We start from the raw sequence: 114,379 nt of genomic DNA on the forward strand, positions 1-114,379 counted from the left end.
ACCTGAGCAAATGAATGAAACAATGTTTTGATGTATGGTGTCCTCGGGATGGCCTGATTCCATCTTTGGTGTAGCAGGAAGATCAAAAAGTGATGGAAACACAGCAGCAGACCTGAATATCATGAAGTGTGTTTTGGTCAATGCTTTAGTATCACCTTTAGTAGCTGTTTGTGGCTCAAACACGTGTTTCCCAGGTTACGAGACTGAGTGAGATCCACCTGGCTCATGGGCTCTTGCCCTGCACAGTTCCCAGTACGATGTCACAACATACATACACACACCCAAACACATTGGCATTCCTTGTACAATAGTTGGGGGTAAGTGAAGCTTCAGTAAACAAACAAGGACATGACGGACACTATCTTCCCTAATAAAGAAAAAGGTGATCAAGTTTGTCAAGGTTGATGTCTGCGTATGATAGACTAGGCCCAGACAAACCAAACAAACACCAAAAAACTGTGTGACTTGTGACTCATCACTAATATTGACATATTTTCTGAGAACCAATAAGAGGGCAGAGGCTATGTTTTTTAAGTCATTCTCAAGCAGGGTGTGTGTTAGATGTCTTTGTCTGTCATGTCTCTCATTCTGATCTATCACACAGCAGCAAGCGTAGGTGAGAGCATACTTCAGTTGATGCCGTTGTCAACACCCTGGGAGGAACTCAGTGAATGACTGTAGATACAACATAAACTGTAAAAAAGAAAAGAAAAGTGGTTTCAATGGTGTGTATGTGTGTATACGTGTGTGTGAATGTGCATGTGTGATTATTGTGTGTGTGTGTGTGTGTGGGGGGGGGGCGTTGTAGGTGATTTCTTTGCAAAAGGGCTTGTTTTTTCAAGCCGCTTGTAAAATCCGACTCTGCAGGATGTAGCTTGCTAATATAGTGTCGTTGGGCAACATCCCACGCAAGCCACAGTCATGCCTCAGATAACATAGTTTTACTTTTGCATGAACGGTATTTTAAAACCTTGTCAAACTAAAACAAAGTGTCCTGCCCATTGATATGTCTGTGGGAAAAGTACTGTAATCTCCTCCCTGCAGAAGTCAAGTCAAATACTTGAAACCTTCAAGACCTGAAAACATTACTAGGTCAATGTCCACGTAGGATTTGGTCAAATTCAGAAACTAGGACATCACTGGACCTTGGATGTTGTTTCAGAGTCTGTTTGACTCTGAAACTTGGGATCTCTTTTAAACTATTTTAATCTCTCATTGGCCAGGACATAATACAAAGAGTAGCTACTTTTCCCTTTGAGGATTTGCACTGTATCAGCATTGTTTAAGTTTGCCCATCAATGGGAAACCATGCAAATTGCAGGGATGGGTGGGTATGTATACTGTAATTTTAAATGGAATATAGTGCTCAATTTAGAGCCGTGACGCGGTCAGGGGGCAAATGTAGCGCGCCGCTCGGCCTGGGCTTTCTGATTGGCTGTTGTTTGCATAGACAGGGCCTTTCCACTGGTTGTGAGCGGGCGGTTCTGATGTGGTCAACCGTGTGGGCCTGATGATGGGGTTCTGTGTGTTCCCTGACCCTGACCATAATGGACAACTTTTACCCGCCGGAAGAAAATTATAGCCCCTCTGGAATGTTGCTGTTATTATTTTCCTACTTCCTTATGAAATACAGGAGGACATTTCTGTGTGTAAAGAGCCATTATAAAAGAATCAGAGTTAAGCTAGCTAACCATTCTCTGGGGGAAATGGGTGTAGTAGTTTGTAGAAGAGGATGTAGGCGGCAGTGGGTGATTAGGAGAGAATAATGATGAGTTCACAGATGGTTTATGGGGATGTTGTGCCAAATCACACAGGAACAATCAACAAATAAGACAAATGTCTTCTCCTACCCTCTGCCTACTCCTTTAATTCCCAGCTGAAGACTGAAAAGCACTGTATTTCACAAGTTGTGTTTGGTTCTGTGCAATAGAGGAGCACAAGCCATAATTCATAACAATACAAGACATTCAATCTAGTGGTCTTGTAGGGTGAAAGGGGATGAGTGTTTAGCGAAGATGGATTGGAGCCACCCTTGAGCAAAGAAGGAGTCTGATAAGGTTATAAATATTGCTCAGGACCATTTGGTAGAAACATGGGCTTTGTGGAAGGTTCTCAAGGGGTCCTTTTGCTCATTTTTACCTTGTGGGTTTTGAAGAGAAAAGTCTCTTCTGGGAGTAGAGGAGGTAAAATAGTGTTTTAAGTGTTCTGAGTCACACTTAAAATATATCTCCTGGATAATTGTCTCAAACCAACCTGTGGATGTTGGGAAGCCTATATGTGACTCCCTTAAATCAACTTCATATAAACTCAAAATTGCCTGATATATTTGGCCAAAGTCGTAGGGGTAAATTTAATGGGGTCTGCATGAGCTAAACAGACTAACCACAAGGGTCAACACTAAAAGTAAGACTGGTTTGGCTACAGTGTGTCTAGCATCTGTTTTTAAAGCTAAACTGACAGAAACTGGGGAACTCTCTTTGTCCCTCACTCTCCAGAGACTAACAGTAACCTCAGACTGGAACAGGTGGCATATCTGTCTACTTTCATGCAAAAAAAAGGAAAGAATGGGAGTAAAACTCATCATTAGGGATTAGCTCTGCAGGGTCAGCAGGCCTTTGACACCTGATAGACAGCCAGTAACCACTTTTTTTCAAGGGGCCCTTTGGTCTGAATGCTTTTTGAAGTGTGTAGATTAAGATCACAAAGATTAGAGCAGGTTGAGTTTGGTAGGCGGATGGGGGGGGGGGGGGTATTGCGAGTCCTGGTGCTTGGAAAGTACTGTTCGTGATGATATCTGATGTGAAAGATCAAAGGAGGTGAGCTTCAGCCCTCTGGGACACCATTGGCTTCGGTTGTTGTTCTCACCTCTCTCCCAGGGGTTGTTGTGTGTGTGTGTGTGTGTGCGTGTGCGCCCACTGCACTTTTCCACAATCTCTGATCTCAATCAAGGTGTCATGGAAGGTGATAGATGTCCTCCAGCTACAAGGATATTTATAAGACATATCATGAAGAGCCAGGACCGTGTAATCTGTGTGTGATGTTGCTCAACATGATCAAACATCCTGGAGGGTGTCATTAGGCTTGTCAATAACTTGTCAATAAGCTTCATCTGCTTTTTACTCTTCATGAATACAGTTTAACCCTAACAAAACCACAAACCTTGCTTTTGAAGGTAAGCCTGCTTGATAAATCTCCTGTGTTAGTGTGATGAGAAACAGTGACTCTGATGTCGGTAATGCTGTTGGTGACCTTTGGTCCTGATACTTGAAATACAACAGCATAGGACCAAACCAGTCAATCGACTACATTTCTGTCCGTACTAGTATTAATTGCTGGTAAAAAAAAACACAGTGTCTGCACTGATTGTGCCATCAGTCAGGCTGTAGGTAGTAAATGAGTCACCATAGTGATACAGACTAAGTAATCGCACAAATTGCTTTAATGTGGGTATGTGTCGCGTCCTCCTGTCTGCCCGCTCCATCCTACAACACACACATTGCACACACACACACCTTGAACAGAGGAAAGAGTAGGCGTGCTGCACCTCTCTAATGGCTGTGCGTCCTGGTTTACGCTCAGTCAGGTGATGTGGTTAGGGGAGCAGGTCTACTGTGTGTTGAAAGATGGAGGAGGAAGGTATTGTTCTGCAGTAATGTAGTCAGCGGGTAGGTCTATCACACTTTTATGTTGTGCTAAACTGGCTCTTCTTGCTTTTAACCCTTGTGTTCTCTTCGGGTCGTTCTGACCCATCAGTCATTGTGACCCACCGTCGTATTGCGACAACTTTACCGCATACAAAAACAAAGTGAAGCATTTTCTTTTAACCGTCGGGCTGTCTCAGACCCCCCACATTGTGAAGGTTAAAAGAAAACTATTTGTATTTGTTTTTGTATTGGGTAAAATTGGGTAAACACAATGGTGGTTCGTTATGAACCTTTGGGTCATGTGACCCGAAGGCAGCACAAGGGTTAATGAAGGCCAACCCACAGGCAGTGAACGCAATTACACGAGGGCAAGAAAATCAGTTCTCACACATACACATGCACTCACAATCACTACCCAAACTCTAAAAATTGTGTTTTTAAACATCTGGAGAGACCCTGACATTGGACATCTGAATACACCCCCAAAAAAGCTCCTCATGCCTGAGCCTTTTTCATGTGGTATCGTTCTATTTCTGCCTCAACCTTGAGTTTTTACTCTGTTATATCAGATACACCACAATGCTATCCTGGCCATATCCCTCTAGTAAATTATTACATTGAAGGAACCGGTCTACAGATAGTGTGAATCATTGTAGGTTATTATAGCCAAGCCAAGTCAGTGGGTCCCTCTTCTAAACCCCCATCCCATGAGAAGGATGTGTCTCAAGGGTTTATTTTTACTTTGCTGTGAGTGGTTGTGGCACAAAACCACCACATGGCTTTAAGATTGAGTGGTCTTGGTGGAAAAGACAGGGCCTGAAATTATAGAGGGAGAGAGTGGATGTCACACAGGCCTTTCACCCCTCCCCCCAACCTGACCCCAACCCCCACCTAGGACTGACTGGGTAACTAGACATGGGTTCCTGGAAGGAATCCGCAATATGCTGTCTGAGAGGGAGTTGGATCATCTGCACCTGTATGTATTCCTGAACCTTTCAGGTCTTCTGCAGTGATGAGTTCTTAGGAATTCAGTCATGTGAACATACTTCAACGTGTTCAACGTAAGCATTCAAGGTATTGTAGAATGTAGATAATGCCATGTCAAAGACTAATCTAGCTGAGAAGGGTTTCTAGGTTTAAGACCAGACTTAATCTCAGGTCTGAAAGGATTGTACTCTCTTGAAGACCTGTCGCATTTTGTCCACATTGCTACAAAGTCTCAGCTAGTTTGGATGTGGAATAAACAGCCTTGTTCATATCTCTCTGTTGTTGTCATATCTCTATCGAAAGAGCTTGGATAAACAGTAGCAAGCCCAACCATATTGAACTCCACTGCAAAGCAATGTCAAGTTCCAAACCACTTACCTCAAATGAGCCGACCTAAACTATGTGTTCATTCACTGCTTTCTGATTGTCCTCCAAATTCACCCATCATCACCCGTCAATCTCTTGACGAAATGAACTCCTCAGATGAGAAGGACAATGAAGGGCCTGCAGCGAATGTCTCCGAGTGACACTGATGTCAAACACATGTTCCCCACAGCTCAACAGAAATAGACAAGCCTATTTAGAGGGAGGGTTGGTTTGCATGCAGGCTCCAAGGACTGATGTTTGCAATCTGGAGACCGCAGCCGGTTTTTACATGATCAGTAATTCAAAAAGTGGTCAGCAAAGGAACCCATCTTGCGCCTCTGTTTTGCTGTTGCCATGCACTCGTGCTAAAATATCACCAGGCTCAGAGAAACTGGACGGAGAGAGCAGAAACTATGTCATATGGCATCCCAATACAATCACCATGTCCGGGAGGGGGGGGGCAAGAAAGACAAACACAAATATTTTCAGTAGCAAACAGCTCAACCATAAAGTGGTTGTGAACTGGTGGTATATCAAAATGAATGTGAGGTTTTTGAGTCACATCACTGACTGTGGATCACAGCTGTTGGACTTGTGATCATCTCCAGATGTAGATCAAGTTGAATTAGGAAATAGATTTAATTGTCATTGAGAGGATTTCTAGCCGAGGTTTTGGCTTTTCGAAACCACTGGTATTTGTGTCTGTGATTGTCATTACTAGTAAGAGGTGCAAGCAAGGTGCTTCTGGGTGGAAGCTGAAACCAGAGGAAAACTTTTCTGTTGCTCCCAGCATTGAAGAGCACAAGCCATTTCCAACTAACATTTGTCTTCAAGAGACACAAAAACTGTTTTTTTTTTTCGTTCTTTGAACATTTCACAATTAACATCCAGCTGTCATGGCGGTCTTCTGTGTAGTCTCAAGCCACACAGACAGGGATTTAGATGCTTTGTTTTGCCAGAAAAGACCTCTCCATTTACAGTACATGCTGCCTCAAGCAGAGTTTAGTCCACTGATTGTAAAGAGAAAAAGGCCTTTTATTTGTCTAAAGCGGATATGATACTGTGAATGTGAATGTTTAGCAGCAACTATTTTTGACTTTATTATAATGCTAAAGGAAGATTTATTTTACAACTGAATGACTTCCTTTCCTTTCATGTTACCATTGCTATCTGTAAAGAATGTCTTGTTTTCCAACCTGGGAGGTTTTACATGTAATGAGCTGTCAAAGAACATTTTCTGGAGCTGATACCCTCAGGTGCTTAATGGTATATCACAAAAGTACCAATGGTTCCACAAAGTTAATTTGGATCCATCAACAAGTCTCTGTAGAGACTAATATGCAAATATTGCACTGTTGGAAAAGCTCCCATTTCTGTTATTGTGGGCAATCCATTTTTTCTATTTAAACATATACAATAAATGTATATTGTAAATGGGAGTTGGTACATTTGTAGTTACCTTTACTAAAGATAAGGAAAACATATACAGCCTATACTGTAAATGTGGCTGAGGGCATTCTAGTATTCTAATTATTGTTTCAGAGACTGAAGCTGATTATGTAATAAGGGGTGCTATATGTCGAATATCCAAGCCAACGTCAGTAACACGATACTGTACTTTGAATGCTGTTTCTAGGGCAACATAATATCTAAACCGTTTTTTTTTTTTTTTTTTTGCATGGGACTTTGGAGAGAAGTAATCATGGTAATCTTGCCAAAGGTTTATCTTTCCGTTTGCCTTTGTCATGGTGAAACCACTGCTCATTAATTCAGAGTGTTCCCTAACAGGCCCGTCATGTCCTAGGATTTAGAATTGTTGAAAGGAATTTAGTATTATTCTGTATGCAGACTTGGGTCAAATGTATTGACCTTGTACCTTTAAATATGTGAGGTGAAAATAATTTTGCTAAATCCATTCTGATTCTGAAATTATAAGTTATATACTTTGTGCGAGCTTAGAACGAATGTGTCACATTGATTTTCAGGGTCGTGAACGTTTAGTTATTTGCTGTAATCCAAATAGTCTGAAGTCTGGATAGGAGAATGGAAATCCATATTTGGAATTTCCTTCTTCTGTACTCAAACCACACGCATACTCACACACCTCCTATTAGTAAAGTAATGCGTTTCTACTGGTGTGGATGTCTCATCATACTCTACAGATGCCTTCCACCACCATAAATATTCTCCAAGTGTTTTCAAGATGCCTAATCAACAATTTAAGTATAGGTGTAACAAGGACATTATAGATGTGCATATCAGGTTAGTTAGGCTATTAGGAACTACGACTATTGATGTCATAAAGAAGGAGTGTGAATGGGAGTCCAAGAATGCAAGGGCTTCCCTGTACTGTAGGCATGCTGGTTCCTAGGCAGCAGGGTTCCGTGTACAGGTAAATAATATGGTGCCGTGCGACGCACCTGTATATGTGCATGTGAAGATTAGAGTAAGTGTCACATTGTGCAATGTCAACTGGGATTGCTATCTGGGTCCATCTATTATGTAACTGAAACTTTCCATTCACAATCTACAATATCTATGTCCATTACAGAACCTATTTTTTGATTCTATATACATGTTGTTGCAGGGTCCAGTGATACCGGTGCATTTCTGTAACGATGGCCAAATGAACCAGTGATCATGATCTGTGTAAAAGAGGATAAGGAGTACAAATGTATAATAAATGATTCCACACCATAGTATCCTTAGATCTTACAACTGCACATGAAATCATTTGTTTGATATTTCAGACAAATTTCAATTCTCTGTCTTGAAAAGGCATTGTAAATGAGATGTCCTTATCCAGAGCCTCATCGCTGCTTTTGCCAAATATCAGAGAAGTTTGCTGAGCAAGTTCAGGCCAGGAACACAGACAGTGCTACTACAAGCTTTAAGACTTAGGCCTTAGGATGTGTCCACACTGAATTAGGGGGAGACAGGAGACACAAAAGATTAAGCCTGACTGTCACTGACTTTATGCAAGTGAGCTTAAATATCTTAATGTCACTTTAATCCATATTTCAAAGTATAGAACTTCCCCTACCAGTCATTCCAGTTCATGGAAACATACCTTTAGCATTTACAGTGAAGTAACACAAACATTCACAGACACATTGTTGAATTACATGCAATGCTAGGGTTACTTTAGTGACAACACCATCTTCATTCTGCTACAGTAACTGGAAACTGGCAAATGCCAAAATACGAAGAAAAAACAACTCAAGTCTCAAATCCAATGAGGTTACTTCAGATTATCATGCACATGATCATGTTGGCTCATGTTGAGCCTCCTCAGCCCTGATAACATTCCCCTTCTTTTTCTGATAGAGTCCTGTCAATGATTCACCTCCAGAGACAAAACACACCTGTTGCGTTGGCGTTACGATGAGACTAGCAAGATATCCCGATTACACCTGTCCTGAAAACTACTGGACAACACGCCAATTGATTGTACCCGTAAAACACAAATTATTCAGATTTCTGACAAGGACAAACACTGTTGGTGACTCAGAAACGACAGGTCTACTGTGACATCATCTCTTCACGACTACTGTAGAAGAGTTGTCGCCTCGTAAGACAAACCTAATGACCTAATATCACACCACTCCAGACTTCAGTCTCGCTAACCCCTGAACAATGGCTACTCTGTGCTTGGCCATCCTATTCCTGCACACCAGGAACCTTCTAGTGTGTGAGACAGCCAGCGCAGTTTGAGTCACATCCTCCCCGACGTTCCAGCGTGTTTACTGAATGCTGGTTCTAAATAGTAGCTGACATCACACACACAGGCCTCTGGACCCTGAGAGAACCACTGTTGGGTGGAAACATCCACAGACCTCTATAGACCAAGGGGCCTTGAACAGGAAACTTCTGGCCACTTTTCCCCTCTATTTAGCATTCCACACACAGACAGCAGGTGCCTTAGGATGACGGCATTACATGAACTTAACAAACACCCCAAAATACAAATGAAGTAATAAACTCAACTTGTTGGCCCTTCACTGATACAACTTGAAGTTAAATGTCACAAGGAAACAAGAGAGATATGCTAAACATGTATTTATTGATTTGAAATTGAGTGGTAAAATGTCACAATGAGGAATATAATTATTCTTAACAGGTAATCATTGATTTTAAATTTCACAGGCATGGAATCAAAGGGATTTAGAGTGCAATAGATGCAGAAGGAGATTAGAGAGCTTTACAGTTGGCATAGAGTTTAAATTCTTGGGCAACTTGACGAGTAATATCATACCTTTTTGGCTTATTGGATTACAAGCATTATCGCAATTGGCTATCATCCATGGCAAGACAGGCCAAACACTGAATGGGGTGTAAATATAAAAAATACAAAAAATACAGATTATTTCACAGTGACCTGAAAACAAACGAAACACTTAATTGGAATTTAGGACGTACTGTACCAACAAATACATACAATCAAATTTGAGACGTGACAGAACACAAAAAAAATACTGTTTAGTACATGAAAGAATAAATCATTGTCTAAGACTGACAGAGAGGAAGCAGCTGACCTGTGTTGTGATAACAGTAACTAACGTAACATAACTTATGAACAGAACCTTGTAACGTCCCCTCAAACGACCCACGAACAGTGCAACATGTGAATGTGGACCGCACAGCTCAGAAGTAAACTTAGTCCATTTCTCCAATAGCCTTTCCTGTGTTCGGAGCTATACAGTGCCTACAACACTACAACTTGTAATGCAAAGTATGACAAAGGATGCCTTCACGTGATTGCTTGAGATATTCAATGTAAATGACCTATTTGAACAAAACAAACTGACGCGGAGAGCCAGTGATGCCTCATGATTGACACCTGTCGCACACGGATGTCAGGGAGACTCCGCCTCCTCCTGCTCCTTCCACCTGCTCACTGCAGACTGAAGCTCCGCCTACTGGGTCCGAAGCTGATAATCTGAATATGAGGAGGAAATGATGAGACTTAATCAAATGGACGCTTAAAAAAAAAAAAGAAGGACGAGAGAGGAAATCACCGAGAAATAAACTGGAAAGGCAGCTGAGCCTTTTAAAAAGGACAAATTATCGAAAGAGGAACAAAAGGAAATTAGTTGAGGATGTTTAGCAAATTAGTGGATAGATTAGCAAATGAACAAAAGGTCGAAAACATGCAAGACTCCTGATTAACTTTATAACTGCCAATGTTGGCCCCAAAAAATTCGACTACGACACAACAGACGAAATGTTGCTTAATTTTCTGGGTCCACTATACTGTATCCCCCATTTCACAGAGCTCTACCAGAGATCTTATTGCATGTGTTACATGCAATAAGAATGCGTTGCATTTCCATGTGTTCCCCAACCATTACTCAATGCGCACACACCGAGGTTATCAAGGACACGTGCCTCTCGATCTGAGGCTTCACAATTTGGGGCCGAGGCCGCCACATTGCAAAACCTGTGGCTCGAAACCACCTTGCTATGAGAGCCGGATGGAAGAGTCCACACGCTCGTGAAGAGAAATATCACATATTCAAGGGAGGAATTGTTCCTTACCGCCGTTCTGCGTGATGTAGCGCACCCATGGCAGGGCCTGGTAGCCGCTCTTCTCTATGATCTTCAGGTAGCGCACCTGCAGAGGGGGAGGACAGGCACACACAGTTGGCTCTGTTGGAAGACACGAGGTAGGTAAACTGTGTCTGGCTCACTCGGCAACAACCTAAAACCTGTCATTGGAGCCTGGTGACCAAGAGGCTTCTTCGTTTCCGTTCACGCCGTCGCGAAATATCCCAGCCCAAATCACAAGTGTTCCTCTTATGTGAAACGGGTGCACGGGAATTGGACGTTGTAGGTCCCAGCGAAAGTGACGGATATGGACGAGGAAGTGGTTGTGATATGGGTCACCACCGAAATAAGGGAAGCATGTCTCACGTCTCCTGCCTTCAAGGGACATGCCGCTCATTTAATACATGCCCAGGGTCAGAAAATATGAAATACGCGTCAGCAGTATTGAGTTTGAAATTACACAAGCCATCAACTGGCATTTCATCAGAGGACTGCTGCAACCGAAACATTTCAAAGTTCTCGGGAAAACGATTTCCTGTTACTCTTGACATTTAAAACTAAACCACGGGCGGGGGAAAGTCTACAGCCCAAAGCCCCCCATTAAAATGAGACTAGTGCACCATCCACGTCCAGAACTACACCAGGTGGAGGTTGAACGCATCAGACTGGCTGATTGGTGACTGGCTTGTCACTCTGGCAATACGTCTGGGATGTCATCCTGCTGCCTGATGGCACACCTTCCAATGAACGTATAAGAATTTGGTTGTACCTGATGACCCTTTTTTTGGTACACTTTAAAATGAGTCCTGCTGCATGAGCAAATTCCAGCAGCAGCTATCTGCCACTAGCCCAGATCTGGTTGCATTAGCGTGGTGTAGCATGCAAGCCAGCATACTTTTCTGACTAGTCTGAAAAAGCACAAACATCTGAGGATGTCTCTGGGTAACAGATATCAGGCACGGGGATGTGTAACCATGCACTGTACCATGTATGAATGGGACTACGCATGAAAAGTGCTAAAATGTCTATATTCTTCATACAATATCTTCAAACAATATCTTCATACAGTATCTATATAAACACATACCCATTTCACAACGCTAGAGTCCCAGAACCAAAATAACGTGTGGTCCAAGGACTTTGGTGTCCCTGTATCTGACTAGAACCAACAGCCTAAATAGGCTGATGTAAGATGGATTTTTAGGAGAGAAATAAAACTACCAAAAAAGAGGTAACTCCACGAGTTGGCATACACGACCCAACTGCCAACAACCAGCTCTTTTCTCATCATCAATCAAAAATCTTAAATGTCAACACTTAAAAAGGTTAGGGCTTAGTGGCTCCAGGCTAGTCCCCATAAAACGCCTCTAAAGGTTGTTACTTGCATCATGCACACTTTACATTTGTGTCCCCTGCACTTAGTGGTGGGGTTAAGAGGAACTTTCACATGCTTTGATATTCACACATGTCTAATTAAGCGAGTTTAGCCAAGCCCTCTTCGCATGTGTTGAGAGTGAGAGTTGTCACACAGGCTTCACTGGTGGCAGAGATGCTGTCAACTGGTTAGTCCGGCCTTGTAATGACACATGAAAGGGACTCAACCATAAGTTTTTCTTTGAGACTTAAGATTTCTCAGTCCTCAGGCACCCCTTTCCCAGGCACCAAATACTATTTTCCCCTGAGGAGCCTGTTTATTGGGATTCAAAACACCTAGTTGTTTTCAAATGAACTTCAGGCTACTCTTGAACACTTAGTTGTAAAACGGGACGGTTTTGTGACGTGAAAGCTGAACTCTATCGGCAAAAACCAATATCTTTAAGGGAGCAAATACACTGTAGGGAGGTTGATTTGAAGATGGGATGCAAACTCAAAAGATACTTCATCCTTTCAACCCCATCTTGCTTTTTTCTCCAGCATATGTTTGAGGCAGCTTCCATAAGGGTACACTCAACTGAGCACCGCTTGAGAGGAAGGGCAAGGAAATCATCCCTTTCAGCTGCTCAATTACCTTGAAAATGGACAGACTCATCATATTGCCAAAACGGCCTCATTTAAGAGGATATTTAATTAAAAACGAGTGGAAGTTCTCTTTTTCCGAGTGGGCTGCCTAATTTTCATGCAACTTAATATGGTTGCATGAGAAGCATCCGGAAATTGGAAGTCACACCCCAACATGAACTCTCGCAGTTCCCTAATCACTGTCATTAGAGGTTGCAATAGCTTCTCAGCACTTCGTGTGATATGCTGTGGCAAACCATCAAAGAGTTGGAGACCAAATTTTGATCCCTTTGATAGGTTTCCCCTGTCTAGACCCTAAAGGCGACTGTAACATGTGGTGCTGGAATTACTATGGGTTTTCATGTTCACCTCCAGTTTTCTATGTATCACCTCCCCACACTGATTTTGTCAGCTCTCATTCACCAACACAGAAACATCTCCACTATGATAGGATAGGCTACATCCTAAAATACTGGTCATACTGTACCTCTACATAACCAAGGATACTTTCAGCTACACTGCTACTCTAGCGCCCCCTCTGTACATAAATTTTATCTAATAGATCCATAGGCCATTAATGCCTTTTCTAAAAACGTATAAACTTATCAAGGTGCATCTCTATCTATAAACATGTTGGGAGAGGGGTGTAAATCACTTAAAAGCACCTCATTAAGCTATGCTATTTTAAAAGCATGTCAACACAACATTCTACTTGTGTCTCACAACAGTCACTTAACAACGAACAACTTAATTAACAACAGACAATACCTGTTCAACATCCCCACCATTTATTTGATCCAGGAATTAACTATTTAGTTCAACGCTCCATAAAAAGCGGCCCTTTTCAATATCTAATATCTTTCTATATCCTTCCTATATATAGCTGTGAGGTCTCCAAGAAGTTATACGCACCTGGATGCCGGAAGTGGTGAAGTAGGGGATCTCAAACTTCACACTTATTGGGGGCTTCCCCTCTTTGTCTTCCGCCTCCACGCTGGGCAGTCCAAAGTGAGCTCGCATCAGGTACTCTTTCCCTCCCTGACACACACACAAACATTTCTACATGAAAACCACAGACTCCATTTGTAAGCAAAGAGATATTCCACGGTTTTCTTTCATGCAGTTGTGCTTACAGGAAAAGACTTGATGGACCAGACTATCTCGCTGTTCTCTGGAACCCACTTGACACTGCCCACCGTGGTTTTGAACTTGGGTGAATCAGCATCGGTGGGGACAGGAATGTGGATCTCCACATTGTTGGCTGTAGAGCGTCTCTTGAACTGACTTTTGGCCTGAGAAAGCAGCAAGCCAATGGAGATTATTATTTATATATATATATATTTTTTTTATGGCTCATACAATTTTTTTGTTTTAATTTTCATAATATTTTGCTTAGTGCATACAGTGTAAATAGCCATATATTGATATAGAAAGCATGCCCAAACAAAACCAACGATGAAACGTGTCGGACCTTGATCATGTACTCGATTCGGCTGTGGGAGTGTTTCTCGATCACTGACTCAATCCAGATCAGAGGCTTCACCTGAAACACACAGGATCCCAGCTCGTTTCCACGAAGACACAAAACAGAACTTGACTAACTCCTACCCCCTAGTGAATCTTCAGCATTACTACAGTCAAAACATACATTGTGTGTTAATCCGTGAGTCAAGGCATGTACCCTGTTCAGCATCTCCGGCATTGAGAGGAAATAAAGCGTTTTATGTGAGTGAGGGGAAAAAAACACAGAAATATGTGCTGATCCACGGAGAGGGAACCTGTTACACACGTGTGTGTTGAGGCGGTAGGACATGAGCTCAAACTCCCCATCCGGGGGGATGAAGGAGATGGTGCGGTCGTTCTCGAAGCGGGACAGACGCACGCACTGGTGGAACTTGACGTCCTCCAGCTCCACTGACTTACTCTTCCCTCCTGCAGATGGAAACATCAGCGACTGAAATGATTTGACTTCCACAGACTTCTACCGTTCTTCTTCTGCGTTATATTCCAGATGTCTATTAAAAGGTGCAATCGGTCGAAAGAAAGGCACTTGCATATCCAGAGAAAAAGGGAATTGAGAAATCCACAGACTGCTCGGCTCTAACCCAATTGGCATTGCATAAGGATTGAATTATTACAAAAAGATATGTTTAACGGAAGGAACTCACTTCCAGTGTTTTCAAACAGAACCTTGTCATTGAGGCCCAGTCGTAGCTCAGGCATACCGGAGAGGAACACACGCATCTTAATGGAACCAACAATCTCACTACGCAGAACATTACCATTGGCGCTGACCTGCACATGGAGACAAAGGAACAGAAAAGAGAGAAAAACGAAGAAAAACAGTAAACGGTCAAGAATATGCTATGAGCACACGTCAACTGAGACATACAGTCTCACAAAACTACAAACAGAACACACTCCTGCCCAGTGTGACACAGCACAGAGACAGGAAGCTTGAAAATGGGCCTGCAAGACTCCCATAGGTAACAGAAGAAAGCTTAGAAAAGCACATTCCTCACCAGCAGATTGACTGACTCGATGACGTCCAGGAAGACCTCGTTCTTCCTGTACTTGATGCCCTCCGACCTCCAGGACACGGCGTTGGTGACGGTTGCCGGAGGCCGTGGAGCCCCTGTATCCAACTTGTGACCCTCCTGAGTGATGTATCTAGGGACATTTGTAAACAAACCTGAGTGACAGAGCCATATTATACAGAGAGGAACTGCATCTAGACAAATCCCTGTCTTTGAGGTTCTCATGTCCAGAAAATAGTACAATTTTATAGGCTTCACTGTATGAATATTGGCCTTTTGATGGACTTCTGCATGATTCTGAGCTGGTTGGTATGCATGCTCTCTGAATTTCTTCTAAAATGCATAAGCATGGAGAAAAAACACACTCTTGTAGGATCTTGCTGTCTGTGGTCTGGGGGTAACCAAAGTCCATCAGCTCGTCCATCAGCTCGTAGATGATCACAAAGTTATCCCTGATGCTCTCCTCCTCCAGCTCCTTGAAGTACTCGGAGAACACCTGAGGAAACAAACACAAAGAGCATAGTAGGCCTACATTCATGCCCAGACTTCTTTTATTTGTGGTCATCTGCTACAGTTTACACAACAAACTGAATTATATAGTAGTGTATTAACCAAAGAAAAACCCAAACCAATTAGTACCAAACAACAAGGCTTAAACCAAGCAACAAAAAAATACCTGGATAATCTTGTAGAGAAATGAGAAAACCAGGGAGACTGAGGCATTTTTCTTTGAGGTTGCAACCACTAGATTGATACGTGTTAAGAAAAAGAGAACACTAATTTGACCTAAATCATTAATACTCAGGAATAAGTACAATTTAGTATCTCAGTCAAGAGCCACTTCAGGAACCAGTGTGGCAGGATACGGTACAGGTTGTTGTGTTTGATCCACATGAAGCGCACTCCTCCATGAGCCAGGATTGGAGAGAGAGTGCCCTCTTCCTCTTTGTCCATCAGAAGGGTCATGAAGTGTTCAATCTCCGACATGTCCACATCCCCACGGTAGTTACGACAGACGAGGACCTACGGAAAACAGAAGATAAGCCCGACAATTATCTTATCTTAAAAGATTGTCTCCTGCCACCACGGTTTTGGTTGGTTGTGATGATTGATAGCAATGCACTTTATAAACAAATGAGCCAAACCACACGATTATTATGTTTTCCAAATACCTCCCAACAGATCTAGCTAGTGTAGCCTGCTGCCTGGCTGAAATGAAGCAAACTTGAGCTGTTTTCATGTGACACATTTTGCCTGCCACATCACGGGATTGGGTTTTACTGTAGCAGGCCGACCCCCAGTAGATGCTGTACTGGTAGAAATTCGTAGTACCTAAGCACCTTATATTCATCCCATTGTCAACATCAGCAGACGCAATAGTTCAGAACACGAAAGTGTGGAGAGCATGACAGATGCTACTGTGTACAGGCATAAAGGTGGGGTGTTCAATCGAGTCGGTTAGCTAGAGCTAGAGAGCGTAGCTAGTGTGCTAGCTGTTCCTTTATCTTACCTTGCCCTTTAAATCCAACACGTACACGGCACTTGCCGACATTCTGCTCAACTAAACCGCAACAGCGGTTAGCTTCTTGTGCAGAATATAAAGGAATATCGGTACCTTCACTTTGGCTCACTTTGAGATAAAATTCTAAATAAAAGGGTAACAATTGTATCCCCTTTCCTCCCTCCGTTGTAACCAACGAGGTAGAATAGTCACGGTTTACAAATGTGTTGTTGTATCGCCACCTATAGAACAGGAGTAAAGTAGCCTAAACAACTCGAGAGTCACAAAGTAAATACAAATAAAATATAAAATAATTGAATGGATATAATAAACACACATGTATGATTTTATTATATTTAGGCTATGTTTTGTTTGGAACAGTTTGAGGTTACCCAAGGTGCAAAACCATAACAAAAACGTACGTTCCGTCGCCATGATTAAAGGCTTTTTAACACTAGAGGGAGCAACGGGACAGGAAAACAATTGTTATATTCAATAACATCTCATTTAGTTTTCAAATCTGGTGTTTTGTGCCTGCCTTGGATTCAGCAACAGCAGACCTGTCACTCTGACCTCTGTGGTAATGAATTCGTATTTTGAGTACCTTATACTGTCCCACTTTAAAAACATTACAGACCCACTCCTAGATCACTTTACTTCATCCTCCAGTACCCGTACTCTGCAGGAACCTATGCCAACCTATGCCAGGATCCTGTTTCTGGTAAAGGCGCTGCCTTTAACACCATCATCCTGACTCTCTTGCAGGACAAGCTCTCCCAGCTGCATCTGCCTGACTCCACAGATGGATCTCTGACTTCCTGTCTGAGAGGAAGCTGAACATGAAGATGGAGAAATATTTATCTGACTCCTTGACCATCAGCACTGGTTCCCCTCATGGCTACATCCATTACCCTCAACTCTTCTCACTGTACACAAACTGCAGAATCTTCAGCCATCAGTCAGTCAAGCTCCTGAAGTTAGCAGATGACACCACCCTTATTGGGCTCATCTCTGGTGGGAATAAGTCTGCCTACAGGTGGGTGGTTGATCATCTGGTGTCCTGGTGCGGCCAAAACAACAAAATCAGAGACTGTAGAGATGGTTGTGGACTACACACTGACACAACGTATTGTCATCACACGTTATCTTCTATCGTTAATTTCTCACTTATGTCACTGTATTTTTCACTTCTGTACTTGCCATATACTATATGTAAACTATATGTTAATTATAACACATCATCAGACCCAAACAAATTCCTACTTGGCAATAAATCTGTCCAGGAAGTAGACTACCATGCTCAAAAATGGTAAAAATTAAATATAGACTTTATTAAACACCAGATGTGCATTCTGAGGACAAAGAAAAACCTCTCTGAATGTTTGAACATTTCTCTGAGATGTGTTGAACTTCAGGGTTCACTGTAGTTCACTTTGGTGTTCAGATAACTATGGTGTCCTGCCTAAATGTGACATTATAGTTCCCTTAATGAGTAGAATGGCCATTCAGGTGACCTACATATGCCTACATATTTTCCCTACTATCATCAGCACACTTTCAGCTTGCTCAGTGCTGGACAGACAGAGATACAGGCGTTATTCTTGACTGTGGGTGTCCACATGACAAATGGTCAAGTGTTATTTGTGGACACACTGAAAGGGCATTACTATGAAGAAGAGTGCCTCAAGACCCCTCTTCTCCTTTGATGAGAATGTCAAAATCTGTCAATTCTTTCATGGCCATTTCTTAGTGTAAGAAATAGAAAAATACAAGTAGTGTATTAGGTAGATAGAGAAAATAACACACATTTTTACTTAGGGGGATAATGATGGAATCATACATGTGAAGAGGTCTGTCATTAATCACTGATCAATTAACAATAATTAAATATCACAACTAATGATTACTTTATTACTTTTATACTGTTTTGAATGTTCTGAATATAATAAACAATGTTTGATCTATACCCTGCTATATTAGCTCATGAAAACATGACCCTTGGTCATGCACAGGAGAGAATTATGTTGCTTTTATCATTATGCTGTTTGCTAAAGCTTGCTTATGCCTGTATAGCCATAAGTTAGTTATTTGTAAGATGCTACTAAGAAATGTCTGTGACACTAGTGTAGGTCCGAGGTCACAATGTTTCCAACGTGTATAATGCCATGCAACTTTGAATGAGGATAATAGGAGGAACGTCAAGGCCATTTCTAGGAGCCCTATCTAAAGACTAAACAAAAGCTATCAAGCACCATGAATGTGATGTCTTCTTTCTGTGCTTGCGAAGGCTAAGTTGATTGTCATCCCCCTGATGTTTCTAGTGAGAGTAAAACCTCCCATATTGTGATACTATTTAACTGCCCTTCATTCCTGTATTCATTGTCCAGTCTTCTGAGATGCTCACCATGAGTGTATCAGACACCTGCACCTTACAGATCTGTAATAAATACTTTAAGTTGGTCTTGAACATGTAATTGGCGACTGACTGGTCCCTTCACAGCATTACTGTGAATTAAGAGACTTCTTCACATGTCATATTATAAGCATGGAAGTCATTCAAGACACGCCTTCAAAAGAATGGCATTGTGGAGATTATCATAAAACACAGTGTTGTGATTGTCTCCAATCTGCAGATCCAATGTTCACTCTTCTGTACACTATGAGGCCCCAGGATAGAATGTCAAAGCCAATCCTGTAATACAGGCTTTTGTGTTTGTTTTGTCTGTTTTAACATGTGTGTGTGTGTCTCTCAACAGTTGTCATGTGACGTAAGTAACAGGAATAACTCCATTGTACAGTTCTTCAGATGTGGCGGAGAGATTGAGCCGAGTAAAGAGTAATGAGAGAATGTGAAAGTGTGACTTTGCACGTCTCAGATTGTTCTGTAAAGTAAATATGTGGGAGAACCCTGTACAGGTTTTGGAGAGAGGTGGTGTGTGTGGGCATGTGTGTATGTAGAGCTCAGTACACACACACAGCACTGTCCACACTTCAACATCGATTGCATGATGTCCAACATTCTGCTGAGTAAGGACTGGACTCCCAGACACGTAGCCTTTTGAGTTTGTTCTCTCACAAATAGTTAGTGTCACAAATGAAATGGAATATTGATGGACGGATCCAAAAGAATCTTATGAAATTGTCTCTTTCTTATTTGGTTCATGATGCAATGCAATGTGCCAAAGACTATGCAATCCGTCAGCATAGATGAACTTATCAGGCTGTGTCTGTGTCTCTGCCTCCACACCAGTTTCCTGACCCCTAACCTCATATCCTTGGCTAAAGGGACCACCCAATCTGTTACTCAATGTGAAGATGGGCCCTCGCCTCCGGTTTGCACTGTCTACTGGTCAGTAGCCAGGTCTGGTGAACCATTTAGACAGTCACCCTCCATGCAAGTGGACTGGACAGTATGTACTGCAGTCGTTTGATAGGCTTTACAGCCAGTACAAGGGAATTGCATGATAGAATCGCAAATGGAATCTGTCACCAGGAGGGCCTCACTTTGATTAAGAACTGGAAGTCAATGGAGAACAAAGAAAGAAAATGTGTGCGAGGTGTGTAAGGCAGGAGGGTATTCGGAGGGATAAACCCCTCATGTCATCTTTTGTCATACCAACCGAGTCACAGAGGAAAGGAAATTCTTATTTCCATGCACCAGGGTTTGGCCAGGATCACAGCCATGTTCTCATACCAGCAAATAAAAACTGTCCTGTTGCCAAATCCTGTCTTTAAAAAGCGAAGGAGCACAGAGTTTCCCAATGCAGTTTGCCAGAACGCATCACTCAACATAATGACTGCAAACCACAGGATGTAAAACTTTGAACTACATATTAAATACTATACTATACATTTAAGAAGAAAACGCATTTCTTCAAATTGAAACTCAGAATATTTGTCTGCATTTCTAGCTAGTGGTTCGCCTAATATGGTTGCCTATGCCCATGGCAAGCTTCTTCTCCCCCATTGGCTAGGGGTAGGGGTGTGGGTAATACTTGGGTCTTAGGTCATTTTCAAGCTCTGGCCATGTGGCTCGAGGGTTCCACGACACTGAAAGAGTGACAGCTGAGGACATTGGGTATTATGTCCACCATTTTGTGCCGTATGTAGTGATATTGCGTGTAGGAACAGTATCCCAGACAGTTTTGGGTAGGGCATGACATCTTAAGTAGTTGTACACATGTATTTGGTGTGCTATCAGCACTTGTAACCACTTTAAGTGTCCTTCTGGTCACCTTTGGGTCACCTGACCTAGCTGTTTACAGAGTTTATTTACATGTAAGATAGAAAAAATCAAGCCTCAAATGCAACCGTGCCCCTATAATAGGAGCTGTGGCAGCAGGTGTGACAGCCCAGCGTAGCGGCAGTGTTTGTGTGCATGTGACAAAGGTGAACCTGAACACGATACCCATCAAAAGCCCAGCTGGGACTTGGGACTTAGAAATAGCAGCTCTTCACTATGTATGGTGAACTACAGTACAAGGCTAGAATGAATGGCATCATTGGGTTACTGTGATTTGAGGTGACATGTCTCAATCTACCTCGCTCCTTTTTTGTTGTGTCATCTGTTGACATAAAGCGAATTATGCAAGGTCATGTAAATTGCAAGATGTCTTGTAAATGCTGCATTTATTGTCAAGGGATGGCATTTATTTTCCCATGCACCGCAGGTCCATCTGCTTGCTCGACCCCTTTGGAGTTTGATATTTCAACAGCTGGACTTGGACAGGATTGCAACCTGTTTGGTTTATAGGAAATGCCATTGACAGATTCTCTTATTTGCAGAATGTTTGCTATCATTTCTTGTTTGAACTAGATGGACTGTTCACGATCAAGCACTAATGGACTCCTTCTGAGTAATTTATATCAAACAGGAAGGGTAGGGCATTATTCAGTGTCGCTGCCAGGACAAGGCTGGGTGTCATTTCAGTCCATGTCCGCTATGATGATATATCGATAGCACAGACAGAATTGGTTTTCTTCTCTTTATTCAAAATTACAGTGTTATTTACTGTATTCTAATCTAAAAGTAAAAATCTTGCACTAACTTACTTTACTGTCCACTTGTCTAGCATGATGCAATGTCTTATAATGGTCGAAATTCTACATGGTTCTTGGTTACCACCTGTATATGAAGGAGACAAGCTCTTGTGGATTATGCTTTCAGTATGTACTCCATATGCAACACATTTTTTCTCAATGACAGCCTGAACAGTGAGCCAACATTTGTCACGAACCAGGATGGATGTAATGTTACACTCCTGGAGATAACCTCCAGCCACATGGTGAGCCGTGATTCTAGTAATACTTCAAATCTTCTCTGAATTGTAATGTTCAGTATGGCTGGTGACATCCATGCCAAGTACTCTCACAATCGCACATTTCAGTACACAAACACAGGCATATTGTGCTCACATACATAACACTGCTGCCAGTTGCTAAACTTGACATGCAGCTCATAGAACACATGTTTTCCTATTCCATAAGGAGATTGATAGTCCCATATGTTGCTGTGTAACTCATCTGTGAACGGGCATGTAGAAAAAGGACATTCAAACCACTGCTATTTGTATGACTGTTGACATTGATTTCATTGTGGTCGTTTATTCCAGGGGCATTATCGTATGATTAGTCCTGTAAATGAGAGTCATTCCTCATCCATTCCTTAACATGTTTTAATCCCTTTCCACAACATTATTGATTACTCAAAACGTTTGTATGTGAAGCAACGTAAGTTACAGTATGCCACCTGCTACTTGGGAAGGTTTTTTTCTTGTTTTCTTTTTTTTTCCAATGAAATGAAAAAGAAAACTGACCTTCAGTCAGATTACATATTTGCAGTAAATATCTCTATTTGCTCCCTACGTTATTGACCAAATACAGGAAGCTACCAAGAAAACTGAACCCTGCCAAGTAAAGGACCTCTCTAAAAACATGTTGACAAAGTCTGATAAATGTTTAGATGCACTGAGTAGAACACGCAGATGAGGTGTTTGCTCATGTGGACAACATCAGTGCCTGGAAACAGGTAGGAAGCACGTCATGTCTGTGTCAATATTGTGGGTTTTCTTAGTAGACATCTGGAGCCCCTATGAGCTGTTTGGAACTGTGGTGTCGCTTTTTCAAATACCATGACAGATTGTGTTATTTGTGTAAACACACACAAGAAAAGAGCTGCCTTGTCTTGGCTTTTCTCAAGTCCTATTTCAAGGGAAGTTTAATGTGTCCTCTTTTTGCTTGATAAAGTATAGTTAAGGGGTGAAATAAAATATTACCTCATAAAGTCTCACCAATCCAAGCCTATTTTTTATTTGCAGAAAAAATATATAGGTAGTACATATATTATTGTAATAGTTCAGCACCACAGAAAGCCAAACATTATATACAGTCTAATTTAGGAATTATATACAGCACAATCAATAAATACAATAAAAAGCATTCCCAGCAAAACTGGTTGTCCAAGTCAAACCTATCATATAGAGTGAAACGTTGCAGCAGTGTCCATATTTTGTTTTCCAACTACCTTTTACCCACACACCTTTAAGAGCCATTTGTATTTCAAGTTTGCCAGTGATTGGACCTTGACACAACTTACTTTTTTGATGACAACCTATAAAGTGACCCGTGCTAAATATTTTGTGATACAGTATAACATGGAATAATTGTCTGACTTGGATTTCACAGTTGTGTGCCAAAATTGTTAATTGCAAACATGTATATATTGTATAACACATGGGAATATTCATATTATTGCATTCATATTCTTGACCATGATCCCTTTGATGCAGTTACAGTAACAAGTGCTACAATTAGGGTCACAAAGTCAATAATACAGTAAAATATTATTTCCCATTTCTAAATGTTCTAATGTTCTTAAGTGTAAATATATGTAATAGTAATGTAATTGTATATGTTGACAGAAGAGTATGTATCTTTGTCAAATGAAAAAGCTTCTCTAAATACAATATGCAAAAAAGTCAAGAACACAGTTTACCTATAACAATCCACCTTGTTGGATGAAAAATATATTCTAGATTGAGTTTGATTATGTGATTGGAATGTTGTATACTAAGCTATTTGACAGAACTAGTGGTCAGAGCTACAGTTCCACAAAACAAACACTTTCAGTTTTAACAGATGCCTATACAGATGTTCCAGACTTTTGCTGAAATTCTTATTTGCAACAGCATAACAAACTTTCATGCAGAACATGCATTGATGTCACCAGTGGGGTTGTAGATTCAAGCTGTTTGCTTTTCAAAGTACAGTGAGGAAACCGAACTCAGATATTTGAATTGTTTCTAGCAAGTGGGATAGTGTGATTGTCAAGGCTTATCTTATCAGTGCGATGAAGATACAGACTCAGATGATGATGGGGTCTTATCAACGGCAGCCTCATTCATACCTTGTTTGAAAAAGCTTCCATGCATCTTGAGCCTGTGCAACCTACAATGCGACACAAAGACAATGTCATTACATTAGCGTGAGTAAGTGGTGTCATGTGAATGACCCATTCATTCTGAAAACATGTCCATTGTACCAACTGAAACATTGAAACATGTCTCTCACCTCTCCATCTTCCGGCTGTTTTGATCTTCTTTCGACTTTACAAAGGAAACCGATTCTCCTCCCTGGACAAGATGAGCGAATTCGCCTTCTCTAACTCTGAAGATGACCCTTTAGAAAGACCAGGTGAAGGCATGGTCAGGTACTGAAATGTATTTGGCCAAAACAAAACCCATACAAGGATGTTCATTGGATTGAACTCATTCAGTTCAGATTCACTTTGGGATCCATAGTACTCACTTGGCCTGTGTCTCACCAGACTTCACACGGATCTTGCGGATCAGGAACTCGTTGCTGTTGAGGAAGGAGAAGTAGGAATCGCTCTCCCATTCCATCTCTACAATCAGAAGTTCGCCAATGTCGACATCAGAGGTCACCAGGAATGAGACCGTGGAGTTGGTGAACAGGTTGGGCCTGTGTGTGGAGATACAGGGTTAAGCTAGTGTTCTAATTGTGTCAGAGGTGTTGTAGGTTAGATGGTGGGGTGGGTGTGCAGAAGAACACTTATGATATGGGGACCCACAAGTTAACTTTTTTCTCACTTATGGGAGAGCGCCCTCTATAATAGCTGATACAAAGTGTGGCCATAAAATTGGATAGTTCGTCTACATTTACATTTAGTCATTTAGCAGACGCTCTTATCCAGAGCGACGTACAGTAAGTACCGGGGCATTCTCCCCTAAGGAGGGCTTGTTCACGTGACATCCAGCTTCACCAACGTACTGTCGCCCACATTCCTGAGAGTCTTTGCATAACCAGAGACACTTACATAATCAGATTGATGTCTGTCTTCTCGCCGTGGGTTCCGAACAGGGACACTTTCAAAGGCTGCTGGCTGAGACTCAGGTTGTGCTGGCTGAAGAAGTGGACCTTTATCTGGTAGTGGAAAACTGAAGATGGACGACACTGCTGTCAGAACCACAGGTACCACACAACAGTGCCGATCAGGACCACACCAAAATTGTTTGCCTGTAATGGCGCAACAAGGTCTGCCCACCTTTGAAGGGCATACTGGCAGTGGTCTTGAGGTACATCTTGGCGCTGCGGGTCGTGCGGACCTTGTTGACGTTGTAGCCCAGGTTGTTGCAGCGGTTCTTGCGGCAGCTCAGACACAGGCCTTGGTTGAAGGCATCTCTGGAGCTGCAGCGGTAGGCCATGCTCTGCTGCTGCTTGTTAACCAGGGAGTCGATGAACAGGTGCACGGAGCGCTCGTGGGCGCACTTCACAATCTGGTCGACGTCTACACAGAAGAACACAGAAGAGGAACCGCTTAGAGTGGGTTTGTGGACCACTAAGAGGACAATGCTGTGATTGTACTTGAAGTACACGTACTGTAGATGCCGTAAGTGGCGATCATCTTCATGGCATTCTGGAAGGTACATCCAGGCTGCTCAGTGCCTCCGTTGGGGTAGATGTCCACGTGACCCACAGGTCTCTGGATGCCAATGCTAAGGTCGGGGCTTCCCCTGATATTGGTGTGCAGAACATCCACAAAGGTGGCATCGTCGGGGGACAAGCGACTGAGGCTGTCGGCATTCTCGAAACGAGGGCCAGCGGGGTCCAGACCTGTATACATGATTAGGATTGTAGTGGTTTAATTTTAGAAGGAGAAACATTTTAACGCAGTAATGAGATAATAATAGCTATTTTGTTCCTGGAACCAGGCACAGGGCATGGATATTCCAAATGCTGCGATACTGTGAGTTATTAACTGACTGCAGGAGGTTTGCACCTGTTATTCTATTGACTTTGTTGTTGGTGAGGTTCCCTGCAACTCCAGCCACATGGGCACCCAGACTGTACCCCAGGATGTGAAGCTTTGATAGGTCATACTTCACCTCAACCTGGTTGTGGGGAAGAGTAAATGAATCAGTAATTGTCTTTAGCTGTCTAAAGAAAAGTCTGCTAATAAAGCATTTGTAATCAACTATAAAAAATATAATAAAAACGTTTTATTTTCTAATTACTTGATACTATTTTCTAACATTGCACCACGTGGGTGCTCACCTCCAGCCAGTTGATCAGCCTTGCCACGTCTTGGCCCACCAGCTTGGTGTTCTCTGCAGAGTTGGGGTAGTGTTCATTGGCCCTGTCCAGCCAGTCCACCACTAGAACATTGGCACTGGGCTCTCTCTCAAAGAGAGCAGACACAAGCTTGTGGACCCAGCTCTCAAAGAGTCCAGCCACCTACAGACCCCCAGACAAAGGACATTAGGATGTGCTAAACAGTATAGGATAAGTTCCGATGAAAACACATTATTTATTTGCAAAAAAAAGGAAACAGGTATAATAACTGGCAAATTAACTTTCAAATTAGTTGGAAAGTCTTGAGTTACTTACCGACCAGCCATGGATGATGGCAAAGGTTTGTGATGTAGTGTTAAATCCACACTCGGAGACAGTGCGGTTCACACCAGGCACAAGGTAGCACAGGTCCTCCTCGGGCTCCTCTACTTGGCGTACTGAGAACTTGGTTTCAATGTAAGTGTAGTTTCCAATCCAGTCAGTGTTATTGTCTATGAGAGAGCACAAGTTAAACAAAATTCTGATTTAACACTTATAATGTTGTGTTCAGTGTGAAACCAACCACAATTTTTAAATAGAGCGATTATTTTTTCTAGTCATAGAAACTTATACCTCAGTGGCAAATAAAATGAAAACAATAAAAAAAAACATTAATTTTAAACTGCATGTTTGTTCATAGCCTATACACAATTTACAGTTAGGTCTGAATTTAAACACTAAAATTATACATCAAGGTCAATAAAGGTTAATAAAACAAACCTAATATATTTAAGTATTTAAAGTATTACGTTCTCTGCACTTACTGAGAGAGTTTCTTTCGGTTTCAGTTTCAGAGAGAGCTTCACATGCTTGTATTATTGTAATCCCAATGACGAACAACCATGTTATTTCTTTTCCCATAGTACAGTAGGTTGGTATGTTTTAAAGCCCTATCCAATTTCAAAAGAAAACTGTTGAGAACACTTTTATCCGACGGAAATAAATGACCGTTGGAGGAAAAAAGTAGTTATATTCGTCTGCACGATGAATTATTTCAATTTGCCACAAAGCGTGCAACGTCGGTATTTATATAAACTCGAACTCCACATGTAAATATATTGCTTTCTTCTATTGGTCTAAACCTGGACAGGGCGTGTACAACCTTACCCAACTGGGACAATGTCAACAAATCGCATGCCTGCTTTGTAACACAGCATGTTATTAGTCAAACTTGGTAAAAATGCATGAATAGGTAATGTAACTTTTTAAGTAATCTTCCAATGAATTAAATTTCTGCTGTGTAATACAAAATATTGTTCGTTTCGTCAAAGTTTGTAAACATGTATAAATAGGTCAAATAATCTTCTATTGTATTAAATTAAATACAATTAAATGAATCCGTGATTGGATGTTTAGTTACATATTCAAACAGACATTCTGATCTCCTGCCAGGACCTGTACTTGGCAGGGAGACAGAATTAGCCAGTGCGTGCATCACCAGAACTGGCACGTCACAACAGCAGTTTTCCATGTGACACAAGGTCAAGGTCTTAGCTATTAAAATTGACACAGTTGATTATAATATAGAAAAATACACCTGCCTTTTCTCATAAGTTGCAATTGAACTCAAATGTATTATATTTGTGAATATGATATGGTTATAAATAATCGACAAAGCAATGTTGGCCAACTGATCAATGGCTATGAAATGCTAGAATTTGCCACGGCTGCTTGAAATCACTATTTGGAAATGTGGTGCTGCGGTTGTTCAACCGCTGCATATTTCTATCGCTGCATATTTCTACATATGCCCTGATTGAGTTCTCTGTGAACCATGAAATACCAAAGAGAAACTGTGCATCCTTAGCTGTAGACAAAACCCAACTAGACCATACAAGGTGAGTAATAGCATATGGAGTACCCTAGCAAATGTTTGTCTAAATCTTATGGATCATAAACTTTCTTTTCTAATTTCCTGTCCCTGAAGGTGAAGTGGAAGACATTCCTTACACTTCCAAATCAACCAATGAAGCCAAAGACACAGCAGCCGCCCACAGACACCCATTTACGTAATATTCACATAATGTCAAGTGTTTCCAGAGCGTAACATATGTGTTTCTGATCTAGAAAGCTCTTTGAAGATCTCCACATCCGAGTAAGAAGAAATCAGTAGGACATGACACGGGTGTATAAATCTAGTTCATGAACAGGTTCATACTGTTCTACCAGTTGGTGTGATGGCTACAGTTTTTTCCGATTGCTTAGACACAAAAATGTCAAATAACACACAGTTAGTGAAACCTGACACTCGAGGAGCAAAACAGCAGCCCAGATCTGCACAACTATAAGCCCATTCTCAGCCTCACACTATTTGCAAAATACTACACACAGTGTTTTTCAAATCACTAAACCAAATCACTTTTCTACATTAGACACAGAAATATAAGATTATGTCACTAACAGTAATTGCCTTTTCAAGACACTGCCTTGTAAAATGCCACACGTGAACGAATGGATCAAACACGGGCGTCAGGTGTACAAGCACTTAAGTGCATAATTGTAAACATACCAATCAGGTGTAAGCCCCATACTGTATTACGTAAGTATAGCATTCTAAACTATGGCCCTTGCCCCAGAGTAATCATTGCACTATAGTAACTTGTGTTACCATTGATATTCTTTGGCAAATTCTTTTTTTCTCATCTGGAAAACCCTTTGAAACCATGTAAGAATATTTACCAACATAAGTCTTCATTATTACAGTTTTTTTCAAATGCTTATCCTCTTTCTTTCAAAACTTAACACACAAATCCAACAATTGCACACACAAAATGCAAAATGCCTCACTTCTCTTGCAAAATGAAGCACTGAATTCAAAATATCACAAACACGTCTCAAAAGCAAACTTTTGTCTCATGTTGCAAACACTTTTACCATTATATTACATTTTTGGGTATATCATATACACACAGTTATTCAAAACCTAAAGCTCTTCTTTCATGAGCTCCTATGTCAATTTTTGTACAAGATTGAAAGTACAGTTTTTTCCAATTGCTTAAGCATAATTTTGAAAACAGGGCTCACGTTGTCAAAACACAACACAATTCAGACAACTAGACACGCAAGTAGCTGAACACCTCAAATCTTTTGCAAAATGAAACACTTCATTCAAAACTATACAATCATGTATAAAAAACGATTTCCGTCACCGTATGCCACACACATGGTTCATAAAATTGGATTCTGTTTGAACCAGTTACACACTGCTGTGCAAAATTTCAAACACTTTTACACTAACTATTCTTTTCTAATTAGATATTGTTACAGTAGAGTACGAAAAAGTACATGAATATGTTGACCAAACACAACACACAAGACCAGTATTGCACACTAATGAAAATATTTATGGTATTTCTCCACATTGTATGCATGTCTACGTACACTAAAGGTTGCATTTTGTACAGAAAATAAGAACATATTTCAAATTGAATACTGTAAACACAGCAAATAAATTTGTGGAGACAAAAGAAAGCATACAGCAAATGAAAAACAGAAAAAAAGAATTCCTAAGCATCATCTCTTTGCCTAGCTGGATCGGGCCAGAGCACTTCGTCCACATCGCAGGCTACGTTCTCTCTCGCCAGACAGCGAGGGAAGAATCTTCTTGAATGGCGAATCCATCCTTGCACAGACCCTGCATCAATTTGGTTGCACGCCTCCTCCATGGCTTGAATGAGGGGTATCCTGACATAGGGCTGGAGACCGTAAACCTTTCACCGCCATGCAGAGAAAAACTCCTCAATGGGGTTAAGGAAGGGAGAGTATGGTGGAAGGTACTGAACTGAAAATGATGGGTGCTGTTGAAACCAGTTTTGGACCAGAGCATATCGGTGAAAAGATACATTGTCCCAGATGACAACGTATCTCATCTGATCTGCCTCTAGCTGGTCTTCTGGTGTGACAATGTCATGTAGTTGGTCTAAAAATGTGAGGATGTGGTTTGTGTTGTATGGACCTAACTTGGCATGGCGGTGGAGGACCCCATTCTGCGTGATTGCGGCACACATTGTGATGTTACCACCACGTTGGGCCGGAACATGCAGAAAAGCTCTGTGGCCGATGATGTTTCGCCCTCTTCTTCTAACCTTTGTCAGGTTAAACCCAGCCTCGTCTATGAATATGAATTCATGCCGGATTGCATCAGCCTCCATTTGCAAAACAGAACATAGCACATTGTAGTTTACAGTAGGCCTACTGTAATACGTATAGGCCTTTTGATGTATACATGTACATGTAGGTTTTGTGTGAAGTGCCTTTGCACTTTTCATATACAGTCAATACTGTAGTAGTTTGTTTGAACAAAAAAGCATCTCTAACTACTGTGTCCACATTGAACACACCCGGTGAAAAACCCACACTTACCTCAACATATTCATGACGCAGGGTTTTCACTCTCTCCGAATTTCTTACAAATGGCACTTTGTACAATTGTTTCATCTGAACATTATGTTTTTTAAGGATTCGTCCCAGTGTTGATATGGAGACCTGATTGACATTACTGAAAAGGGCTTGTTTCAAGGGCTTATTGCATTATTGGCTAAAACCATGTTTATTATAGCTGTCTCTTGTTCGTCTGAGAATATTTGGCCCCTTCCTCCATGATGTTGTCGGACCTCAGTCCTATGTTGAACAATAAAAATGTTACTAAATGTCACAGGCCAGACTTCTAGACATTGTTTCAATCATGGACTTCAGTGAATGGGTACAAAAAAATACTGATGTAGTGCATATAGGCTGCATTTTACTGTACTATAGACAGTAGAGAAAAGTAGTTCTCACCTGTGCTCTTGGCGAAATGTCCGTATTACTGATGCAACAGTATATCGGCTGAGGTTGGGCTGAACTCTCTGTCCAGCCTCTCTCAATGTTGCCCCATGGTTCACAACATGGTCAACCAATGTTGCTTGAATTTCATTGGATACATTTGGCCCTCTTCCTTCACGGCCTCCAGGTCTATCTCTCCTCCTCCCTACCTCTCTTCCTCCACGGCCTCCAGGTCTACCTCTCCCCCTCCCTACCTCTCTTCCTCCACGGCCTCCAGGTCTACCTCTCCCCCTCCCTACCTCTCTTCCTCCACGGCCTCCAGGTCTACCTCTCCTCCTCCCTACCTCTCTTCCTCCACGGCCTCCAGGTCTACCTCTCCTCCTCCCTACCTCTCTTCCTCCACGGGCTCCCACTCTCCCTCTTCCTGCAACATTACCTTCCATTTTTGATGAGGACAAGTACACTGATCTGTTGCCTGTATGTTTACAATTAAGCACCTAGGTGCTTGCACACCTGAAGCCAGAGTTTGATCAATGTGTTCACATGTGTGGCATTTTTCAAGGCAGTGTCTAAAAAAGGCAATTAAGTGACATAATCTAAAATTTCTGTGTCTAATGTAGAAAAGTGTGTTTAGTGATTTGCAAAACACTGTGTGTAGTATTTTGCAAATAGTGTGAGGCTGAGAATGTGCTTATAGTTGTGCAGGTCTGGGCTGCTGTTTTGCTCCTTGAGTGTCAGGTTTCACTAACTGTGTGTTATTTGACATTTTTGTGTCTAAGCAATCGGAAAAAACTGTTACTAATGGCAGAGATGCTGAAAAATTGGGAAACACGAAAACAAGATTGAAACCAAACTAGTTTTTTTACTGTAAGCATTTGTGGTTGTGAATACAGTATTACACATTACAAAAGAAAGAGTGTAGTAGGACAGAAACCAAACCTAATTTTGCAAAAGGTGATTACGGAATGGTGTGTGTGTGTGCCATGAACTGTAGCATACAGTACTATTTTCGACAATATTGTCAGAATGTCTTCTTACAGTCACTGTACTGTTGCACAGTATGATACAGTAATCAATCAAACTGTGACCAATCATGCAGTGCACTGCAGTCAATGGATGCATGGGTGATAAAATATATGTTTGTGTATAGTATACAGTGTGTTGTGCTGAAACAGCTGTTATGTGTACATTAGAACATGTGTACATTACAGTAGATTGTTTCATACCTGTTATCATTTTACAAAGGTTCAAATTATACCCACCACTGTAAATCGACTCAAATTAGGCTATTTATAGGCCTATTCTAAAGCCATGATTGGTTGGTATTGAGTAAAGCAATGAGTGTTTGCACATGTGAGGAGTTAGTATAAGGCACTGATGAATTAGTGGGGCATTTTGATTGTGTTTGAAATAGGTAATCAAGATGCTTCCTGTTTGAATTTTGTGTGTTACATGGAGAATTGTGCGTTGTGTTTTGCAAAAAGTGTTTTCTGAAATTGAAAACTGAGTCAAAGGCCCAAAATTTACGTATGGTTTTGCAGATTTGAGGTGTGGTTCTGGTTTTTGAGTGTCAAGTTTCAGAAATTGTGTGAAAAGTAAGGAATTTGTGTGTAAGCATTTGAAAAAAACTGTAATAAACATTTGTTCAGAAGTGTGGACACATCAGTGTTTATGTGCTCACATGAGACATAAGGGCGGTGTGTGGGTGTGTGTATGGGGGTGTGTATTGGTGTGTGTGTATTGGTGTGTGTTTACTGGTGTGGGTGTGTGTGCTGCTGTGGGTGTGTGTACTGGTGTGGGTGTGTGTGCTGGTGTGTGTACTACAGGTGTGGGTGTGTGTACTGGTGTGGGTATGTGTGTGCTGGTGTGTGTGTGTGTGTACTGGTGTGGGTGTGTTGAAGACATCCACCACCATTGCTAAATAGAAGCAGCCAGTCTTTCTCCTCCCAGTGGGAACCACTTATGAGCTTCCTCCACATACACACACACTCACTTTCCCTTATGTCTGCACTCAATCACAGCACCACATACAAATGTTTTCACACCAGAACCGTGACAAAATATGTTCTTGACATTCTCTGAGCTTTCCTTAGGTTGAGGTATTTTTGTGTGACGTAATACCGTGACGGTTTACAATGTGTAAAACTAATGACATCTTCGAAGAAGTTTTACACAGGAAACAACCCACAATGTTGATGTGTGTAGTTAAATTAGGAGGTAATCCCAGTATTAACCTCGAGACTTCTTAAGGACCAAAAATGACCTGCCACTGTGTATGGTACAGCAGAGACAACCTCCTAAATAATCTTTGGAAAGATTTGGGAGTAGGGCTGACTTCAGGAGTTGTAAACTTCAGGAGGCAAGGCTTTTCTTTCTGTCCTAGAGCGCCCTCTGCTTCCGAGACAATCAAAAGGACGAAGAGACACAAGCTGCAACACTCTAAAATAACAGGTCATATTATTTTATGGAACCTTACACCCACATGCATTCAATTGAGAAGCACAAGCTTCAGCAAGCTTAAAACAAGATACGGCTTCTCTGGAGATATCTTTTCAAAATTTCTTAGGAGTTGTTTTTCAGTTGTGAAGAGGCAGTTTATTCAAGCCACCCAAGTGGTCCTTGTACGTGCTGTCTGCTACTCAACAGAAGAGGTCGCAAGCAGCCAACCTTATGCTGTCGGGCAGATGCACGCTACTTTGCCACTTCGCTTTCTGTTGAACTCTGCTGAATCAGAAGCAACTTTATGATTGACAGTTGGCAAAGACAGAGGGGTAGTGTGGACAATACTGGATGTGTATTCCTACTGTGTATTCCTACTCTGGAAGAACAACATGATCTAAAAAAAAACCTAATGAAACAATATTTCGGTACAGAAATAAGACGATGTTAAATCAAAACAAAATGTGCAGCTCCTTAACTTTCCTTGGTAAATTATTGAATCAATTATTGTTCTACAGCTTAAGCAGGTAAAAAACAACAAACCATAGTCCACTTTGAATAGCGTTACTTTATGGTAAATGATCAATTACGACTACGGTAAATGTAGTCCTAGAGTAAGAGAAACATCAAATATCGCTTCATATTGCAAAAACTAACACCCCCACCACCCACCAGCCTTGTTCCACAGCCTGTAAACAAATATAATACACACACACACACTGAATTTTACTTGTCTATTCCCATAGCCTTTGGGATGTAAACTTAGCTCTACATTAACTCTACTCCCAAGACAACCCAGCAGCTTTTGGGGGAGTTTTTACCTTAAAAGGAAATCTGTTCCTCTCTCTCCCTCTTCCTCTCCCTCCCTTTCCCTTTCCCTCTCCCTCTTTGTCTCTCTCTCCCTGTCTCACTTTCATTTATGCCTCTCTCTCTGTCTTCCCTCCCAATTTTTCTCTGACTCTCTTTCTGTCTTTCCCTTCCTCCCTCCTGGGAGCATCAACCCCAAGTGTGTACAATGTGAACTCTAAGACTTTAGTCTCTCAGTAAAATCCTTACCCAAAACCATAGGTATTGACTCACTCTATGCAGTAGCAAGTTTGCTTGGACCACTTCGCAAGACATTTTGTGGTAATACAGTATCTGTAGTAAATCCTTTCTGCAGGTTCATCTGTAGTGTTTGGCAACAGCTACAAAAATTATGCAAGTAGTAATAAACGGCATGTCTTGAGAATCTGAGTGAGCCAGAGTTGTACACTAAATGAATTAAAAAGCTGTTTACTACGCTGTAAACATAAAGGCTGTTTCCTGTCATTTCAGGTCACTTGTTTTCAAATAAGGGCCTTCGTAAGGAAGTAACCTTTGGAAAGAAGAATGGAGCATTTATTGGTCGGTTTATATATACTACAAAGACAATTACACAATTACCCACCTTAAGAATGCCAGCCAGGCATGCTCACAGCTCTGAATATGTTTTTACCAGGACACATACCGGCTAAAGGCCATCCTTTCAGGATATCGAAATTTGAAGCAAACTTGGCTGTATTCATATTTTATTTGAATACAAAATGTATATATTTACATAGTTTCAGTGAGCTAGTAATTGCACACAAAATTGAATACTGAACTTCAAAGCATGAGCTGACCATAAGTCTGGAGGGTTGATGAACAGAGGCTGCAAGGTGAGACATTTCTCACTCTTACAGGGCTTATGGGAAAACACTGCTCGCACTATCATGGGAAGGGATTTACCTCAAATCTGCGTCGGCTTTGTACCTTGACTTTCCTCAGCAGTGACCTCCATTTAGAAAAGGTTAAACACAACTGGTGACCTGTGTGTACCACTAGTTACAGCAGAGATTGACAGGGGAACAGCCTGTGCTTAAGAAAGGTTAAAAAATTCACCTTGAGCGAACAATTAGTGATAACTTGAGACATTCTAATGCCGCACAAACGTACGGCTGGTTATCTTTTAACTGAGCATCAAATTCTTTCAAGTTTATCCCTTTGGGTGTTAGTTGATATTATCGCTGGAAGAATCATAGCTTGATTTTGAGCAGACTTTATTTTTAGTCAGAGCAGCTGTTGTGTGTGTGTGAGCTGTTAGTGCAGACAAACTGGCCCTGGGGCCAGTTTACAGTGATGTCAGGGTATGCATCCACAGTATCTCCTCACTGTCGTATTACCTCATAGTTTCTATTCATAACTAACAAACCAAGAAAGCAACAACATAGTAACTTTTGCATTATAAACTTGTTTTATTGTGGGGGAAAAGGTTAACCTATACATTCAACAGGTCAGGGTCACATCCTATCACAGTGATAACCATGAAATCCGTGATGATGAATTCACACCTAGTATAACTCTCCTTGGTGAACAGGGTAATATATAAGTACATTCACACTGATGGAGTCTGCAAACAGAAAGCTATTTCCTCAAATTTTCCTTGGCTGGGTCTTTTTCCATACATCTAATTTTCATTCTCTTGTAGAAGGAAAACTATGTCCCCCTCTAACCAACACTGTTATTAACATACGTTTTGAGCATTCCACTGCACAAAGGATAGCTTGGATAAATCAAAAATCCATTCCAATGGGCAAAGCAGGAATGTTTCCTCGATTAACAGCTACTTCATTCTGAACTCCACACGCTTGATGACTTGCTTCTGTGGAGATGTGACTGACTCACTGCCTTATTTTCAAGTCCCTCATGACTAACCACTCATTGCTTTGTGACTACGATCATTCTTTTTCTCTTTTCCATGTCCAGTCTAAAAAGGAAAGAAAGGAGAAGGGGATAGACTTGGCCAGAGTCTCCAAGTACACCAAGCGTCTCCTCTGGGAGCCTTTGGTGGTTTAGATTAAGGGGGAGGAGGGGCACAGTCCTTTCTGGGGCTAGCCAGGTTGGAGGGAGTGCTCGGCGGTGAGGGGAGGAGGGGGTGGGGGTTGATGCTGGGAATGAGCTTACACCGAAGGGACTGGAGCTGGCCTCCAAAAACCTCCCAGCGAAGTTTAAAAACCACTCTGAGTTTACTGCAGGGTTTCATTCGCCCCCTGCCCGGCTCCTGCTCTCAGTCTTGTTCCCTTCCTCTGCTCTCCCTCTTTTCTGAGCTGCTGCTTCACCTGCTCCGGAGAAGCCCCTGTCGGACCCCAGGAGAAGAAACAAGACTCGCTGTACTTCTTGCTTTGAGAGCAGACCATTTACCAACCTTTCTCTTCCGTTTTTTGTAGTCCCTGAAATACCCCCACAGAAACCATGGAGGCCATCAAGAAGAAGATGCAGATGCTGAAGTTGGACAAGGAGAACGCTATCGACAGGGCCGAGCAGGCCGAGTCAGACAAGAAGGCAGCGGAGGACAAGTGTAAGCTGGTGAGTGAAGCTGGTAAAGGCTGGATTGGAAAGATGTCTTTATATACAGATATCTGTATTTATAGAAGTCGAAAGGTTTCTCTATATTAAAGATTTCTATCAAACCTGTATTAAAGAAGTATATATCTACAGATGCAGCAGAGGAAGCTTGTGCCCTTTGATCATATTATCAGAACATGTATTTTGATTGATATTCAAGAACTAGCAAGGGATTGAAAAGTGTGGTATAAAATCATACATGAATGTTACAAACATGTGTGCCAAAATGTAGTTTCAAATGACATACCCACAAATATCTTTAAATCCAGAAAAATAAGGTTAACAAATGTCATTTACCAGGCCCTGACAAGTGTCATTTATACCAGTCGACCATCACAAACAGACAGAGCATCATGTTTGGTGAATGGAGGGTTACAGGGATGGAGGGAACCCCACAGGGAGATACAGAAAGAGAGAAGGCCTGCCTTGGTGTTACCCACAAAGCACCAGGAGGATTAGACCTAGCAATGCTGATGGACCAGGAATAAAAACACAACTATTTCAGCTGCTGCTCTGCAGCCTGCTTTGGTGTAAGTTACAAGACTCTAGGGTCCAGCCCTTCTGACCACCACTTATCTGTCTGCTTATACTTCTGGAACATTCCAAAGCAGAAACACCACCAAACTGCCACCATGCCCATATTTAGTCAACTGCATTCTGACAGGGCTAAAACTTAACGGCTGTGATCTATCATGTCACATTTTAATTATTTAATATATATGTTGATGTCTGTTTATGATGCATCTTATTGGGCAGCAAGGAAGGTCATGTAAACAGACAATTTGATGAATCCAAACTTTTGTTATTACTGGGAGATGACAGCACAATGAAGGCATGAGTGGTATTTCAGAAAGCAAGGGGAGGGGTGAGTGAGGTGTGGACAAGCAGGGATCAACATTAAAGCAACTGGCAGAAATCCTTTCTAAGATAACTAATTCTCCTTGTAAAAAATGACAACACACAAGTAATGGTTGTCACTTGCACCACAGCACCCACACAACACCAACAGCCATTTTGGACATAGTCTGAAGGATTATGTGAACCTATTGTTTTGATGTCACAAATCAAATAGGCCTTTTTCCTCATCATCCCAAAGAAAGTTGTTGGTGGGCACTATAATAAAGAGCACCATTTCCTTTTCGACCATTCATCAATGAACGTTATGAAGATGCCAGGTAGAGTTGAATCAAAGAATCAAAAATGCAAATAAAATCCACGTTTAATTTCAAGCTTTAAATATCTTATTAAAAAGTTCCAAAGTTCATTGGATACCTGGAGGCATCCGAACAAGTTTACTAAGCATTCAGGTGATTTTAAACCCTTTTAACCCTTTTAACCATGGAAAGACTTCGCTCTTCTAAATGTAAACACTTCAAGGAGAGAAAAAGAGCTTTGTTTCTCTCTTGAATCCCTTTCCTGACCCTCTACTTTGGTTTTATGTTCTCCAGCTGGAGGACGAGCTCCTGGGCCTGCAGAAGAAGCTCAAGGGCACAGAGGACGAGCTGGACAAGTATTCGGAGGCTCTGAAGGATGCACAAGAGAAGCTGGAACTGTCTGAAAAGAAGGCAACCGACGTAAGTTAATACATATTAGAGCAGTGGTCTAGTCTAGTATGAAGTACTGGACATAATGTCAATTCACCAAGCCCCGTCCTCCCCCCGCCCATGTATTATTACCAATTTTCTAGTGAGCATGTAAGAAATAGTCATGGGCATACAGCATATAAAATACATTTTCACTTTCAATGTCACTTGTGTACAACATTCAAGACAACATTCCAGACAAATTCCAAGGGGGCGATTGACTGAGATTTGTTCATTTAAATGTCCTTTTCTTTGATGCCCAGAAAATATTGATTAAGTATTGCAACTAACTACAACCAAAACAAACTACCCTGACACTCTTCAGTTTTTCACAGATGGCATTAGCACCGATTATTTGTGATAAGAATTGTGGATGAATTAGAAATAGATCTGAACTGTGATCTTTATAAATAACTAAAAACATTCCCAAATCTTCCATAGACAACAAGTTATGCAATACTACTGTGTATATCAAATCAAATTTATTTGTATAGCCCTTTTTACACGCAAGCATGTCACAGAGGGCTTATATGCATATATTCATCTCTCTATTGACCTTCCAACTATGGAAAAAGCAATACCAGAAACAATACTGTAGAAATAGTATATTCATTAACAGATCTAGTGGATGCAACTGTATACTTTTTAACATGTATGGATTCAGTTGTGTGTACTGAGTGAATCAAGCTTGTACAATGGGATATTTTTCAGTAGAAAGACAAGAGTTGGCTAGGTGTGTGGCAGTCCAGGAATCTCAGGAATCTCAGGAATTTGGCTAAAACAAACAGGGAAACCGCGCACACTCCGGTGTCTAATGAAACCAATGCTCCTGGTGTTTCTGGTGAAAATATCACAGACACTCACACACACAAACCCCTTTGTTCTGTTCTAATTCAGAAAACTTTAAACTGAAGCTATAAAATGACAAAGAAACCAAAAGGCTATGATAGACCATGTCGGCTATGATGGATGATCTTGTTAAACCAGGCCGTGCACTCGGCAAAGATCAAACTCACACAGACTCCCTTTTCTACAAAGACCACAGTAGACATCAAACTCTCCTCAAACTCTCTCTTTCTCTTTGGGTTTTCATAGGACCTGACAGATCTGGGTACAGTGCATGTGTAGAGATAGTTAGAACCGGTTTGGGCTCTGACTGCATTCCCTTGAAACATTCAGCCTGCGTAACTTGAGCTTCGTCTCTGGCTGAGAGTAGATCTAATCACTGATGGACTAGATTCAACCTAAAGCTCCATGATTGAAGGCTTTCCAACTATAGTCAACTCAAAGGGCTGTTAAAGATTGATTTCAGTGTTTATGTTCTGCTGTATCTCCATGTTTAAGCAGACTAAGAAATAGACTGAAAAAATAAAAATAAAAATTTAAAAAACAATCTGTCACTTGATCTCAATTCATTAGGCCCTAATTTATGGATTTCACATCATAGAAATCCTTAGATGTTTGCCTGTATGGATAGATACTGGGATAATTAATTTAATCTCATGACATTTTTGTACAGTGTATTACAGTCATGTGTACCTGCTGATGCCCACAAGGTGACAATAAATAGCATAGTATTCTTTACATGCAATATCCAAGCAACATTACCTGACGTTGGCTTTATTAGGAGGGTGATTTTGTATATTTTCATTCAATTATACATCATCTGTGATTAATTTCATTAGCATGTTTTGATGCTTAAAAAAATGGGTTGTGACAAATCTTCATGATAACACATTCAGACATGAGAGAGGAAATAGGGAGCTCTCAAGGAATGTGGTACAGTCCATTCTCTTCCGGTCATGTCAGCAACTAAATCAATTTACATTCCAGCTGTGTGAGAACCAGGCACTACATGCATCTGGATGATAAAGCAAGTAATAGAAACTGGCCTTTTTTACTGCACGTTCTTAACAAATGTACACTACTTTATGTGCACATATAAATGACTGTATTACACACCCACGGACAAACGTGGGCCATACACCTTTCACATTCCATATATGTCCTGAAGAGAAGAACCAGGAAGGAAATTTCATTCTTGCTGAAAAACCTCCCCCTCTGTAATTGTGATGTCATCTGGGACCGACTTCTTCCCAGGATTGGAGGACCTGCCCATAAATTTCCTGAAAACTCCCAGCCCATTTACTTTGCTAAAGTAATCTACTTCCTTGAAGTCTTCACTTATCTTGTTGGCTACCATTGGAAGTTCTTTCACTTCATAAACTCACTGATTTGTTTGACTGAATTATTTTTCGTTGTAGTCAACTTTTTGTTGCTTAAGTTTTTTTTTATATCAAAGTTGTAGCCTACTTTTTTGGGGGTAGACTTTAAACTTGAATTCAATGGAAGCGATTAAACGGAAAATCCAAGCTCTTCAACAACAAGCAGATGATGCCGAGGACCAAGCATTAATTTTACAGAGAGAGCTGGAAAGAGAGCGAGAACAGCGCGAAAGTGTGAGAAACCCAAAATGCATGCTTTTGTACATGTAAACGTAGACAAGGGACCGAGTAACACTTTTGGACCTTTGACGATAAGTACAGTAGGCCTACGTCGCTAATCATGCATATAAAACGCAAACTCTGCACGTCTGACCGTAGTCCAATGGGTGGGTGCCTCTTGTGGCGCCTAGATATTTTACAATTTTACGTGAAGTCTACGTTGGAAATTAGTGAAAGTAAATCATTTGAAATTCATCTAAAGACCTAAACGTGTGGGGTTTCAATTTTTTGTTGTTTTGTATTGACATTTTACATTCTTTGACAGTTGTGGTGCTTTGCTGCCAAAGCACGATAAAAAAATGTGGTCTAATAACCTACACAAGGTCGAGAAGTCTGTAACATAGTGTTTCTTTTGCACCGGAAAAGGGAGCAGACATACACTATCTACAAATTTAGCAGATGACAAGGCTCACAGGAAGTCTGATAAGTTGCCCTATGATAACCTAAATTCAGGCTTTGTTCAAAATCTCCTTGGGGTATACTATTCACTTATGAAATGTTTCCAAAGTTCCCAGGCCACCCGTATTCTACTAAATCGACACCAACAGTACCTTTTGATTGATTGAATACAAATTATTCAATTACTTATTTCATACTATACTTTTCACAAAAAGTGTACTATGAAAACATGACATTAGCTGTGGATGTGCATCCCTGACATTCACTAACATCAGCCCTTGAATCCCCAACCTCTCTCCAACCCCACAGGCTGAAGGGGATGTGGCCGCTCTGAACCGTAGGATCCAGCTGGTGGAGGAGGAGTTGGACCGGGCCCAGGAGAGACTGGCCACAGCGCTGCAGAAACTAGAGGAGGCAGAGAAAGCAGCGGACGAAAGCGAGAGGTCAGAAAGGGCCAAGGAGTCCAACTGGGCTCAGTGTGCTGGTTTGCTCAAAATCAAAAAGATGCTCCCTAAAAAGACTTAGTGATTTGTGGTCATCATTTCCTAGTTCCATAGATTATCGTGCTTCTTGTTGACCCTGTGTGATTGTATTTTTCATCAGAGGCATGAAGGTTATTGAGAACAGAGCAACGAAGGACGAGGAGAAAATGGAGATCCAGGAGATGCAACTGAAGGAAGCCAAGCACATCGCAGAGGAGGCGGACCGCAAATACGAAGAGGTAGAGCACACCAAAAATGCACAGTACTCATGCGCAGAGAGAAACCACTCAACAGATCAATGAGTAAACAATACAACCATGATTGTTTTATAATGATGTTGTTGTCAAAGAGATCCCATTTCAATGATGGGGCGCTTCCTCATAGGTTGCCCGCAAGCTGGTCATCCTGGAGGGGGAGCTAGAGAGGGCGGAGGAAAGGGCTGAAATTTCGGAACTGTAAGTGAAGTGTCAATAATCATGACACTTTGTATCTGTCATTACCGTCCATGTTCACCCGACCAGGAGATAATCTGTCAGAAGTATCACAAGCATTTATCTGGTTCTGCTCGCTTGTTCCACAGGAAATGCGGCGATATGGAAGAGGAACTGAAGAATGTTACCAACAACCTGAAGTCTCTGGAGGCTCAGTCTGACAAGGTCAGTATTAAATTGCACTAACATTTACTGTTTAGTATATTTACAATGGTAAACAATGTTATGCAGTACTTAACAGTACTAGAATGTACTGTTTTTCATTGTTATATCTTCAGAAAGATGTGTCTAAATGGCATTGGTCCATCTATAGTTCTGCATTTAACCACCCTTTAAATAAGCTATTACTTTGTCTCTGCAGTACTCTGAAAAAGAAGACAAATATGAAGAGGAGATCAAGGTGCTCGGTGATAAACTGAAAGAAGTAAGGACAAATATATCTGTAATATATATCACACACGCACACACACACAGTAGGCCATGCAAGACTATATAGTACAATATACAACACTTCATTAGCTCCATGCTCTTCCTGTAGGCGGAGACCCGTGCAGAGTTTGCAGAAAGGACTGTGGCAAAACTGGAAAAGACTATAGATGACTTGGAAGGTAAACTTGTCACACCTTCTGACTTTCTCTTAACTTTTTTCACTTCTTGTGTTTCGAAATAGGCAAATAACTATTTTAGTTATCTACCCCATTTATCTTCTCATTGATGATCTCTGATAACGCTATTTTCCCTCTTGTCTTTCGGTTTCTCTCTTCCTATCCCCTGCTGTGGTCTCTGCTGTTTCCTCTGCTTCTGTGGCCCCTCTATCTCCAACCTCTCTGACCTGTTGGCCTCTGACCTCCAGATGAACTGTATGCTCAGAAGCTGAAATACAAGGCTATTAGCGAGGAGCTGGACCATGCCCTCAATGATATGAATACCTTGTAGATGACCTTTCAACCTTCATCTGTCACGTTACTCTTTTCCTCTCCCAGCATTTTTCATTTCTTTTTTCTGTGAAAACAAAAGCTTCAATAAATGTCTTCCTGCTCTATTTGGTTCTACTCTTCTGACCTTTTTAGTCCTACTCATCTTGCATCTTTAATTGAGAAAATCTATCTAAAAGCAATTCATGTTTTGAACACACACTGTTGCAATGACAAACACTACAGATTCTAACAGTAAATAGCAGTCATATTGTTTGAGTCAATATCTGTCAACACAAAACCTTGAAAATGTGTTTAGTTACCAACTAACAAAACTGTGTTATTACATATATGTTGGATGCTACTGTGCTGTATTTTTACAGACCTCTACATATTGGGTAGACCTGGCATGATATGCTTGTCACTTTTGTGCAACATGCTGACAAGCGTATTGTGCCACGTCCACCTAGGCCAATGAGGTCTGTAAATATTTGGTTTAGTGAGATAGTGGCGTTATACTGCAACTCGGATCCATGTCATGTGAAATCTGTATTCAACTTACATTACAGAAAATCTATCCAGCGCAAAAGAAGAAAATTTGGGGATGCAACAAGTCCTGGACCAAACTCTACAAGAGCTAAATAGTTTGTAACAAAGAAGAATAAAAGGAAATTGTGTCTCAAGACCAAAGAAGAATCAACATTCTATGAAGAAAACATTCCATGAAAAGTTTTTTCAACCACTAGTTGCAATGGATTCCTCACTACCCTGATTAATATCTTGATTCTAATATTCACACCATATTTTTGTTATTTATGTTTTTGATATACTTTTCCCATTGCATGAGAAGGCCCAAGCAGAAGTATAATGTCATACCAATAGTTTAAAACAATACAGGATGCAGCATTTCAAAATTGTGTAGGAAATTATGTATAAATTAAACAGCTGAGAGTCTTATTTGTATATATGGTGTGGAAGTATTTGAACATGTGTTTGACTTTACATTTTATAGGCCTTTTTTATTATACCTTCATTACACTCGGTTTCTAAATATAACAATTATACTGTTCAGTTGGCTGACAGAAAATATAAGAAGGATAGAGTGTAACCGTCTTGAACAGTGTTAACTGTATTTACTGCAATACAATGAAGACATTTCTTTAGATTACGAACCGATATCGAAGGTATGACATCCCACTGTTTGCTGCCGAGGCCATGACCTCAGGGTGACAGGCAGGCAACGTCACTATTGGTAGCACCGCGGTACAGCGCTTTGCCGGGCGGGATTTCCGCAATATCAAGTATGGCGAAGACATACGATTATTTGTTTAAATTACTCTTAATTGGGGATTCCGGTGTCGGAAAAACCTGTGTTTTGTTCAGATTCTCAGAAGATGCATTCAACTCAACATTCATCTCGACGATAGGTATGACTTTATTGTGGTTTTCTAGCCATCCATGTGTTTTCACAACGTTGAAGGTCTGTTGAGGCTAGGCTAGTTAGCAGCTAACGTCAGCTAGCTTAGCCTAACGTTTTACTTAGCCGACGATGATTAGCTTATGCTATATGAGTTGACAATATGTAACATTATAGCAAACAATAACAGCAATTTGTATATCTACAAACGTAGATGGTAGCTAGCCTGCAGGATACTATATCATATGCATGACCAAACGGATTTACAGACACTATTCAAACTATTAAATTCTTAATAATAAGAACATCTAGGCTAGCTGGCTAGCGCCACACTACTCTAGCTTGTTATTGTACTAGCTAGCTAGCTAAAATGGCCAGGCAGTTTCTGTCAAACATGAGAAGGCTATTTCCTGTATTACTGAGGATGTGTTACAAGCTAACTGGCTACGTAGTTAGCTAACTATCTATTTCGATTGGTCTTAGCTAGACTAACTCCAATTGGCTAGATACAGTAAAATAATAAAGTTGTGGTGTACAGTAGGCTAAGAAGGACTTAACATTAATACTGGCCGTGCTACTTTAACGAGCTAGCTAGTTCTCTTCCTGACTTAGCAGTCTAGCGTGCTAGCATTGCTATTTAGCTTGCTTGTTCTTATCTTCAATACGATGATCCAGGTAAGTACCCAGTGAACTAACCTGACTTGACTATCTTATTGGTAAACTCACATGCAAATTCACTTTCTATGTACGACAGGAATTGATTTCAAGATTAGGACGATAGAACTAGACGGGAAGAAGATAAAGTTGCAGATATGGTAAGTTGATCTCTCCTCTGCCTGTTGTCTACACAACACTGTACTGTTTGGTCCAACATTCATTCTGTCCTCATAAGTTGTGTAAAGTGAGCAATCTGAGTGTGCACGTCCTGAACGTCAACAACTATCAGCTGTGAAAAGTGAACCTCCTGTTCACTTTTCTTGTGTCTTGCAGGGACACAGCCGGCCAGGAACGTTTCCGAACAATCACAACAGCTTACTACAGGGGAGCAATGGTAGGTGAATGTAACTGTAGTCGTCTTGTACACTGGAATCCAATTGGAAAGGTTAAACCTTATTAATTACTACACAGTGATGAAGGCTTTGGAGAGGTCAGCCATGTAATGGTATTTACAAATGGGGGGGTTTATAAATAATGTAAATATTGTATTAATTTAGAAGACGCTTTTACCCAAAGTCGTGTACAGTACTGGGGGGTAATTTGAATCTGCTACTTCTTGATCTGCAATCAAATGCTCTAACCACTGAGCTATACTCTCCCTCCCTGGTCACTCAGTGACCCTGTGACTTTTTCAGACTCAAGGCCATCTGAGTCTGTAATAATGTATTAATATACTTTACAGGGTATTATGCTAGTCTATGACATCACAAATGAGAAGTCCTTTGACAACATCAAGAATTGGATAAGGAACATAGAGGAGGTAAGTTTCCTACTGTGTGCAGCACAGACGTGTCATGAGACTGTCAACCAACCAAGAGCCTGTAGCTAACATGTAGGCTTTCTACTATTTATCTTCTAGCATGCATCAGCAGATGTGGAGAAGATGGTCCTTGGGAACAAATGTGACATCAATGACAAGCGGCAAGTGTCCAAAGATAGGGGAGAGAAGGTGAGGCCTGCATTGTAGGACTAAAATTATATATATATCATTTTTCTTCCCTTCATTTATGTCAACTACACAGCAGAAATGGCTTGAAATTGTGAATTTAAACATTGTGTTTTCGCTTCCTCAGCTGGCACTAGAGTTTGGCATCAAATTCATGGAGACTAGTGCAAAGGCCAATATCAACGTGGAAAATGTGAGTAAGGCAAAATGCAACACTGAGTTTCTAGGTACTACCAAATAATGACACATGGTTAACGTAGCTTCCTTTGTTTGTTTGTAGTCTTTCCTGACACTCGCCCGAGACATCAAATCAAAAATGGACACAAAATTGGTAAGTTTACGCCTCATCATATTTGAGTGTATTAATTAAACCTTTGAAGCTGCCTGTCACAGGGCCAAACAGACGAGAGAATCAAAAGTTCTTCAACCAGTGGAGTTTCTTGTGTGAGTGTCTGGACTGTGTGTATGGCCAGACTAGCTCTCATGTTGTTAGTGACTCGTGGCCCTATGTCTGTTTCTGTGTCCCAGGAGGGCAACAGTCCACAGGGCAGCAGTCATGGAGTGAAGATCTCAGAGCCCCAGAAGAAGACCAGCTTCTTCCGCTGTGCCCTACTGTGAGCAGGAGCCCAAGGCCTTAGCTCTAGTTACCTATAATGTCCCCCAGGAGGCTGTCTGTGAACCATCTCCCCCTCTCTCATCTCCTCACCAAGGATCACCCTCCAGGGCTGGTCATCTGGACTGTGCTTGCCATGCTTGCACTCTCCTTTCGCCCCCTTTTTTCTTTCTGCCTCCCCCGCCTATCCTCCCAGTCCTCCAAGTCCATCAAGCAACAAACTCCAGGACAGGGGAACGATCAACATGTTTTTTGTGAAGCACATTTTTTTCCCGCTTACAAAAGACGGTTTGGGTCCAGTACAGTTATTCAGTATCACCCAGAAGGTAGGCTCTTCCTTCCATCTCTAGTCTCCATTAAGCATCATGTACTTTTATTTTTTACTCACTGAATCTGGTTGCACAGCTGCCAAAGGTGGAGCCCAATATTGAAGGTGTAATCATGAATAACCTATTATGATTAATATTGAGAATACAGTGTGATACAAAGCAGTTTCTATTCGCCTTGTTCTTGAATACACCGCAATAAACTAGAGACCGATTAGCTTTTAGTAGGCGCTGAATCAGAGTTGTAAAATGTATGGAGATAGCCCAGAGTACACGTCAACACAACAATCCATCAAAATAATTTGATTATGCCGTAATATATTTGAATTGTTTTTGGTTTATGCTTTTGTCATTCCGTTTTGCTTACATCATGTCCATAGACAATCCTTGGGATTGAATGCGTAGACATTTCAGTAGTGGCATTGTCTATCCTTTGACATTGTGCCTACTGTATGCTCTCTACAAGTATTGTGTGGTCTGTGGACTAGTCGCCCCTGTCATGGCATTGGAGACTAGTCCTCTTTCAAGGTCAGACCTGAAACCTGCAAGCTGGGGGATTTTTATAGCTCCAATACGTGGTGTTTTGCTTTGGGCATTCTATAGTTCAAGAAGTGACCCAGAGTATTCAGCTGGAAAAGAAAGGTGACACGTTGTGTTTGCCATGGTTTCAGACTCATCCATGGCATATGTGTTTATCTGCTCTGATTCAAGGCCTGGCTATATGACGTTTCTGGTTGCAGCTATAAGAAGTGTATGCTGTCAGCACCTAAGTTGTAGTGTGAACAAGCTCCCCTTCTACTCATGCAATCCCTTGCACTTTACCAGTTATCTGTGTTTTGTGTGTAGTCTGTGCCAAGTGATAGATTGCAATATGAACATATTACACTTGAGTATGCTATAACATTTACAATACATTGGATCATCGTAAATCAACATATATTTAACATAACGTGGATAAAGTTCTTTTCAACCCCACATCTCTTTTCCAACGACCTTCCTTCTACCTTGCTCCACCCTCATGGAACCAGCAAGGGGAGTTGTCTTCCAAGTTACTGTGGTAGACGTTCAAAAGTACTTATTTATGTGTTTGAGGCTTTTGTGTTTCCTCTCTGCGCTACTGCCCTGCCAAATTGTAGTATATTCTTGATGTGACCATTTCTTGGCTTATGAAGCCACTCAATACTTTTGTGTGATCATGGTCAGTCATTTTGTGGTCAGTCCCCTGTATGACAGCTAGGTGGCGCACCTGACTGCTGAAGAACTTTGTTCCGACACCAAGCAAATGTTACCTGTGTACTCAAACCTTACACTGAAAAAGCAGTGCGTGTTTTTCCTTTATTCCCACAAGTTGCAAGCAGAAGAGAGTGGATATGTATCGTGTAGACATTTGAACTGAACTTGCATTCTGTATGAATACAGCAGCTGGCCCGACCTACTCTCCTTTATTCTGTCATTTCTACTTTTTTTCCCATTTGTTTTTGAAAATGAATTTTATTTTACAACATGCAGAACAGAGGGGATCCTCTTTGCGAGCCTGCACCATTCAATAGCTGTCAGAACCTCATGAGTACTGCGCCATGACCATTTGTCTTAATGACCAATACTCAATCTCTTCCATTTTGAGCTATGCATTGTGAAATCTGGACCTCTGCGTTTTGTTGTGTGATTGTATTGTTATTTGGAATTGTTTTGTGTGTGTGTGTAGGACAACATGCCATTTGTATCATCGTCTCGTGTCATATCAATGGTGTTTTAGTAGGATGAGTGTCCCTATTTGGCTTCTTTGCATTGAGCTAAGAACTTGATATCCCACCCGGCATTTGTGGAATTTGGTGTTTTCAACGGTTAGCCAAGTCTCTGTGTTACTGCAGACTGCTGTGGAGCTAGGCACAAGAATGACAGCTTTAAGTATAAGGAACAGACATGGATGGGAGTTGTATGAAACTTTTCAAACAAAAACGTTTGAAACTTAATCATTCCCCATAATTTCTTTGTTTTGTTATCAAGAATTTCTTTTTTTTATGATTATTATTTTTCTTGTCAGTCAATGCAAATTAATTACCACAAATTAATTATGTTGTGTTTTGTGTGAGGTGCACAGGGAGAAAAAATTAAATAAAATATTCAAGGAAAACAATCTGTTGTAAATATCAGTTTAAAAGAGATGTACTGTACTTTCTAAAAATCATATGGGAAAATGATCTACAGTTTGTAGATGTCTGTACTTTTGATTTAATAAAACGAGATTCTTTTAACAATCTGAACCTGTGCCTGTCCTACCTTCAGCGTGATTGATAATGAGCTGTCTATGGTCAAACTCATCAGTTGGCCTGGGCGTGGCTGACTGCTTTCACTACACGTTCTTTTCCATTCCTTGCCCTTTGAGAACACTGTCAGATTCTTATAAGATAGTGTAACTGAGCCCCACAGACCAGAATGCGTGCACACTCTTGATAGTTACAGCGAATGAGCCTTCTCCTGAAGTAAAGCCAGAACTCTGTCCATGTAATTGATCAGTTGCTAAGTCTGTATCAGCTCAACATAGAAATGTGACAATGGATCTATCAAAACTATGACAAATATCACACGTAAGAATGTCAACATACTACTAGCTATGGTAAAGAACACCATTCTAAAGGAAAATGTGACACGTCCAAAAACTCCCAGGTCCATAACCTGATCTTTTGGTAGAAACAGGTGCTCTGCTGATGCAGATGGATTGGAAAATCGTCCCCATTTGTTGGTCTGAAGTCATTGAAAATGCTTCTCAGTATCTTTGGTCGCACTGGAAGTGAGCTGTTCTAGCATCGCCGCAGCAGCTTTTCATATCCTTATATGGAAGGTACTGAAGATAGGAAAGGGATGTATACACTGTTAACATACTTCTTTAGGAACTCAAAATGAACAAGCCTGCTAAGTTCATTGCCTACTACAACCACACACTCCGACCATGCACATCAAAGCAAGATTCCCATTGTTGGATAAATCACACTCTCATCGACTTCCCTCTGTGAAATCCCTCATGCGTGTCACACTTACACTTTTGCTTTTAAAAGCATACCTGAGAAAGTCTGGAGCTCGAACGATCATGTGCTGGAAATCCTCAAGGGACAGACGGCCGTCGTTGTCCAGGTCCGTCTCGTTGATGACCTTGTCGCAGACCATCCTCACCTCGTCCTCGGTCAGCTCGTTACGTGTCAGTTTGTTCAGCGTCTTCTCCAGGTCTGATTTGCAGATGAAGTCATCATTGTTGAAGTCTCAGGAGAGAGAAAGAACAACGAGTAGGATATTTTTTTACAGTTAAACATTGTGTTTGTTTTAACCAATGAGCATTTTATGGAGATGTGTTTCAATGGCATGCTCAATTAAGAATTCATTTCCATAGAAATACAGTCACTCAGGACAGTAAGTAATTGACCTTCTGATGATTAGTTGTGTTAGGGCACAGTTGCGTGTAAAAAACCCCAACTGAAACTGTCCTTTTTTATTTGTTTTGAATAGGCTGTTAATAATGGATGAAACTCAAGTTGACCCATGACCATGGCTAAGTGATGGGGAACATCTTCATCTGTCAGCCTCACCTAATTAGGAGTCCTAACCTCCCCCCCCCCTCCCAGGACCAACCTGGGTTTTCACAGTCTGGCTCCCTCCATAATGGTCTTATCAATTATTCACAACTCTGATCCGTGCTCCCCTCGTAGTTAATGTTCTGTGGTCTCCTCTCATGCTATAGACGCATAGGCTACTGATGTTGGTGGCAATGGAAACTCCTCAAGTAGTCTCCCTCTCGTTCTTTGTCTCTCTCTCTCTCTACAGTTAAAGATACAGAAAGAGGTGTGACAAGGTGCACAAAAAGCAAATATTTGGCCCTTGTTTAAGTTTGTGCTAGATGGGAGTTAATGTAGGAGATGGGAGCTTGGCATTTGATTCCCTGTTGATGTCAAATCTGTATGCTGTTATGCTTTTCAATCAGTCTGGGTTGCAACAAGATGTGTTTTAGGTGCTTACCATAGATTCTGAATGCATAGTAGGCCTTCAGATCTCGTGGAGCCATCTCGCTCAGCACAGAGAACATGTCTAGGAAGTCATCTAGTGTCATGTTTCCCTCTCCATCTTCAGAGAAAACCTCAGCGATTCTCTGACGGAAAGGGTTGTCCTGAGGAACAGGAAATCACTATCATAAATCATTTCTTCTTATTTCTGACAGCAAACTCTCCTCAAAAAGTCCTTCTTTTTTCAACCCTTTCATGATGGACCTCAGCAACTGAACTGGATGTTTACATTTGGTTTACGTTGTTTTCATTGTGTCTAAAGAGGCACATAATTGACCTGTTTGGTACCAAGTGTGCCCCTAAGGGACACATGGGCTTTCTCCAAGTTTAAAAGAGTCAGATAACTCGTAGCCGTTCAAAGACTGTCAATTAGTTGAGCATTAATTATGGATAGACGACACAGGGGAAGCGGGTCTGCAGTGTGTGTGTGTGTGTGTGTGTGTTTGTTTGTGTGTGTGTGTGTGTGTTTGTGCTAGGGTAGAGATACCTTCAGTTCTGGCATACTGCCAATCAGCTCATAGGGTAGCTTCACATCTGGGTTATTGGTGTAGTCAAGAGGAACAAGTTGTGGTGCCAAATCCCGATAGCGGTAGAACAGCCTGGGGGGGAAAAGTTGAAATTGTTTAAATATGATGCTGGGTTACAACATTGCCAAATTGTGTTTTCAATCATGGTCAAATGATGTCAGGTTTCTTTTTATGTATAGGAATGGTATATTTCAGAGGGATCTGGAAAAGAGTCAAGTATCTGATCAGGGCAGATGAAACATTTATTTTTATTCAGTATGTTTTGCGATTTTTCGTTTCACACAGTCTATTTGGTGTCCTGTTACTACACGTTAATGCATGACTTATGAATGAATGACTTTCACCGTACTTGCAGATTCAGTGACATAGGATGACAAAATACTGGCACATGAGCTTTGAGTAACAAGTGATTGAGTGTCATATTTACAACTTACCTAAAGAGACACAAATAACACACTCAATTTGGTTGACTAATAGTTACTTATACCTGGAATCAATGATGGTATGCACTATAAAGGCATTGTCAGTCGTTTGTGCATTCCAAAGACTTAAATGGAAAGTAGTTTAATTTTTCGGGTTAAAGGTAACTAGATTCAGTTGAATTGAAATACAATTAAAGTATTTAATGTGACTCAGTATGAGTTTTTTTTATTTGATTCATTTAATCATTGTTCATTTAGGCAACCAAAAGAATTTGGAACAATACATTTTTTGAATTGTCTTGAATATTGACTGTTTAGATGTTTTGTCACAGTATTTCATAGTCATCACCAGTTGTGTCATAGTAGGAAACATGAAAATGTGTCACATTATCAATATATGTTGATGAATTTGATAAACAAATCTCATTCTACAACCACCCCTTTTGAGAAGGGTTAGTTAGTAGTTCATTTTCAGGGTATTCACATGCACATTGCCCAGAGAGTTCCTTCCAATCTATGAATGTCCTACCAAATAATAATATATTTCACATAATATGCATCGTGGGGTCATGAAAACATTTAAAAAGTATTTAAAGAACAGTTTGAGACGAGCAGCTTCTGACCTTAGAATCTCCTTCCTGGTGAAGAATGTGCAGTCCTAAAAGAAACATTCATTCATTCAAGCCACTGATTAAAATCATACAAATAAAAGTTTTTTAAAGATGACAAGTATGTTTACCAAATGAGTAATATGTTATTTTTTTAATCTGTATTCAAAATATTGTATTCCATATTCACATCAACATGCATATATAGCATTATACAGTTTCTAGGTAGCTGAATTACATTACATTTATTCATTTAGCAGACGCTTTTTCAGATGAATTAAGTGAAGGAGTCTGGATACAAATCATAGGTCAGATTGTCAGACACAAATCAAGCTAAAAATGCCTTTATATTATGTACATAATTTGCAATAAATTGCCAAACTTTTCGGGTATGATTTCTATTTAGTACAATATGTGTTAGAACCAAAAAATAATTAAATAGTGTAAAGGCCTTGTCTAAAAATAGCCTTTTTAGGTTTTCAAAACCTATGACAAAATTCAATTATTACTGATACACTTAAACATGTTGCAGAAGAAGTCATCCCAATTTAACTTATGCTACTTAGGGGACATTATTGTTTACTTCAAAACATTTCAAATTTTTATTGTTCTTAAAGTAAGAACATTTTCCCAGTTACGTTAACACTATAAGGAATGTATTAAAAATACTGCACATACAGTATATAGTTGTCCACAGTTGGTTGATGCACTATAAATATAGTTGAAATGTGTCTGTGTAATGGTTAACTACAGGTTTTAATGCAAATGTCATGGGTCAAAGACAAGACTAGTCTATTTTTACTTTTAATAAATGTGTATAATTTTAACTATTTGATTAGCATTATAATGTGATAACTTACTCAAAAATCAGTGTGACTTATAACAAATGCCCCTGCCCTGAGCAAAGCCATGATTGCCAAATAAAAAATCATAGCTGACCCTCACCATATTATGTGTAATTGTGCAATTTTTATAATTTCTTGTTGAACACACAAAACAATAACAACATTTTTTCCAGGTGTGAAAATCACACAATCACTTCAAAGTGATTTGACTATTGAAACCAATGTATATGTACATGTATCTTCATAATAAACTGTTCATGAGATGTTTATTGGAAAACTTAATAAGAGGAGCACTGGCCGGAGGGGATATTTTCACAAGCAGAGAGAATGAAACCTAAACGAATGATAACAAATGCTACCAGGCCAGCTTTAGTATGCTTGGTTTGAATACTGACACTAACTTGTAATATTTGACAACACACTTTTCCCCTGCTATGTCTACTGTCTATTTCCTCCTCAAACAAAGGTACAAAAGAAGTGTGACAAGTGTGTCAAGACCTCTGTCATGTATGCACCTGACCCCCCCTCGCCCATTTTACTGCCCACATGAAAGGAACATCGGGGTGAAGTTACCAAAGTCATTTTACTCCATCAGCAAGTCGGCACATTTTACTCCTTTGAAGACGACAAGCTACCACAAAAAGTGATTGTGAAAAGAAGGGACAAACACACACCAACCTGATAGGCGTCAAGCTGCTGTGCTGTAAAGATGGTCTGCTTGTTCCCCATTGCTGAGCGCGCGCACACATACATACACACACACTTGCACAACCCCCGGGACGAAGGTCCATTGCAATTCAAGTATGAAATGAACTCTGAGGGCCTGCTGCTGGGGATGTGTCAGATATGAAATACTGGAACAAAAGAGGGGCAAGGCAATAGAGGGGATCAGGTGTCGGCTACCACAGGGCCCTTTGGTTCCCCATTATAATAGCAGCATTTCATCGTTTTCCCTGATCTGAATAGAAGCCCCTTTGACAATGACTAAGGGCTGTCGGCCAGCATCGTGCCCAGTTCTATCAACCCCTGAGAGCTACTCTATGGGCAACGCCTCACTCCCAGCTCAGGTTACCACCGCTGTAGAGATGGGGTTTTCAGGAGACAAAAACACAGTACACAGTAAAACTTGATTTCTATTTGCCTTTCAGTGTTGATACTAGCTTTTAATTAATAAAAATACACATTTTCATTAGAATTTTCCTTAATTCCATAACCTAATGTGCATCGAATGCATTTATATAAATTTACTTTCCAGTTTAAAGCACCAAGATTGGTGAACATGGGTGAACTCCTTGGGCACGGTCAGTCTCACGTCTAATATGAGACTGGGCATTCATCCATTTCTCACTGTACCTCAGAACTTTGAGATCAGGTTGTGTTCAAAACACAGGTTCATGACCTGTTCTTGGCACTCTTATATAGACACCATCTGTTAAAGAGGTCACAGGTTCATACTTAATTCTTCTCTCTCATGGCCAATATTAATCCCCTAATTCCTTTCTTACCTATTTATCTTATGTTGTATTGGGTTAATGGTTAATATCTGTAACATAATATTGTCTGAATACATTGTCTTCTGTTTTGTTTACATTAGCATCACCACAAAAACACTAAGCTGTAAAACTGAGAATTTTTTAGAGTGGCATATACTATCTATCTATCCAGTATGACACATGTAGGAAGGTGATAAGGCCATTCTAGTTCTCAGTAAGACAACTATACTGCATTTGATAAGGACTACGCCCAAACAGCACATACAAGAGAGTGCCCAAAACATCACAGAGATTGTTGACAGCATAAAAGTCATACATTCAGACCGTAAAGTGAGTAACGACAGAAAAACAAAAGGAACTTTTCCCAAGTACGAAGAGGTATGCAAATCTACTCCTTATTCTCTCCTTTGATATTGTCATTGTAAAACACTCATAGATGTTCTTCTTTCCCAGTGTGCTTTTTGACAAAAACTTGGTAAGCTGAAGCTGTTGCTGAACATATCAAACATATCTAAATAACCATTACTAATACATAACTAATACGCTCATTGTCCTCTGGATATACCATGACAGAGATGCCTCCCAGTTCTAATGGCAGTTCTGTGAAGAGAAAGTTCCAGGAGCCCCAGACCACTGGGCAGACACAAGGACCCCTTGGACCTCAGGGCAGAAGCCTCCCCGTTCATGTAAAGACCTTCCTCAAGAACAACGCTTTCGTAGGGATCACTGTGACTGCAGTGGTTATAGGCAAGTGCAAGCCAATACGTTTAGCCAGGTTGTTTAGGGTTAGCTCCAAGTTTTTCCCCAGATATCTGTCTAGTTTTGTGGGGATCTACTGAGGGATAAACAGGCAATTATTTGACCGGTATGTGCAATTATCTAGTTTACGAGTTGAATGTGTTTGTTTTCCAGGAGTTGTGCTGGGTTTTGCTCTGCGCTCCAGTTTGACTTCCAGACAAATTCGATATTTCTCTTTTCCCGGGGAGATGCTCATGAGAATGCTGCAGATGCTTGTGATGCCCCTCCTCGTGTCCAGTCTGGTCACAGGTATGAATGTGCTTCTTAAATGGTCAGAAGGGTTGTCCTTTCTCACCATTGTCTTGCCCTGTGAACTGTATTGCTAAATTTGAATAACAGAGTGACAAAATACACAAAACATTTTCATAACATTCAAATAATAAAACTGCAATTAACAAACACTTGCAATTAATTCTTGTTAAACAGTATAACACCAATAGGGTTACTGTATTTGCAGTTTTTCAGTTTGCCTGGCTTGTTCTACATTAAATATGCATTCATATAAAGTTTGCAGTATCAAAGGTAATCAGGGATCCTAACCAGTGAGTTTTTCGAAACGTTACTTCTAACGTCTTTTGTACTTTTCTTTCAGGCATTTCTTCACTAGACAGTAAGGCTACTGGCAGAATGGGAGTGCAGGCTTTGCTTTACTACATGGTGACCACGATCATTGCTGTGTTCACTGGTATTGTTGTTGTTGTCCTCATACAGCCTGGAAAAGGCACCAAGGACACACCATCCCCCTTTAGTGGCCGCATTGAGGTGGTGCAGACTCTAGATGCATTCCTGGACCTGGTCAGGTGAGCAAAACGGAAAATATTTTCCCAGACGAGTGTTAAGTGACAATTTTGAGAGACTTTAACCATCACTTAAACCCTTGTGATTGGCCAACACGGTCAATTGTTACATATAAATGTTATTTTAAAACCTTAAAACCAGCTGACCATTACACATAAGTTAAGACGTCCATGTCTTAACAGTCAACTAAGAACAACCTTTTGGTCCTCTAGGAATATGTTCCCTTCAAACTTGGTGGAAGCCTGTTTCAAACAAGTAGGGTCCTACTCTGAAAATTATCTTATCAGTCTGTCCTACCTCAGTCAGTACATGGTTTAAGACCACCTTTGTCAACCAACAATAACATCTGATGATATGTAACACCAGTTTCCCTTTCTACATTTAGTATAAAACGGTCTATATCAAGAAGACGACAGCAAGTGTTGCAAATGTTCTTGAGGCAGATGGAACACTGAGGTCTGGCACGAGTGGCCACCCTATGGATGGCATGATGCCCAAGGATGGCTCTTCAAATGGGGTGAATGCTCTGGGTCTGGTGGTCTTCTCCATCAGTCTTGGTCTGGTCCTAGGCAGTATGAAAACACAAGGTCAGCCCTTGAGAGACTTCTTCAACTGCCTAAATGAAGTGATCCTCCGTCTGGTTGGCATTATCATCTGGTAAGATAACATAAAGCGCTTACAAAGGATATCCTTCACAAGTCCTCCAAAAGGATCCTCCTCACTCCTTAAAAATGATTTCTTTCATCTTTCTTAGGTATGCTCCAGTGGGAATCCTCTTCTTGATCGCCGGGAAGATCGTGGAAATGGGGGACATTGGGCAGATAGGTGGGCAGCTGGCCATGTACACTTTGTGTGTCATCTCAGGTCTTCTGGTCCACAGCCTGTTGGTGCTGCCTTTGCTATACTTCCTTGCCACACACAGGAACCCCTACCTGTTTATTGGGGGTCTTCTCCAGGCTCTCCTCACTGCCCTGGGGACCTCATCCAGGTACATGCTAGTCCATGCAGCGGCACACACTGTGCATTTGACTGGATGTGGTATAATTGTGGAACCCTCTTATTTAATTCATGCCAGTTGCCTCTTCCCCACAACCCCCTTTTTCATCATGGTCTCTCTCTCTCTCAGCTCTGCCACCCTCCCTATCACCTTCCGCTGCTTGGAGGAAAACAATGGCATGGACAAGCGTGTGACACGCTTCATGCTGCCCGTAGGTGCCACTATCAACATGGATGGCACAGCCCTCTATGAGGCTGTGGCGGCCATCTTCATAGCCCAGGTCAACCACATAGACCTGAACTTGGGCCAGATCATCACCATTAGGTTAGTAACGATAAGGGAGCGTCAGTCATTCCAAGATATTTTCTTCAAGATAGTTCCAGACTTTAAGAAGATTAAAGTGTGATCGTATTACAGTTATGACACACACACGAGTGGCGACATTGAGAAATGCGCAGACACCCATACAGGACTGTCCACCAAAGATGACTTCTACAAACACAATGAATACAATTCCTCACAACAGTATCACGGCAACCGCTGCCAGCATTGGGGCAGCAGGTATCCCCCAGGCTGGCCTGGTAACCATGATGATCGTGTTGACATCTGCTGGACTGCCTACTGAAGACATCACACTCATCGTAGCTGTAGATTGGTTCCTGTAAGTTTACTTTTAAACTTATTATATAGGAGGGGGGAGGATTGAGGGTGTGAATCAGCGAGTGTGCATAATTAAATGAGGAAGAAGGTGGCTTGGGAGGTGGGTTGTTCATCTGTGTGCCTTTGTCCTGCTCCAGAACCTGAACCCATCATCTGTGTTTACTCAGGGATCGTTTGAGGACCACCACCAACGTGCTGGGGGACTGTCTGGGAGTGGGCATCGTGGCGCACCTCTCCAGACACGAGCTGCAGAACACAACGTCCACAGAGGGGGACACAGTCGTAGAGGGGGGATCAGGAAACTCCCTCCACCCCAAACAGACTCACAATGACACATACATTCACCTAAACACTCACAACGGGAAGAGGGAGAGCTCTGTGTGACATGTGCATGTCTGTATGACATCTATTTTCACACATTTGATCTTTCTTTTTCTCTATGGCTCTCTGTCTCTCTCATCTTAAGCCTAGAGCCATCTACTGCTCAAAAACCATACAACAGATATGTACAGTCAGTGGTGAGTAGGAAGTAGTGGGGATCCTTTCAATTTACCAACAGCTCCATCCGTCCTGAGCAGACCTTACCTCATTTTATAGCAGGCAAACAGAACATATATCTAGGTCTAGGGTATATGGTATACCTGTGTATCACAGACTACGCCACTTGGTACAATGTTGTTTTCCTAACTGTTGATCCAATGGGATCCCAATGGGGATAAACGAATAAATGTGTGCATAGACAACTTCAGTCAGTGATAATTTTTTGACAATTTATTTAACTTTTTTAGTTTACAACCTGAAAACATATAATATTCACATTTACATCTGTCACAGGGTATCAAGTCATGCCCTTCCATATATTATAATTTATACCTATATACATATATTACAATACCAAAGGAGTTGACTGTCTGAGATCAACTTTAGCCTTGCTGGACTACAGATTGAATACTCAACACTCACCACAACAATCTTCAGAAGTTCTAAATGATTACTTTCTACATTATACTTTTCATTGAACACTCCAGACTTTTCCTTGAGCAGTCCAGCTCCTTTGGCAGGGATCTGTAGACACCCCACCCTCCACCCCCCACCCCCCACCGCCCAAACACCCACAGAGAGGCTGCCTCAGTGACACCCGCAGAGAGGCTGCCTCAGTGACAGCCGCAGAGAGGCTGCCTCAGTGACACCCGCAGAGAGGCTGCCTCAGTGACACCCGCAGAGAGGCTGCCTCAGTGACACCCACAGAGAGGCTGCCTCAGTGACAGCCACAGAGAGGCTGCCTCAGTGACAGCCACAGAGAGGCTGCCTCAGTGACACCCGCAGAGAGGCTGCCTCAGTGACAGCCACAGAGAGGCTGCCTCAGTGACACCCGCAGAGAGGCTGCCTCAGTGACAGCCACAGAGGCTGCCTCAGTGACACCCACAGAGAGGCTGCCTCAGTGACAGCCGCAGCTCCCTGCCACCATGTCGTCGTACTGCTTCAGCACCACGTTCTCCTCGTCGTCGAAGTAGAGCAGGTTGATGGAGAAGAGCTTGTCGGGTACGCAGCACGGCGTCTCGATGCCCTTGGTCAGCTTGAGGGCATTGATGATGGACTGGACGGTGGCGTGGTTGGTAGGCCTCATGTTCTGGCCCAGCGGGAAGGGGCAGGAGCCTTTGCAGTGGTAGGCGTTGTAACCCCGCGGAGACACGATCCAACCGGACCAGCCGATCTCCTCAAAGTCCACGTAGAGCGGCTGGCGCTGGCAGTAGGTTTTCTCGCCTTCGTCCTCGCCCCCGTAGTCCGAGGCGCGGGCGCTACGGCGGGCAGCTGCTGGCATGGGTAGATGTGGCAGGCTGGGGGGCGCGGGGCTATCATTGAGATCTGGTGGGCGAAAGAAAGATTTTAAGAAACCGCTCGTAAAAAACAACAAAAATGATCATTTCTATATTGGATTTCTAACATATTGGATCTTTAACATGTGATTCAATAGAAATACAATACAAATAGCAGAGGGAATCAGTCTTGGTGTCCTACTTTTTATGTGCTCGACTGAGGCTGAACGGCGGCCGTCGTCAGTGAAGAGGACCAGCATAGGCTGCTTGCTCTGGTGATGATTGCGACCCAAAGCAAAGCGAACAACCTTCGTGTCCATCTGGCTTCCTCCCAGAGTTTTCACCGTCACCATCAGCCCCAAGTTGCTACCTTCGTCCGTCATCCAAGAGCGTACCTTTATAGATGGGGTTTATGTTGGTTAAGGATGTATTCAGTGCTAATTCGCAGGGACATTGAGAGAGTACAGGATAAAACATTGAATGTAATAATGACTTACTGCTTGTGTAATAGTGAAGACCTCCCAGCCAGTGGAGTGTACAGGGATTAGTCGAGAGGATAGCAGCTTTTTTCCCTGAGTCATGTTCCTTTTGGTAGTATCAAGGACCTGATAAACACTGACCTGTTGGATTGGAATTAATTAAACATTGGGTCTGCTTTCTTTTCTCGAGTTACTGATTTTAGGTTAGACACTGAGTTCACTCAGAAAACAGCTTGCCACACAAACGTCACATTACCTGGCAGAAATGATATCTATTAAAATGCGATGAAGCCTGTGGTCGCAACTTGAATAGATGGAGTTCAGCAGTAAGAACTTTCTCACTTCTGGCAACCGTGGACAAATTAAAAAGGAATTCGACTTGTTCGCTGTGCACTGAAAAGAAAATTTGAAATATTAATGCAAAAGAAAACAAAAAAGGATGCATAACGGTTATCAAATATCAAAATGAAACAGGTGTCAGCGGCTTGATGAAATGCCGCAAATAAGATTTAAATAGCCTTACATTTGTCGAAGAAACTGCGAACTGTATTCCCCTCAAGAAGGTAGGGATCTTTAGTGACGCCGTCCACATCTGCAACAGTGTTATACAAGTCAAGCATGTACTGAGGGGGTTGTTTGTGACCTCGAGGAAGAGGTGGATCCTCCATTCCGAACACCTCAAGGAGCCGTTTAATGGCCGCAGACCGGACCTCTTTGGATTCGTTCTCTACAGCAAAAGGATTGTCAAAATATTCCAGTGAAGGCCTTGCAACAGCAAAGCCCATGATAGTGGAAACAAACGCCACAAAAGCAGCCATCATCTCAGAATTAATAATCATGGTTTCTGGTTCCTTGTGCACGAGTGTCCACACTCATTCAAACGGAAGTTCTCAGTTGGAGTGACTGGAGAGCTTTGGAAGCTCTAGGTTTTATATCAAATGCTCCTGTATTGTCCACATGTCCGCAAACCCTCGGTCAACAGCAATAAAGATGCTATTTAGTCGCAAATGTAAATCAACCATCAGCGAATGTAAAGGAAGGCTAATGGTTGTGTTAACAAGGTGTGAACCATATTGTGTATTTTCTTCAGGCCGTTACCCCGAACGTCTGACGAATAGGCTAAGAATCAAATAAACGAGTTATAGGGCCTATCTTCTAAAACGATTCTATAAATAGGCTACACAGATAACGATGGGATATTAAATTGGTTTTTGAATTGAATTTACAATGGCAGAAAACAAAATATTCCCCAAAAATATGAATTAAATCTAAATGGCTCACTTTGAGGAAGTTTCCTCGCCATAGGAGGTTAACGTCCTCAGAATGGATCCATTAATTTAGAATAATGGGGTTAATGTCTTACAGGAATACCAATTATCTTGATAAACACAGGGAGGAGGTATTCTATTTTGGAGTCTTGGCTCCACGTCGTTTCCATGCAAATCTGTCCCTGGTTAGGTCCTACAACCGGTTAATTCATAGATTTAGTTTTTTACAGTTATGAAACGTTTGTCTTTCTATACTTTTGACAACGGTTTTTGTAAATCTACATTTGAACTTAAATATAACCAAGAATATAAAACAATAATTTATGGGGACACAATAAGTTATAGTCCATATAGTCTGTCATGGTTCAGTATTCTATTTCATGTCTCATCACGCGATGAGGATCATTACGCGCAGCTTTCAGGCAGGCCTGCTGACACAGTTGGAAGGAATTAAAACTGTCCAAAGTTAAAGAATTAATGTGGCCATCGCCACATTGATGGTAGGCGGCATTCTTGAAAGTGTTTGTTAAACATGCCAACATCCAACATCAAAAACGTTCATTTTACGACGGAACACTTTACTTCTAAGTTATAAATCACCATCAAAGATGCTGTATCACACGTAGGGCCTATAGCCCACACTAAAAGCCAAATTGTTGTTTCACAAGTAGACATGAACACGAGGGACAATTAACGAACAGTACACGTGTGAGCCATCTAAAACAGCAGGTAGGCCTAAATATCCCCTTGGCCACATCCACCAACGTTTTTTTAATATACATTTACTTGGTTAAAGGTAAGGTCATGTCTCTATTTTTCCCATGTTTTCTTTCATCCCTTACCAAGAAACCCATCTTAAACAGTTTTAGTAGACTACAATGTATCAAAAAGTATTCAGTACAATTGTAACATAGTTTGCCCCTTCTTGGTAGCTGACACATTTGTGATAAGACCTGATATGTAAGTGCACAATACAGTACAACAGTTATTCAAATAAATTTAATTTACAAAATTACTTTATACATATATTACATATATAACAATAATATCTTGAGTAAATTGTTGCAATGAACTTTGGGGTTGTTCCAGCAAATCTGCTGTTAGCAGACAGCTACCACTTATGAACAAAGACGATTTCCAAAGTGTCAAAGACTTGAAGTTGAGGCATGGTCTCTCTGCAGTCCAGTGGAAGGTGCAATGCTCAGGGCTGGCAAAAACAAGAGGTAATGGAGAGAACGGTGCGGATTTCTCCATGTTGGTCACGAAAAATGTGACTTTCGTTGCCTTGAGGAACACAGGAGTTGGCTGGCCTGTCAGCCCATAGCTGGCACTGGTCTGGATCGGAGGGACTCCTTTGGTGAAGAAAGACAGACTTTTAGAATGTGACCATAGTACCTCAGAAGTGGACTGACAAGAGTTACTGTGAATGCTCCAATCTACTGTACACTATATCTGCACTGATCTGTATACAGTTACGTTTTGACACATTTCAACACAATGGCAATTTTAAGGTTGCTAAAACATGTCTTATAAAAAAAGAAACAAAATCTAAAATACTACAATGTTCAATTAAATATAAATGTAAGCTATAGGAGTGTCCACTGGGCATAGAACAAGCGATGTTTAGCCGCAAACACTTCAACTTTTATGGGTGTTCCTAGGTGTTAGAACTAACAAGCAGTTGGGGTGAGAGTGAGGAGGAGGGAGGGTGCTGTGCCAACAGCTGTGCTCATGCTTACCTGAGAAGGCAACGGTTTCCTGTGGTGCAGCTTCCCAAACATCTGCCCACATCTATTTCCTGTGGAAAATTAGCAACACAGAGACAAGGCAATCAGCTCACCACATGCCGCAAATATTGGTCTGGTTGTGGGGGGGTGTGTGTGGGGGGGGGCTAAATGGGGTGGGATTTTCTACTTAGCATGGTAAGTGCTTTGATTTGACACCTGCAGTGACCATTTGTGTTTGCTCACCTCGCACCTTTTGTGAGAGGGGTGGCAGACAGTCTCAATTCAAACTGAATTCCTTCTTATTCTGAGTAGCAAATTAAGGACAACATATCCTCTAAACATTCTCAACATTGATTTGAGTTTAATATTATTATCCATGTGAATGTTTCTAAACTGTGAGTGAAACCTGATTAAGAAACTAATAGTCTCTTATATAGTCTTTTATGTCCTATGCCATTTTACTATGCCTGTTTCCAGGAATTGTACCGTGGGGATATATAATGTTTTTTTTTATTGAATGGAATTTAATTCAAGTTATACTTTGTTGCAAGTGTGTTACCATTTGTTACATAGACACACATAACAAAGCTAACTTAGTATAACAAATTCTAATAAAAACTGGATTTTCCTTTTGAAGCAAGGGTTTTAGACTTGAGAGACATCCTAACATATCGGCCTGTGTATTGGCATGAGTGTTTCAAATGAACAGAAGACTATGGGGCACATCCTATAGCTATGGCTACATCAGACAGCATGAACCGTGCCAACCAACTAAATTGGATTAGAATGTCTGGGAGGGAAATGAATTCACAATTAGAGTTGCCTCGTTACTGTGTCTGACACCCATGTTAGAATCATGAACTCCCTTGTTCCTTGATCACAGGGATAGACGGTGTGAAATCAAATTAAATCAAAGAGGTCAAGCTATTAATCAGAACTACTGAGACTGCCTTTTGAAAGTGATGCAATCATTCATGGTAAGAATATACAAGTGAAACAGAATCTTTAGCCCACCTTCAGCCTCTCCTGTTTGACTCCATCTGCACTGTCGATGATCTCATAGTAGTATTCCAAATATGGAACCCTGTAGCAGTTCTCCTTGAGCTCACATGCCTCCACAGTCTGGATGAGGTCCACTTTGTTGGGGGTCTCCACAAGGGCAGAGTCAAACTTTGTGGGAATACAGGAGAATCCCTCTGAAAATGATAGATATGTGGTTTGAAGATATGGGACATTTATTTGGGCCACAGAACATTATTATTTCAGAATCAGGAACTTATTTAATCTATTTACTTTTTGCAGACTTGGCTTAAGACTTGGTGAACTGTTGAAAATGAGCATTGATGTTTGGTCATTTCAGCTGGTCACACCAGCTGAAATATTAAGGAATTGACTTATCCATTTAAGCCCATACACTTCAGAAATTAGTCTTTTGGCTGTTTTTGTCTGATCATCTATCTCAGTGCCTGTAGCTTACAGTTAGTTTGATTAAAAAACAAACTGGCATAGTACAGTAAGTCATTTGAGTAAGGTGTCATTTGACTTCTAAATCACCAGAGATAGGTAAGCTACAGAAGGTCAAAATAGTATTTCTGTCATTAGTTTCTGTGTGTTGAGCCTGTAGACCTACGTGGAGTGCATAGCCTACCTGAAAACCCCTTGGATCTGGAGCATCCTCCTACGTCAATAACGGTCTCGTACGGGGTTTCGTAAAAGTACGTCTTGAGCACAGGTACTCGGACACATTGGGACAGTTTGGTTTCACATTGGCATTCTTCGATGACCTCCACTTCCCGCAGACCTTCAAACAGCAGAACCCGTTCCACTCTCATTCCGGTCGGCTCACAAATGTGGTTTCTTCCACACGACGGGACGTGGCCCAAACTTTCCGGACTTTCTCGAGTCGCTGGTTCGCGCACCTTAACCTTTTGTAGAAAAATAGCAAAATAGCAAAGCAGATGACATCCCCGCAGATATTTCTAAATTGAAATGTGTTTATGCATCCTTATGTGAAAATAATAATGTTCCCATAACAAGCATATTGGCCTAGAAAAATATAGATGGGTAATATATTCTGTGACTTCACAAGAAGCCCTTTGCAACCGTGTAAAATTATGCTTGAATAAAATGGATCATCAGGTTTTGCACAAACTTTGCACAAACTCAACTTTGTTGAGTCCATGCACGTTGTCATTAAATAAAAAAGAGGGGCACACCAAATACTAAGATATTCTGAATATCTATTTCAGATTGTTAAACTGATATGACAATTTGTAAAGAAATTGTATAGCTGCTATAAACATATATTGATCGAAAGGAGAAACACATATACATACATGTACGCATGTAAATATTTTATATACAGCAACGTAAAGACTTAAAGATAGCATTTCATTCAATGGCACTGGATCGCCCCCTTGTGGTCTTCTGCGAAATTGTGTATCCCATCGCCTACCTTTTTACTCCTGAGGTACTCCAGCATTGAGGTGTGTTTGGAATATCCCTGATGTCCAGACTCATGCGAGGTCCTTGGTGTACCCCCACAATGTGACCTGCACATTCCCATATCCACATTAACAGGTCTTCCAGATATATCTAAGGAGAAGAAAACATAGATATTAAATTAAATATTAAAAGGGATACAACTTCCATGAATAATGGATTATATGTTCCATTCTTGCAAACTGGATGGCAAAGGGCTTGCAGGTAGAATGCTTATTACTCTAAATAAATAAAAAATGTAATGGTATAAAAAGTCTAAATTCTACTTTAGATAATAGTTCTCAAAAGTAAATGATTGTTTACCTTGTCCAATGTAAACAAAGTGACTTTGTCTTTTGCAGCATGCCCTCTGTGTGAACAGGTTTTGCTGCTCTGCAGGCTTGCTCAGCACTGCAGACACTGGAGGAAGAGAGCACAGATAGACACACATCAGTGGATGTTCAGCTTGACAGTAACACAGACAGATCTTCAAGACTTCCTCTTCAGTTGTTCAATATAATTACAAGGACATAAAACATGAAATATTCAAAATGAAACGTAGGAATATTGCACACGATTTGATATCATGTTCTACATGTAAAACTTTCAGTGAAATATGATTGAATAAAACCCTATAGTTGAAAAATATTGAACTGGAATGAAAAAACTATTTTGACAAGTGTGCAAATAGCCAAGATGCTTACAAAAACATTGCCAACATAGGCAATTTATCTGATGTCTAATATGGAACCTCAGAAGCAAACTTATTGGTATTAGTCACACAGCACATTTCGCAGCACTTTTCTAAGCACCCTCTTTCACTCGAACTAATGTCGTCAACTCTGACAATAAAGTAGTGAGCACCATCTCAAAAGACTCAAGAAAAGTTAGCCTGCCCATTGACATCCCTGACCTTAACACATCATTGAGGTGAAATGGGAGAAAAACCAACAGTACTTACACCCTTGATGAAGAGCAAACAGAAGCATGAGCAGGCAAGGCTGCAGTATATCCATGGCTGTAGTCCTTACAGTAGGAGAACAGCTGCCAGAGTGTCCCTTCTGGCTCCAACACCCTCTCTGATATTTATACAAGCTCTTGATTTGGCCCCAAATGTCACCCAGGGAACAAGGCTCCCAAGTGGAGCTAATCAAATTTCCACTCCAGGCTGAAACCTTGTGTCTTTAGGCGGAGATCTACTTCAAAGGCTGTCTCCAAAGTATTCGGGCTTAGCATCGACTGGCCTGCTTCTGCCCTGGGTTGGGAGTGTGTGTGTTGACCGGGCCCAACCTCTCCTTAATGAAGTGCTTAAGTAGGCTTGAGCCATTCAGCGGCTCTCATTCAAAGGCATTCATCATCTTTTATCTTAAGGAAAGGTGTTTAGCACCAGGACATAAAACAGAACTTGTCCTAAGCACGTAAACAGGATCAGCATGTGGGAGGAGCCCTCTCAGTGGGGCACCAGCACCATTGTGTTTATTCAACGTGGCACCAAATGGTCCGTTTTTTCTCAAAGCAGTGTAAGTCTCTAGAATCCCAGGTCTGTCCCTTTCTCTCTCTCTCTCTTTCTTTCTTTCTTTCTTTCTCTGTTTCTCTCTTACTCCCTCACAATTCAATCACTCTTCATTCTCTCTCAAGACTGTTTTCTTGAAATGTGCATAGGGGTAGACCAAGATGTAATCCACTAGGCCTTTCCAAGATCTTTCCATGTCTCCCCAAATAGCTCCACAAAGTTGTATTTCAGTACAAAAAGTCTTTGTGTGGATCATCTCGTCATAGTGGTGTTAAACCCATTAATCTACGTAATAGTCAGTCTTTGATGTATTTTCTTGATCCTGGATCAACTCAGATGAGGGGGATTAGGTAATCACCTCCACATTCACACCTTGATTAGGCTGATACCCAAGTTTCTGTTTTTGCTCTCCCTTTAGCAAACTAGAGCTGGTTGTTCAACCAAACATTTACAATCCAACCCAGTTACTAATCCTAGTTCACTCATATTCAATGTTGACAAAGAGTTGACAACATTATAATAGTAGAAATCCCCAAATAGATTGAACGCACACAATTGTGGTAATTCCGAGTAAGACAGTTTCTTTTTTCTTTTTTTTTACATACAGTAAGTAACAAATCCTGATCCTCAGTTTAAAATGTAAAGGTTACATCTTTGTCATTCAAAAATATACTTTGAAAATGTCAGTTTCCTAGGTTTTATTAGAAGACCTCTTTCCTTCCATGGTTGAGCCCTTGTCTCATTTTAAGTTAAAGAAAAAAATCGAAATAGCTAAAGTGATAACATATAGTAAAATTAAGATCAACTAAACTAAACTAACTAAAAAGTCAGAAGAACTACTATTATTTTCAGCAGAAAAAAGCAGGAGTGAAAATTGTATCTATCTCTGTCAATATGAAACAGCATCCATTCAAGTAGTCCATAGTGTCCTTTGACACTCAGATAAATGCTAGAAGAAAGAGTTCCTCTTCTCTATACCGTCAGGATTTATTGGTTGTATTTACATAAGTAACATAACATGTAGTAAGATACTACAAGTAACAGACTGAATATTATCTGTATTTCGCATGTAAACTGAATACAGTCTTCATTTATCTTTTTCATATGGAAAAGTGTCTTACCTGTTTATATGACTAAACTAAACACATATTCACACAGGGACATCTTAGTCAAATTTGACCACCCAGCTCTTTTTACCTGAACTCCTTGACAGCTTGACACCAGTCTGCTGTGCTGAAATCTGGGTCAGTCCTAAGAAGCCATAAGTTGGTCTGATATGAATGTGTGTGTGGCTACACGTGTGTCCTGCACATGCAGTGATGACTCAGTCCCTGTTCATAACTGGCAAGATTATCACTGAGCTGCTCGTCAGTTACACTGCATGGCAGTTTGCCTACTTGCTCAGCATTTGGCCTGTTTGGCCTCCTTGTCTGGGTCTGGGTCACTGTGTGTGGGTCTGGGTCACTGGGTGTGGGTCTGGGTCACTGTGTGTGGGTCTGGGTCTGGGTCACTGGGTGTGGGTCTGGGTCACTGGGTGTTGGTCTGGGTCACTGTGTGTGGGTCTGCGTCACTGGGTCACTGGGTGTGGCTCTGGGTCACTGTGTGTGGGTCTGGGTCTGGGTCACTGGGTCACTGGGTGTGGCTCTGGGTCACTGTGTGTGGGTCTGGGTCTGGGTCACTGGGTCACTGGGTGTGGCTCTGGGTCACTGTGTGTGGGTGTGGGTCTGGGTCACTGGGTTTGGGTCTGGGTCTGGCCCTTTCAAGGGGAAACAAAAGTGAGTTAAGTTGAATCTTTAACTATTAAGCTCTCCAATTAAGACTACAATCAAGTATAGTACACTAGAATAGCACACAGTTCAGTACAGAAGATGATGCTGTGACCCAGTCCCGGTGATGATCCCTTAATGTGACACGTGCGGGTAATCCTCCCAGTGTCTGTCTGTCTGTCTGCAACATGTGCCAAGTGTTAGACACATACCCATCTAGGGGTGAACCAGTCTGTCTGTGTGGGAGGAGTCCCCAAGAAGGATTACAGAAGCTTGAAACACCAGCCGTCCTGCCGGATAACTGACACTTGATCAAGACAGGAGGGGGATAGGCAGGAGGGAGAGAAGGAGCCGGAGGAGATAAGGAGGGACGGTAGCGAGAGTGTTTGTACTAGAAACTCTTCAGTAGAGGTTGCGGATTGTCCCTCCGCTCCTCAGAACTTAGTAGTAAAACAGGAGAAGATAACATCAGCCCAGACGGGTAGAGTCTGAGACCTGTGACGGACAAAGTGACCAGACAGCCTCCACTATAAACAGATGTTCTGGTCATTTGCTTGAGCATATTCTACAGGCTAAGTGCCTGCTTGATACTTCTACCGGAACGGCTCTTTTCCACACCAATCAATAGTGATTGACGAGGGCCTTCTCAAAGAGCTTGGAGGGCCGCACAGGACAGCAGGGAATTTCCGGTGTCCACAGCATCAGATACAGCCCGCCAACAATGATGTCTGTGAACAACCAAAAACGTGTCAAAACTGTGAAAAATAACAACGCCATAAAAGGAAGCGTGCTATGTGAGTACAGACATTAAGGACTGATGTCTCATCGACATTACTTAAATACTTGGTTTTATTGTCATGCTCTCATCCTCTCTCTCTCTCTCTCTCTCTCTCTCTCTCTCTCTCTCTCTCTCTCTCTCTCTCTCTCTCTCTCTCTCTCTCTCTCTCTCTCTCTCTCTCTCTCTCTCTCTCCGTCTCTCTCTCTCTCTTTCTCTCTCTCTCTCAGGCAAACAGGCTCAGAAGAACACAGCGCCACGCCATGCCGAGGTGTTCCCTGATGAAAAGGAAAAACAGAAGGAAAGGAAGAAGAACGACCCACATGTCAAGAACAAGGAGAACATACTGAAGTCTGCGCCAGCCGCGGATGCGCAACAGGTGAAATCGCACACGGCGCTCGAGAGGGCATTGTACGACCTGTCACACACAGAGCGGGTGATGAACGACGTCATTCTGGGACGGAGGGTGGCGTTCTATGAGTTGAGAGGAGAGATCGGATGCGGAAATTTCTCCAAGGTCAAACTGGGGATTCATGATCTGACAAAAGGTGAGACAGTCTTAAGCAAAATTGGTTCAAATTGAACTGACTGATTCATTTTTCGAATGAAAAGGAATTGATGGTAAGAAATGTCATCATGAATTGAGTTTAGCCCATCAACTTGTTTTATGGAAGTCAATCATCAAGTTTAAACTACACAAAAAATAACGTTAGCTATAAACATGTTTTTGTAACTCAAAATCATACCTGATGGGGGGAACTCATTTTTTCTAAATGAAAGTGTAACCTTTTGATAGTTTCTGCTAAGGTGGCTTTCAGCATGTGAGGGGGAAGGACATGTTTAAGCAGCTTCACTTGACTACTTCACTAGCAGGTACATCACCTCCACATTCAAAGTGAATGTGAAAAGTGAGTCGGTTCCTCACATGGCCACAGGGGGCAGCAGAAAGCGAGCCTGTAAAATTTTCCACACGCTGGTCTGAAGGGATCCAAACTAGGTTAATCTAGACTACAGGTGACAATTGCTTATCTCACCAACCACTCCCTATTCAACGAGTTTGTTTTATATTTGTTCCCATGTCACTGATGTTGCAGCAGACCCAGAGTAGGTTTAAACTATTAAGCATAAACTGAGAAATTGGATGAAGGAAACTAAATGTAGGCAGATCCCAACTGCACTCTTACCGTGTGTCTCACAGTCTCTCTCCACCCCTGTCTGTCTCTCCCTCTCTCATGTGTTGGGGCTCTCAGAGAGAGTGGCGGTCAAAATCCTGGATAAGATTCGGCAAGACAAGCAGTCACCCTCACTGTTTGCCTCTGAGATCTCCTGTATGGAGAGGCTGTCCCACCCTAACATAGTGTGTCTCTACGAGGTGGTAGAGACTTTCAAGCGCGTGTACCTAGTCATGGAGTACGCCAGCGGAGGAGAGCTGTTCACCCATATCACCACCAGAGGGCCCCTGTCTGACCTGGAGAGCAAGCTTGTCTTCGCCCAGGTCGTGTCAGCTGTCAAACACATGGTGAGCTTGCACCAGAGGGCTATGGCCAATGGCTCCTGTTCTTAGCATTGTTAAGGAAGATATGCAGTGATCAGTGCATAAACTGTAACACTGGTATGGATAAAAAAATGCAGATGAACAATGTTTTGTGAATCCGCCATTTTTACTGTTTGAGTTTTTGTCCCTGACCTTTCTTAGACGTTATGTTGTTCAAGACGTATTTCATTTTTGTTTTCCTTTTTCCCAGCATGATAACAATATTGTGCACAGGGACCTGAAGGCAGAGAATGTGTTCTACACTACCAGCCAGTGCATTAAGGTGGGTGACTTTGGGTTCAGTAGCGTTTGTCATGCCGACGATGCCCTCCGCACCTTCTGCGGCTCTCCACCATATGCCGCTCCCGAGCTCTTCAAAAACAAAAGCTACGTTGGTCAGAACGCTGACATCTGGGCGCTGGGAATCCTGCTCTACTACATGGTGACGGCCACCTTCCCCTTCACCGCCGTCAACCTGAGCAGGCTCAAGGCCTGCATCCTCCAAGGCTCCTACACTATCCCAGCCTTTGTGCCCGAACCATGCCAGCAAGTCATCAAAGGCATCCTGAGGCCCGTGCCCGCAGACCGCCTCCACATAGCACAGATCATGACCAGCAGCTGGCTGACGGGTGTAGTCTACCCTCAGGCGTACCCCAACGCTTGCCTCACGCCTGCCCCCCTGGCCGAGCCCGGGCGGACCCTGAGCTTGAGCGAGCTGGACGTGAAGGCAGCCCTCCAGGATCTGGGCATCACGGAGGCCCACCTGCTGACCCACAGCTGCCTGGACCTACGGAGTCCCATCACAGGGGCCTACCGCATCCTGCTGCATCGCATGCACAAGAGGAAGACGGTGGAGGCCATTGGCTTCAGCTCCATGTATCCCAAAAAGCTCCCTGACAGGAGGAGATGGAGCGAGACCACGGGAGCCATGGTGAAGCAGACTCCCTCGGCCGTGTGTGTCATTGTGTAAAAAGAAGTACGGAAAATATTAAGTCATACATTTTTTGTCGATATAATACAAGACAGTTTGTTGAATTGTGTTACATTTGAACATATTTGTCCTAACTGTAAATCCAATATGAAGAATCATTTATTAATTAAGTGAAGAAAATTGGTTTTACTTTTTACATACAATGTGACAAATGTGTACATCTTTTTTTAAATATAACTGTGTTAAAATTTGGTTCCCTGAGAGAGAAGTGCTGTAGGTCTGTAAAATGCCTTGATATTGCAACCTCAGGGGATTGCCTTAACAAGTTCTTTATTTTGTATTGAGTGTTGTGCTAGTATTTTTTTACAGATATCACTATGATTGTCACTATCACAATTACATTGTGTAAAGCATGTTGAAGAGATTTATTGTATTAATTGGTTTGTCATACTTTTTTCCATCATCCGTGTCACTGTAAATAATTTGTCACATAAAAAATATGTTAAATGTATGGTGTTTTAAGTTTCTTTGTCATGTTTTGAAGTTTCCCACACATTTAACCAACTTATCTGCTTCAAGTACACAACGTTTTACATCACTTCTGGAAAATGTTACGTCTAAATGCAGTACTTTCCCTGAAACTGTTACTGGAACTTAACCTTACACTCAGTTCTTTCTCTGTTCTCATTTCTCATAAAGGATATGTACTGGTGTGGTAAGATGGGTAATTACACTTTTGGCACAACTGTTAGTTGTAAAATCCATAGCTTAGTCTTCATCCCCAGTTGGTGCCCAAGGAATTCGAAGATAAAGCACAATCAAATATTAGTTCAAAGTAAGAATTGAATGAATATCGTCTTGCTTAATACATTTCAAATCTTTCAAATGTATGTTTTGATTAATTGGGAGAATGTCAAACATGTTTGCCCATCATAAATATATGAAGTTATTTCTGATACAACAAAAACTGGTGGCTTTGTATGGAGTGTTGCACCTACACTACAGTGACCTATTAAGACCTATAAGTCCAAATCTAAATTCAGGCCTTTCAGATTTGAAATGTTCTTAGTATTAAAGTAATAATGTAATATTAAAAGTACTATGTATTGACCGTATAAATATAAAAGCAACCGGAAGCAAATTTGGAAACATACTTACAACATGCCCACAAAAAACATAGGAACTTACCACCATCGCTCTTGCAACATTTCCACCCTTTCTTTTGCTTACTTTCGACATTGTTGACATAAAACCTGCCAAACCTTTCACATTTGTCTCAAACCTTCATTGCTCCCTCTAGAATGACAGAAACAGAGAACTACTACGCTCCCGAGGAAACTCAAGATTTCTTGAGCTCAGACGGCTTAGCACCACCTCCTTACACCTTTGAAGATACCCAATCAGATCCCACTCCAGCACGCGAGCCTCCAGCCTACTACCCACCTGATTCAGGAGCTGCCATTGATCCTACAAAGGAATATCAACCTGAACCTACACATGATGGAGACCCAGGTAAGGCATCCTCAAGTCATTTGTCAAGACGGCTTAAAATAAGGTGTGTATACTGTCAAAAAACGAAGTGACGTGATTGTTTTTTGCCTCCGTCAAGGTTGTGATAAAGACACAATAGAATCCACTCCTGAGCTGGCATCATCACCACAGCCATTTGATGATAAAACAGTTAGGAAAGCATTCATCAGGAAGGTATTGATGACCTTGATAGCTTTCTATATATTTGAGCCTTTGTCTCAGAAAAACATAGACAACTCATCGATTACTTAAGTCAAGGCTAGTCACTGTCGTTTGCTGTCTTTTCCTTCTCTCCCCCAGGTGTTCAGCCTCGTCACCCTGCAGCTGGTGGTGACCTTCAGCATAGTGTGCGTGTTCACATTCTCCAGTGTAGTGAAGAAAGCGGTGCAGACTAACATCTGGATCTACGTCAGCTCCTATATAATATTCCTGGTGGTCGCTTTGAGTTTGATCTGGAGCAGGTCCTTCAGTCGGAAGCATCCCTGGAATCTGGTGGGACTGGTGAGTCGCACTACAGTTTACACACGGTACACCGTCGACATATAAACATAATGAAAACTTCGAATGAGTTGTAGGTGCGGAATGTAGGTACTGTACAAGGTTTCAATTAAACAAACTGAAATAATGGGAGTCAGGTGGCTGAGCGGTTAGCGAAGCGGGCGAGTAATCAGAAGGTTGCCAGTTCGATTCCCCGGTGCACAAATGACGTTGTGTCCTTGGGCAAGGCACTTCACCCTACTTGCCTCAGGGTGGATTTGTCCCTGTACTTAATGTCAGTCGCTCTGGATAAGAGCATCTGCTAAATGACTAAATGTAAATAAGAAATGTGTTCACGGTTCGGAAGTAGTGGTAATCCTGTTTGTGTGTGTATCCTCTGACTACAGGCAGTGGTCACACTCAGCCTTTCCTTCATGACGGGCACCGTTGCCTCTTTCCACGACTCCACAGCTGTGATCATTGCTATGGGAGCCACTCTGGCCATCTCCTTTTCCATCATCCTCTTCTCCATCCAGGTCAGACAAATTCATTGGACAACAGAGCTCAAGTGATTCGAATTCAGTGATTTACTACTCAGTGTCTAAGAAGCATACTTTAGAACCAGCCCAACCCTGTGTCAGATTCAATTAGGAATATTTCATTTGAGAAAGTTCTATGTTGGGCATGACACACATCTACACACTTACTTCAGTTACATTCTTTTGTCAATCCCTGTGGACTGCATGTGTACATTTAATGCCGACAGACATTCCCAAACCACTGAACGTTAACAATGAACCAATCTGGTCCATGGATGAATGGAAGTATACTTATGCTCTCTTGGTTCTCTCTCTGGGCTAATTGCAGAATTGCGTGAGCTTCTCAGTTTGTTACGGAGTCCTGCTGGTGATTTTGGTGGACCTCGTCATGTTTTTGATCTTCTGCACATTCTACTACAACAACGTTGTGCAGATCGTTTATGGATGTCTGGGAGCTCTGCTCTTTGCACTGGTAACACAACATATTCTTAAATGCTTACGCAGAAAACCACTATTGGATGATAGCAATGTACACAATACAACAATGTTTTATGCAGTATTCGTAAAGATGAATGTGATTGTTGTCTTCAGTGATTAAAGAGGACCTCTGCCTCCTCACTTGTGTCTTCCAGTTTCTCAGCGTGGACTGCCTGATGGTGGTCAGCCTGGGGCGCTACGGCCTGGACCCTGAGGAGTATGTGTTCGCCGCCCTCATCATCTACCTGGACGTCGTCATGATCTTCCTTTACATACTGGGGAAGAGATGAACACCTGGGAGAACCTCAACCCGAAGCACCTGAACACACACACCCAGGGGTCAAAGGAGAGAGGACTGGGTGGCACTCGAGACTTCTGTCATTCGAACCCTCCACACACCACCACACCTGGGTCGATTGCTCAAATCAATAAGGTGTTTCTAAGGGATTGAGGTACATTGAATTCATGTTACAGTTGAATCCTTTGAGACTCATCCAGTGGACTAAAGTGCACTCAAGTATTTGACAGTTGCAAGTGGTGATTGACTTAGATCTGCCACACACACACACTTCTACCAGCTGGGGCTAACATGATTACTTGGGAGATAATCTTATAATGATGCACTTTAAACAGCCCCACGCACACTCCTTTGTACAGATAAAAAAGATTGTAACACTTAACTGGATGAAGCCTAGCCCCCCTACAATAGTTCAGTGGATACAAAAAGTCAGACAGGTCAGTACAATGGAAAATATGACAGCAACCCTTCAGTTTAAAGTACCTATATTCGTGCGGAGATGGACAACTGTCAATTCTTTACCTAACTTAAGAATATCAATCTGACTAGCATGTGATGGATCTCTGTAACATTACCCTACCTGTATGTAGACAACGTAGAATGACTGAAGCCCAACCTTAAGGTGACTTTGTTTTTGTTTTGTTCAATGTGTGTTTTTTATTTTATGGTTGATGTTGTAAATAAAGTTAAAAAATAAAATGTAAAAAAGATTCCCAATGATGTGACTCTACAATTAGATTACCTTATGAGAAATGTTGGTTACAGCTTATACATTACATGGTGACACATTTTTAAGTCTTTATTTTCTTTACATGAAAACCCTTTATGACATACAATGAGCCAAAACACATGCATGTAGCATTTGTCAAACATTTTTTATACCAATAAATGTTTTTTAACAGTTATTATTAATTGATCAAGGATTATTGCAATAATTTTTTCAGAACCTCTAGGCTAAACAATCAACAAGACGTAAAAATACAACCTTGTACCGTGTTTGCGTTACAATGGTGTTGCATGTGCTCCTTTAAGAGTCCTTTAAGATAATAGGATATGGCGTTTATACGTTTGCCCTAATAATACCAAATAATTCCTGACACCTGATATCATAGGCCAACAAATAACAGAATAGTGCAAAACACAACTGTATCAAAGACTAGCTAATGATCTTAAGCTTAACTAGATAAGACCCTTCTTTCCTTCGTTGTGGGGAGCGCCTTCCTTCCCCGGGTCTGCAGTAACCATGTCTCACCACAGGGAGGAGTAGTTGAAGCGTACCCTGAGGAGGTACCTCATGCGTGTCTGGGCGGGGTTGTAGACGATGAACTCGTTGTAGAGGAGGGAGTAGCCGCCCTTCTCTCCCACCCACGTCTTCTTGCTCGGGCCCATAGGAACAGTCATGCCATCCCTGAGAGACGGAGAGAAGAAGGATGGAGGGTGAGAGGTGGAGGGTGAGAGGTGGAGGGTGAGAGGTGTGTGGGGGGGGGGGGGTGGAGGTGAGAAGTGGAGGGTGAGAGGTGGAGGGTGAGAGGTGGAGGGTGAGAGGTGGAGGGTGAGAGGTGTGTGGGTGAGAGGTGGAGGGTGAGAGGTGTGTGGGGGTGGGGGGGGTGGAGGTGAGAAGTGGAGGGTGAGAGGTGGAGGGTGAGAGGTGGAGGGTGAGAGGTGTGTGGGTGAGAGGTGGAGGGTGAGAGGTGGAGGGTGAGAGGTGGAGGGTGAGAGGTGGAGGGTGAGAGGTGTGTGGGTGAGAGGTGTGGAGGGTGAGAGGTGGAGGGTGAGAGGTGGAGGGTGAGAGGTGGAGGGTGAGAGGTGGAGGGTGAGAGGTGGAGGGTGAGAGGTGTGTGGGGGGGGGGGTGGAGGTGAGAAGTGCTGGTTGGGGGTGGTTTTAGGATCCAGATTTCAGTTCGAAAACAAAAGCGATTTAGATACAGAGACAGAACTTTTAAATAATAAGATTGCGTTGCATAAGGTGGAGTTATTTAAAGCATCACCACGGCAGCAGTGGAACAGGGACACCGAGGAGCACACACCCGCAACGAAACGACATTGAAGCAAGAGTGAAAGGTTTCGACATGGAAGAGACCGTTCCACAAAACAAAGGGGTGCCAGCCTAAGAGAGAGGGACTCACAGTGTGAGGCTGTTGTCGGGGCTGGGCCCGGTCTGGCCCAGGCCCTTGGTGCTGTGCTTCCCTGCAGGGAGCTGCTCGGCCTGGTAGTCAGCATCCAACAGCTCGTTACTGTCTCCCAGGGCAACCTGGAACCAACAACAACAACAACAACAACAAAACACTCAATGCATTACCGTGGCAACTCGAAGCATGTCACTCACGGATAGCGGGTTTGTGAGAGTGGTAAACCAGAAACGTTTACAGTATTTTGCACAGTCTTGGTGCACATTGGTAGGTGATCCTCTAGTTAACAAAAGAGTGACCTATTTGATCAACAAGCCTTGAGCTTCAACCTAACTCATCAGGCCATTGATGATCACCAGGTGTACATAAGTAACTTAACTTAGCTGTCCGCAACTGCATCAAATGTTAATCTTGGACCCACTCTCATACTGGAATTAGAATGATGGGTCGAGTCTCTTATCACTCGACCTAGAAGTTGTTAGAGATAAGTGGGCTTCATAGGGCACTGTATTGTAATGTAGTTGCTACAGTCCATATCTGCTAAATGAACATGGTAAATGTTGTGCGTGTCGGTGAGTGAACAGGGAGTCAGTCGTACACACCTCACACAGGAGAAGCAGGCCTGTGCTGTTCTGCTGGCTGGCAAAGCAGTAGTTGGCGCTCTTTGACGACATGTCAGCAAAGTAGATGCCTTTGCCAAACTGGGAAGAGATAGAAACAGTGTCCACCCATCCGGCCTTAAATCCTTCTTTCCTTTGAGAACGTAATAATCTTGATATAAAGATGATCTATATACATCCTCAAAAGAAAGTACAGCATATTCCAAGTATATCATCTTTAGAGACTCGATTGGCACCAGTTGTGCAGAAGCTCATTCTTTCACCTGTTGACTCATCAGAGATCACCACAGGAAAGTAACGACACACTGGAGATGCTTAAACAGGTTTGGAGTATATTTGTTATGTATGTGTCCACCGGGCCAGTCCTACCATGTACCCCGTGACAGGGGCCTCTGGGGGGGCCACACGGAGCCCCTGGCTGAGGATGCCCACCCAGTTAGACAGACGAGAGCCGTGCCACAGCAGTGTCCTGACGGGAGACACAGCACACACACACAGGTGAAGAACGGCCAGAAACCATGACATTTAGTCATTTAGCAGACACTCTTATCCAGAGCGACTTACAGTAAGTACAGGGACATTCCCCCCCGAGGCAAGTAGGGTGAAGAGCCTTGCCCAAGGACACAAAGACATTTGGCACGGCCGGGAATCGAACTAGCAACCTTCAGATTACTAGCCCGATTCCCTAACCGCTCAGCCACCTGACTCCCCTGGAACCCCCATGACAACTAGTTCCCAACTAGTAGATACCCTACCCTGTGGTCCACGGTGACACTAACACACGGCTTCACCATGTACACGACACAGGCGAGCGTGAACAAACACCCAGCCTCCGGTTCATCGCCGCCCCGTGCGGCCCTGTGTGACCCCAGGCTGGTTGATTAACGGTACCTGTTGTGCATCTGTGAGAGGAAGCTGTCCCTCTCTCCCTCCCTGTCCACTGAGAACATGTCCAGGACGCTCATGGTATAGTCACTATGGGTGGGGGCATGGGTGGTCTGGAGATACCGCTCGATCACCTAGAGAAATTCACATATGGAACAATCTCAATCTCTCCACGAATCACAATACATATCCAGACAGCTTATTGACATCACTTGTTCTGCTATGATTTGTACCACACATGGTATCTGTTTATAACAGAACACGTATATAACAATCATGTTTTCCATCCCACATCTACAATACCTGTTACAGTACTGTTGCTATGTTGGTTTAGCATACTTCAAACACCATCATGAGTTTGGTATAGTTAGGCTTGTGACGGCCATATGAAATTTACATTCTTTTGGGTGCTTCCCAAACCACACCTCTGCACATTCAACAGAGGTTTTGTTTTTGGTCCAATATGGCTGACCTGGTACTCGTGGGTGGTGGGGGCCAGAGGCTGGAGCTGACAGTTTAGGGAGTGGTACTGCCTGTCTAGGGGGTGCTCATCACTGTTGGAGCTGGACTGGACCATCTTCACTGCTATCTGGATGTCGCCTAGCGCCTGGACACGCAAGGACACACTTTAGAAAATGGGGAAGACATGTCGAATACTCCCCTAGAACAATCCCCAACCCTCCTCAAAAAATGATTAGGCAATATGGGGAAAATGTCCACATTTACATTTAGTCATTTAGCAGACGCTCTTATCCAGAGCGACTTACAGTAAGTACAGGGACATTCCCCCGAGGCAAGTAGGGTGAAGTGCCTTGCCCAAGGACACAACATCATTTTGCACGGCCGGGGAATCGAACCAGCAACCTTCTGATTGCTAGCCCGATTCCCTAACCGCTCAGTAGTGACATGTAGTGACATATCGTGGGAATACATAAGTTCAAAGGAAACAGGAAGCACACTACAGACCTCTAACAAGGCAATCTTCTGCTTCAGCTCGTCCTCCGTGCGAATGATTGGAGGCGTTTTCAGCCTGTGTGTGCGTGTGAGGGCAGGACAACATCAGAACGGATTCATTCATCAGTCTCAAATGAGAGTCGAATTAGACGACGGCCAACGGCATCGTCACAACGGCCCGGCCCAGAGGGCCTAACAGTTCTACTGACCCAAAGTCGTGGGGGATGCGTGTGTAGAACTGGTTACACGCCTCCAGCAGCTCCCGGCTGCTCCCCTTCCTCTTCACACACTCCTCGATCTTCTTCAGGGCTGCGTAGCCCGCTCGGATCTGCTCCACCGTCAGCTTGCCTTCAAGGGGACAGACACAACGGCTCCGTCAGCCATCCCAGTGCCAGTCTTCCATTTTTTTTTGCACAATATACTGGACACTGCCTGCGGCCTTTCGAATGACCACTTGCTACATAGCTTGTTGAATACATTATTATTATTATTTATTTCGCTATATATGAGGTGCAGTTGTCCACACACCGAGCGGAGCTTTCCGTGTGTCAAACTTCATCTCCAGCACACACTCCTCCATGGCCTTGATGTCGCAGATCAGCTCCAGAAGAGACTGAATCTTCACGTCCAGCTGAGAGGTCTTCTTCTGGGCCAAAGCCTCGGGCTTGACGAGGGTCTCTTCCTGGAAGAGGGAGGGGAAAGACTCACACAAGGTTGTAGAAGGGACTACGGGAGAACAGGCTATGCCGTAAGCGGTATGGATAAAGAAAAAAGAAAAAAGAAAAGAATGATGAATGGTTAAGTAAAATAACGGTCAATGATGAAATGAAAGAGGGGGAGAAGGAAGGAAGACTGATGGATGAATGAATGGTGAAGTGAGGACGTGAAGGGTGAGAGAATGGGTATGTTGTGGCACAGAGACTATGCTACCCCAGAAGTCATCACTCCTTGCCTTGTCATTGATGCTGTAGTCCATGAAAACCATGTCATATTTTCCAGCAACCTTCTCAAAGTTGGCTCTGTGCTCCCATTCATTCTTGGTTTTGTCAAAGAATCTTAAAAAGTAAAAGACATGACCCCACAGAATCAACAAATATCACCCCAGTCTATATAAGACATAACAGTCACAGTCAGTTTTACGTAATGCCAATCCACTGACTTTTTGTTGAAGACGTCTTTGGCTTGCAAAAGATCTCCACCACATGAAATCAAATTGCTCTGTCCAGCTTTGCCCACTAAAAAGTGGAGGTGGAGAGAGCGAGAGAATATCAGTCAGGGAAGTAGCAGAGAGAAACATGTTAAAACAGCGGAGATCCACAGGAAGGTGAAAGCACCTCTGCCCCATCTCAGCCACACGCTGTACGCCTTAGCATGGTCATCCTGCAGGAGCTGCATCAGGTAGTATTTGTTGTTGTTGAACTGGAGATTAGTCTGTCAAAAGAGCAGTGTAAAGCATTACCCTTAGAATCCAACAGTGGATCAGAGCACAGATGACATTCGTTTTTTTGGATACCTGGTTCAGCATGACGTCATATACATCATTCCCCGCACTGTAAACATGTGCCTAAGGGTGGAAAGACAAACAACAAGAAGAAAAAAAATGAGTGAGTGATATCAGTGGGGTATATTTTTTGCCTTTTTTTTTTTGCTCTTTTGGACAGAGATGGTTACAGAGAGACAGGAAATGAATGGGAGACACGGTGAGGGGAAGACACGCAGAAACAGCCTGGGCCGGAATCAAATCCAAGCCGCTACGTTAGGGCTTCAGCCCGTATGGTGTGCACTCTACCTGGTGAGCCACAGGTGCTGCCAGTGAGAGATTTTTTGTAAGTAAACCAAAAACAAGAAGTGGGACCAGAAAACAGATGTCAAGGAAACCGTATGGAGGACAGTGAATAGTGAAAGAACACTGGCAGTTTTTGGAGTCTATAAGCCTACCTTGCCAACCTTGGCTTTGCACTCCGGATCCACCGGAGCCTTGCCTTTCATGACAACCGTCTTAACAACTTCTGTATACACACCAAGCACATTGAACACACAGCATCAATACATGATAGAAACTGACAATAATGAAGTAACTTTGCCATGTCTCTGTGCAACCTACCTTTACTTTCCATTTCATCCACAGGCATCGCTTTGCTTTTCTTCTGGCTCCTCCCCTCACTGCGCTTCTTCTTGGCACTGGGCGGTTCGTCCTTCTCCTCCTCATTCTTCACTTCAACAGTGCTTGCATCTTCACTGGTTGCATCTATTGCATCACCACTACCATTTGCAGCCTCTTTGACGTTTAGAAAGTGAGTTTTGTTAGAACATCTTTCCCAATCAGACATGAATTGAAAACTGTTGCTACCATATTGCACAGACCATCATACATTCTCTCTCTCTTACGCACACACACATATGTATATATACACACACACCAGGTTTTACTGTGTACGTGCGTATTTTCCTCCTGTACTTTGTGACTGGGTTGACCTGGACCATCTTCTTCAGGTCGACCTCATAAGCAGACGCAGAGCCGAGAGCCAGGCTGACAGAGACTCCTCCAGAGGAGACCGCAGAGTCCAGCAGCGCACAGGCTGAGGCTGGGTAAGGTTGCCACTGGCCATCATCCCCCTCCCACTGCCACACTGTCCAGAGCAAGATAACAGACAACAGTGTCAACGAGAAGAGAGGGGGGAAGAGAGAGAGACAGAGACAGAGAGAGAGAGAGAGAGAGAGAGAGAGAGAGAGAGAGAGAGAGAGAGAGAGAGAGAGAGAGAGAGAGAGAGAGAAAATGGGTCTCATTGTACTGATGCACATGCTCTCATTGTATGATTTTACTGCACTGTTGCTACTCAAGTCATTGCGAAATCATGTTCAACCTTATCTAAAACATTTGTTAACTATTAGAGAACGTATGATAATTACTTTAAGCTTTGATAAACAAGATTTGGTACTTGGTTGGTGTTTACTAGTGACGTAACTAGCTTCCTAGTAGTTGGCTAGCAGCTGCTACATGAACGCAAATACACACCGTTTGACTGGACCTCTTCGCGTTCTGCTTTCACTTGAGATGTGTTCTTAGAGCTTCTGGTGCGCCTCATATTTCTATACAATGTTAATTTTGCTTCAATTTTTGTAAATAGTGCTGTGCGCGGGAATTTTACCCAGCTTTCTTGCGACTCTTAAGTTATCTGCACAGTCTGTATGTAACAACTTTGACTGTAAAGGTTCCGGTCTAGTGTTCTAACTCGGAAATATTTTGTAGACGCACACATGTGGCCATCGTGCTAGCCAGTGCAGTAAGCCAGCTATCTAGCTAGCAAGAAACAAGTCATAGCCACACATCGTTTTGCTTTTGGGGAAAGTTAGTATTTGACCAATATGGCTTCTCGAACCTATGTTAAATGTGTTAACTGTCAAAGGGCAAACACCTTGAGGATAATGTACAGGGTGAGTGTTTTAAACAAGCTGTCAGACTCATTTATCTAGCTAGCTAGTTGAAGGCAGGTATAGAGGTTGAGGTCAAGCCGTTCAATTACCGAGATTAGCTATGTTTGCAAAGCCTGTCAATCACATATCTGTATTAGTTACTAGATGTTTGAATACATCTTAGCTTGTATGTTTGTCTGACGACACAGGACAACATACTAACAGTGTCCTTGCACATCATTGCAGGGATTGTGCAGTGCAGTGGCGCAGCCCCAGTCGCAGGCAGACTTCCTAAATGGTGCACCCCACAGGAAACACCCAGGTCTGAATAACCTGAAGACCCTGAGCATTCCCGAGGAACTTCAGAGGGCTGCACAGGCTGTCATTAATGGTAGACATCCCTTGAAGCACTTGACAGGGGTACTGTCTTGTCCACCTGCCTTGTCACAAACGTGTTTATCTCTGGCTTGACGACATTTAGGAAACATGCATTTACCATTCAGTCATCCACCATTGATTTGTTGTTGTTTCATAGCGCCTTTTCCATCCCATCCTTTAGATTCCGAAGTGACTGGACTAGTAGACAGAGCACATAGTCTTACCAACTTCCTGTGGAGCAGGAAGAGAGCACCCGAGGATGCCTTCCTGAGGGAAAGAGCCATGAGCCTGGAGAAAGCTTTGTGGAAGAAGGCGCACGAGAAAGGAACAGGTGACTGAAGATTAGAATGGATGGAAATAAGTGGAACTAGAGACATTCTGAAATTGTAAAAAGGAAATGTGGAAGGTGGTCAAAACATAGACGTTTTAAATGTGTGTGTTTACTCTGAAGTCATGGATGGCGATGTGCTGGAGACCCAAATTAGGAAGAAAGTGCTGTCAGAACTGAGGAAGACGACATATCGCTGGAGACAGATGAGGTCTGCGCTGCGTTGTCCTCAGTAGGAAAGAGTTTTCAATTGGTCGGTACAGTGATGCCTTACTATACCCATTTCCTGCACTCTCCCTTTCTTATAGTTATGATGAGGAGCTGAGTGTGATATACATGACTGCCAGGCTAGCAGGTGGCTATGCTGCCCTAAGAAGAGCTCTCAATGAAGTAAGTCTCATCTGAGCCTCACCTGCTTCCTCGTCTTGCTTCAGCAACAATTTTATGAATGGTTCAACCGCACCAGCTAGACCCCTTCTTGGTGTACATATGTATGTTATTTTATTTACATTTAGTCATTTAGCAGACACTCTTATCCAGAGCGACTTACAGTAAGTACAGGGACATTCTCCCCCGAGGCAAGTAGGGTGAAGTGCCTTTCCCAAGGACACAACATCATTTTGCACGGCGGGGAATTGAACCGGCAACCTTCTGATTACTAGCCCGATTCCCTAACCGCTCAGCCACCTGACTCCCCTGGAACCCCCATGACAACTAGTTCTTTAGTAATTTATGCATCTCTTTTTGGATTGTCTCTTAACAGATTAGGAGAAGAGATCCCTCCTTCTCCCCCTTTTCTCTGCTGGACTTTGGTTCTGGCTTAGGAACAGCTGTCTGGTAAAGATCAATGTGAACAACAAACTAACATTATTTGGGGTCTCTGGTTCGAATACGGTGCTGATCATCTTGGGTTCCTCCCAGGGCCTCACATTCATACTGGGGAGACACTCTGAAGGAGATGGTATGTGTGGACAGCTCTGGACCAATGAACACCCTAGCAGAACGGCTTCTCCGAGGTAAACATGTCCTCAGTTATAGTAATACACAATCACAGATATACTGATACTGATAATAGTAGATACATTATAATGTTGTTGTTTTTGGCGTGCAGGAGGCAGTGAACGAGCTGAACCTCACATCAAACAAGTCTATTTTCGTCAATTCCTACCCGTTTCTCCTAAGGTTAGTCATGTCCCTTCTATTGTGTGTTTGCAGTTGATTCGTCATGTCCCTTTGTGTGTTTGCAGTTGCGATTCCGATGCATGCCTTGCATTTGCAGGTGCAGTTTGACCTGGTGGTGAGTGCCTTCTCCTTGTCAGAGTTACCCTGCCAGATCGAGCGGGAAGAGACCCTCTTTACACTGTGGAGGAAGACCAGCTCTTATCTGGTGGGTGGAAATAAGACCACAGAATGCAGGCTTGTTTTCTTTTGTTTTCTTCCAGCCTACAGTGTAAAAAAATGTCTGAACTCTTGATTTTGTAAGGTGCTGGTAGAGAACGGGACTAAAGAGGGCCACCAGATGCTGATGGATGCTAGAAATACGCTTCTCAAGGTCCTACTTTTACACAATAATACACCCACACTTGCGTATTCATCTTGCTTAGAGCACATGACTAAAACTTACCATTTCACCTGATTCTATTCCAAAACGTAGACATTATTCTAAATCTTGTCTGATTTGTAGAAACAAGAAAAGTCATCCCAGGACCCCAGAAGACCATTTGTGTTTGCCCCTGTAAGTAATTGATAAATATTTAAGGAGAAGATATCATTCATCCTCGCATTGTCATCACATTCACAGTCACCAACCGTATGTGCATCCTTTTCTGTGTGTTGTTTTTCAGTGCCCACATGAATTGACCTGTCCCAAGCTGGCCCAGCGCCTGCCTACGCCCTGCAACTTCACCCAGCTCTACCACCCTCTCCAACTACCAGGAGTGAGAGAGAGCCCTCTTACACACATTGTCAGATGTTTCAGAACAGTCGACCTATACTGTACTTCTTTATGCAATCAAGGCACAAGTCTGCATGCTTATCCATACACTCTTGGGTTACCAGGTCCCAGATCAACAGACTGAGAAGTTCAGCTACCTGATTCTGTCAAGGACAGATCCGGCTGACATGCAGGGGAGAGCAGAGGGGGTGCGCTGGGCCAGGCTGACGGCACCAGTCCTCCGCAGACCCAGACACGTCCACTGTCAGATGTGCTCCCCTAGTGGAGAGCTCCAACGACTGGTCGTGACTTCTCACAGACATGGCAGGTAAGGCTGTGTTGTCGCCAACTCCTTCAGGGTGCTCTAAATGCACAAAGTCTTATAATTCATGTATAAAGTCATCTTTAGAGGCTGGTAGCTTTCTTTACTCAATAGTATCATATACATGACTGTCAAAATGTGAGTGGAAGGCTGATTGTTTGTGTGTCTTCAACAGGGATGTGTATCGCTGTGCACGGAATAGTGATTGGGGAGATCAATTGCCAATCATTCAGTCAGAGGTGGACACAAACGAAGATGTAGACTGATTAGCCAATGGGAGTGTCAATACCATCCAGACTGAATAAAAGATACTGAAATAAAAGTTTCAAATGCCAGACAGTTGACCACCTTAAATTTGACAGAAAATCTCAAGAACTCCATAAAAATGTATTTTACTTGTATAACTTGTATTAGGTATTTCTTTCTATGGGAAACCCAAGCAATTCTTCTCCGACTGTATGACTGGTGCATCAATGTCAGGGAAAGTGCAATAAATAGGTATAATTTTCCTTATTTTGTTTTTATTCAATAGATGACTCACAGATTTGTCACTCGTTCTTGAACAGAGCATCAGCTGGTCATGATACAGTTGCAAACAAGTTAACAGCTGTACTTTGGTGAAGTTTACCTTCCATATTCTGAGCCAGTGTCAACTGATCTCTTGGTTAAGAGTAATAATGTTCACATGGAGCAGAAAATCAATTGCTTGTAAATATAAGTTACATTTCCTTTACCCAAACATCCAACTCAGTAATTAGTAAAAGTTTAAATGTAGCAGTTGATTTAAAGGACAACATGGTGACATTCTTAAACATACACTCAGGGAGGGGGGGATGATGATACAGCTGAGATTGAATGTAACATTGTTTCACAAGTCTCCTCTCCTGTTAGCTCCCAACGATCTGCTTCAGGGCTGAACTCAGGTCAGGATACTGATACTGGAAACCAGACTCTAAAGTCCGCTCGGGGGCCACTTTCTGGCCTTGAGTGAGAACAATAGCTCTCTCGTGGCCCATGAGGGCATTCATGACGAAGCCGGGAACAGGAAAGATGGTGGGTCGATTGAGAACACGACCAAGTTCTTTAGTGAACTCGTAGTTGGTGTTATCTGCAGGGGCGACACCATTGAACACTTGTGGAACAGGGGATGGAGTGTCAGAGGAGGGCTCCAGGGCGTGGGTGATGATACCGGCTAGATCAGAGACATGGATCCAGGGGAAGGGTTGACGGCCAGAGCCTAAGGTGCCTCCGAGACCCAACCAGAAAGGAGTCAGCATCTGCTTCATGGCGCCACCGTCACGACCTAGTACAGCTCCTGTTGGGGGGGGGGGAGGTCAAACAGCAGGGAATGAGGGGTGAAGAAAAGGGAAAAAAAATCAATAGGTGTGTTCGACTTCATGCAGCGGCGCCGACAGCCGGCTGCAGCTGGTTGACTTGAAGCAGTGAATGCCATTGGCTGCTTCAAGTCAGCCGGCTGCAGACGGCTGTCGGCTGAGGTCGAACACACCTAATGACTGACATCACTTTTTCAATGCAATGAACACAGACCGTACAAAGCCATTCCAAACTGTGTACCTGGCCTGATGACCACCTGCTTGGTCTTCTGGGCTGTGTCTTCAGGTAGCCGCCCCGCCGCCTCCCATTCCTTCACCAGTCGAGACAGGAGGTCAAACGGTGTCCAGTCACTGTCCTCTGTGTACTGGGCTGTCTGACTGGGTTTATAACAAGCTGTGGGTTGTACACACACACACACACCACTCTGATCACTAGATAATCAGGAGTTTGAGAACATAGGAACGTCTTATCCCAGACGATATTCTGCATTTTGTTTTTATCAGCCCTACCTACACCTGTGACGAGGACCCATGAATGGGGAGGAGTGGGAGAAGCAGCGATGGCCTGAGCCAGAGCCTTTGTGGTGTCAATACGACTGGCAAACAAATCCTTTTTATAACTTTCATTCCACCTTTAGACAGGGATAGAGACAGCAGTCAGAGATGGGGGGACGAGAGTGCCAGCGAGGAACACTCACCCGCCCCCCCAAAACGACATCCTTCCTTAAAATAAAGGCGGAGTACATTTGGTGGTGATAGTATCAGTAGGAAACTGTTAAAAGACGGCCAACCATCGCAGAGGGTTCATGAGATTCTCCCCAGCCAGGTTCACAGCACCCTCACATGGTGGGAGGCCATCAGCTTCCAGATCATTCTGCAAGAATAAAGGAGGGAAGGTAAGCATTTTGAGAATACACAATTACCTTGTTGGCTGACCCCTCCGGTTGTGACAGTAAAAAGGTGTCTCTATAAACTTATATTGAATGAGAATAAGTAGGAGGATACTTTAGGCTTCCACTACATAAAAAAATTATGTGTTCCTTAAGCTTTAAGAGCCCTGCTAGGGCTAGGGTATGTGATTATACCCATGTAATCGTTCCTGGACCAGCTTTTCGCGATATCACAGTGACTTCATGGCCTTTGTCGCGGAGCAAACGAGACAGCTCTCTGCCTACAAAACCCGACCCTCCTCCTGAAGACATGACAGATGTCAACATCAGGAATTGCATACAACTTTGAAGAATAATATGCTTATATTCGCTACATATGTATTTATTTCTATTAATAGTACGGCAATAATACTGATAGCTACTAAATTAGTTTAATAGATCTGACAGTTTTCAATTGGGGACAGTTTAATAGTAAAGTAAGAAATGCTGAAGCTGCGCATGCGTACATAACACTTATAAAACAAGACACTGCTCCACAGAAGTTTTATCTGAAACAAACTAAAATCATGTCCCGCGTATGTGTTCTGATCCATGCATGAACGCATGCTAGTCTTGCATAGAAGGTAACGTTAAAGGGATGTACCGGTAAAGTTCTGGTTCAAGGTAGGCTACATAACGTTAGACAGCAGCTCGCCGTGTCACATTGACATTACGAGCTCACTCAAATACAGACAATACACAATTATATATATATATATATATATATATATATATATATATATATATATATATATATATATATATATATATATCTTTGAAATTGAGTACCTACCTATCAATATTCTCATGACACCTGTAATTTACAACAGAAAACGAGTAGGAAGCCGTTCAGTTACTCTCAGCTACTAACAGAGGTTGACTGATTTGGCTCCCTGTCTGATTGGTCTGGAAGCTCTTACGTAGGAGTAGCCTATCCTTGCTAATTGGGCACAGTCGTCTTCCATTTTTGTAAGGGAATTCTGATATTTAGTCACTGTTGCTCTGTTTGATCATTAACTAGTAGATGAGGTAATAAACATTGCATTGGCACCACGTTGGTAATTATTTAATTAGCATGATATTATGAGTTAGACTTTTATTGGACACGTTTATTTCAGTTTTTTTGTGCCAGAGAATTGCAAAACCTTTTTAAATACATCAAATACTTATAACAGACAATGTGACGATTACATGTCTGCTGAAGCAATTTTCTATACCAATACAAAATCAAATTTGATTATCCTTACAAAAATGTATCCTTTAAGTTGAGAACTGACTGAACAAACATTCTGTAAAGGGTACACAAATTCTTCATTAGTTTCAGTCGCATACCCGGAAGGAACAGACGTGGTTTCTAAAACGAGGGACAACAAACACGTGGTTTGATAAAGAGATAAATTTGTCCACACTCGTCCTGATCAGTCTTTTTACACTTAGCAGGGGAGGAGTAACATCTAAAATGAGTCTGTCGCCAATTGTCACATTTGTTTTAGTTTATAACTATAATTGCAGGGCTAGACAATTGGATTCGTGGAAATAATTAATTGGTGACTATGGCTAAATTATAAGTTTAACCTCTGTTTGTTAGCTAGCATTAGCTGCTAACATACCATGAGGTACAGCGATTTACACCGGTTATCTACTTTTTTCTTTTGGTGACAATTTGGTATTTGGATCGATTATGCATGCATCAATTGACCCTTGCGGTCCTACCACGGTAAGATTCAGAATTAAATTCAACAACATTTTTACAAGAAATGGCCAAACGATCACGAAATTTGTGATTGCAGGTGCATAATGGCCATAAATTGCATGTGCGCGCTTTACTGCGCACTTTCCCTGCGCTTAACTCCTGGAATGATGATTTGCAGTCCGTGTTTCACCTGATCCTCGTGATTAAAACCTTTACTGCACTGACAGGCTCGAATATCCGTTGCCGAATGTTACACATAATACAAAGTGAGCTGATTTAATATTCCAATCTCTCCCCCCCCCCCCCCCCCCCTTATAGATCACAAGTTGTAACTGGAAACAACGGTAAGTCATTTATTCAATGAATCTGTTTTGGAACCTTTAATGGTAGGGCTTCCATGTTACCTTGCTGTGATGCAAGTAGACTGCATTTCCCCTGAATTCCAGTCATTATTGACAATTCAGAATTCAATTCAACATGTTTACTAGAAATGGCCGAACTTGTCAAGAAATTTGTGATTGCGGGTGCATAATGGCCATAAATTGCATGTGCGCGCTATACTAGTTAACTCCTGGAATGATGATTTGCAGTCCGTGTTTCACCTGATCCTCGTGATTAAAACTTTTACTGCACTGACCGGCTCTTCTATCCATTGCTGAATGTTAAACATAGTAAAACGTGAGCTGATTTAATATTCCAATCTTTCCCCCCCTTATAGATCACAATTTGTAACTGGAAACAATGGTAAGTCATTTATTTAATGAGTTCGTCTTTTGAAGCTTAATGGCAAGGCCTCAATTTTGCCTTCCTGTGATGCATGTAGACATTTAGTCATTTAGCAGACACTCTTATCCACAGCGACTTGTAGACTGTGTTTCCCCTGAACTCCAGTAATTATTGACAATTCAGAATTCAATTCAACAGCATTTTTACCAGAAAAGGCCAAACGATCAAGAAATGTGTGATTGCGGGTGCATAATGGCCATAAATTGCATTTGCGCGCTATACTAGTTTACTCCTGGAATGATGATTTGCAGTCCGTGTTTCTGATCCTCGTGATTAAGACTTTAACTGCACTGACAGGCTCTTCAATCAATTTGCCGAATGTTAAACACAAAACGAGCTGATTTTAAAATTCCAAACTTTTTCTCCCCCCTTATAGATCACAAGTTGTAATTGGAAACAATGAGTTTATTCAATGAGTTTCGTAATCTTGATTATTCTAGCAGGGCCACATTGTTGCCTTGCTGTGATGAGTTGCATTTACACCACGTTTCCACTGAATATCAGTAATTATTCACAAGCACAAAAGGGTTTGTATAACAACAAGGAAATGTTATGGCATTCTGATCCATTTTTCTTCCTCTTTAGGTATGGTGTAATATATACGTGTGTCGGACGGTCCTGACTCATGCACTCTACCATTTGGCATTGCCTGTCTTAACCTTGAATGATCAGTTGTCAGATGTATTGTGTGCTGTAATGTATGTACAAAGTAAAATAAATTTAAATGGAAACTCGATTGAAGTGTCTGGACTCGATGAATTTTGGAAATAACTTGGAAATTGTCAGGAATAAATGAATGCATGGTTAATTTTTTTGTTGTTGCATAATTGAACACGTGACCAGCCATATTAAACAAAAAAAAACACTTGTCAACCTTGTGTGGTTTGGCTGCAACATGAACTGAAGCAAAATGTGCCTGTATTTGCAAGCATCCAGAACAGCCTTGCAAAAGTCTTTAATCTGCATTGTTCATGGAGTCTCAGTCATCCGGTGTTCTCTGCTTTGACTTGCAGGACTCCCATTTACATTTAGTCATTTAGCAGACGCTCTTATCCAGAGCGACTTACAGTAAGTACAGGGACATTCCCCAGAGGCAAGTAGGGTGAAGTGCCTTGCCCAAGGACACAACGTCAGTTGGCATGACCGGGAATCGAACTGGCAACCTTCGGATTACTAGCCCGATTCCCTCACCGCTCAGCCACCTGACTCCCATTTGCAGTGTTCCCATCATCACTGATACTGGACTCCATGTTTTGAACCCTTATTTGGTTCTTCCTACTCTTATTCCGTCCTTTCTTCACTGCAGTCTCCAGGGATGTTCCCTCAAAGAGACGAGCCATGAAAGCCAGACCATCTTTTTTGATGTAGGCCTTTCCAGCGAAAGTGTAGAGAACCGGATTGGCACAGCTACTAATGAAGGCCAGAGATGAGGTCACAGGACGACTAACGGATGAGATGTGGTCGAGCCTGAGGAGGAAAAGCCATGTTACATGAAACCAATAGAGCTAGGGTTCAAATGTTCATAGTTATAAAGAGACAAGCTGGTTTGAAGTGTGCACCTACGTACTTCTTATGGGTGCTGGAGCCTTCTTTGAAGTACTGTGCCACCACCTAGAAGAGAACCACATTTCACAAAATGATATAAAAGCAGACTACTTGACCTTTACACCAAATATGAACCTGTTGGAAATGTGATGTGTACGACCACACACCTGCATCATGTTGATAATGTGGTAGGGCAGCCAGAAGACGCCAAACATCACAACTATGGCCAGGATGAGTTTCTCGCTGCGGACCTGCCGACGGAACTTGGTCTGTCTGAGCCGTCTCAGGATGCAGACGTAGCTGGTCACTATGATTCCGTAGGGAAGCAGAAATCCCAATACAGTCTCAAAGGTGTATTGGAACCTTACCTGGACAGAAAGTAAGAACATGTATGCCCAAATAAGGGTACTGGTAGCCCTAAGGTACACATGTCTTAACATGCTTTGATGAACTCATAATTACTACCTGGATACAAACTACCCTCGAACAGATACATAATTCTTAATACAGGGAACGAGCTCAGACTTATATAATCATGTACTTCTTTGACATTTCCATTGGACTTACATGCTGGGGCAGAGTGTGATTGGGCGCGCACACCAGCCTGGTTTTGTTCTGATCGTCTGTGTCCTCCCTCACTTCTCGGAACACCAGAGCAGGAAGTGATGTAAAGAGCACCAAGAACCAGACCCCTGCCAGTACCCTCAGGACTATCTTCCTGCTGGCCAGTTTGTGCACCTTTCTCGGCCACACCACCGCCACCAGCCTATGTAGGCTCATGAGGGTAATGAGAAATATGGAGGCGAACATATTCAGATTGCACAAGTAGAACACACCCTTACACATGGTGTTGCCAAAGTCCCAGTTTTGCCTCGCCAGGTAGACGACAAAAAAGATGGTGAGCAACATGAGGCAGCCATCAGCGCAGGCCAGGTTGAGGATGATGAGGGTGGTGACGGAGCGCTTGTGGGTACGCGCCAGGATGCTCCAGATGATGAAGGCGTTGCCCGGGACGCCCAGGAGGAACACGAGGCTGAGGATGAACGCGCCCACCACCGTGGTGGTGTCGTTACTCACACCGCTCTCATCCTCGATATCTTCCACTGTGTTGTTCCCATTACCAGACAAGGCATGGCGAAATGCAAGCACAGAGTTGTCGTCCATCAGAGATTGCTTCTGAAGAGGGAACGTGAATTAGTCAAAGTTTTCCAAAGTAAGCTTCCTGTGTAACAAACTCAGGCAAATATGAAATCAATGATTTTCCAATGAGGGAAATGTATTGATAGATTTAAGCCTAGACATGAGCTTGATGCCTCGATTTCCTGTTACCCATAAGTAATCATCAGTCCTGTTTCAGAGATTGGTCTCCAACTACATACTCAGACTGTATTTATATGTAGTCTCTTATCAGATACATCTGCACAGAGCATCACTACTTAGCTGTTAGGTCGCTTGCCCTATGACTTTTCCAGACCAATCTGAAAGTGCTATGAATTTCGAAAAGGAGTTTGACCAGGAACTGTGGATGTATGGTACTGAATGTGCTTGGATGACACATTCATTACAGAGAAACTGATGCAACCAAGCAAATATTCATATCTGGCACTAGCCAAATGTGTATTGCCACCACAGCCCCGAAAAGACATGCTTAAACATGTTATATTAGCAATGGGGATGTTAACGACATCTTACCAGCCTCTCCTCACTATCCTCATAGATCTACCATTCCATATATCTCAGAGAAAACCAAGACTGACAAAAACCAGATTCAGGGAAGGAACACATACATATACATAAACATAGAATTATTTGTTTGTTCTAATTATTTGTTTTACGCTTTGTTTCACTTGGACATCCATATAGCTTTGGTTTATTTCCAAAGATGTCCTCAGAACGGTGTAGAAGAGTAAATATGTGACTTGTGACAGAGTTGAGGCAATACATTTACATTTAGTCATTTAGCAGACGCTCTTATCCAGAGCGAAACAATAGCAAGGAACACTCAGAATGATCCAGAATCGCAAACCACATGATGTTGTCGAGATCTTATAAGGCATGGAGGGATGTATATTTGACAAAGGTCAAGAAGTATGAAAGGAGAAGTGTTGAAAAACAGAGTATGAAGTAGAGCAACAGAGAGGGAATAACAAAAACAGCCCGTAAGAAGCAAAGTAAATTCACACACCTTGATATCTTGTCTATGCAAGTCTTCGATGAAGAATGATGATCGTTGTTGACAAGAAGTTTTTACAATTTATAGGTTTGGATCTGTATTTCGTTAAACAAAAACTCAGTATTTTCCCAACAAAATGTTACCCCCTGCGTATTCGTTTATGACAGTATATACAAAGTCTTCTTAATGTGCCAGACTATGTTCCCTTCACTTTAAAAGTAATTGAATACATTTTGTTTCCCTCTCCCTGTCTGCCCCTCACTAAGTGCCTTACAAATGAATAACGAGTCGGCCCACAGGCCAGAACAGGCCGGCCCAGGAGGTAGAGGTGTGTCCTTCCTTTATCACCCCCTCCCCCCACACACAAACCTTCAGTCTATCTACCTTCTCGCTCACACACACACACCATATATTTCTATCCATGTCTCTTCACCTGTTTCTCTCATACACACACACACACACACACACACAATGTCCTTATATATAGGTAATCTCTCTTTCTCTCTCACACACACATTCAAATGTACACTAACTCTCCCTAACCCAATCTCTCTCACATACACATAATATGTCCAATATATCATTTAATATTGGTTTACATTCTGCATTCTTCTTTTTGTGTACATCATCTGGTTACAATTTTATGAACAAACAAGTACATCCGCTGTAAATTAACTGTGTCCCAACATCTGTATCCTGAGGCGCTGTTGAAGGCCTTGTAACAACAACAAAAAATTACGCATTATAGAGAAAGTGGAGGAATCAACATGACGACACAAGCTGATGTTGCTCAAACTCCCTCTCATATTCTCCAAAACACCAGTGCAAACATGTAGCCAACCATCACATACGCACATGTACCAGGAAACACAAAAAAGAAAAAAACACGTGCACATACTTGTTCATCTGTTCCCCTGGAATGCTGATCCTTCAGGGGCAGTGACAAGGTATAGACAAGGATATCAGATACACAGAAAGTAAATTGAAGTTGATACAAAAAACTTCAGAAGTGTATAACGTGGAAGCCTAAGACACCTTAATCACTTTTTATCAGAAGTCTCTTGGTATCTGTTATTTGTTCACACACATGCTGTGGAAACCACAACTCTCCAGTTTCCTTCAAATGAGATAGGTTCTATCATTTCCTGGTATAAGCGCACGCTCTCTTTATCAGGTTGTTTCAACAGTATCAAAAATATGCCAAAATAAGTTTGGTCCAAGTTTCTGAAAACAATTGAAATACTGTCTAACCAATTTTCACAACATGGTATTGCTTTGTTCCCAAGTAAATAACTAAGTACTGGTAAACAATTTTCCTAAGGATACTGTATGTATTCTTCAATGTCATTCTCTCAAAGAAGTACATTTTATTTGAAAGGAGTTCACCTTTCAACCACACAGTGGCAGCACATCACCAGTAATCCTTCTTCCCAACCAAAGACCTTGGCATTCAACTGATCAGCTAATTGATGGGAAACATTCCTCACAACTTTTTATAAAAAAAGGATCAAAAACACAATCATACACTTCAATTTAGCCACAGTTTGGTCAAACACATACACATGCAAACACACACATACACACACAGAGTCAAAATAAGCCACCCTTTGATTCGTACCTCACCGTGACTCGGCCAAACCAAACGACAACATCTTAAACCAGGACTTAAAGGGCCTTGCTGGGGCTTGACCACACTTGGCCCCAAGAGGTTGAGAGACAAAGGGAAAGAAAGACACAAGCCACCAGTTCCACTCAAATATGACATGGTTGTGAGAACTGCAGGGAGGAGGAAGAGAGAGAGGGAGAAGGGGGATTAGGCTTAAAGAGGGACGGAGAGAGAGAGAGAGAGAGAGAGTGTTTATTTAAGTTTCTCGTCTTCTGTCTCAGACAGAGTGCAGACTACAGAGGATAATGAGAAACAGATCTTTCGAGGCGAGAGGGAGGTAGAGAACGAGGGAGGGAGGAAGGGAATGAGGCGAGGATGAGGGAGGGACATGGTGGGGAAGGGAGCGGGGGTGAAGGGTAATGGGAAGAGGAGGAAGAATGACAGAAGAAAAAAGGGGCTGTCATGTACGCCACAGGAAACAAGCCCCAAATGCTTTCTGAGTGACAGCCTAACATGGTCAAACGTCATTGAACACAAAGTCCCAACCACAGCCATAAATCTGCCTAATATTGCCAACAGCCAAGCATGGTTCTGAAATGTTGGTTATCGAGGGCAAATATACACTATGCGTTTAATATATTTTATTTAAATTAGGAGAGACACACATGGCATAGCAGAATGTGCTACAGCATAAGTAATGATACTGTAAATGTCAAAAAGTAACAGAAAGTCTGAAGTAACCCTTTTTTGCGATGGGTGTATGGAGTTAAAGAGGCTTGGGAGATAGGGATTGGGGAGGGGGTTCCTTGAGTGACAAGCTAAATATCCTATGGGGATCAAGTAATGGAACGACGGGGGCTGGGAAACCCACCCAAAGGCAATTAAGGGTAAAGGACGACAAAAATATTTGATGAACTTTTTTTCTGGAAGTGTAGCCTGGGAAGAAAGGATGGCGATAACGTTAGAATGAAATATCATTAATCCAAGATTACAGATACAAGACCGTTTGAAGATTCCTGAACAGACACGGCATGGCTCACATCTCTCTGTTTTAAACTTGGAATTAACTTTAACGGTAATATACTAGCACAAACTGCCGCCACTTAGAGAACAAATTCTAAAGCGTCTAGTCCGGTTGATAATAGGAATAATTTGCGTTATGAGTCATAGCATACCCGACAGTTGATTTATTTCAGAGAGAAACGTCAAAAGAACGGACATTACTTTTACTCCGTTAGATAGCTCAAGATAGCGGTCTTCCCTATTTCTGTTCTCTGGGATGGGGGCCGCGCCGGGTTCGGGCTGGGAAGAGGGCGAATTCGAGTTCAAGTTGGTTTTTGAGGAGGACCCGCCGCGCCAACTCCGGGGGCCATCTCCAATGCGCAACGTGGACCAGGAGCACATCATCACGGGGGAGAGAACGGAGAACACCCTGTTGCACCTTGAGTCGAGCAGTAACGTTGGTTAGCCCCTTTCTTTGAATAGTGCGTGTCAGAAGTAGATTTGGGGAAATCTGTTCTGTGCCGGTCAATGGTTCCTGGTGCCTATGTCTGTGAGCTGATGATCAAATGTGATTGACTAGCCTACTACTCAGTTGTTGGCAAATTATAGGACTTGGGTTGTTTGGTTGTATCATTCTAACTGTTTCCATGAGAGAGAAAATGTTAGTCTCTTTGTGGGTGATTTGTTATTCGCTCGTGTGTGTATTATATAGGCCATCATGCCTGTGCTTGCCTGCATGTTGTGTGTGAGTGTAGGTGTGCGTGTGTGTGTTTGTAAGGGCAGCAGAACTCAATGTGGTTTTAATCAGCTGTGCGTGTGAGTAGAGTTAACAGCTGCCATCTGGATGGAACCTCAATCTCTGTTTACTGAGCATGCACCCCCCAAAACTCCTTCCCCTTTTTTGTCTGCTGTACAGCCCCCCCTCCCTCCTTTTTTCTGTCTTTCCCCTTCTCTCAGGTCTTCATGCACACCCCTCACCCCCACACACCCTCATTTATTTCCCGCCCACACTGGCACACAACAGTCCTCACCACACCCTAGCCTTGAACTCACTACAGAGCGCACAAGTTACCACAACGTTATACTGCACCCAATAACTGCCTCTTAAACATGAGCTACGATCCTCAGCAGACTCGCTGTTCCAGTGACCCAAACTACTGTTTTACACAGTAGTGGAGGAAGCTAGCGTCCCATCTACACCACAACGGGAAATGTTGCATTTTAATGAGTGGCCTAAAAGTTTTTGCATCCATTTGTACATGGTCTGTGAGGATAAAATATTCACATTTTCCACAATCACCATATTTTTCATTGGTGAAGACCAGAGGCAGGACTAGACTACTTAAAACTTTTATTCTATGTATTATTTGGGTATTTTGTTTACCTTTACTATTCCAACGCCTATGCAAAGCTCAACTATTTTATTTGACAACGATGGTCCGACTGACTGGACTTATTATGAATGTAATCAAACTTACCACTGCCACTGTAATAACTATTTAACTTCTCACACAATCCTCTATGTTCTGCTTGTACATAGACAACCACCTGGTTACCACAAATGCAGGCCAGCCAATCGGCATCCCTGCCTCACCTTCATCAGCCAGTCAGAGGGCCGGGATGCATTCCCCACCTCCGAGGCGAGCCTTGGCGAGGGAGTTCAGTGGGACCTATGAGAGCCTTCCAGCCCGGTCTGTACAGGTGAGTGCTTGTCTGGCTACAAACTCCCCAACCTCAAGGTCCAGACAAGAAGTTTGGGTGAATAGAGTACCAAAGTCCAGCCCCTTCAAAGGTCTGTTTCACCAAAATAATAATAACATAGTGTTGCTTTGTGGTAGCTAGGTATAGCAGTGAATATGACCTTGAAGGCTTTAAGATGACTTTCTTTTTTTTGAAAGATATATTTACTCCGTGAGATATACTTAATCCTTATTTAAACCGTTGCTAATGTAGGCACACTGATAGGTAGTGCTTTGCCCTCACCCCTCCACTCCCCCTCTCCCACCCTCCTACCCCGTCCCCCTCTAGGTGTCGGAGTCTCGTGTTTTGGAGTGCCCCAGCATCCAAATAACAACCATCTCCCCTGAGGATGACTGTGCTCCAGCAGGCGGAAACTACTGGGACACTGGAGGAGGCTGGGATCGTGAGCGCCTCTACCTCCCCCTCCTGGACCCCTTCTGCTACCGCGAGGCAGGATGTGCAGGCTCACTCAGCCCCAGCCCCGCCTCCAGCCCCTCTTCCCGAGGCTGGCTCAGCCCGGCGTCCAGCTGCGATTCGTTGCTGGTGGAGGAGGAGGAGCTGAATGAAGCCACTGCACACTTTGGGCTTTCCCCTTCCTCTAGGCCCACCTCCCCAGGGGGGAAAAAAAGGCGTAATTCCCCCCTGGCCTCTCCCTGCACCTCACGCAGGAGCAGCTACTCCGAAGACCACAGCGTCCTGGAGGGGGGAGACTCCGCCCCTCAGTCCCAAGCTCCGCCCAGTAGTTTTGAGCTGAGTATCCCGCAGAAGACCAGGAAGACATCTTTGGAGCAGGTGAGTTTGGGGAGTCTGGGGGTGGGTAGTCGTGGTCAGCTTAATCCTGTTTACATTCTAGTAGTTTCTTTACCCAGGATTCATCCTTATCAAGTGTTACAGAGTGCATTGAGTTTCACCTTGGAGCACACCACCTGATGATAGACAGGTAGCATTAACATGACAATTCTCTACGAAGCAAGCATACTAAGGCAAGGGAACATACGCTCTACGTGGTTGGGCAAGTCTGTGTTGTTGTTCTAAAAATGCATCCCTATGTGGTGTCCTCAGTGTAACTGTCTCCATGTTTCCTGCAGATGTCTCCCAGGGAGGTGGATCAGGACTCCTCATCCCCAGCCCCAGGCCTCCCCCCCTGCCTGCCACCAGAGCACCTCCAGCAGCAGCAGCCGCAGCAGCTGCAGCAGGCCAGGAGAGAGCCCCCATCCCTGGGCATGGACTACCTGTCCGTGCCCCCATCCCTTGGCTGGGGCAGGACCCGGGCCAGCGCGCACAGCCCCCTCTTCAGGTCATAGACCGCACAAGCATGTGGTATCTTTTTTATATCACGGGATGAGCTGGAGGAGCAGTTTTGATCAATAGACTTGTCTGTACGTGTCACTCGTATGGGAGCATGATTTTTCTATCCGTTAGACGTACTAAACCTTTCCGATTGGTCCTCGAAACAGGTCCAATGCTCTGCCACCACTTGATTGGCCGCTGCCGTCTCAGTTCGACCAGTATGAGCTGCGCATAGAGGTGCAGCCACGCCCCCACCACCGAGCCCACTACGAGACGGAGGGCAGCCGAGGAGCCGTCAAGGCCTCGCCCGGGGGACATCCTGTGGTCAAGGTAACACACATTGGATGAAAGGGAAAAGGATGCACAAGAACAATGTCAGAATCTTAATCTGTAGTAGGACTGTCATCTGTATTTTGTGTGTCCTGAACCTATGTTATGACTTGCACTATAGATATTTGACTGTATTTATTGTTGTATTTGTTCTAACCCCTCCACTCACACACTCACAACCCCCCCTCCCCATCCCCCACCCACACACACAAACACACCCCAGCTCACAGGCTACACAGAGAGACAGCCCCTCTCCTTGCAGGTGTTTGTCGGAACAGCAGATGATAGGTCCATCCGGCCACACCCCTTCTACCAGATACACAGGTAGCCAATCAACATAAGAAGCCTTCAAACCGGTGTCTTACCTTGACGTACACACACCTACCGTAGGGTACTGACAAAAATTTGACTAAAAACTAAATGACTAAATGTATGTATGTTTGTGTGACTGTGATATACTGTCTGTATTATTCATTTGCACAATGGATCGTCTGGAATGCTAAATGTTTTAGTGTGTTTTCCTGGTTCAAGATGGCAGTTGACTCTGATGTTTCCCACCGGTAGGGTGACAGGGAAGATGGTGGGCACGGCCAGTCAGGAGAGCATTCAGGCGGGCACCAAGATACTGGATATCCCCCTCAACCAAGAGACCAACATGACTGCACTGTGAGTGAGAGGTCAACGGATGTGGAAAGAGAGAAAGAGAGGGAAAGAGAGAATTTACACAGTAACAATACACTGGCAACAGTTACACCTACAAGTGTTTGGTTTTGCGCACAACGTGTTTTGCTCCTGTTGTCGATGTGAGTGTGTGTTTATGTACTGTAGCAGTGTGTGTTTGCTTGTGTGTGTGTTTCAGTATCGACTGTGCCGGTATCCTGAAACTGAGGAACTCGGACATCGAGCTACGGAAAGGAGAGACAGACGTAGGGAGGAAGAACACGCGCGTGCGTCTAGTGTTCCGTACCCACCTCCCCCTGGCCCCGCCCCTGGCCCCGCCTGGGCGTGTACTGGCCCTGCAGGTGGCCTCCCTGCCCATCGAGTGCTGTGAGTGGCCGCTCAGTCATCACCATTTGCTCCTGATAGGTGGAGCTGAGTATATGTTTTGGGAATGTAGTGAGACAAGCTGGAATACGTCTGAACACAAATGTTCCTCTTGGTCTTCTTTTCCCACACATCCCTCTCTGTTTCTCTGTTTTCTGTCTGTATTGCGTACTGTTGTCTACTCAGCTCAGCGTTCAGCTCAGGAGCTGCCGGTGGTGGAGTCTGTCAGCATCACTTCCTGTTCTGTGGAGGGAGGGGAGGAGCTTCTGCTGAGCGGCACCAACTTCCTGCCAATGTCCAGAGTGCTCTTCATGGAAAGAGGGACAGGTGGGAGAGTATGCGTGTGTGTGTGTGGTTATGTGAGTCTGCTTGTCGCTATGCATAGTTGCTTGTTTACATTATTTGATTGCAAGCATGAAAGAAGTCATGATAGACATCCTTATCTATCAGATGGCAAGTTGCAGTGGGAGGAGGAGGCGCATGTTGACCGGGACAACAGTAATGAGGTAAATCCTGTTTCCGTGTGAGTTGATCTAGTTTGGATGTCAAGAATGAATTTAGTCTATATGCAATTTGGGTTTGTTTGTTTGCTTGTTTGTACAAGTGTGTGTGTAAGTGCCACCTGTCATTTGGGCTGATCACCCCTATATACTAAGGCTTGCTATTCCATGTGTCTTCCTTGCGTGTGTGTGTCCCCGCCCCAAGGGTTTGCTGTGTGTGCAAGTTCCAGCGTACAGTGACCTTTCAGTGAGTCGACCAGTCCCTGTGTGTCTGTACGTCTCCAATGGCAAGAGAAAGAGAAGCAGCACCCATTGTTTCAAATACCTGCCCAGTGAGTTGCCCCCGACCCTCATCCATGTCTTCTTCCACATGCGTAGCTATACACGCTAAAATACACACACGTCTCTCCCTCTCTCTCTCTCCCTCTTTCTCTCTTTCTCCCTCTTTCTTTCTTTCTCTCTCTCTCTCTCTCTCTCTCTCTCTCTCTCTCTCTCTCTCTCTCTCTCTCTCTCTCTCTCTCTCTCTCTCTTTCTCTCTTTCTCCCTCTTTCTTTCTCTCTCTCTCTCTCTCTCTCTCTCTCTCTCTCTCTCTCTCTCTCTCTCTCTCTCTCTCTCTCTCTCTGTCCCTCCCCATCAGTCATGTTTAAAGAGGAGGACCCCCTTCTGTCCCACCCTTCCGTCCTCCCCCTGGAGGGGGTGACGCTACATCTCAGGGGTGACCCGCCTCCAGAGGACCCAGGCCAGGGCTTCCACCTGCCCCCGTACCCTTCCACCTACTCCCCTCCGTACCCGGGCCACGGGTACAATGAGGAGTACAACTGCCCCAAGCCAGAGGCAGCGGACGATGCTGGGGGTTCCAGGGGGGCTCTGTCGGAGAGGCACCCTAGCTTTGAGAGCTTGGAGCTGGGCTTCACAGAGCTCCTGCCTCCCCTGTACCCCAGGGCCCCGCAGCCACCCTCCCCGTCCCCATCCCCATGGCTGGACTCCCCATACCTGTCCTCGTCCCCCTCCCCCTCCCACTCCTCCTCCCTCAGCCCCTTCCCTGCCGGCAGCCCAATCTCCTCCTCCCCCCTGCCCCCCATTGTCTCCTCATCCTCCCCTTACCCCCAGTACCCCTACACCCAGGAGGTGTGCCCCTCACCCCCCTCCCACCACAGCCCCTACCAGGACTTCTACCCCCCGCCATACAGCCACTATGAGGCCTGGGAGTCCCAGGGAGGGGTTCAGGGAGCTGGGGGGGAGAGGGAGCCTCCATCTGGGCCAAAGATGCATGAGAGCCCCCTGGAGTTTGCCAGCTCGTCCACCATGCAACACATCACGTTAGAGGAAGGTGAGTAATCAAGGCACAACATAACAATGCTACAATGGACTGTGCGGATGTGTATTAGTCTTTATTTCTGTATGTAATAAGGGTTGATGATAAGACAGAAACGCTAAATAAAGCTGTGAAAAAGATGGATGGATGGACAGATGAACAGAAGAAAATAAACCACAGGTTTTTTTTCTTTACTTTTTGTCTCCACATAGTGAACGAGTTCATCGGGGAGGACATCCGATCGTTCCATTCCAGCTCACAGATGGACAGCCAGCCTAGCTGAGCGGCACAGCGCCTTTTAATCCTTCAGTCCATATCCTATCACACTTTATGCACTTGGTTTATGAAGCTATTAAGCCAATTTGTAACGGGAAATTAATGCAGGGGCACTGTTGTAATTATGATAGATTACTGTTACAGTTTATATAAAGGGAGACTAATGTTTTTAACCTGTTTTCAATATAACTTATACAAGAAAATGTGTGGTAGAAGTGTTATTATGCCATGTTATTCCACAATTGCTTATCAAACACCTAAAGACTTGAAGCACCTAATAACCAGTAGATTTGTTGTAGGAAGGACCCAATCTACACCAGAAGTGTGTGTTGTCTGACCTAATCCCTCATTTATGCCTATTGTCTAAATAGCCCCTCAAAAGGTCCCTCAAATCTGCCTAAATCCTGGTCCCTGTGCAGTGGCAAAATCATATCAAAGATTGAATATAGATAGAGAGATGTTAAGATGCTATAAGAATGCTCCAAGCCTACCGAACTCAAGTGGATGTATCCTAGTCATGGCATGCCTAGCCTAGGCATGCTGGCTCTTGAAGATGAGCAATCCATTATGAATCACATAGTACATGAAGAAATCCTGGATCAATTATCTATCTTGAAACCCCCCTCTATCTCCGTTTCAACATTCAGAGAATGCTGTCATAGATGGTGAGGGATAATAGTCTTGTTTCCTTTTAGACACACCCTTTGTACACTTGCACATGAAACTGAAGCATATCACTTCTTTTTTGCACTCCAAACCAACTCCAATATCAATTTCAAGTTTGTTGGACTTTGTTGTCATTTTAGACATTCCAATACAAGAGGGTTGTTCAAAACTGTATAAGAAACAACATGTAACAGGCCTGCTGAACCTCGTTCTGTCCACTTGTCCACCAGGGGTTGCTGTCACATCAGACATGCCGTAGCTTGAACCAACCAGCCAGTAACACTGGCTTGCTCTTTGACCACAAGCCCTGTGTGACCCAGCAGTTACAGGAATGTAAACAGTTCCCAAGCCCACCAAACTAAGTGGGACAGCTGTCATGTCATTCCATTCACCATAAAGTCTAAGTTGACGAAAGGCAAACTCTGACTGGTGGTTTAAAACAATATTCCTTAGAGGGCTCTAACTTTAGCATTTAAGAGGCCTTGTTTTAGTCCCCCACTTAGGGGCTGGAGGGTCAGATATGGTCAGATCTTGGTACTGTGTGTGGTGAAAGGATGTTTTAGTGAATGACATCAATGAACACACGATTTTGCCCTCTACTGTGGTGTTTGTGATTATCTAATCATTCAACCTGGCACACTTGAAGAGAAACCCCAAAGCACACAAACTCAAACCCAAGAAAGAGAGGCTGAGAAAATACAGTCTGGACTCTATGTAGCAAAGTCATTGTTGTATCAGCTATGCTGTAGAAGGCCAGAGTCCCTACCCTGTGATCCAGGTACACTCCAATCCTCAAGGACATCGGTGCGACTATACGAATCGCTGCATTATCATGCCAGAATGTGTAACCCTTCCTCGAGCAGAACAAACTCCAGGACTTGTCGTTGTGCCCAAAATGAGAGTCGTTTCTCTCGCCTTTCCTAGCTATGCTCTGATATGCGACAGCGATTTTGGCTCCACTGCCACTCCACTCTGCCTCCAAGTAGCAGCATCCGGATAAAGCTTCACTGCTCAACACCTGGCACCAGTATTCAAAGCGCTCTGGGTGGTCGGGACAGAAATGGTTTCTGGTCCTGACAGTCACTGCCCTACGCTCATTACAGATTTTCAGGTCTCTGTGGGCTGTTTTGGGGTCCAGTGGGAGCTTGCAAGAATCTAAGAAGAAGAGAAGGGATGGCGTTAGTAGAGCTCAAACACAGCATGACAGAAAAAGTGATAAAAAGTCCCATGAAGTGAAGGGGCATGATGGTGTAAATGGAGTAAAGATTTTTTGGGGGGGATTCACTGCTTGCCCATATATATTTTTTGAATATTTATAATGTGAGACTTACAGTACAAGAACTCCTCTCTGGTCTTTGGTTCCGGACATTGCAATAATTTCACTGCACTCGCTGAGGAGAACAAGAATATGAGGTTTTCATGTAGGCTCTCGAGAGATCATCATACCGAATATGCAGTTCAAATTTAGCCGAACAAAATTCCAAGATAGCTGTCACACCAACCTGCCCTGGATATCTTGCAGCACTCCCCTTTGACAAGGTCCTCCAGTCTCCTCTTGAGGGCTGACATGGAGAACCGCAACTCAACAAAATCCAACGGGGGAACCACTGTGACACCGGGGGACTTGGTGAGTTCAGTTGCCGTAAAATTGGATTGATAATTCTGGAAAACAGTAGAATTCGGGCAAAAGAAAATGTTATACAAGAAGTTATACAATCGAAGTAGCATTTTATATTCCCACTTTAAGGTCACAAAAGGCGGACTCTTAAAAAATATATTTCTCGTAACCGCAAAAATAGATACATTCAGAATAAAATAGACACCAAATATATTACCTGGAGGAAGTAGATGTGGTCCTCTGTGTGCACAAGCTTGTCTAGTTCAGCGTCTCTCCTCCTCAGCTCAGCTACCTCCAGATCCAGTCTCCCGAGGAGGTCCCTGGCTTGTCTGGCTGCTGTCTCCTCCTGGACTCTGATCAACTCTCTCACCTCAAGGTGTCTCCTCTCTATGGAATGCAGCAGCTCAGAGAAGATCCTTTCACTCTCCTCCACTGCTGCCTGGGCAGAGAACTGTTGACACACACACAAGCAGATAGAAATTTGAGGGACAACACTACACACTACAAAGCCCAAACCATTCACTTCAATGTTGCAAAATACAACAATGTTAGATCAAACTTAGCTCCTCAATGGCAGACATTGCTGTGCTAACTCTGGTCAGGGCATTGTAACCTTGAGAGATTCCAGAACCCGTCTGAGCTCCAGTAGCTCTTTCTCTTTGGCCTGGATCTTCAGTTTAAATTTTCTTCTAGTTCTTGCCAGCTGTCTCTGGGGAAACAGTAACAGACATACACACAAGCACGTACAAACATTTTAATTGTTTTCTTGGGCCAGTCTTTTATCAAACACAAACGTTTTGCACTGACAAGGCCATATTATGCTTGTGTGAACAACACTGAACTGCAGATATAGATAACATGGCAGCAAATGCCACATTTAAACCATCTCATATTGTGTAACATAAATTGTTCCATAAGTTCACTCTTATGCTTTGCATGTGGACCACATTCAAACTGACTGTACAATCTAGAACAACTTCTGTCATCATCCATATCTTCATCTCTTGTTGTACATGAAATCGGATACCCAGAACTGAGTACATATTTGAATTATGTTCTTCATTTCACTACAGTTGTTCATGTTCCCTTTTTTATGGCCCTGACATTGATAACCATCAAGGAAATGCCCACAAGAGGAAAAATATTGTCAGTTTCAGTGCAAGGGGTGCATCAACCCGACATATTCCTCCAAACTATTTCACATTAATTACATCCTGGCTTGATTATGAAACTCAATTTTACATGATGCCGCAAATTTGTTGACGTTTTGTTATGAAACCAAATACATTTGTATTGTTATTATTAGGTTATTAGATACACTGACCAAGTGCCTTGCTCAAGACTTACTTTTCACACTGCTGATTATGCAAGCAGTGAACGACTATGAGTGGCTGGGGATACTCTATCTTGACCACAGTGGGATTTAATTTGCCACCCTCCTGCCTTTCATCTTTCATCCAGCATCCTTTCTCTCCATGGACCGGACATTCAGAAATGGCTGCATTTATTGCACTGACTCGTCATACCTGTCTCTCTGTCCTCTCGACGACAGCGGGCACCGTGTCATGTCCCCTGTGCTCCTCCATCACACAGAGCAGACACACGCATCTGTGGTCGGTCCGACAGTACACCTCGAGCAGCTTGTCATGGTGGGAGCAGACCTTCTCCTTCAGGTCCACTGTGGCTTCCACCAACGCATGTTTCCTCAGGGCAGGAGATTCATAATGGGAGCGGACGTGGCTCACACAGTAAGACGCCAGACACCCCAGACAGGATTTGACCGCTTTGAACTTTTCCTCAGTGCAGAAATCGCACGACACATCTCCGGGTCCAGCCAACAGGTGGCCGTTACCGAAGGCAGTTTCTTGAGATCCTGTCTCCTTCTGTTGGTCCAACATCTCAGGACAAAATAAAAGTGTTTCTGTTAAAAAGTGGATGATACTTGAGGTCCTTGTCTATTAACAACAGCGGAAGGTTCTAAAGAGGTTCTTTGCCACTGTAGCCTGTGATAGCATCCTTGCAGTAGTTGTGTAACCACTGGCAGGACTGCTCTTGATGAGCTTGTGTGTCTACTGTTGTTACCATAGAGACATAACAGGAGGAAACGATAAATGAGCTTATCTGGTGAAATCTACCTATCCAAAGCAGCAACCCACTGGCACAGACTTTCCACTGTGGTTAGTGTGAGAGTGTGTGTGTGTGTGTTCGCCTGCGCAAGCCTGTGCAGTGGAACCAAAAGGGATGCCTTATTTTGGTGTTTACGGTTTGTTCATATCAAAGACACAAACATATCTCCCATACATACCAGCAGTTTCTGTCACATGGGTTTTATTGAAACACTGACTTTTAACACTGGTTATATATTTTTTATAACACTTTTTTGGTATGCACGGACACAGCAGAATAACAAAAACGTGATGACAAGCAGTGATAATGAGCTGGGAGGTAGAGAGAACCAGATCATTCTCTTTCTCTCTTTTAGACCTGATATAATGAAGGATGACCTCCACCAGGAGACTAGTAAACAGTTACAGCAGTACAAACCACTGTTCCACATTAAAAACATATTTTTATCTTTTCAATAGAAATATCTGCCTTCAAATTCAGTTATTGGTGACAGCACCACACAGAGAATTGATGTACATAGTTCAAACAATAAGTGTGCATTATACAGTGGATGTTTTACAAGTTACCTTGTTTTACAGTAAATGCTTGTTTTTAAAAACATACTTTCTATAGAGACAGTATCTAGTTGAGGGTACAGCATTTGACTGTAGATCTAGAGGTCACAGGTTCAAATCTCCTCTGTGTGTTGCTTTTATAAAAGCGTCTCCAAAATGAATACATTACATTCGATTACATATCTATATCTTTAATACTGTAGTCTGTGGGAACATGTCAAATAGTATATGCAAAAACTAGGCTAATGTTCATCTTTACATGTATTCAAATACATCAAATACAACTTCAAGTCTTGAAAACATTGGAGCTGCACACATCATTTTATCAGTTTACATTGTGTTTTTTCATTCATATTTCAACCAATTACAACTAAAACGCCAATGAACTGTTTAACACCTTCACCTGCTCGAGGTTTCCATGAAATAAAAAGATATCAGTAAAACCCCTATGTCAATCTTTCAGATATATGTGTGTTCATTGTCAGATCTTAAAATGTTTTGGGCTCAATTATGTGATAGTATAGTAATTGTCAGCTTGTTTGGCCTATAGGATGTCCGTACGTTAGATAATGCAACTTTGGAAACTCCCAAATAATGTGGAAGTTCTGCTCAACAAATATTAGAATGGCTATTGGTGGGACAATGACAGCTACATAAAGCAAAGCACAGTAAGCCATTTATTTCTCCTTCTTGAACTAATACTTTCTCATACTGCGCTTCAGGCCTTGTCCCCTTTCTCTCCTACCCTTGCACATCCATCCCCAGCTCTCTCTCTTTTCAGCCCGTCTCTCCATCCCTCTTCCTCCCCTCCCTTAGACGCTCACAAAGACAAGCCTAGCCGAGTAGATCAGGTCTGCCACATAGAGGATCAGGTTGACTGCAGTCAGCACGGACACGGCCATCACCTTGTCCCAAGTGCAAAGTCCCACATAGGAGCTGCAGCCTGGGGGTCTTGATGTGCCCCCGTGCCTCCTGTCAAACTTGAAGATGGGCCAAATGATAGTGGCTGAGAAGTACAGGAGGACAGCCACAAGGGCGTACGCAGACAAGAAGCGGGCGAAGGGGAAGGGCAGGCAACCGGTGCATTCGCAGATGCACAGCACGATGATGGCCGCCGACAGGATGAAGCAGATGCAGTAGACGGCCAGGCAGTACTTGAGCGCCTCGTGCTGGTCGTAGCCCACGGGGTCACTGATGAAGACGAAGATGATGCAGGCCACGAAGGTCTCGCAAACCTTGAGCAGCCCCGGAGCGGTGGCCATGTAGCCGGCGACCTCGCCCGGCCGTGCCTTGCTGACGCTGACCTCGCTCATGTAGGCCACGGTGGCCAGGCAGGAGAAGACGGTGGCCACGATGCGGTAGTCGCGGATCTCGCTGCTCCGCGTCTCCCCCTTCAGGAAGTAGAGGGGGAAAATGATGGAGGCGGAGAGGCAGAGGAGGGCGGCGTAGCAGGCAAAGGTGATGGGGAAGTTCTTCCAGGAGACGGGGGCGCGTGTCTGCAGGCCAAACAGCTCCACCAGGAGGACGACCAGGGAGCCGGCGAAGCTGAAGGCCCAGCAGAAGATGCACCAGTCCCCCGTGCCGTGGCTAAGGTAGGCGCCGTGGACGGCCACCGAGAACGCCACGCAGGAGAAGGCCATCGCCGCCAGACGCAGCCAAAACAGGGGGTTGGAGTGGACTATTACCAACGGCATGATGGGATGTAGAGGACACCGGACTTCGGGGGAAAGTTTAATTGCGGTGAAGTCACCTGATTTTGCTCTGGATCTGTTCTGTTCCAATGCTGCAGGGTTGTATCTGAGGCAGAAGGATCTAGAGTGACAAAAACAAAATTGGGGTATGGTCAGTAAACATTGCCAGTGTGCATATGCCCTGTTCCACATGAACATGATGACATACAGTACTCATTTTGTCCACACGAGGTCAACAGTTTTCGCTTCAGCGTGTATATCCTGAAGCAATGGCAGAAAATGCACAGGGCCACAATAGCATGCATGAAAACGTGTTGTCTTTCATTGAAAAGCATGATCTTTAATGTTGCGTAAGATCATATTATTAGCACACCGTTTGTGTGTAAATAATTTATTTAAGAGAGCGTTCTCAACAGAGGCATTTTTGGTCTTGTCTGGTCTGGAGATAATGGCACACCCATGCAGACATTCTTGAATAAGCACAGCCTCTTTTTAGACAGGCACAGTTCCAAGACCTGCACTCAACCCCACAGTGTGTCTGTCATCAGCCTTGCAGAAGTCTCATCCACACACAATCACACCAGCTGGGGGCTGAACAAATTCCGTCCCCACTCCGTCCCACACACACACACACAAAGGCATGTATTCACAAACACACGTATGCATTATCACATGAACAAGCACACATTCACATACAAAACACACTCACAAAAACACACACTCTCAAACACACACTCCCAATGCTCCCCCACACTCTCCCCACAATTGATAGTGTCCGTGTAGCAAGTTTACATTGACTGATAAACATTCTGAGTGCACGCCTATTTATATTAGCCAAATTAATCATCAGGACTGCCATAGGGGGTGGAGAGAGGGAGTTGGAGATGTGGGAAGGGGAAAGTAAAAGGAGAGAAAGATGACTATAGACGAGAGAGGGAGGGAAAGGAGAGGAGAAAGACTAAGAGGGTGACCGTCAAGGGAGGGAAAAAGGAAGGAAAAAGAAAAAAGAAAAAAAGAGGGCAGAGAGAGGAATATGGGGGAAGCCCTTTCCTTCTGACCTCAGAAGGACACATAGTTTAAACACAATGATGGAGGAGAATAGCAGAGCAGTGAGTCACTGTCCACTGCCCCTCCTTCCTTTTCTCTACTTTTCCCTCTCTTGCTCATTTCTGCCTTTCTCACTTCTTCTTTCTCTCTCTTGTAACACTTTCCGACTGATCCGTTCCAGATGTCTGGCAGACCACAGCTGCCTTGCTACGAACGTAGTGAAATTGTCCAAGTCTATTCCTCTGTTTCCTAACTTTCTTTTACTGCCTCTCCACCTCTCTCTCACTCCATTTTCAAGCAAACAATCTCTCTCTCCACAGCTTCTGTCTCTCTCCCTCTGAAACTCTCCCTCACTCTCTAAGCTTGAAATTAAATAAAAGCAAATAAAAAAAATAAAACTAATGATGTCAAAAGTAAATCACTTTAAACAAACTAATATACAATTATACGTAATGGAAAAATATTTCCCCTTCTGGTCATTACTTACACTGTGCTTATGGAATCAAGTCAGGAAAATGGGCTGAAAAATCAATTGGACCATAAACCTTGTATGGAAAAGCCAGCATTCAGAGTGCAGCATGGAAAACACTACGTTCTCCCAGAAACAGGGGGGACTTCCTTTAGAGATGGGCTTCAAATAGGTTCACACATTGCCTGAACAGGGGAGAAAACAGAATACTACATCAACGTGCTGTTAAGCAGTTCCCTTTTTGCACCTACACACACAGGCGCGGACACATATACACGTCCATACACACTGAGAACACAGATACGCTTAAGGATTAGGACAGGACTCAGGCACGAGGTCATGCACATTGGTTGTCATGACACAACATGAGTAACTCAATTTCACCCATAATCCACTTAGACGGCCATGGGCACAGACACAAGACAGGCTCTGTCAGCAAACAATCCATAGGCAATCCCACGATAAAATAGAGAGAGGATGGTGGGTGGAGCAGAGTAGTGTACAATTAACAACATTTGAACAGTTTTGCAATACTGTTATTAATAACACTGGAGTGGTATTTACACCCAAAGCCTTTGTGTTTAGCCTACGTGCAGTATTAATCAGTGTTCATTCAGGTGTTTTTTTAAAGTTTTTTTTAAAGGTCTTCTTAGAAATATGAATTTAAGGAACAATAGCATTCCTGTTACTTTTCTGAAATATTACTAGGCTCAATGACTCATATTGTATGTTGAATATTCAATCTTATTCTTATTATGTCAATTATTAGCTATTAAGAAAGTTCCCCCTTAAGTCAACTGAACCGTTATTCTGATTCTTCATTCATCCAGGTGGGTGTGCCCCGGAGATGCACCGCGCCCTGCACGCACTTACACTGCCTTTTGAAAACATATGCCTAACTGATAGCAAACAAAAAAATATGATTATAATAGGCTCTGTAGGCTACTACATTTTCCGTATTACGTTTTTCCTAAATGTCCTCAATTTTCTACTGTCAACTGCTGCAAGCCTACAAAACATTTTCTTGTCCATTTAACTCATGTTCAGTGTTAAAGTCCCAGTTTGTTTAGAAGGTTTTCGGTTCTTTTGAACACTGCTTGCTGCTATGCAGATGGAAACTTGCAACAAGTTACAACAAGCATTGGAAGAAAAAATAAGTTAAATCATGGGGCGATCTCAAGTGCAGGGAGCCTCTATCCGATTCGTATAGTCTGAATGCGAATTAGCTTACCTTTCTTTTATTTAACTGGTATCCTTTGTTCTCTTCGGCTCTCCAATGGTTCTTGACAGGAGTAGACTAGGTCCTGGTCCGGACTACTACAGGCATGGTAGGCAAAGCCCTCCACCCATGATCCCCGCCCATATACCAAATTAGGTAGCGAATGTCTACATCGTTATTTCCACATCTTTTCAGTGCGAGTCATCCATTTCCTCGAGAAATAAGTCGTTAAATCTTTGGTGAGAAGGCAATGGGATGTAGCCTATTGTTTACATTTGAGTAGGACCTTAAATTTAATTTATAGGCCTATGTGGGTAGCCTTACGCAGCTGAAGTTAGCACTGCAGTTCTCTAAATGCATCCTGTTTTGGATAGGCTACTACGCCACACATCATTAGGTTCCTATCGAAATGAACCTGGTCGGTCATCCCAGCATTTTTG

The 114,379-nt window shown here is 42.8% G+C and overlaps 17 protein-coding genes and 2 long non-coding RNA genes across 29 annotated transcripts; 9 read left to right on the plus strand and 10 right to left on the minus strand.

Annotated features, from left to right (window-relative positions):
• Window positions 1-9,041: 9,041 nt before the first annotated feature.
• ap1m1 (adaptor related protein complex 1 subunit mu 1) lies at window positions 9,042-16,779 on the minus strand. The gene is made up of 12 exons (XM_062481426.1): window positions 16,590-16,779; window positions 15,946-16,102; window positions 15,756-15,823; window positions 15,445-15,575; window positions 15,065-15,212; window positions 14,711-14,837; window positions 14,332-14,474; window positions 14,014-14,085; window positions 13,676-13,834; window positions 13,455-13,580; window positions 10,536-10,611; window positions 9,042-9,936 (listed from the first exon to the last, which is right to left on the minus strand). The coding sequence occupies exons 1-12, from the start codon at window positions 16,629-16,631 to the stop codon at window positions 9,914-9,916; spliced, it is 1,272 nt and encodes a 423-aa protein (XP_062337410.1). The 5' UTR covers window positions 16,632-16,779; the 3' UTR covers window positions 9,042-9,913.
• A 6,094-nt stretch (window positions 16,780-22,873) lies between these two features.
• LOC134036540 (lipoprotein lipase-like) lies at window positions 22,874-27,346 on the minus strand. The gene is made up of 10 exons (XM_062481532.1): window positions 27,318-27,346; window positions 26,487-26,691; window positions 26,154-26,333; window positions 25,879-25,990; window positions 25,479-25,712; window positions 25,144-25,386; window positions 24,916-25,036; window positions 24,387-24,560; window positions 24,150-24,257; window positions 22,874-24,026 (listed from the first exon to the last, which is right to left on the minus strand). The coding sequence occupies exons 1-10, from the start codon at window positions 27,344-27,346 to the stop codon at window positions 23,921-23,923; spliced, it is 1,512 nt and encodes a 503-aa protein (XP_062337516.1). The 3' UTR covers window positions 22,874-23,920.
• Window positions 27,347-36,458: 9,112 nt separating this feature from the next.
• Window positions 36,459-44,148, plus strand: LOC134036906 (tropomyosin alpha-1 chain-like). Of its 4 annotated transcripts, none has more exons than XM_062482073.1 (9): window positions 36,459-36,779; window positions 38,267-38,392; window positions 41,614-41,747; window positions 41,908-42,025; window positions 42,171-42,241; window positions 42,367-42,442; window positions 42,639-42,701; window positions 42,816-42,885; window positions 43,761-44,148. In XM_062482073.1, exons 1-9 carry the CDS (start codon window positions 36,666-36,668, stop codon window positions 43,841-43,843), a joined length of 855 nt encoding a protein of 284 aa, XP_062338057.1. In that variant the 5' UTR covers window positions 36,459-36,665; the 3' UTR covers window positions 43,844-44,148. The 4 variants fall into 4 exon arrangements, with proteins under 4 accessions (XP_062338057.1, XP_062338058.1, XP_062338059.1 ...); XM_062482074.1 differs by lacking the exon at window positions 43,761-44,148 and adding an exon at window positions 43,131-43,319; XM_062482075.1 differs by lacking the exons at window positions 36,459-36,779; window positions 38,267-38,392 and adding an exon at window positions 40,569-40,860.
• A 283-nt stretch (window positions 44,149-44,431) lies between these two features.
• Window positions 44,432-49,474, plus strand: LOC134036907 (ras-related protein Rab-8A-like). The gene is made up of 8 exons (XM_062482077.1): window positions 44,432-44,618; window positions 45,363-45,423; window positions 45,599-45,659; window positions 46,008-46,085; window positions 46,185-46,274; window positions 46,399-46,464; window positions 46,552-46,602; window positions 46,800-49,474. Exons 1-8 carry the CDS (start codon window positions 44,495-44,497, stop codon window positions 46,887-46,889), a joined length of 621 nt encoding a protein of 206 aa, XP_062338061.1. The 5' UTR covers window positions 44,432-44,494; the 3' UTR covers window positions 46,890-49,474.
• Window positions 49,475-50,033: 559 nt separating this feature from the next.
• Window positions 50,034-54,393, minus strand: LOC134036644 (calcium and integrin-binding family member 3-like). 2 transcript variants are annotated; one of them, XM_062481655.1, is made up of 6 exons: window positions 54,343-54,393; window positions 52,835-52,869; window positions 51,750-51,861; window positions 51,219-51,366; window positions 50,272-50,467; window positions 50,034-50,055 (listed from the first exon to the last, which is right to left on the minus strand). In XM_062481655.1, exons 1-6 carry the CDS (start codon window positions 54,391-54,393, stop codon window positions 50,034-50,036), a joined length of 564 nt encoding a protein of 187 aa, XP_062337639.1. The 2 variants fall into 2 exon arrangements, with proteins under 2 accessions (XP_062337639.1, XP_062337640.1); XM_062481656.1 differs by lacking the exons at window positions 51,750-51,861; window positions 52,835-52,869.
• A 1,008-nt stretch (window positions 54,394-55,401) lies between these two features.
• LOC134036789 (excitatory amino acid transporter 1-like) lies at window positions 55,402-59,158 on the plus strand. Of its 6 annotated transcripts, XM_062481881.1 has the most exons (10): window positions 55,420-55,535; window positions 55,611-55,632; window positions 55,731-55,904; window positions 56,070-56,204; window positions 56,548-56,755; window positions 56,966-57,008; window positions 57,139-57,410; window positions 57,508-58,074; window positions 58,277-58,411; window positions 58,578-59,158. In XM_062481881.1, exons 3-10 carry the CDS (start codon window positions 55,733-55,735, stop codon window positions 58,792-58,794), a joined length of 1,749 nt encoding a protein of 582 aa, XP_062337865.1. In that variant the 5' UTR covers window positions 55,420-55,535; window positions 55,611-55,632; window positions 55,731-55,732; the 3' UTR covers window positions 58,795-59,158. The 6 variants fall into 6 exon arrangements, with proteins under 6 accessions (XP_062337864.1, XP_062337865.1, XP_062337866.1 ...); XM_062481880.1 differs by lacking the exon at window positions 55,611-55,632 and having other exon boundaries at window positions 55,402-55,535; XM_062481882.1 differs by having other exon boundaries at window positions 55,428-55,904; window positions 57,508-57,741; window positions 57,880-58,074.
• Window positions 59,159-59,788: 630 nt separating this feature from the next.
• admp (anti-dorsalizing morphogenic protein) lies at window positions 59,789-61,778 on the minus strand. Its single transcript, XM_062481657.1, has 5 exons — window positions 61,230-61,778; window positions 60,963-61,099; window positions 60,725-60,847; window positions 60,430-60,622; window positions 59,789-60,276 (listed from the first exon to the last, which is right to left on the minus strand). Exons 1-5 carry the CDS (start codon window positions 61,543-61,545, stop codon window positions 59,849-59,851), a joined length of 1,197 nt encoding a protein of 398 aa, XP_062337641.1. The 5' UTR covers window positions 61,546-61,778; the 3' UTR covers window positions 59,789-59,848.
• A 1,199-nt stretch (window positions 61,779-62,977) lies between these two features.
• On the minus strand, window positions 62,978-67,626 carry pnhd (pinhead). Its single transcript, XM_062481480.1, has 7 exons — window positions 67,144-67,626; window positions 66,507-66,602; window positions 66,157-66,296; window positions 65,350-65,626; window positions 64,716-64,897; window positions 63,714-63,772; window positions 62,978-63,326 (listed from the first exon to the last, which is right to left on the minus strand). The coding sequence occupies exons 1-7, from the start codon at window positions 67,196-67,198 to the stop codon at window positions 63,176-63,178; spliced, it is 960 nt and encodes a 319-aa protein (XP_062337464.1). The 5' UTR covers window positions 67,199-67,626; the 3' UTR covers window positions 62,978-63,175.
• Window positions 67,627-69,750: 2,124 nt separating this feature from the next.
• Window positions 69,751-73,212, plus strand: LOC134037051 (serine/threonine-protein kinase NIM1-like). Its single transcript, XM_062482341.1, has 4 exons — window positions 69,751-70,255; window positions 70,467-70,784; window positions 71,487-71,755; window positions 71,982-73,212. The coding sequence occupies exons 1-4, from the start codon at window positions 70,183-70,185 to the stop codon at window positions 72,738-72,740; spliced, it is 1,419 nt and encodes a 472-aa protein (XP_062338325.1). The 5' UTR covers window positions 69,751-70,182; the 3' UTR covers window positions 72,741-73,212.
• Window positions 73,213-73,985: 773 nt separating this feature from the next.
• Window positions 73,986-76,659, plus strand: si:ch211-284o19.8 (protein lifeguard 1). The gene is made up of 6 exons (XM_062481534.1): window positions 73,986-74,213; window positions 74,311-74,405; window positions 74,532-74,732; window positions 75,116-75,244; window positions 75,576-75,719; window positions 75,880-76,659. Exons 1-6 carry the CDS (start codon window positions 74,003-74,005, stop codon window positions 76,012-76,014), a joined length of 915 nt encoding a protein of 304 aa, XP_062337518.1. The 5' UTR covers window positions 73,986-74,002; the 3' UTR covers window positions 76,015-76,659.
• A 12-nt stretch (window positions 76,660-76,671) lies between these two features.
• parp2 (poly (ADP-ribose) polymerase 2) lies at window positions 76,672-83,814 on the minus strand. The gene is made up of 17 exons (XM_062481003.1): window positions 83,627-83,814; window positions 83,031-83,240; window positions 82,715-82,888; window positions 82,549-82,619; window positions 82,124-82,174; window positions 81,945-82,041; window positions 81,770-81,845; window positions 81,563-81,665; window positions 81,139-81,292; window positions 80,820-80,958; window positions 80,623-80,686; window positions 80,129-80,263; window positions 79,663-79,790; window positions 79,141-79,240; window positions 78,754-78,852; window positions 78,149-78,273; window positions 76,672-77,430 (listed from the first exon to the last, which is right to left on the minus strand). The coding sequence occupies exons 1-17, from the start codon at window positions 83,694-83,696 to the stop codon at window positions 77,271-77,273; spliced, it is 1,956 nt and encodes a 651-aa protein (XP_062336987.1). The 5' UTR covers window positions 83,697-83,814; the 3' UTR covers window positions 76,672-77,270.
• A 16-nt stretch (window positions 83,815-83,830) lies between these two features.
• mettl17 (methyltransferase like 17) lies at window positions 83,831-87,494 on the plus strand. Its single transcript, XM_062481004.1, has 14 exons — window positions 83,831-84,045; window positions 84,271-84,415; window positions 84,584-84,733; window positions 84,854-84,941; window positions 85,039-85,120; window positions 85,494-85,567; window positions 85,652-85,746; window positions 85,842-85,912; window positions 86,010-86,117; window positions 86,214-86,282; window positions 86,415-86,465; window positions 86,575-86,667; window positions 86,789-86,991; window positions 87,161-87,494. The coding sequence occupies exons 1-14, from the start codon at window positions 83,977-83,979 to the stop codon at window positions 87,249-87,251; spliced, it is 1,389 nt and encodes a 462-aa protein (XP_062336988.1). The 5' UTR covers window positions 83,831-83,976; the 3' UTR covers window positions 87,252-87,494.
• Window positions 87,490-90,174, minus strand: sdr39u1 (short chain dehydrogenase/reductase family 39U, member 1). The gene is made up of 6 exons (XM_062481005.1): window positions 90,042-90,174; window positions 89,405-89,511; window positions 89,111-89,193; window positions 88,830-88,951; window positions 88,561-88,713; window positions 87,490-88,300 (listed from the first exon to the last, which is right to left on the minus strand). Exons 1-6 carry the CDS (start codon window positions 90,055-90,057, stop codon window positions 87,873-87,875), a joined length of 909 nt encoding a protein of 302 aa, XP_062336989.1. The 5' UTR covers window positions 90,058-90,174; the 3' UTR covers window positions 87,490-87,872.
• Window positions 90,175-90,649: 475 nt separating this feature from the next.
• On the plus strand, window positions 90,650-92,463 carry LOC134036685 (uncharacterized). The gene is made up of 4 exons (XR_009932435.1): window positions 90,650-90,965; window positions 91,260-91,285; window positions 91,660-91,685; window positions 92,313-92,463. It is a non-coding gene; the product is annotated as an uncharacterized LOC134036685 (long non-coding RNA).
• On the minus strand, window positions 91,679-95,739 carry ltb4r2b (leukotriene B4 receptor 2b). Of its 2 annotated transcripts, none has more exons than XM_062481723.1 (5): window positions 95,458-95,739; window positions 93,840-94,445; window positions 93,440-93,640; window positions 93,295-93,338; window positions 91,679-93,194 (listed from the first exon to the last, which is right to left on the minus strand). In XM_062481723.1, the coding sequence occupies exons 2-5, from the start codon at window positions 94,434-94,436 to the stop codon at window positions 92,915-92,917; spliced, it is 1,122 nt and encodes a 373-aa protein (XP_062337707.1). In that variant the 5' UTR covers window positions 94,437-94,445; window positions 95,458-95,739; the 3' UTR covers window positions 91,679-92,914. The 2 variants fall into 2 exon arrangements, with proteins under 2 accessions (XP_062337707.1, XP_062337706.1); XM_062481722.1 differs by having other exon boundaries at window positions 93,840-94,448; window positions 95,458-95,735.
• On the plus strand, window positions 94,356-95,574 carry LOC134036686 (uncharacterized). The gene is made up of 2 exons (XR_009932436.1): window positions 94,356-95,201; window positions 95,252-95,574. It is a non-coding gene; the product is annotated as an uncharacterized LOC134036686 (long non-coding RNA).
• A 2,178-nt stretch (window positions 95,740-97,917) lies between the features above and the next one.
• On the plus strand, window positions 97,918-104,624 carry nfatc4 (nuclear factor of activated T cells 4). Its single transcript, XM_062481720.1, has 13 exons — window positions 97,918-98,514; window positions 99,594-99,754; window positions 100,082-100,585; window positions 100,882-101,090; window positions 101,251-101,413; window positions 101,637-101,737; window positions 101,978-102,079; window positions 102,273-102,460; window positions 102,644-102,784; window positions 102,908-102,963; window positions 103,163-103,289; window positions 103,595-104,287; window positions 104,485-104,624. Exons 1-13 carry the CDS (start codon window positions 98,331-98,333, stop codon window positions 104,553-104,555), a joined length of 2,700 nt encoding a protein of 899 aa, XP_062337704.1. The 5' UTR covers window positions 97,918-98,330; the 3' UTR covers window positions 104,556-104,624.
• Window positions 104,625-105,817: 1,193 nt separating this feature from the next.
• On the minus strand, window positions 105,818-108,894 carry ftr66 (finTRIM family, member 66). Its single transcript, XM_062481721.1, has 6 exons — window positions 108,359-108,894; window positions 107,446-107,541; window positions 107,050-107,283; window positions 106,717-106,876; window positions 106,546-106,605; window positions 105,818-106,369 (listed from the first exon to the last, which is right to left on the minus strand). Exons 1-6 carry the CDS (start codon window positions 108,728-108,730, stop codon window positions 105,837-105,839), a joined length of 1,455 nt encoding a protein of 484 aa, XP_062337705.1. The 5' UTR covers window positions 108,731-108,894; the 3' UTR covers window positions 105,818-105,836.
• A 249-nt stretch (window positions 108,895-109,143) lies between these two features.
• On the minus strand, window positions 109,144-114,099 carry myadmb (myeloid associated differentiation marker b). The gene is made up of 2 exons (XM_062481631.1): window positions 113,952-114,099; window positions 109,144-111,325 (listed from the first exon to the last, which is right to left on the minus strand). The coding sequence occupies exon 2, from the start codon at window positions 111,205-111,207 to the stop codon at window positions 110,326-110,328; it is 882 nt and encodes a 293-aa protein (XP_062337615.1). The 5' UTR covers window positions 111,208-111,325; window positions 113,952-114,099; the 3' UTR covers window positions 109,144-110,325.
• Window positions 114,100-114,379: the final 280 nt, after the last annotated feature.

This window comes from Osmerus eperlanus, chromosome 16 (genome assembly GCF_963692335.1).
Source record: "Osmerus eperlanus chromosome 16, fOsmEpe2.1, whole genome shotgun sequence".
Lineage (NCBI taxonomy): Eukaryota > Metazoa > Chordata > Actinopteri > Osmeriformes > Osmeridae > Osmerus > Osmerus eperlanus.

Bases quoted from the DNA above. Each gene is read 5' to 3' on its own strand.
- ap1m1 (XM_062481426.1), bottom strand. From the start codon at position 16,631: ATGTCGGCAAGTGCCGTGTACGTGTTGGATTTAAAGGGCAAG. The intron at 16,103-16,589 runs GTAAGATAAAGG...TGTTTTCCGTAG, and splicing joins TGTTGGATTTAAAGGGCAAG to GTCCTCGTCTGTCGTAACTA. The intron at 9,937-10,535 runs GTAAGGAACAAT...CCTCATATTCAG, and splicing joins CTACATCACGCAGAACGGCG to ATTATCAGCTTCGGACCCAG.
- ftr66 (XM_062481721.1), bottom strand. From the start codon at position 108,730: ATGTTGGACCAACAGAAGGAGACAGGATCTCAAGAAACTGCCTTCGGT. The intron at 107,284-107,445 runs GTTACAATGCCC...GTGTGTCAACAG, and splicing joins GGGTTCTGGAATCTCTCAAG to TTCTCTGCCCAGGCAGCAGT. The intron at 106,370-106,545 runs GTAAGTCTCACA...TCTTCTTCTTAG, and splicing joins CAGAGAGGAGTTCTTGTACT to ATTCTTGCAAGCTCCCACTG.
- si:ch211-284o19.8 (XM_062481534.1), top strand. From the start codon at position 74,003: ATGACAGAAACAGAGAACTACTACGCTCCCGAGGAAACTCAAGATTTC. The intron at 74,406-74,531 runs GTATTGATGACC...TCTCTCCCCCAG, and splicing joins GGAAAGCATTCATCAGGAAG to GTGTTCAGCCTCGTCACCCT. The intron at 74,733-75,115 runs GTGAGTCGCACT...CTCTGACTACAG, and splicing joins CCTGGAATCTGGTGGGACTG to GCAGTGGTCACACTCAGCCT.
- LOC134036644 (XM_062481655.1), bottom strand. From the start codon at position 54,393: ATGGGGAACAAGCAGACCATCTTTACAGCACAGCAGCTTGACGCCTAT. The intron at 52,870-54,342 runs GTTGGTGTGTGT...TGTTTCTTTTAG, and splicing joins AGCAGCTTGACGCCTATCAG to GACTGCACATTCTTCACCAG. The intron at 50,468-51,218 runs GTAAGCACCTAA...CTCTCTCCTGAG, and splicing joins CTATGCATTCAGAATCTATG to ACTTCAACAATGATGACTTC.
- admp (XM_062481657.1), bottom strand. From the start codon at position 61,545: ATGATTATTAATTCTGAGATGATGGCTGCTTTTGTGGCGTTTGTTTCC. The intron at 60,848-60,962 runs GTAATGTGACGT...CCAATCCAACAG, and splicing joins ATAGATATCATTTCTGCCAG to GTCAGTGTTTATCAGGTCCT. The intron at 60,277-60,429 runs GTAGGACACCAA...TTCGCCCACCAG, and splicing joins CTCAGTCGAGCACATAAAAA to ATCTCAATGATAGCCCCGCG.
- LOC134036540 (XM_062481532.1), bottom strand. From the start codon at position 27,346: ATGCGATTTGTTGACATTGTCCCAGTTGG. The intron at 26,334-26,486 runs GTAAGTAACTCA...GGGGGTCTGTAG, and splicing joins CCATCATCCATGGCTGGTCG to GTGGCTGGACTCTTTGAGAG. The intron at 25,713-25,878 runs GTGCAAACCTCC...TCATGTATACAG, and splicing joins CAAAGTCAATAGAATAACAG to GTCTGGACCCCGCTGGCCCT.
- myadmb (XM_062481631.1), bottom strand. From the start codon at position 111,207: ATGCCGTTGGTAATAGTCCACTCCAACCCCCTGTTTTGGCTGCGTCTG.
- LOC134037051 (XM_062482341.1), top strand. From the start codon at position 70,183: ATGATGTCTGTGAACAACCAAAAACGTGTCAAAACTGTGAAAAATAAC. The intron at 70,256-70,466 runs GTGAGTACAGAC...TCTCTCTCTCAG, and splicing joins CATAAAAGGAAGCGTGCTAT to GCAAACAGGCTCAGAAGAAC. The intron at 70,785-71,486 runs GTGAGACAGTCT...TGGGGCTCTCAG, and splicing joins GATTCATGATCTGACAAAAG to AGAGAGTGGCGGTCAAAATC.
- sdr39u1 (XM_062481005.1), bottom strand. The intron at 89,194-89,404 runs GTATAATCACAT...TTATTCTTGCAG, and splicing joins GTCCAGGAACGATTACATGG to AATGATCTGGAAGCTGATGG. The intron at 88,714-88,829 runs GTAGGGCTGATA...TACAACCCACAG, and splicing joins GGTCCTCGTCACAGGTGTAG to CTTGTTATAAACCCAGTCAG.
- LOC134036907 (XM_062482077.1), top strand. From the start codon at position 44,495: ATGGCGAAGACATACGATTATTTGTTTAAATTACTCTTAATTGGGGAT. The intron at 46,086-46,184 runs GTAAGTTTCCTA...TTTATCTTCTAG, and splicing joins GGATAAGGAACATAGAGGAG to CATGCATCAGCAGATGTGGA. The intron at 46,465-46,551 runs GTGAGTAAGGCA...GTTTGTTTGTAG, and splicing joins CCAATATCAACGTGGAAAAT to TCTTTCCTGACACTCGCCCG.
- LOC134036789 (XM_062481879.1), top strand. From the start codon at position 55,724: ATGACAGAGATGCCTCCCAGTTCTAATGGCAGTTCTGTGAAGAGAAAG. The intron at 57,009-57,138 runs GTAGGGTCCTAC...TTCTACATTTAG, and splicing joins TGGAAGCCTGTTTCAAACAA to TATAAAACGGTCTATATCAA. The intron at 58,075-58,276 runs GTTAGTAACGAT...TCCTCACAACAG, and splicing joins GGCCAGATCATCACCATTAG to TATCACGGCAACCGCTGCCA.
- ltb4r2b (XM_062481723.1), bottom strand. From the start codon at position 94,436: ATGGACGACAACTCTGTGCTTGCATTTCGCCATGCCTTGTCTGGTAAT. The intron at 93,641-93,839 runs GTAAGTCCAATG...CTTTCTGTCCAG, and splicing joins ATCACACTCTGCCCCAGCAT to GTAAGGTTCCAATACACCTT. The intron at 93,339-93,439 runs GTGTGTGGTCGT...GTTCTCTTCTAG, and splicing joins ACATTATCAACATGATGCAG to GTGGTGGCACAGTACTTCAA.
- LOC134036906 (XM_062482073.1), top strand. From the start codon at position 36,666: ATGGAGGCCATCAAGAAGAAGATGCAGATGCTGAAGTTGGACAAGGAG. The intron at 38,393-41,613 runs GTAAGTTAATAC...CCAACCCCACAG, and splicing joins CTGAAAAGAAGGCAACCGAC to GCTGAAGGGGATGTGGCCGC. The intron at 42,443-42,638 runs GTCAGTATTAAA...TTGTCTCTGCAG, and splicing joins TGGAGGCTCAGTCTGACAAG to TACTCTGAAAAAGAAGACAA.
- parp2 (XM_062481003.1), bottom strand. From the start codon at position 83,696: ATGAGGCGCACCAGAAGCTCTAAGAACACATCTCAAGTGAAAGCAGAA. The intron at 83,241-83,626 runs GTGTGTATTTGC...TGCTCTGGACAG, and splicing joins CGAAGAGGTCCAGTCAAACG to TGTGGCAGTGGGAGGGGGAT. The intron at 81,846-81,944 runs GTGCTTTCACCT...TCCACTTTTTAG, and splicing joins GTGGCTGAGATGGGGCAGAG to TGGGCAAAGCTGGACAGAGC.
- mettl17 (XM_062481004.1), top strand. From the start codon at position 83,977: ATGGCTTCTCGAACCTATGTTAAATGTGTTAACTGTCAAAGGGCAAAC. The intron at 85,747-85,841 runs GTAAACATGTCC...TTTGGCGTGCAG, and splicing joins AGCAGAACGGCTTCTCCGAG to GAGGCAGTGAACGAGCTGAA. The intron at 86,118-86,213 runs GTGGGTGGAAAT...TGATTTTGTAAG, and splicing joins GGAAGACCAGCTCTTATCTG to GTGCTGGTAGAGAACGGGAC.
- pnhd (XM_062481480.1), bottom strand. From the start codon at position 67,198: ATGGATATACTGCAGCCTTGCCTGCTCATGCTTCTGTTTGCTCTTCAT. The intron at 66,297-66,506 runs GTAAACAATCAT...TCTTCTCCTTAG, and splicing joins CTTTGTTTACATTGGACAAG to ATATATCTGGAAGACCTGTT. The intron at 63,327-63,713 runs GTAAGCATGAGC...TCTTCACCAAAG, and splicing joins GGAAACCGTTGCCTTCTCAG to GAGTCCCTCCGATCCAGACC.
- nfatc4 (XM_062481720.1), top strand. From the start codon at position 98,331: ATGGGGGCCGCGCCGGGTTCGGGCTGGGAAGAGGGCGAATTCGAGTTC. The intron at 99,755-100,081 runs GTGAGTGCTTGT...GTCCCCCTCTAG, and splicing joins TTCCAGCCCGGTCTGTACAG to GTGTCGGAGTCTCGTGTTTT. The intron at 102,964-103,162 runs GTAAATCCTGTT...CCCCGCCCCAAG, and splicing joins ACCGGGACAACAGTAATGAG to GGTTTGCTGTGTGTGCAAGT.